Source organism: Nansenia antarctica, assembly GCF_963989245.1.
Source record: "Nansenia antarctica genome assembly, chromosome: 14".
Lineage (NCBI taxonomy): Eukaryota > Metazoa > Chordata > Actinopteri > Argentiniformes > Microstomatidae > Nansenia > Nansenia antarctica.
In genome coordinates this window covers 24,890,882-25,010,280 of record NC_137684.1, presented here as the reverse complement: position 1 = coordinate 25,010,280, position 119,399 = coordinate 24,890,882, and the positions used below count along the sequence as shown (strand labels likewise).

The window sequence follows — 119,399 nt, the reverse complement described above, 5'->3', positions numbered from 1 at the left end:
CAGTGCAATCTGCCAATCGATCTGATCAGTGCAATCTGCCAATACACATTTTTCAAATTGTAAAACCTTCAATTTTCGGAAGGTTTTTAAAATGTTCTTTGATTTGAAGAGTAAATCTGGTAGTGAGGAGTTTGGTCAGTAGGTGGCGCTGTTAGCTCTGGGTAGGTGGTAGGTGTCATGGTAGGTGCTCTGGTGTCACCTGGAAACAATGTGCTCTAGGTGATAGAGGTGCTGGTGATGAAGTGTTCCTCTGCTCTGTGCTCTAGTTGATAGAGGTGTTGGTGATGTATAAACTGCTCTGTGCTCTAGGTGATAGAGGTGTTGGTGCGGGCGGAGCACGGCCTGTTCAGGGAGGTGGTGAAGCACCTGAACCAGGTGGAGGAGCAGGTGCTGGAGAGCCTGGCCTGGAGGGGGGGGTCCCCGCTGTGGGACAGCGTCCGGGGGGCCAAGGACCACGTCCCCGCCTGCCAGGAGGTACCGTATTCCTCATGCACACACACACATGCACACACACACACCAACTCAACCATACTTACTTGCTGTGTGTGTGTGTGTGTGTGTGTGTGTGTGTGTGTGTGTGTGTGCGCCTCTGTGCCCGTGTGCCCGCGTGTGCGTGTGCCCGTGCGTGCGTGTGCACGTGTGTGTGTGCCCGTGCGTGCGTGTGCACGTGTGTGTGTGCCCGTGTGTGTGTGTGTAGGTGATGCCCCCCCAGCACCTGGAGGACAGTGACGGGGGCAGCAGCTCGGGCAGCGCCCCCCTGAGCCCCAACCACCACGGACCCCCGGACCTGACGGCCCACAGCGGGGGGAAAGGTGTGTGTCCCAGGAAACACAGAGTCCAAAAGACGTCCTCAGGGAAGCCGGAATGTGGGTTCAGATGACGTCTTTCTAGGACTACAGAATCGTCTGAGTTATTATTAGTCCATAAGACGTCCTAGAAAGACGTCATCTGAACCCACATTCCTTGAATTTGTGGGGATTGAGTCCTTGAAAGGTGCTTGAATTTGATGTTTCAGAAGGTGTGGGAACCCTGCTAACTCTGCCCCCCCCCCTCCCCCAGGAGTGTCCCCCTCCCCCACCACCCTGCTGGACCGCTACTCCTCCCCCCCGACCGGCGCCTTCAGGAGGCGGCTCTTTGTGGACGCAGCCGACCCCCTCGCCTCTGACCCCAGCACCACCACCCCCCCCACCCCTATCAGGACCCCCACCCAGACCTCCATCGTCACCACCATCCCCGCCGGACAGACGGTGGTCACCATGGCAACGGCCACCGTCACCGCGAACAACGGCCAGACGGTCACCATACCTGTACAAGGTGAGGCTTCACATGACTCGGTCGGTCGGTTTTTACATTTGTTGTCGTGTCACTGTGGGGGGTTTTTCAGATATTTTACGGATGTGATATTAGCCATGATATGTTCCTTTAACACTAGAACAGCTATGGGGTCATTTGTCCCCTGTGGGTAAAGAAAGATGTTATATCTTTGCACTCGATACAATTTCAGGACCCTCCTTTCATGACTTCTCCTAGATATGTGCGTTCTACCACCCAGTATCCTTACATTTTCAAAATCACATCAGGATAATCTAGTATAAAGCTATTTTGCCATTTTTCTGTGTAGGAAGCAGGCTAATTTACAAGCGGCCAACTAGAGGTCGTTGTGTGTAAATAGCAGCTTGAGCATTGTAAAGAGGCGGCTCTTTTAGTAGGTAAAAAAGGCACGGCTGTTCTAGTGTTAAGATACACTCAGTGACGTAGCAACAACAGCAGGGCAGCGGTAGCTACCGCTGGTGCAAACGCTAACCAGGTGAAATGTCTGGCTTGCGTGAAGCCGCGACATGGCTGAAGTCGTCCCCTTCTGTGGTAGCGCCGTGTCGCTGAATCTACCTGGAAGGTTCTGTGTAATAGTCTGGAACAGTCCTAAATGAATAATGTAGTTTCAGGGTTCCCACGGGTCCTTGAAATCAAATTGAATTTGAGAAAGAAAAATCAAGGTCTTAAACGTTTTTGAAAATAGACATGGGTCATTGAAAGTGCTTGAATTCCCCTCTCTCTCTCTCTAAAAAATTAGATGCAATGAGGTAACACATAGGTGATGGGGTCTGGTGAAATGTGCAACCAGAAGGCAAAGTAATTTTTCTGTTTTTACATGTGGTTAAACTACAGATTGTAAGCTTTCAAATGATGTGTCATACAGATACATCATACAAAATAAGTTTCTGAATAAAAGTCCTAAAATAAAAGTTTCAAAATAAAAGTCCTAAAAAAAGTTTCAAAATAAAAGTCCTAAAAAAAAGTTTCTGAATAAAAGTCCTAAAAAAAAAGTTTCAGAATAAAAGTCCTAAAAAAAAGTTTCAGAATAAAAGTCCTTTAAAAAAGTTTCAGAATAAAAGTCCTAAAAAAAGTTTCAGAATAAAAGTCCTATAAAAAAGTTTCAGAATAAAAGTCCTAAAAAAAAGTTTCAGAATAAAAGTCCTAAAACAAAAACGTTTCAGAATAAAAGTCCTAAAAAAAAAGTTTCTGAATAAAAGTCCTAAAAATAAAAGTTTCAGAATAAAAGTCCTTAAAAAAAAGTTTCAAAATACATTTCGTCTCTGTATTGCTTAACTTTACACATATTTCACAATAGATTGTTTTGCTGTGTTGTGGTAGAGAAGGCAAGAGACCATCTAGTGTTCACACATTCAAGCCTCTCCTTTTAATTGTTGTCTGTGAGCGGGTAGTTCCTATTATATACATCCTCATCTAGGTCTGTCTCAAACTATGCCGTGTTGGGTCCTTGAATTTGAGGGAATTGAGTCTTGAAAGTCCTTGAAAGGAATTTGATGGTTCAGAAGGTGTGGGAACCCTGTAGTTATATAACAATATTGAGCGATCTCTCTTACCGTTTCACCTGTGCAGGAATAGCCAATGAGAACGGCGGCATCACCTTCATCCCTGTCCAAGTGAACGTGACCGCGCAGGGAACCGCCACCCTGCAGCCCCTGTCTGCCCAGGCCCTGACTGGCACCCTGACTACCCAATCACCCGCCACCGCCGCACAGAACTGTCCCGCCTCCCAAGGAAGCCCCACTGCTGGCAAGCCAATCAAGAAGCAGTCGACCCAGGGCTTGGCCAGTAACAAGCCTCAGAGGAAGGGCTCCCTCTCACTGTTCTTCCGGAAGGTAAGAGAATTAATTAATGAATTAATCTTTATTTCGAACATGATTTAAACATTTAAAAACTAATAACTAATAACGAAGAGTCAGGTATCACTGTTGGAAAGGGAGTAGGATGAAGCCTAAGCTTATCATGTCCTACCCCTATCCGTCACTTCCAAGTGAGATCAATAATACTTAAATTAGAACAGGACATCATCCAGTGTTTTAAAAGCCTCGACGCTCTGGGCAGATCTGACAGGATGTCCGCTCCTCCTCCTCCGCAGGTGTACCACCTGGCCAGCGTGCGTCTCAGAGACCTGTGTGCCAAGCTGGACATCTCCTCTGAGCTGCGCAGGAAGATCTGGACCTGTTTCGAGTTCTCCCTGGTGCACTGCACCGAGCTGATGATGGACCGCCACCTGGACCAGCTGCTCATGTGCGCCGTCTACGTCATGACCAAGGTCTGTGTGTGTGTGTGTGTGTGTGTGTTTCTGTGTGTGTATGCGTGTGCATGTGTGTGTTTGTGTGTGTGCATTCATGCTTACATTCTTACATTCATGCTTACTTACTTAAGTTGAATAACCTGGACTATAAGTCATATTGTATATATATTCTATATAAAAAGGTAAAGTAGTGTATAGTAGCTGACCTTCCTAAGGCTAAGGTAGCTGTTGTATGTGTGATTCCCTCTGTTGTGCAGGTGACTAAGGAGGACAAGTCGTTCCAGAACATAATGAAGTGTTACCGCTCCCAGCCTCAGGCCAGCAGCAGCGTGAGTGTTGAGTCTAGGGCAGGACCTCTGCTCTGTACTTCCTGATTAACACTTAGGTCATGTTCTCACATGAAAATCTGAATCATGACCAGGAGATAAAGTGGATGAGATACATTATTTCTCTGATTTGCGTTCTCACAGCCCTTTATGTAAACGAAGTAACACACGCAATCGAAGCAACAGACGTGGTAGTTCATTGGTCCGAAAATGGCTGTTTCTGTACTGTGTGAGGAGCGGAAACCAGACTGAAACCAGACTGAAGTTGTTCAAAAAGATTATTGTGTGTGTGTCTCCCAGGTCTATAGGAGTGTGTTGATCTCCGGGAGAAAGAGGCGTCACTCTGGCAGCAGTGAGGGCAACAGACAGACCTGTCCTACAGAGACCAGCCAGGAGCAGGGTAAGTCTAATGTATTATAATTATTGTTATTACATATGAACAATGATGTCATTGGTGGGCTTGCTTCCGCAAGTCCAACTTTTGTTATTGCTCATAGTTCTTCTCATTAGTGGGCTTGCTTCCCCTCCCCTGCAGCAGAGGGCACCTGTTGAAGCTGCTATGAATGTGATGTCACCATTTTCAAACGGCGTCTCTCTCTCTCTGCCCTTCTCCCTCTCTCCCTCTCTCCCTACCTCTCTCTCCCTCCCTCCTTCCCTCTCTCTCCCTCCCTCCCCCTCCCTCCCCCTCTCTCTCCCTCCCTCCCCCTCTCTCTCTCTCTCTCTCCCACCCTCTCTCTCTCCCTCCCTCTCTCTCTCTCTGCCTCCCTCCCTCCTCCTAGCGAGTGGTGACAGCAGCCCTGTGCCTATGCGCTGCTCCAGCAGCACCCCATCCACCCCCACCCCCCCGACCCTCGCCCCCTCCACGTCCTCCCTCTCTCCCTCCTCCTCCCTGGCCCCCTCCGTGGCCGAGCTGCAGGAGGAAGGAGGAGGGGGGGAGGAGGAGAGGGGAGACCTCATCCGCTTCTACAACCTGGTCTACATCAAGCAGATGCGGCCCTTCGCCCTGCGCTACTCACCCAGCTCGCCCTCCGCGGGGGTGAGTGAAAGAGGAGGGGGAGGAGGAGGAGGAGGAGGGGAGGAGGAGGAGGAGGAGGGGGGGAGGAGGAGGAGGGGGAGGAGGAGGGGGAGGGAGAGAATGAGGAGGGGGGGGAGGAGGAGGAGGAGGGGGAGAGAATGAGGAGGATGAGGGGGGAGAGAATGAGGAGGGGGGAGAGAATGAGGAGGAAGTAGTTGCTCATCCAGAGGAACGTGATTAAACGTGATTTTCTAAATCTTCAGAGAAATGTAAAACATTCCTATAGCGTAAGGATAGAGCATCAAATACACTGTAGTCTGCACTGCGTGGATCTTTGGTTTTGTTCTAATAATATGTGTGTGTGTGTGTGTGTGTGTGTGTGTGTGTGTGTGTGTGTATGTGTGTGTGTGTGACAGGTGGAGTCGCCCCCCCTGTGTCCGTACCCGTGCCAGAGGACCAGCTCCCCCCGCAGGTTCCTCCTGTCCCACAACCACTCCATCTACATCTCCCCCCACAAGGGGGGTGGAGGCCCCCCCACCCCCTCCCCACGGGACAAGATCTTCTACTACATCTGCAGTAGCCCACCCGACGTGAGTCACACACCGAAACACACAAACACACACACACACACACACACACACACTTGTACTTTTATTTCTGCACTTGTATTTGTATTGCACCTTGTTTTTAGTGTATTTTTATCTGTTATCTGTTTTGTCGTTGTAAAATGTGCTATATAAATAAACATTACTTACGGTACTTACTTACACACAAAACATGTACACACATACACAAACACTCACACACAGAACCAGGACCTGTGTCTATGAACCTTGACCCTTGACCTGTGTCTATTACCCCTGACCTGTGTCTATGACCCCTGACCTGTGTCTATGAACCTTGACCCCTGACCTGTGTCTATGAACCCTGACCCCTGACCTGTGTCTATGACCTCTATGTCCAGCGTCTGCAGGAGATCAACAGTATGATCCGCACGGGCGAGACGCCCACAAAGAAGCGCAGCATGCAGCTGGAGGAGGAGCCATCGCCCAAGAGGGCGTGTCCAGACAACCAGACCGCCCTCCTCCGCAGGCTACAGGACGTGGCCAATGACCGCAGCTCCTCCCACTGAGGTCTGGTAGTCCCTCGATGGCCATGTTAGAAACCCAGTAAACAAAGAGTCCAAAAGACGTCCTCAGGGAAGCTGGAATGTGGGTTCAGATGACGTCTTTCTAGGACGTCCAGATGACGTCTTTACAAAGACGTCATCTGAACCCACATTCCAGCTTCCCTGAGGACGTCCTTTGGACTCTTTATTTACTGGGAAGGACGAAAATGACAATATCATAAGTATTTTGGAGTTTGCACATACTTGAAAGCTTAGTTCTTGATTGACTGTAGAGTGAAGGATCAGAGGAAGCTTAGGTAGGGCTAAGGTCAGGGGTAGCTAGTGGTCATAAGTTCGCTCAATACCACTGTTCCAGAGCTTTCGTAAAAATTACCAAAGCACTCGTTCTAATGCATTGTAGAGCGGCTCGTTTCAAACACTAGCATCAATGTGATCAATGATGTGTGAAGCTTCATGTCAGCTGAAACCGATTCGAAGATTGACCACTTTTCTGGTTGCTATACCCACTGCTGCCAGCAGGTGTCACTCATTTGAGGCTTTGATTAACTAAACTTTTTCGACACGTTTGGCAAAAAAAAAAACTAGTTTTCGAAAGCCTGGTTTCCAAAATCTGATTTGTGGTTAGAAAATGTAAAGCTACTTCCGTCCATTCTAGCATGGTCAGACTGTAGACCCACTTCAGTCCGTTTATACCCATGGCAATATATTTCTGCATATATTCAGGGTCAAAGGAATGTCATTTTATCATGACTATACCGCAAATACAGAAATGATAGCCTAATGTTAGTGTTGTGGTTCTTTGCCTTTATGCTAGAATATGTCAAAACAAATCGTTCTTTTTGGAATGTATTTGTCTAACTCGCTCATGCCCACAATGTCACTGTTCTGAATACTATGAATGCCTTCAGTGTTTCAAGTTTCTTCTAGTGTAAAACGTGTCATTCTGTCACACTATGTATTCTGTGTAACGCATTTGTGTATTTTGGATTTTATATCTCAGAAGTTTATATGGCCGGGTTTTAAAGAACATTGCTCAAGTAGACAGCACAGATGACGATTACCTTGCTTTTAAAACTTTGTATACGCTCTCGCCTTGAATACACACTTTAAGGGCCATATTTTAACGGTGTAAAAACCAGTCTGGGCACAAACGTGGACAGGGGTGGTGGGGGCGGCACTTAAGGGGGTGGTTCTGAAATTGCTATTTTCAAGGCCAGATTTGTGATGGTACTTGACTTACTTATTGTCATGAGCACACCTCTACTTCCTGTGAGCAGGGGCCAGACAGCTGCACAGCAGTGGTATCGTCACCTGTTACCGCTGACACAAATTGCCAATAGCTCTGCGTTTAGACTCACATCCGTTATGCGCCAGCTGAAAATAGAGCCCTTAAATGTCTTTCAAATAAGTATTTTTTAAAAGCTTTTAAAATGCAGGAGTAGAGTTCATGGATTTATACAGCCTACAGTTTCCCCCTCCCCCCAAAGCTCTTTACAATCATGTGAAAAAGACAGAACACCCCATGAAAACCTTTGTCTTTTTCAACAGATTTACACATTATGGACATTTGATCTTCATTTGAACAATATTTAGAGATGGAGGTAATATAACTAAACAAATGAAACTGAAACTGAAAAATTATTTGTACAATGTTCTTGTGAGGAAAAAGTTTCTTATTATTTATTTATTATTAAATAATAGTTTATTATTATTTATTATTATTATTATTATTATTATTATTTATTACTACTTAAAATGTCTAAAGTTAGAATCAGGTGCATCACATCAGGTGCACATTTTTATTTTAAACTCAGACATTTAGTTTGGTTGTGCAGAGCAGAACAGCATCACCATTGCGAGATCAAAAGATCTCTACGGCCTTCAGAAAGAAGATTGTAGCATCTTGTATTCGTCTGAGAAAGAATTTGAAAAGATCTCCAAAGTTGAATTATTTGGGCACAGTAACAGAAGACATGTTTGGCACAAACCTCAAAACCAGCATTTGAGCACAAGAACCTCATACCAACTATGAAGCATAGGGGTGGAAATGTCATGGTTAAGGCCTGCTGCACAGAGCCTGCATCATAGAATCCACTATGAATTCTTTATTGTATCAGAGGGTGCTTGAGAAAAATGTCCAATGTGTTGGACCATCTGTCCAAAAAATGTAAGCTGAAGTGGATGTGGGCCATGCAACATGACAATGCCCCCAAAACATTCCAGTAAATCCACCAAGGAATGACTCAAAAGAAAGAAATGGAGAGTTCTGGAATGGCCAAGTCAATGCCTGGATCTTAATCCTGTTGAGATGCTGTGGGGTGATTTAAAACGGGCGGTGCATGCAAGACACCCCTCAGACACCACACAGCTGCATGGGGGGTTGGAAAACCATTGTTCCAGTCGATGTCTGAGACTGGTAGACAGTTATAGGAAACATCTAATTGAGGTTATTTCAGTCAAATGGGGCAATACCAGCTATTAGGGCATAGGGTGTCCTAACTTTTTCCTTAGTAGGAATTGGCATCTTTGTTCATTTTATTATAAAACATTTTAACAAAGTTACATTTTCAGTTACAGTTACATCACCTTTATCTATATATATTGTTTGAAAGAAGATCAAATATTGATATGTCCATATTTCTTAAAAAAGAACAAAATGTTTCATCGGGTGTCAATTTTTTCACTGTATAGGCTTTATTTTGTTTGTTTGTGTGTGTGAGCGTTTACGTGTGTGCGTGTGTGATATTTATGTTATTTTCCTAATTTTGGACATTTTAGAGACTTTAGATCGATAGTTAAGTCGATACAGATAGACAAGTACTTTATTGATCCCTGAGGGGAAATTAAGGAACCTTCTCTGTTGATATTGACAATACTAGTGATAGAATCTCTCTGACAATAATATTTCTTTCCTGTCTTGTATGTACTAATTCATTGTAAGGTCATCCTTTTAGTCTCCTTTTTTAACCATTACATTTGAAAATCACGTTCTAACTCAGTCATGTATTGTTGTTTTATGACCGCCAGCTTGAAATGACAAGTCATGGCAAAGATCTGTACATATTTGTAAAAAAAATAAAGCATATTATTTTATTGTGGGCAGTATGACACATGCCTTTTTCTGTCTCTGAATCTGTTTGTTTAAGTTATTAAACTTAATTGTCTTCTTTAATCAACTAACGTCCTGCTTGTAAAACAACAATCCTTTAAAAAATAAAAAATAAAAGGTTACCTTTGGAAACCTCAATTTTGTATTTGTAATTGTCATTTGTATTTTAACCACTAGATGGCGCTGCGTATCCAAGGGAAATAGAAGCCACTTGGTTACAGATCTATCACAAGCTTAGCCCCCCCCCTTTTTTTTTACCTCAACATCAGGAAGACAAACTTAAAACTGACCTTATATTAGTATCTTGGAGCAACGACATTCCTCTCCCCTGTCTAGCATGGTTCCTTTATCAGGGAATCTTACAATCCAGTCAATTCTGACACCAGATAATAGTAATTAATCATGACCTCCACTTACTAATATAAGAGGGATGGACTGATCACAGCTGGACGAGAGACAGTTCTCAACTGGACCTTGGCCAGGTTATAAAGAAATGTTCCATCTCCCAACTTCAATTACTTAGAATTGCAAAACAACTCACTCCTGCTCTTGAACTAAAATACAGTATGTCAAGGTTAGGATAACCAAAACATAGAGAAATGATCATATCAACATGGTGAAAACCAGCTGTCTGAATATCTTAGCTATAAATCAGCCATGCAATGGAACAAAATAATTTGATAGATTACCAAAAGCAATAGGATTTCTAATATGACAGCTGAGACACTTCATCAGATTGTGACTTTTGACACAGCTCGATAACATAATAATAACTAGACGGCCGTACTACGAATGACAACATGAGCTACATTGTCATGAGTGTTTAGGTGCATGTTTGAGCTATTGGGTTAGAGCCCAACCTGCCTCTACTGCAGCAAGGATTACATGGGTAAAGAGAGAGAGGGACCATACTTGGGCTGGGATCATTTTTAACACACATGAAATAAAAAAGGTTTGTCTCCACTATACTGTAGAGGGGTACCACCTGTCAAATGTGTAAGATTGCATGCCCATGTGGCCTGGGGTGGTCTAGCACCGCGGTCTACAGTGCACACATATGCCCATGTCGGCATGGGTTCGAATCCGGCCCATGCCCTCTCTCCCTTCTTCTCCTTACTTTCCTGTCTGTTTTCACTGTATCTGTCCAATAAAATGAAAAATATGAGTGGTACTGCCCCACTCAGAAAAGAAAAAGAAAGATTGCATGCGCAAATGTGCTTTGAGTTGCATTTCATGTACGAAAGGCGCTATATATATATATATATATATATATATATATATATATATATATATATATATATAAAGCTTTACTTACTTACTTACTAAGATTGAGTTATTTATTTGCATTAACTCATTAAGTTGGTAAAGGGAGACAAAATAATTTGACGTTCATGTGTCTCCAGTGAGGTAGAAGGACCTGTGTCTGGCCACATGAATGACATGACACTCATAAATTACAAAGCCATACTTTGGCTTTTCCCAGACAGACAGTGTGCCAATGTATTCCAGTGGTGCACGTATCTGTTGTTGTAAACATGTCTGGATTTTGACTGACTGAGTCTATCACAGATTGACAGGATGGTATAAAACCCACAGGTCTTTCAAAGGAACTGTTTATTTTTTTCTTGTCTCAACTACCGTACCTTCCTTTATGTTTACGGCATGATGTTATGCCACAAACACAATGTCTACCCTTCGAAAAATTACAAACAGTAAATTTAGCGAGCATTATGCTAACAGGAGCACACAATACCCTTTAAGTTTATGACCAGGAGATGGTTCAATTTGGTTCTTTCATAAACAAGTGAAACAAACTTGATAAAGAAGAAATGTGTGTGATCAATCTCCAGCTGTCAGACGGGGTCATGGCTATGGAAGAACGCCACCCTGGAAATATTATTCATAACTTCTTAAAGAGGTTTTGTTTTCCCTTTTTCTCTTCTCTGTTTTGAACCGTCACTTTTTGCTCGTCTTTTGTAATGTTTTCTTAATTATATATTTTTTCTTCTTCTAATTTTATCCCTTTTTTTCACCCAATTTAGTATCCAATTGCACCCAACCTAGTATCCAATTATCCCCTGCCTATTGCGTAGGATCCGCCGCACGACCCCGTGGCCGGCAGCCCCAGAGGAGAGAGCCAGGCAGACTAGGCTGACTGGCTCCTCGAGCCCGACACCGTTATTCCGGCACCCGGGGGCGGTGTTGCGCGACGGATCCTTGTCCGGAAATAGTCCTATACCCCCCTTGGGAGTGGACGCTCAATATGCCGCTCCCTGTGGGCCCCGGCCATATCCGGGTCTGGCGAGACCGGGATTCGATCCCAGTCCCCGGTGGGCAGCTTGCACCAGAGACTGATGCTTAGACCGCTGCACCACCGCGGGGCATGTAATGTTTTCTTAATTTAACTCAATCATTTATAGAAAGTACTTTGGATCAAATTTGATATTACCCGTGGCGTACTTAGAAAACCACGTCAAAGTAGTGATTTATACAATTTCAACGTGAGTCAATTTGACTGTGGAAACGATCGTAGCTCTACGTCAGGTCTTGACTTGACGTACGCACATTACCTACTGGTTATGCAGAGTTATTACAGGCATGTGAGCCGCACTCTAACACGTTAATGCCTACTGTAATTCATGCGAAGTGAAAGTGGCTCGTAATAAAATTAACGATCAGTCAAGAAAATGTAATTCAAGATTTAAAGGGAACTGATGTTTATGATTGCATTTCAGTCTTCCTTTATATGCCATTAGGCTATTGTATGGTGTAATCATTCTAAATTGAGGTGTGATAAAGGTGATTCGTAGGGAGAGAGTGTTTAGGGACCGGGCTGATTTTTTATGTCCACGACGACGAATGGCTAACGAGCCGCTACCGGTTCCCGAGAGCCATTCTATTCAATTTGTGCGACCAGCTATCCCCAGGCTTGGAGAGGAGGACACGCTGCAACAGCCCCATACCTGTCCCTGTACAGCCCCACACCTGGCCCTGTACAGCCCCATACCTGGCCCTGTACAGCCCCATACCTGGCCCTGTACAGCCCCATACCTGTCCCTGTACAGCCCCATCCCTGTCCCTGTACAGCCCCATCCCTGTCCCTGTACAGCCCCATCCCTGTCCCTGTACAGCCCCATCCCTGTCCCTGTACAGCCCCATCCCTGTCCCTGTACAGCCCCATACCTGTCCCTGTACAGCCCCATCCCTGTCCCTGTACAGCCCCATACCTGGCCCTGTACAGCCCCATACCTGGCCCTGTACAGGTGCTCTCCACCCTGGGGTTCCTCGCCACGGGGGCGTTTCAAAGGGAGCTGGCTGACCTGTCGGGTATATCCCAGCCCTCCTTCAGCCGCATCCCGCCTGCGTTCCTTTTCAAGTATATTTGTTATTTATAGACGCAATTTTAAACAAGCACAGCCCGTTTTATAAATAATGCTTACGTCCATTTCGAAAAATGTGGTTACATGCAAGTTAAAGATGACATTCAAGGACTTTTTTAAATAAATGAGGCCCCTGGTCTGGGGAACAAAGTACCTGGTCCACATCTGGATGCTGGTAGAAAACAGACATGGGCCAGATCTGGACCATCAATACTCTGCTGACATGTTATTGACCCCTCCGGCAATTAAGACCAAATAATAAAATAAGTTTATTTTTAGAGCCTTTTTGCTGTGGATTACATTGTAAACCAAAGAAAAGCCTAATTTCAGTCATTATGATAACCACCTTTGTAACTCTCTCTTTGCTTGGGGGCCACATGTAGTTGAATAACATCATTTTCATCAGTAGTGAGAAATTCAAGCAGGCCCATTTTCTGACAATCAGTTGCTTTGTCAAACAACCATACAAACTTGAAACAATGACAGAGGACGAGGTCAACAAAACTGACCTGATACATCTTCCTGTCAGACATACACTTGCCTTGTATTACAAATCTGACATCACCAGTTGTAAGGAACTTTCAAACAATAGACTTATTACAGCTATAGCCATTACACATAGCCTAATGTTAAATGAATAACTGTTATTGTCACAAGTCTGAATTATATATATATATATATATATATATTGCCATCGTTTACTGATTCTCTCCATCTTACATGTTTTTGAGGCAATAAGAGAGTAGTAGAGCATTTGACAGCTGCCTTTCATATGAATAGGGGACCAGTAGCATCATTGTGGCAGTGAAGGCAGAGCACATGCTGGTTGGCCTCACAATGTACGTGTCTGTTATAACAGAAGAGAGGTTTTCCTGTGAACTAAAACAACAAAATAAATAAATACTTAATACTCCAAAAAGAAATAAAACGAAAAGCCTATATGAATATACAGTAATTTTGAAAGAGGAAATGTAATGTAATAAAAACTAAATGTGAGTTTTGTTGCACAGGAACTTTATTCTTTATGATAATTTTTTTTACCTCAGTATCTGTGGTTGCCTGACACCTCCGACTCTGACTCATTGTCTGGTGGACAGTAATACAGCTCAGTGTGCGATATCGGTCAGAAGGTGGGCAAGTTGCTCCCTGCATTTTGTTGGCAGGACTCACTGTGGCATCCTGACCCCCTCAGTCTGTTGCTATGGCCCCAAGGCCTGGGATGTTTGTGTTCTATCAGGCCTCTTTCATATCTAATGACAGCAGGGGGATGAGTCATAGGATGTAGCGCGGAGCACCTGGCCGCCTCTCTGTCAGCCCCTACCTGTGACAGAGGAGGACTAGACAGATATGTATTTGTGTATTTGAGCAGCGAAATGAATCAGCCATGAATCAAAGGATCCGGTGGACAGTAATTGTCATGTTCACAGAGCTTCAAAGGAGGGAGGCAAATTCCAAACCGGTAAGGTAGTTCACTACCTAAGTCACCCGAGGTTTCGTTCATGAGAACACTGAGAAGTTGACAGATAATGTTTACTGAGCTGCTGCTTTTTATGTATATATTTTCAGACCTATTCCAGCAGTAGGGTTATTAACTTGAAAATGATAGGTTATCTATCTTGGGGTGTGCACTTATTGACAAATAAGTCTCTTGGCTGCACACACTCACAGATACACTCATGTGATTTCACCGCCCCCATGCACCCCAGCCCTCTCTACCCCTCCCTTTCTCTTGGTACAATAGCTTGTAACCAATAACATTGCTGGGCCAGCATTGGGAATATACAGCCATACTGTACTTCAATATGAAACACACAATGACTAGAGTAACATTTTTAGACAATTGACAGTTTTGGGAGGTCACTTTATATGGTAAACGAATTGCATGCATGCTGCTCAATTTATTTAGCCTATCTATAGTAAAAAAAACATATACTTTAAAAAAAAAAATGGGCTACTGAATATCTTTTTGAAGTTTGACAACATTTCACATGTGAGTTTTGTGTTGAGTTTTCAAGGACCTCTGCTATCCCAGATTGTCTTTGATGCTGTTTCAACTTTGCGGTCAAGCGCCGTTGATGCGCGAAAAACTCCCGGTATATTATTATGCTCCGGCAGCTGGTAACTGTCCCACAGAGTTCATGGGACACACGCTGGGTAGATGACTCGGATTCCGTAACTCCAGAGCGTGTTTTGGTAGCTGTCTGTTACTCTTATTGATGCCTGGGTGTGGGACAGCATGCCGCGCAGGAAACAAGCGAAACCGCAACATGTACAGTCGGATAACGATTGGCCATTATCGGAACATAATATTATGGGTAAGTTCGCGAGTTGTCTGCAAATGTATCATTTACAATTGCCAGATCACTTGAACATTAGTGAAAATCTATCTGTATCCTATTATGTCAAATTAAATGTAATATCGAATGCTATACATGTGGGGAAAATGTGAGTTTGAATTTTATATATTATTTACAAGGTATTTCATTCCAATGGTAGTATTTGGTTTAGAGTCAGATGTCAGACAAATACTGTAGGCTACTGAAAGTTGGATAGAAATCATATAGACCTACTTATTACCAACCATTCACTTTCAACGTTTTAAAAGTAAATATATATTTATTTAGTAGTTTGAATGATTTGATTCATCTCAAGTTTTTTTATTTCCAACGTACGGGAATAGACAGTTATTGTACAGACTTGCGTACATGTCTTTAGGAAGATAATGCCCATAATGGAAGAGAAAATAATGTTTTTTTTTTACTGCTTTGGACTTGGTGTCAGTGGAGCTCTGAGGAAAACTGGGTTCATTAGAGTCTCTATCTCCTAGTTATGAAGAAGGTGTCACCTAAGGGCTCAATAAACCCTTCAAGTGTAAAACTCTTAAGCCATGAGCTCAGACAGCAATGGCTTCACTTATACGATCATTGATAGAACTATTCTGTGTGACAAGCTGCTCATTTATTACAAAGTGTGTCATATAGGCTACTATTTCACTGCAGGGGCCCAGGGGGTGAAATTTTGTAGGAAGAACATGTCTTTTGTACTTCTCATTATGTTAATATGTGTCAGTATACACCTGGGCACATGCTGACAAAATAATTTATTTTCAAATGCAGCAGGTAACCCTTGTCGTCCTTGTCTGTTTCAGGAGGCACACACCTTGGTCTGGCGACCCCCCCTGCCAGGGATGGCAGGTCATGTGCTGCTGTGGGCATCAGACGCCGCACTGAGTTTGTTGAACTATCAGATCTGGAACAACATCACAGGGATTGCTCTCCAAATCAGTTAGTCCCTATTGTGAACGAAAATGAAAATGAAAACATAGCCTCCTCTGCCGAAATGTTCCCTTCAGCCTCACGATCGCCGCCCAGCACACCAGAACCGGAACAAACGGAAACAATCGATAACTTTGAAATGGAAGAGTGCAGCGATCTCACAGACGAGAAAAAAACTGAGGGAAATGGAGAATCTATGGATGTTTCTAGTGGTAAGAGTAGCCACAGCAATCTAGATAGCCCCAGCAGCAGCAGCAGCTGCAAAGGCAGTACTACTGAAAGTATTACTGACATTGTCTCATGTACCTCAGTTCTCCCAACATCGCTACCTCAACCTGGTAACCTTTCACAGGGGACGTCGTTCTCATGGTTCAACAACAACAGTAATGTCATCATTGAAAACCTAGAGAGCACCAAAGTGGCTGTGGCCCAGTTTTCACAGCAGAACCGCTTAGACAACGGATGTAGTAGCAGCAGTAAGATGGTCATCTCCTCTCTGATGGAGCAGCTCCTGGCTCTGCAGTTGCAGCAGATCCACCAGCTACAACTAATTGATCAGATACGTCACCAGGTATTACTGTTCGCCTCCCAGAGATCAGAGGTATCAGAGACACCCTCCAACAGCCCTCAAGGTACTCTAACATCAAAGCATGCCAACCAACTGCCAACCCTCAGTTCCCATCTATCCCAGCAGCTAGCTGCAGCCGCTGGACTAGCTCAGAGCCTGGCTAGCCAGTCTACCAGCATCTGTCACTTTAAACGATTAACAGCGACAGTGCAGTTACCCCAGAGCAACATTAGCGGTGGTGTCACGCTGTCCAATACTGAACCTTTACAAAGCATAGGTAAACTCATAACCTCATCCGTTAGAAAGCAGCCTTCAAGAATGCAGTCGACTCATGCTAGCAGTCTTTACCCTAAGTTCCGATTTTCAACAACCCCAACCAAAATGTCCTCTCTGGCCCTTGGCACAGGTAGTTTGCTAAAATCATCTAATAACCCATGTCTACCTCAGCAAGCACCTTGCAATCAAACACCCCCCAGCTCTACACCAAGCATTGGTGCAATTGTTGAGGACCTCAATGCCTTGACAGTCTTGACCCAACAGAGGGCTGGTAAACCACCCAATGTGACCTCTTTTGAACCCAAAAGCTTTTCTGAAGAGGCTTTCTTCAAACACAAATGCAGGTTTTGTGCCAAAGTGTTTGGGAGTGACAGTGCCTTGCAGATCCATTTACGATCCCACACTGGAGAGAGGCCGTACAAATGCAACATCTGTGGGAATCGTTTCTCCACCCGAGGAAACCTGAAGGTACACTTCCAGCGACACAAAGAGCGCTACCCCCACATCCAGATGAACCCCTACCCTGTCCCAGAACATCTGGACAACATCCCAACAAGCACTGGGATCCCTTACGGCATGTCCATGTCTCCAGAGAAGCCAGTCTCATGCTGGCTGGATAGTAAGCCAGCTCTCCCCACTTTGACAACCTCTGTCGGCTTGTTGCTCCCATCGGGATCATCCAACTTGCCCTTCATCATTAAGAAAGAGGAGCAGCCTGTCTCAGTAACCACATCTTCTAGTCCATGTGCACGTAACTCTAGTGCAACAGTGAAGACTAGCAAAAGCACAGACTTTGCAGAGGCAAGGAAAAGTACCTTCTCCACCTTCCGTTTGAAAACTGAAGATGTTAAACCCCCCTTGAACTGCGTCTCAAAAATGAGCACCAAAGCAAATACATCAACTGATTATGTACCCACAGATATCCCATCCATTAGTACCAATCCCATCAAGTTGGAGCCGTTCAAGGCCAAATATAATTTCAGAGAAGTCCTTGATCCCTTGCAGACTTCAGACACCTCTCAACTCCAGCAATTAGTGGAGAACATCGATAAGAAGTCGACAGACCCAAATGAGTGTGTCCTCTGCCACCGTATACTGAGCTGTCAGAGTGCTCTTAAAATGCACTACCGCACTCATACAGGAGAGCGGCCCTTCAGGTGTAAAGTATGTGGCAGAGCCTTCTCCACCAAAGGGAACCTCAAGACGCATCACACCATCCACCGTGCCTCGCCGCCACTGCGGGACCAGCACTCCTGCCCCATCTGTCAGAGGAAGTTCACCAATGCCGTGGTCCTACAGCAGCACATCCGCATGCACATGGGTGGACAGATCCCCAACGTAGCCCTGCCGGACCAGAGCTACTCAAAGTTAAAAGAATCTGATAGCAGATTGGTAGAGGAAAGGAAATTAGAAGCCCAAGAGAACTACTTATCTGATGATGACATGGAAGACTTCCACGACAGTGGGATTGCAGGGATTTCTAGGTTGAACTCCTCATCTGGAAGCTTGTCTCCACCTTGTCTCCAATCTCCTATTATGGGAGCAGGGTCCATTGATGCCCACATGCAGACTAGTTATGGACCAGTTGGGGAAATACAAGTCAATCGGTTAAAGACTGTGAAAGAGGCACATTTTGAAGAGGATTGTAAAATCTATAACTCATCATGTCTTGGAGACCAAAGTGGTGGTAGTCTTGCTGTTTCTGATACTACCACTTACAAGCAGACTCTTTCTTCCAACAAGAGTGCCCCAGTTCGTTGTAGCCCCACGCGGTTTGAAGAAACATACAAGGCACACATCAACCCAAGCCCCCAGGAGTTCAATGTCGGTGTGTCACCGCTTGACCTAAAATCGTTAAACCAGCTTAAGGATCCCACAAATTTGATCCACACTTTCCACGAACGTGGCCTCTTCAAGAACACAGCATGTGACATATGTGGGAAAACATTCGCTTGCCAAAGTGCCTTGGACATCCATTATCGAAGCCATACAAAGGAGAGACCTTTTATTTGCACAGCATGCAACCGGGGGTTCTCCACCAAGGGGAACCTAAAGCAGCACATGCTGACACACCAGATGAGGGACCTGCCATCCCAGCTGTTTGAGCCCTCCAACCCCAGCCTGGCCTCCAGCCCCAACCCATCCATAGTCTTCATTGGCTCCCCAATCATCAAGACAGAGATTAATGGTTTTCTGAATGTCAATGTCTATGGGGACGGAAGGGATCATCATCCAGGCAGTTTGAGGACCTCTTCAGCCCCCATGTCCCCAGTGCTTGCTGCTGCTCCTCCAACTCGACGGGCACCCAAGCAGCACTACTGTCACACTTGTGGGAAGACCTTCTCTTCCTCCAGTGCTTTGCAGATCCACGAGAGGACCCACACTGGGGAGAAGCCGTTTGCTTGCACTGTCTGTGGACGGGCATTCACCACCAAAGGAAATCTGAAGGTATGTTCCATCTTTACGTTTAGTTTTTAGAGATATGTTTTTAGACAGATTGAAATGAATGTTTGGACTGTAGTAGGCTATGGCTGGTTCGGGTTAGTAAACTGCCACTATGGGGCACTGGTCAGAGTGCCAGGAGTGGGCAGGAGGTGAACATCCATTGAGAATAAATGTAACACACAAACTAACAAGGATGAATGCAGCAGGTAATTAGGTTTAAAGAGAAACAAGAAAAAATGATGGCGCCAACTCAGAGGGCTTGATTGTAACAATACAATTGGGTGATTATCAATACACAATAAAAGCACATACATCATGCACAACAAGGTATAGGTAGGTTAACTGGGCTGCCCTATGCAGCACCAATGACTACTGACAAACACATTGAAAATGTGATCAGGTGTGGCTGGGGGAAGTGGCAGGTAAGAAGGGGCGTGGCCAGAAGGTAATTGGGGAATGGGAGTGAGAGCCATGACACTTCACAACACAGATGCCTTATTTGAGTAGGAGTTTGTCGAGCATGTATTGACTGTCATACTACACTGTTGGATTGTTGATTATGGCATGGTTTATTAACATGTTTTTAATCAAACGAAATAAAATCCAGTATTCAGAATGTTTGTCTTGAGACCGCCTCTTCTAGGAACATGCATAGATTCATTTAAGGCTGCACCTCTTCTCTTGTTGTTTGAGTACAAAACAAAGGTTACATTTACATATTATGTGAGATAATTGGATCACTCCAATATGGTATAGTTCTGCATGGCAGGAAACACTCCAAGTAAGGATTTTCCATGTACCCATGGTAACCTTGCGACCATGGTAACGGTCCCATGTACCGGGTAATGCTGTGGCTGCAGCTGACCCCCGTACCACTAATCGTCCCAACGGAGGTCCACGGGCCCAATGTGACACTTTATAATAAAATAACTGCTGTTGTGTAACCCATGTCCTCCTTTTGTGACTTTTTTTTTTAAATGTCTGTTTTTTTTACATAACAGAGTTGTTACAATTTCTAAAATCTGGAAGCATTTTCATGCCTACCACACCTTTTTTGGATAGCCATCATGTCCAGGCATGTTTAAAACCTGCCCCCAACACACCATAGCTTTACCCTCAGCCATCATGGCGAACTGACCTTACAGTTATGAATGGCTTACCCATGTCAACAGTAATGGCGACAGCAACATAGACAGACAGACAAAAACAGTTTTTTGCATGATCAAAGCGATGACATGTCAAACAAAAGCGCACCCAGTCTGCGACGAATAGACCCCGCATCACACCCATATGTTGAAATGCAGGCTTAGTGCATTTGTTTTACTCAAGCCACAACATTGTTTTGCTCTCAATTAGACCTTATGTCTCTCCACCTGTGTGTGTATGTAGGATGGCCCTGGTGTGAGGGGGAGCCTCCTGAATGTCTTCTGAACTGGCAGTGGCAGTTTAGTCTGAGACAACCAAAGGTAGTGGCGTAAGGACACAGTTGAAGCTGAGACCTTGTCGTTAGCATGCTCTATGTCTGCCTGGAGCAGAGTGAGCAGCTTGGACACCTCTGTGGCTTCCTGGGAGGCGAGGGATCAGCAGAGCCAAGCAGGACTGGAACACCGTGGCCCTGGTGTTATGGTGGGCCGTCCCAGTAAACAAAGAGTCCAAAAGACGTCCTCAGGGAAGCCGGGATGTGGGTTCAGAATGATGACGTCTTTCTAGGACGTCCAGATGACGTCTTTAGGACGTCTTATGGACTACAGAATAAAGACGTCATCTGGACGTCCTAGAAAGACATAATCTGGACGTCCTAGAAAGACGTCATCTGAACCCACATTCCGGCTTCCCTGAGGACGTCTTTTGGACTCTTTGTTTACTGGGATGATAGCGAGGGTCTTCATGTGATCATCGCCGTTTCTTTTGAGTTCTGGTCTGAGACGAGGCTCTCTGCCAATGACGCTGAAGAGGCGTGTCTACGATCACGCACCACACCAGAGGTAGGGATACGGTCCTCCTCAGCCATGGCTCACATCTCCTCTAGGTGTGCTACACACATGTCCACCTAACGTGACCCAGGCTAGGCAGCTGTAGGGGTTCTTTGACAGCCCTACGTGCATGATCCAACCCCAGACAGCTCATGCAAGCAGAGTGTGCACATTTATAGTTTATCTACTTTATATGTGGGGATTGCAACTCCCCCCACTTTTGGTGATATTCTTTCTTTACCAATATCGTCTCCAAAGTATTACGTTCTGGGGGATCATTTCTGCAGACCAGGAAAAAGACTTTGGCTACTGGTTCCCCAAAACACCAGCTGCTGTCCCATGCATGAATTATGACTTGCGTGGCTGTTAGGCCATATTAGCCACATTAACACAAGAAAAGTGTCCCCAGCCTCATTTGAACCAACAACGTTCAGGTCATCAACAGGCCCTCAAAACCCACCTCTTCAAGCTTGCCTTCACCAGTTAACCCTCTCCCCCTCCCCTTCCCATGTGTCCCCAGCACTACCTTAATTAGGCCCCTATACTTTCTTCTATTTACCTTTTATTTCTTTTTATTATTTCTACTCGATCTTTTCAGTTTGTAAAGCGTCTTTGAGTGTCTAGAAAAGCGCTATATAAGTCTAATGTATTATTATTATTATTACAAATATTCTGCCTTCTGTATTTACCTGCCAGTATAGATAGATAGATAGATAGATAGATAGATAGATAGATAGATAGATAGATAGATAGATAGATAGATAGATAGATAGATAGATAGATAGATAGATAGATAGATAGATAGATAGATAGATAGATAGATAATACTACCACACAGATCGTAGCCTTTGGTCTGCTGAAACAATCCCCCAGAACATAATAATTTGCAGACTGGGTTGTGCTTTCTACGTGGGGTTGGTAAGTCCTGTAATAGTCACGTCTCGCTAAGCTAATAACATTGCATGACCCAACATGGCAGGGCCCTTGGAGAGATGATACGTCTCGCAACACTTGCTAGTTTCACTCTCACAGGAGAACTGCAAGCCCACTGGAGTGAAGCATACACAGTATCCCTACCTCAGGGTAGGCGTGGTCCCCGAGCCCAAAGTCTAAACCGGGAGGGTTCCAGTGGACATACAGAGACACCTAGTAAGGACAGCCCCTCAGCGCCTCACTACAGGTAGACTAAACCGTGTATTGCCCAAGGTATGCAGTGTAGAACAAGTGTTAACTTATAATATGACAGAACTTTAAAAAGATGGCACCAGTCAAATTGAGCAAAGCGCAAGTAGAGCACTCAAGGGAGAGGCTAGCTTTGGATAGCTGAGAACGTACTCTCTTGTACACTGTTACTAAGCGAATCCTTCAGAATGTGCAGAGAAAAGGAAGTGGTAGAAGTAGTGCCACGGCAGTTATTTAGGGGTAAATAGGTAAATGGTAATGGACTGCAGTTATAGTTATAGCGCCTTATTCCAAAGCACTTAACAATGGCCTCTCATTCACCCATTCACACACACATTCACACACCAATGGCGGTAAGCTACCATGCAAGGCGCCGGCCCGCTCATTGGGAGCAATTTGGGGTTCAGTGTCTTGCCCAACGACACCCCGACACGTGGCCAGTCCGGATCGAACCGCCGAACCGCTGACCTTGCGATCATTAGACTCTACCTCAACCTAGACTCCAGTCAAGGCTCAGCACTGACAGCCTCAGCACTACCCGGTACAAGGGACTAATTTAAAAGTCCTTACTCAGAGTCCTTACTCAAAGTTCCTCTTGGAGTGAATCAATATCAATGCTACATAACCCTCTTCCGTGAGGTTCAATTCTATCCGGTCTATTCTACGTTTCACATGATTATTGATAATCCCATGATTCAATAATATATCGATATGCATGTAACTAATGTAATGTAATGCTATTTAATGTTCCCTCTGCAGGTCCATATGGGAACTCACATGTGGAACAGTGCCCACACCAGGCGAGGCCGCAGACTGTCTGTAGACGGACCCTTGGTGTTCATGGGAGCCCACCCTGTGAAGCTCCCGGGGCCTCCTCAGAGGACCGCAGCAGCCAGGCCCAGCAACGGAGACTCCCTCTGTCTCTGGAACCAACGTACAGACTCCCTCTCCAAGGGCTTGGTGGTGAGGACCAACGACATCTCCGTCATCCAGAACGGATGTGTGCCCTACGTTTCTGGGCCGATGGGCCCTGTTGGTCAGGATAAATCACATCATAGCATCACAGAACACAATAGCCCTCTGCTGGTGCATGGGAAGACCGATACAGAAAGTGGGACTAATTTCTGTTTCACACGTTTGATAGAGGAAAGGAAGGAAATGATTGCCAATTAGGATTCTGGAATGACATCGTTGGAGTGGGAGGAGGGGGTTACTGTATGTTGTTGAGCGACTGCAGCTTCACAACTTTAAGGAAATTAACTGCTACTCTTTAAATTATATTATGTCTTAACAAATGTACAGTTTTTAAGAATTGAGGTATAAGTGATGATAACCTTGGAGTCAGTTGGCCAGTATAGTCTCCCTGCTTGCCTGCTAGCCAGAGTGGGATTATTAGAGTTGGCTGATATCTATAACCTACTTAGATTTGTACTGGTTTACTGATTTACACGTAACATTGTATATTTATCATTTTTGAGCAGTTGATTATGTAAATTATGAGGAATTCACTCTTAACTGTCACATGTTTTGGAAAAAACACATTGATATATTAATTATCTTAAGGCAATATCAATGTTTTTGTTAATTGTTAATTGTATGATATTTCCAGAAAACAACAAATGTAGAAACACAATATAACATACACATGTACAGAAAAGGAATGTCATTGTCGCTATGTTAATAATTTCAAATGCATTGTAAATTACTGTTTCACGGAAAATGTGTGGCCATTAAGATAATTAAGAACTAATATTTTTACCTCAGTAGTTAATTTGCCTTTTCTGTGATATGCTGTGGAACATTTTCTAATTTCCCTGTTTAATAACAGCTGGTTGATACAGACGTATGGTAAAGGTACTCCTCAACATTTTATTTAGAAAAGAACACCCGAAAATAATAAAGAGTGAGAGAGAAAGACGGAATTCTGCATAACTTGTGTCCAGAGGTGTGAGTGTGTGTGTGTGTGTGTGTGTGTGTGTGTGTGTGTGTGTGTGTGTGTGTGTGAGAGAGTGTGTGTGTGTGTGTGTGTGTGTGTGTGTATGTGTGTGTGTGTGTGTGTGTGTCCAACAGTGTCATCAGCATCCATGTAGTGTGTGTGTGTGTGTGTGTGTGTGTGTGTGTGTGTGTGTGTGTGTCTGTGTGTGTGTGTGTGTGTGTGTGTGTATGTGTGTGTGTGTGTGTGTGTGCGTGTGTGTGTGTGTGTGTGTGTGTGTGTGTGTCCAACAGTGTCATCAGCATCCATGTAGTGTGTGTGTACACCCGCATCTATTGTCCTCTACTTAAGACATCATTTGATTTGATATGACACATGAGTGTAGCGCCCTAAAGCATCTGCATCTGCATAAGGAAGGTAGATGTCACCATGACTTGTTGTTTTTGTAACCCTGTCACTTTGAAATGGAAACTGTGACTTCTGTCAGTCACTCTGGATTATCATGGGATAGTTTATTGCTTGTGATGATCTTGATAGATCCTCTGACCAAAAACAATTTGAATCAACATTGTCATACTATCATGAGCATACAACCATGTTGCCTTTTCATTTTGGCCAGTGTCTCTTCAAAGATCAGTGACTATAGTTATTTCGACCATTTCTAAACATTGCTGCACGTTCCATACAACATTTCCATTCAATAGCTCGACTAAGTGCAGAAACATTCACTGTTGATCTGGTATTGTTAAATAATTAAAACATTTTTAAAAGCCAGTATTCACAAAATCCTCTCTTGGTTTGTGTTGACGACACAACCTTAAATTCACCACTACTATTTCAACTTCATGCTGTGAGTGAAACACTACCCCGGCCGTTGAGTCTCCTGTCCTCCATGGTAGGAGTGTTCTGTTGGGGAAAAAAGCTGACCAAATGCACAACATCTCTGACTCATAATAGCCCACTAATATGTCCATTGATGGTAACCACATTCATCTCACATATCAAATCCCCCTGTGAAAGAACCAGGGTCTGTGCTGTCACTACTCATTATACATATCTCCCAGTCCCACTGACCAGCTGACGGGGCCGAAACCTTAAACCAGCCCTGTGCCATTAGCATTAGAACATGAGTAATCAACTGGAATGACCCATCAGGGAAAACCCAAAACAAAACCCATCCGAAGCTATTCAAAGATGTATATCTCATATAGACAGACGCCAATCATACAGCAGAGGCAGTCACGAACGGACAGAGATACTGCCATACTGTACCTCTCAGGACCGAGAGAGCCCCTAACAGCTTTGTGCTAACACTAATAAGACTTTTAAATGAGCACTGATCGACCATTTGTATTTGTCATGTACTTGTCATGTCAACTGTATCTATTTGTAATGTGTTACATAGATATACACCGTGAGCTGTTATGTATGTGTAATGTGTGTGTGTGTGTGTGTGTGTGTGTGTGTGTGTGTGTGTGTGTGTGTGTGTGTGTGTGTGTGTGTGTGTGTGTGTGTGTGTGTTACTGTTTGACCGGCCCCACCTGAAGATCCCCCTGGGAAAAATAAAGTTCTATCTACCTACCTATCTATCCTTCTGTCTATCCTTCTGTCTATCTATCTATCTATCTATCTATCTATCTATCTATCTATCTATCTATCTATCTATCCTTCTACCTATCGATCTATCTATCTATCTATCTATCTATCTATCCTTCTATCTATCTATCTATCTATCTATCTATCTATCTATCTATCTATCTATCTATCTACCTACCTCTCTATCTATCTATACACACTCACATAATCACGCACTTTTTTGTTGTAGTTTAAGGTTTTCATGTCTAATAATTTATTTATGTATAATACATATTCCAGCCATGCTTAAATCTGATAGATATCAGAAACAGGCATTTGGTGAAATTCCCTATAAAGATTACAGCACGGTGATCTATAAACAGTAATTATTAAAGGCCATTTGTGTTACATTACATGACATTATTTGTTAATGGGATTCTGCATTCATCATGCTTGACCACACCAGGGACCCTGACAGACAGGGTATCTATCTTCTCTTCACCGGATTACCACAACATGGCAAATATTACAAGATCTCTGTGCATGCATGCGCACACCACTACTTCAACATAGCCTTGATGTTGACACTTCTAACAATAGATACATAGAAAACCCCAGAGAGAGAGCCACTGAGCACAATCAAAATGATTATCTTTCTGCACATCATTCCCTACATATCGAAATATGTAGAGCTATGGCAGTGTGTATTGCAGAATTACATGACAGCAGAAGAACTGGGATACAATGCACTCAACAGCTTTAAACTCATCACAGGCCCAAACAAATGTGCTTTTCTAATCATTGCATATTTCACTTCAAAACTGCTGATATCAGCATTGCTGTTTGGTTTGCAAGATGGCATTTCCTTTGTGAGCATTTGAACAGTGATCATCGCACTTTTGTTGCAGCGACAATGGAAATATTCAATAACAGAAGACCTGCCAAATCTGCGGCGGGGGTGAAAATCTCTCCCCCCCCCCCAACCAAACCCGACCTGTCTGTTGATAACATTGTGATTATGCCTTTGTTGTCGTGGCGTGCCTATTGCACAGATCATTTCTGATCATAAAGCTGGGTCAACCCTTTCATAGCGACCCGGCGCATTTGTGCCTGTCTTTCTAGAGAGAGGTTGGCGGCAGCTTTGGCCCTGTCCGCATTTTCATCCGTTCACATCAACGCCCTAATATCAGGCTTAGCTACTGTAGCTGCCTCTCAGCGTCAGTTTGACAAGTCCTATGATCTGTATCTATGTGCTGTTGACAATCAGCTATTAAAAACATGAGTTGCTGGGATTTGCATATGTCCACACAACCACAAATCATCTCATGAATTAAATATTTCATGAATGAAGCCCTGTATGTTGTGAGCCATTCATGATCTAAATAAATGGCCTCAAGTAACAGGCATTAAGCGCACCTCACTGTGCCTCTTAACTGATGTTTAAAGTTGAGATGATCTTGAAGAACGTCTCCTTGATTTATGTTTTTACTGGCCACTGACAAATAGCACTGTTACGTCGATCTGACTAAGCGCTTCTCTCTTGTCATCGCTCAAAGGATCACCTCAGCTTTAATCATACACATCATTGCCCTCATCATAAGGCCTTAGCCCTCCATATACTGGTAGATATATTGGTGTGTCAAAAAAACCACTTTTCTCATCTTATAGTTTGTATCCCAGCTCCTTTCACTGCAGTAGCTGATATACACAACCTTTCTGGTGACATCTCTTTGATTTATATTACCCTACTGTCGACATGCTAATGCCAGTACCTTCATGTATGTCCATCAATATCAATCTGGTCTCTTAATGTTGCTGTTGGCTGACTAGGCCGAAAACATGCCAACATTGAATACATACCCTTCTTATTCTGTGTCATGTGCAGTGCACCCAATGTACCCTCTCTCTCCAGGTGACAGTGTCTCCCCAACCACATCAGACAGGCCAACACCCTGCCAACATTTAAACAGGCCCTCAAAACCCACCTCTTCAAGCTTGCCTTCACCAGTTAACCCTCTCCCCCTCCCCTTCCCATGTGTCCCCAGCACTACCTTAATTAGGCCCCTATACTTTTTTTGTTTGTTTGTTTGTTTCTTTTTATTATTACTACTCAATCTTTTCAGTTTGTAAAGCGTCTTTGAGTGTCTAGAAAAGCGTTATATAAGTCTAATGTATTATTATTATTATTATTATTATTATTATTATTATTATTATTATTAGTCTGTAGGGGAGACTGGGGGCAATTGTAACATGTTTTGCAATTCATTTTACTCCTCAGAGACCACTCAACCTAGACCAGTCATTTTTTGATATCAGAAATATACATCTGTCTACTAGTCATTCATTAATGTGTAGGACTCTAAAGAGGCTGCTTGGATCACATCATTGATTTTAATCCAAACAGTTTGATGTTACCAGTGGTGGCTGGTGCCGTCTTTCGGCCTTATTTATATGACAGTATTGTATCGCTTTTGGATGAATGCCTTCCATTCACCCAGCTCAATGTAACATTGATAAGTTTAGCATCATCACACCCTCTCCTCCTGTCACCTTTACCCTTTGTCTCGGAACATCAGTGCACAACAGCTGTCTGCGCAAAAAACTCTACAATAACCGCTATACAGCATGTAGTTGTCACCATGTTAACAATAGTTAATGAACTGACAACTAACGTGAGGAACCTACAATTCCAATCAATGTTTACAATCACAGAAACAACACGTGGTGACACCGGTGGGCATGGTGCCATTATAAAACCAAAAGCTTACCTTGAATCGGAGGAGTTACAGTTGGATAGCCAGCTAGATAACAGAAAAAGCATTCCTTTGTTAGTCAGGTTGATGAGTAGGCAAAAAAAACTGCATTCCTTAAGAAGAACAAAATTACAAAAAGATGGTTTGTGTGAGCTGTTTGAGTGCATTTTGTGCAGCCGAATCGAGCAGATTTACAGTTTTTATTTTTATTTAATAGAAATTCAAGGGAAAACCAACATCTTCTTCCTTAATGGACCAGCCTCCACTGGATCTTACATTAGATGTTGGGCCAGATCTAATATTGTGGTGGCATTAGTGCCTGAAATGGCAAGTATTATATAGGCCAGACTTGGTCTAAATGTGGTTGACCAGTTCAGCGTGAGAGTTGGCATTTTGCTCATGGTCCAGCTCTGTTGTGAGGAATGTGGCCCTGATACGTTCCTGTAGTTACTGTTCCATCTTTGGTCTAAATGTGGGGGGCCAGTACTGTGTGACAGTTGGAACTTTGATGTGGGCCAGCTCTGATACTGTATGTGGTGTATGGCTATAATAACTTCAGGTTGTTACTAGGCCAGTGTAGATCTGAATGTGGGGGACCAGTACTGGGTAAGAATTGGCCGTTTGTTTATTGGCATACGTTGGCTTGAGGTTTGTAGCCCAAATAAATAGCTGTCGTTGCTTTTAGTTTCTCAAGAAATGTGATGCAAATGTTGCACCCTATGTTCCTCCCTCCTCTCCCCTAACTTGACTAGCCCTTACCCTTACAGCCAATGAGAAGATGAATTCTACATTCTGTGATATATCTTGAAATGGATAAACTCCCAACCCAACTGAGCCAACAATGTTTAGAAATACACAGACCATTCGGGGAATTCTACTCATCTCGTTAAGAAGAGTTTGACTGTGGTTCATTGACAGATGCATCACAACTAGATGAAATGAGAAACAGACCATCTGAAGAAGTCTAGTCTCATCTTAATTGGTTTTGATGAGTCAGTCAGTGGCCAGCAAATGTCCCAGACTAAGATGTCAACAAATGACTGGACTGATACAATAACATCTATACATACTCATTACTGAACAAATGAGATAATAATACAATTAACGCACCAGCTTCCTCTGACTTCCAGAAAGCACCCAAACACCTGACACATCCTCTGTTGATAGGAGCTATTCAATTAGACTCAGGTGTGGCCAATTAAAAGCTCAGTGTCATTTCTTGACTTATTTGTCAGGAGGGCGGAGGCTAGGCTTCTTATGCAGTTGTCTAGATTGCTGTGTTGTGGCTATTTGTCAACAAGAGTTTCAAACAAAATGAAACTTACAAAAAACCACACTGATGCACCATTTCAGTTTAGGCTGTACTCAGGTACTTAAGAAGTCAAATGTCCAGGCCAGAGATCCATGTTTAAGTTGATTTATTGTCCATTTGATTTCCAAGCAAACACTCACGTTCAATGGCTGCCTCTCTGGTACTCTGGTAAAAACCCATATCCTCTAGTGGTGCCTCACCTGACATGCACACCGGCTACCTTTATCCCAAGTGCTGCCCCTAGTGGTTACAAATAGAATAAACAAATACAGAAATAACAAATAATATTAACAAAATAATGAAATAGCTCCTACACTAAGTGTTCTTGTAATTAGTCATTTTCTAATTTCCATTGACTTAAATGTTCTTTAGTTAAATTGTAGTTAACCTGACTAGAATGGATTTATTTGTTTTTGATCTATCGTTAAGTTGAATACATTTGGCCTGAGTTTCTATTTTGTGTGGTGAATGTGTTGTGTGTTGAGTCTCTGTATTGTAGCTGTTCTGCCTCAAGTGCTCAAACTGTTTGTTTCCCTTAGATTACAGGTGTGTGATATTTAATGTTAGAATCAGTAGTCTTTGGTCCAGGAGACTTCATTCATGACATGTTGCAACTTGGAAACTCTGATATTTCCTACTTGGAAACTCATTGTAGATGTTGTATCATTGTATCAAAGATGATACATGAGTTTCCCACTTGGAGAGTATGAATGAGAAGCACTACGCAAATAACTGATGTTCATTTGACCTCTCGAGGTTCTGAGTTTCTGACTAGTCATGAATGCAGGATTATCCATGGTTTGGATTTGTCTAAAAACTATTGTTAACATCAGCTAATTTTAGCCCACACTGATAAATACAAATAAGAGCATTCCTATGAAAATTAGAGACCCTATAAAAACAAAGATATTGATTCCAAAATGACATTAACTATTATCCTTGCATTAAGATCAATTCAACTTACTAAGTGATTTGTTGATGACAGCTTTTTAGCCCATTTTAAGAGTGTCATAGCAAAGGGTGTGAAGACTTGTGACATGAGGTATTTCTGTGATTCAATTTTAATACATTTGCAGAAACTTCTGAAAACTTGTTTTCACTTTGTCACTATTGGGTATTGTGTGTGGATTGATCCAAATCGAAAACTCCAACCCCCCGACAAAGCATGTGTGGCCCCCCCACACACATGGGGGGCACATTAGAAATCTTGCTTAGGGCCACAAAAGTCCTAGGGCCGGCCCTGTGTATATACCTCTAACTACCGTACTTGCCATACTGTACCTATCACTTATCACTACCATGTTTTATATCACTATTTTCTTTTACGTATCATATCGCTGGAGACTCCTGCTCAGACGCAAACACTGTTACATTTGTATGAAGATAGATATGGGACTAAACTCGTATGTGCTAGGTAGCTGGCAAAGATTCTGACACGTCAATCATGTACATTTGTAGCCAACAGAACAGTAATCACAATGACACAAGTTAGGATTCATAAATATGGATGTTACAATGTACCGCTGTTACATGTATCCCCGGTCTCCCCTACAGGCTACCCAACCCTCAGGGCTGGCTAGTTCTCTGTCCACCTGAATATCACTCAGCACCTGTCATCTGAGCCTCATATCCCAACCAAACACCTGATCTCCACTCGCTCACGCACAACAACCTCCTGCAGACATGTTTTCATAAATGATTACGGCCAGCCTCCGGCTAGGAAGTAGACTATCTATGCACCTGGATGTTATTCCTCTGGGAAAACGTTTCTTTTCCAGTAAACTTTTCTGTTTTTGTCCATTTTGATGTTCAAAAGACATGACAGTGTTTCATTTTGCCTAACAGCCCTCTGACCTCTGACCTCTGATAATTATTCATAAAATAAAAGTGTGGTAAGTAGAGTTCTCGAATAAACATAGTAGGCTTGCAAAGTCTTATTTTGGTAGGCTAGTTTAAAGTTTAAAGGTTTTATTATTCGGTTTATTATTTTTTCTTAATAAAACGTTTTAAAAGTGGTGTTATCCCACCTGTTTACAAACCAATTACCCTGTCAAAATAATCCACAGAACTGGATTACCAAAACATTTCATAGCCCTAGGCCAGTCGTAGTTTTGTTTCAGTAAGAGAATAATGTCCAGGGACTCTTACAGTGACAGTAGTTCTTTCAGCCAGAGTTAGAATGCAGTCGCTGAAAAGTAACCACTAAATGCTTGCTGTGATATGTGTCATAGAAAAGAGACAGTGGCTTTGAGGAGGCTGTAGATGAGGATAGTGAACATGGTGAGAGGTGGTGAGAGAGGTGAAACACTGCTGTTCACAAGCCACTGATCCTCCCCAAGAGGAGAGAGAAAAGAGAGGGAGATCACCTGGGCTCTACTGAGATTACTAGAGAGAGACAGAGGTGGGGGGTGGGAGAGACACACAAAGAGAGAGACTAGAGCAAGAAACAAAGAAAGAGACAGACAGATACAAAAAGAAACATTCAGTATCAGAATTGACTTGATTCAATAAAAAAAGAGACATCTACATTGTTAGCCTATAACTGTATCCATACTACATAATGTATCATGTATCAATCAATCAATATAATGTATCAATCAACTTTGATGTCATGGAAATCGTTTGTCGATGTCATAGTTATATCCACTAATTATCATGGTGATTAAACATTAGCCAATGTCATAATGATGTATATGAAGTCATTATGTCAGTCTGTATAGTCATAGAAACCTTTACAATTATGTTGAAGTAACATCTAAGAACTGGCATGTCAACAGTCATAAAATGCTGAAATGATGTCGTAATAATATCTTAGAGAGCCTGCTGTGCTATCAGGGAAATGCTACAATTCTGTCAAAATGATATCAATGAGGTACTATCTGAGTCACTCCCCTGTGTAGTCATAAAAACGTTACAGTGATGTCATAGTCATATCTTTGCAAATCTCCTGTGAAGTCACCAACATTTACAATGATGTCATACAGGTAGAAACTTCTTAGCGAGGCCCCTGAAAATACCACAACAAATATGACAATAGTCCTGTGGGTAGTCGTGGAAATAATGCTATGATCATAGCAAGCATGTCATCGCATATCCAAGTCGGTCCATGTTATAGACACGGTTGTGGGGATAGAATACAGCACTTTGTACACTTTCATACATGGCCACAGTGAGGACCAATAGACATGGAGATGCTGCAGTGATTCCGTACCATCTCAGTTAGTGACTTGTGTAGTCATGGAAACGTTACACATTACAATACAATGAAGTCATAGTAACATCTGAGTTCGCCCTCTGTAATGGTTTAGAAATGCAACAATGATGTCATAGTAATAGCACAGTAGCAAGTGCCCTTTGAAATAACAGAGACAGTCAGTGTGAACTGCAGCCTAATACGGTAGATATCCATGGTTGCGGGCTGATATGATCCATCTTTAATGTTTGGACTATTCAGGGTGATTATAAGCTTAGTGGTATGGGCTCTTCTCATATTCTCATTCTCATGTGAGGTACGCAACAGTATACATCATTTTAACCTTTTTTGTTTCGAATGCAACGTACGTCTCTGCTGACGCTGTTCAAGCAGGCTAATATCCGTTACTTTGGGGTTGTAATGGCCCGGTCCCAAAGTCAAGTATGAAGTGTACAATGACAAACACACGCTGCCTCACCTACTATCTGCACCACCTATTATCAGTGCCCTGTAATACAAATATGCAAATCCATTGCTTTGACATTTTACAATCCTCACTCGAGGCTATTCATCTCCCTAAAGATTTAATATGCATGTGGAAGAGGGCTCCATGCATCATCGCATGTCATGTTGAAACCAAATATTAATCAATTGCGAGGCCTGAATTGGCCCATAGCTGGCTGATGTATAGCGAGGGCCATAGAGTGAATTCTGATGTACATATTCAGCTGTTTTGGATGTCACATGACAATTCGGCTACGGCATCACAATGTATTTAGGGCCAGGAGCTGCCCTTATCACTCTGCAGCACAGTCAGACACAAAGCCCCTATCTGCTCTGGGATCACACACGGACGGGCCTCACCACAGCAACGTGCAACAATGTAACCTTGACTGGGCATGCCACTTAAACACACACCTATATGAAGATGTATGCAAGTGTCTATATGCAGAAAATAAACAGGAGCAGACATGCAGACAATAGTTGTTAGTCATCACTAAGACCATCACATAAATACCCAACATCCCTTCATCTTAGAGCATTAGGCAATTAAGCGTCTTTGAGCCTCGGAAAAGCGCTATATAAATTCAATGAATTATTATTATTATTATTATTAGGATCCTGTTATTAATGTAAAAGATGTTCATGTACGTATTGTCATGTAGGTTTTCATGTACTTAATTTACCTTTATGCTTTATGTTTGACCCACTTGCCAGGCCGTCATTGTGAATAAGAATGTGTTCTTAATTGACCTGCCAGGTTAAATAAAGGTTAAATCAATAAATACGTTGCAAGGTACTGTAAATAGGTATGAGGCCAAACATTTATTTAATAGGAAGATATAGTAAAACACCTTAATTTTTTATCCACACACTGGAAATACATTGGCATACTTTTGGCCCAAACTATGAGCAAGAGATTATGGTAATGGTAAATGGACTGCACTTATATAGCGTCTTTATCCAAAGCGCTTTACAACGGCCTCTCATTCACCCATTCACACAGACATTCACACACCAATGGCGAGGTAGGCAAGCTACCATGCAGGGCGCTGGCCCGCTCATTGGGAGCAGACTGGGAGATAAGACTCTGTGCTACTGACTTCATGTTTATATGACATTGTCCCTGGAACAGCTGTGTAACACTGCCCTGAGAACAGCTGGCCTGTGGTGGCCGGTGGGGGCGCGGGGGGAAACTGACTATGACTCTGAGTTCTGCCCCCCGCACGCTGCCCGCCTGGCACACTCTGGCACGCCATTGTTCAGAAATTATGTCTTGGACAGCTGGTTGATATGATAATGGAGAGTAAACTGATGAACCATTGTGTGTGTGTGGTGTGCGTGTGTGCGTATGTGCGTTAGTGTGTAACTCAGCAACTCCAAATACAATAATTGCATTTACCAGAGTATGGTAAATGTTAAAATGTGGGAAAAACTGTACTCTTGACCTTCCAAAGTCATCAAAATCATTTGAACTAACAAACGTGTTCGTTGTTTTTAATGTCAAATACTCAATTATTTCAATATAAAATGAGAAGATGCTCCATCATTGCATTTTAAAATGTCATGTATTTGTACGGTACGTACAGTACCATCTCCCTCAACTTTCCTACTGTTAAGGCGGTCCAGGATACAGAATAAAGATAGTTCTGTACAGTAAAGTTGATAATGAATGATAAAAGTGCATTTTCTTTCGTATGAACTGGAGTTGTGTAGTCAGTATTCTGTGCACAGCCATAGCGGTGTACACCATCACTTAGCCTATGGCTGGTAGCAGGTGTAGTTTGAATGCTGACAGGTATCCAACTGGATTCAATGGAGCTGACAGCACATGTATGCAGTACATTATGTAAACAACACTTTTCTGTCTCAGCTTTGATAGTGTTGGCACTGCCCACTTGCCTTGCCGCTGTATTCATCTGTTAGCCAGGCTTTACACACCACACGGCCAACCCCAACCATATAGTTCTGGTGCTGGCTCAGATATTTAGTTTAATTTAAAGGACTGTTTATTATGGTGGATGTGTAACCAGGCTTGGTCCAGCTCAGTCGTGTGATAAGGGTGTTTGCGTCTCTCTCAACTTGTGTTCTTACCCTTCTGCCAGGGCTCACTGACATCACTAATGACTATTTATTTCTAAACGGACCGTATGATTGCCCAGACGGAATGATTACCAAATACACAAACACACATTTGTACACATGTTTATTTTGGTCAACAGCGCCTTATCCATTAGAAACATTGCCTTCATAACCATTCAATTGGTTGAGTGTACTACTACTCAATCTCCAAAATACGTCTGACATTTCGACCTGACCTTTGAGTTACAGGATTGTCATCTCATCAACTCTATCACATTTGTGTTTCATAAACTGATATTTTTATACCCTGGGTGACTAATGTAAGGCCTATATGTGAATGTCATATTTACTCTGACACAACAATTGTATTACTATTCATCAAACTCAATATCAGACCATGCAAATACCTGACATTCTCCTGAAAGATATAGGTGTGACGACTTCGACAAACAGTCATGAAAAGTCTGTTATTGATTGAAACCATTTACATGTAAATACTGAATCACTGCTCATCACTTGTCTTCCATAAAATAAAGCTAGAAATGGCAGCTTTCATGATGACTTCAGCTCACAGGCCAAGATCCACAATGGAACTGTAGCACACTCTATACGCTGGCCTCAGATCAAGAAGTTATACCCAATCACTTGTACAAACAGACAGACGTGTATCAACACTAACACATACAGTACATGCATAGCTGCTTGGTAAAAGCATTGGGTCTCAATGAGATACCATTGTTTTCTCAGAAGCTGTCATTTATATGCTAGTGGCTGTATATAGACGCTAGCCTTCACAGAGTGGGGATTGTTTCATACAGAGAGAGGAGTTGTAGGGCTGGCGACAGAGCTCGTCTCCATATGACAGACACCTCCTCTGAATTATACACTGTAGTTCGGAGAACATTGAGTTGAATAATGTTCCCTGGCCAATAATTATCACGCAGGACTCATTTCGAGAGTATTGAGGGTTTTTTGCAGGTGTGTGTTATCTACAAAGTATGTTGATGCACTGTTTCGTGAGCTTAGAATTATAAGGTTCTATCTCCGTTTAGGGTAGTTCAGAGATATTGAGCATCAAAGTTTTTACATTCCATTATATTTTGTGAGATAGAACCTTTGTATTTTATGAGTTACTAACTCAAAAATGTCAACATTTTTAAAATAACACCACACAGGCATTAATAAACACCTAATGGATCAGATTATGTAAAAAACTCAATTTTGACAAAAATGGAGATAGAACCTTATAATTCTATACGTTAAAAGAGAAATGTCCAAGAGATCACTACAGGGCCGTGCATACCTGACCTTTTATTCGTTGCAGTGGCGGTGCAGTAGCACACACACCACCTGGGATGTACATGGGATATGTCAGCTCCATAGCTGTCTTTGTATCCTCTAAAATAGAAGGGATATGCACTTTTCTTTGTATCCTGTGATAAAAAAAATAACAAAAAAACACTATGCAAGTGAGAAAGAAAGTCATCATGTATTGTCACGACCAAACAATGACACAGCACAGACTTCCCTTCATGCAGATAAAAAATGAACAATGTATAATACGGCACTATCTTAGTTATTTTCTGTTTGAGTGTATTATCAAGATCCTGAAGAAAACTATTTGAATGCAAACCTGGAATTAGCAGTGCAGCTTTAACAAAATACTCAACCAAACTTAGATACAGTGTACAGTACACAGGAATCCTTTGAACGAGTCTCCCTCTAGAGGACAGAACTGGTATTACTATGTGGTGGGACAGTACAATACATCACTGCTGCTGCTCAATTTGAAAAGTTCTCCAAGGGAGACACTACTACTGTTTGGTAGTTATTTCTAGGTGTGATGACTGGCATACACATACATACACACTGCTGGAGACATGCAAACTCAAGTGTCCCACTAAAACCTTGAGGGTGTCCTCAGTCCTCCACCTAAAAGAGGGGTGAATGTAGAGGTAGTGATTTGGCATCACACTCAGTCTGAGACATGTAACTCAAGTGTCACTCTTTTTTTTTTTTTTAAGTAATTTTTTTCTGAGTGGGGCAGTCCCACTCATATTTTTCATTTTATTGGACAGATGTAGTGAAGACAGACAGGAAAGTAAGGAGAAGAAGGGAGAGAGGGCATGTCAGCAGGGCATGGGCCGGATTCTAATCCATGCCGACATGGGCATATGTGTACACTGTAGACCGCGGTGCTAGACCACTGGACCACCCCAGGCCACTCAAGTGTCACTCTTGAGAATGTCTTCTTGTCTTAATGGTAGATGCTTGGGTCTTCCACATGGGAGACTGGTTTGAACTAGACTAACATCGACAATACCTCCTGAGGAATGATAGTTGCCATGGACTGTACAACGAGATAGAAAGTAGCTTTACTAACTTTGACTCACAAAGGGGAAGTAAAGACAATGATTAAACTTGCCAAACTAATTATACCCACACTCTTTCCCACCATTGCTTTGTAGTTTCACTTCCTTCTAGGGCTTTCTTCCTCTTGCTTCACTCTTGCATGCAAGCTTTTTATTATTAACAAATTCACTTCCTTCTCTCTGTATTCTTCCATTTCTCTTTTCAGCCAGGGCATGTCAACAACTATATTCATACAGCGTGCATGTGTGTGAGGCAACACTTACATTACAAGACACCTGGTTGGTCATTTCAAGATTTTTGAGAACTGTACACAAGACCAACAAGTGGGAAGAAGGTTTAAGGTAAGAGATTGACCTTATTGGTCATGTGTTAATGTTACGGTACATGTGGGAATACGGTACATGTGGGAAAACTAGGGTTAGGGTTACATGCTAGGGTGCTAGGGTGCTAGGGTTAAGGTTAGGGTTAAGGTTAGGGTTAGACATGCCAGCATGTACCAAGTCGACGTAGCACCTAACCCTAACCCTAGTTCTCCCACATGTAGGCCTACCGTAACATTAACATTGGTCTATTTTATTGGAATGTGGCCCCATGTCTAATATATGCAAATCCCAAATTTGTCATGACAACTCACTCTAAATGATGGTAAAACTGAGTTCTCTAGGTGTCAAGTAAAAACTATACATGTTTTTCAAAATACTATTACATTTTGAGTGACAGTGAGAGTCGCTGAACGTGTAGATGTATAATATGTTTATGGTCACTTCAAATTGTAGTCTTGGGAGCAGTTAAAAACTGTCAACATTTTGACAAAACAAATTTTGTCCCACTCTGGCTGCACTGTGCGTTTTTCCAATTGTGACAGTTTGTATCCATGAGTTTGTGTCTCTTGCTAGCTCTCAAACAAACGGCCCTTAAAAGCTAAACAACTATTAATGCTTAGGCTTATATGTTCGGATTTCAGTGACAGTGTGCAGAGCTGAAAATTTACTACAGCAAGCACACTAATAAACAACAATCTAATTTATTAATTAACCAAATTCAACATCTCACTGGATACCTTCACACTGCATTAAATACTTACCTGTATATAAAATGTGTACTATTTGTTTCCCAACATCCCCACCATAGTTGCAATTACAATTTCTTATTTATAATGCGTTTCACCTTATAACGTTATCATTGACTAAATGCCCTCTGGGCTCGTTGTCACATGTCAGTACATTATAATGGAAACGGATGGACAAAGTCACTAATTGTATCAAAGAAAATTATTTTAATAATTACCACTCTTGAGGGAGGGTGAAGACCAACAAAAGATTGAACATAACAACAAAACAAAACAAAGGCACATCATCACCCTTCCAAAAGGGAAAGGTGATAACAATAAAAAAAAAAAGAACTAAAGAGAATAACAATGCTGTGCAGACAGGGAAGAAGCCAGGAGTGGGGTGTTCTCTGGTCTTTTATACTTGGGGCACCAGGTGTTAGTCATCAGGCAATCAGACCCACACCACACAGGACAGACACGGAGACGAACAACTGTGTGTGTGTGCGCGCGTGTGTGTGTGTGTGTGTGTGTGTGTTTTTCCTTCTATCAATGGCCCCGGGCCTGAGCTGGATTACTCTTCCTGCTACGACTGGTGGATTGATGATTCACTTGCTTAGTCAAATGTACTGATTGTAAGTAAAAAATAAAATAATAATCTGAATAAAACTCAGAAAAGAAAAAAAAAAGAATAAAAGTCTGAAAAAAAAATCAGAATAAAAGTCCGAAAAATAAAATTTCAGAATAAAAGTCAGAAAAATAGAATTTCTGAATAAAAGTCCAAAAAAGAAAATTTAGGAATAAAAGTCTGAAAAATAAAATTGCAGGTAAATTTCAGGTCAGATACGATTACCACATCTCATTTGTATTTTTAGTTTTGGAAAAACCCAATTCTAAGATGTAATCCATCAAGCTGGGCTGAATGTCTTATGTACAGCATATTCAATCACTTCCCAATCACCTCCCCTAGATGCTGATGTGCCCAGATGACAGAGGGCAGAACCACATGAAGCGCAGTGGGACACAGTGGGACAAGACAGTGACCAACGCAGATATGCAGCAGTCCAACCCACACCCTGATGCAACACCTGGGGATCTGGACCTACGTTCTGCCTCAAAGTCCTGCTCCCAGGACTATGAAGATCATATTGTTTTCGGTACAAATTGTAGTGTTTTTCATCTGTGTTTTGAACATTCAAAACAAGAGGATACTGTATAAAGGAGATGTATACTGTATATAGTCGATGTTTCGGCAACATGGCCTTTCTCAAAACCAGATATTTTTGATTGACCATTCTTGTGCAAACAGTAATACAAACCTGTGTGTGTGTGTGTGTGTGTGTGTGTGTGTGTGTGTGAATGACCAGAGTCCAGCTCCTCCAGCATGACCACCCAAGAGCTACAGCAGCATTTGAAAGCGACGAAGGACAGATTCAAGCCAGTCAAGATCTTGTTTGAGATCCCCTCTTCACGAACTATAGAAGAGCCCCTCTGCAAATATGTGGTGAAACACATTTTTACATAGAAAAATTGCACTCTTTCTCCTTTTAATAAACCATACAGCACTCTTCAACCTCACTAATACACACTAGTTGCCTACAAAACAGCCTTTCTCAAGTCAGATAGTGACAAAGTCCAAACTAATGAGCTTAATTGGCCATGTGCTAATGTGGATATGTGAATGTGTTCTCCGTGTGTTCTTTAGGTGTACCAGGTTGCGGTGATCCGTTCAGGCAGCTACGACCCCCAGCGTGTATCTGTGGAGCGTCGCTATAGCGACTTCTCCCGCCTTCACCAGCAGCTCCTCGAGGACTTCTGCGAGGAGCTTGAGGAAGTCACCTTTCCCCGGAAAATCCTGACAAGGAATTTCAGCCCTAAGCGCATCTCGGAACGCAGGCTAGCACTCCAGGACTACCTAGCCCAGCTCTACGCGGTGCGCTGTGTCCGACGTTGTCGCCATTTTCTGGACTTTTTCACTGAGCCGGAGCAGAGGCGGGCATATGGGTTACTACGAGCAGGGCAGTTCAGGCCGGCATTGGCTCTTTTTCAGATGCTACTGGAGGTTCAGGAGAAGCTGGAACAGTGGCACAGTCCTGGTCTGCTGGTTCCCACACTGTGTGCCCTCACTGTGTGCCACCGTGATTTGGACGAGCCGGAAGCTGCGTTCTTCACAGCACAGAGGGCGCTGCCCGCAGTCAGGCGCTACGGGCTAAAGCGGTACAGAGCACCGTTGTTGGTAATGGTGGTGGACGTAGGGTACCAGTTGGGGCGGCCTGTAGCACAGCTTCAGGAGGAGTTGGCTCGTTTCAGGGATACAGAGAGGGGACTTATGACTGTTAGCTCCCTCAAAGAGTTGGTGGTGCAGGAGTTCACCTAGGTCCTAGGTCGACAAGCTCACCCTTTAGATTAGTTTGAATCAGTGGCGGACTCGGGCTGTTTGAAGGGCAGGGGCGAAAAGAAAAAAAGGCACAACATGGAACCCCATCAGTGCACATGGTCAAGTTTAGACCATTGGAAGGGCAGCCAATAGGGCACATCCTCTAATTTTGCCACTCAAAAGGGCACTTTAGTGCAACATTTTTCAACTGTGGGGGCACATGGTCAAGTTTAGACCATTGGAGGGGCACCAATAGGGCACGTCCTCTCATTTTCGCCACTCAAAAGGGCATTTTTGCCACTCAAAAGGGCACTTAAGCGAGACGTTTTTCAACCGTGGGGGCACCAGGAGAGGCGGTCGCCCCCCCCTGCCCCCCCCTGAGTCCGCCAGTGGTTTGAATAGTTTGATCAAATAAGTAGTGTACCTTTGGCTCTGTAAATAAGTAACTCACCTAGATGAGTTGAAATCCCTCCATCAGCTGCTGGGGGTAATAAGGGAACATTATTGAACAGCTTGTGCTTAAGCTTGTTAAAAAAAAAAGAAAAAAGATAATGGTTTCTTTCAAAAGTTTATTTTGAATGATGAAGATACAACTTACATTTTTTCACTTGTCACTTTACCATCAGGGTCTTAGTTTAACAACTAGTCATTCATCTTAATTGCACAAAAATATAATTTGCTAAATTAAAATTTCAATAATTAATATGAAAATACAACTTCAACGCAGGGATTGTACCTTTCCTGTAGCAGTCAATGATAATGGAGAAAAACTAAGAAATTGACATTCAACAATGCAAACAGATAACTGTTCACAGCAATAAATTAACACGCTCCTGCAAAATTAAACCATAGGGTCATGATTCAAACACAGGGAATGTTTGCTTGAAATGTTATTAGTTAGAACTGACAATGACAGATGGCCATTTTTCTTGCATTTTAACTGGATGTAGGTGGCCGGTTTGTTTAAGAAAAACCTATTAAGGGTTTAAAATGAATAAGCACATCAGTAATACATTTCCTGTGAAAAGACAGAAAAAAAACACATTCTTGAGTCATTATTTGTTCTATTCTAATCGCATAGAATAAAGACATTTGAATTGGTTCAGAGCTGTAGTAATTGACACAACAGGTACAGACAACATTACATTTGCATTCCGTTCACAATTTCCTCTTATTGGTCCATATCACTGGTTGAAAATGAATTGTTAACGTGGAAGTTACACATCCATATACAACTGCATACCAAATGTTTCAGAGTATAAGGGCTGTCAACCTAACGCACTCTTGAGGTTTGATATTCTGACAGTGAAGAGGTTGTGCTATTGTCAAAGTGCACTGTATCACTGTTTATACATTTCTAAACAAGTTTAAATGTCACTGAACGTGAATCAAACAGTCTGTATCTGCATTGTAACATTCTAAACTATTTCCATCCTCCAAGGCTTAAGAGGTTTGGAAAGGAGCGCCATTTTTATCAGACGTATTAGTGTTGTTTCACATTAGCACTGTTTTAGTCTTTCATGGCACAGTTTTAGCCTGGCCCCTACAGGTTCAGTGTTCACATATATAGGAGAGTGTTGGGTAGACAAACTTACATGAAAGAAGCACCGCATTGTCAGCCTATTGGAAGGGTGGGGACATCATCACATTGCGTACACCTATCCAGTCCTTTCAGATCTGTGAACTTTGAAGAGGTCATGTAGAAAGTGGCTATAAACCAAAATGAAGCCACACTTGTGGCTTCCCCAGTTCCATCACTGGTCCGAGGGCACCGGATAAGTGAAAGCAAAATGGTTGAAATCCAAAGATGGTCAGAGAAGATGTTAAGACTATTAGGATACATTACAATACTTCTGCGCACAAACTTGGCATTTAACATCTCAACCATCTCTTACACAGGAAAATGGGCAACTCTAACGCTTTCCATATATATACTATATATAGACTCGTATAAATATAATACAAAAATAAATACAAAGAAATACAAATCATTTCTTAATAGGCAAGATAGTGGAGAAGATTTTCATTTAGGAAGTTGTTCATACAGGAAGTTGCAAACTGAAGATACGGTGGTTGATACCATCAACACATACAACTGTAAGCAGTTGCGGCGATTAGACAGTATTGAGAAGTGTAGTCATCCAAAAGACTACAAACACCACCACCCGTGGGACGATCCTGTTCTGATATTGTGCTCACATACTATACATGGTAGCAAGGATCTACTGTATATGCTGATGATGAGAGTTGGCACTTAGAACCAAAACTTGGCCCAGTCCACAATGCATTCAGATGCAGCTGGTGAAAACTTTTCCCATTTTATCATACACATATTGTGTACATTCATTAAATTGCAAACAAAACTCATTTTCACAAAACCCTCTTTTACAGATTTGTCTTTAAGTGCAAAAATGTTCCCATATATATATCATACTTTTTAAGCACAAATTGTATCCCCTTGCCAAGACTCAAAAAGGTTTAATTACCAATACTCCTCCCATGCACCAGGGGGCTCTATTTAAGTTCAGGAACAGCTGAGGAGGTCAGACAATCTCCTTAGAGGGGCAGTGTGTTATTATTACAATAACGAAGACTGCGCCCTCAAGATGAGCAAAGCATCACTTTGCTCTTCCAAATGACCAAGAGGTTGAATAAGTCTCTAAAATTGTCTTTAGGGTTAACCCTAACCCTAAAAAACAAAACAATCTAAGCCTTGGTGAGACCTTCCTCTGTTCAGGTGGCAAAGCGGGAAAAAACCCTTCAGTGTAGTAGCGCCCCCTATCTACAAAGGTCCTGGACTGCAAGTTGGTGGTGGTGCTGAAGCTGGGGCTTCCTTCTCCTACCAGAACAGTGCTGCTTGTTACCACGGTGACCCTTGCTGCCGGACGAGAGGTCTGTGCTTGGCTGTACGTTGGTGTTCTGATGAGAAGACAAACTCTGTTGTCTGCCCTGCTGCCCAGGAGAAACACACATGAATGAAACATGACAGGATATCAGACGGGTTGAGTTTTAGCAGATGCTAACAACGCTAGTCATCGGCAGTATAATACCTTGTTTGAGCTCATACGGCTGGCAGAGGAACTAGCTGCCCTGTGGTTGCTGAAGCCCAGGGGGCTGGCTCTGTGTGAGGATAAACCCTGTCTGCCTCGCTGCCTCACCGTCTTGCAGGGGCTCCCATCCGAGTCCTGGACACACACACACACACACACACACACACACACACACACACACACAAACATTTAACATGTTTGGGCTACAATGAAAACACAAAAGCAATTCACTGCTATTTTGCATTAAAACTGTGAGATGCCGATCTAGCTGTTATCAAAGCAATAACCTGCTCTCAAGTAAATTTTCTCTATTTGCTTGCTAATTAGCCAAATCAGCTGGGATTGATCTCGCCTTTGAGCCTTTTACTAAGATTGGACACTCAATCTTGGAGCGGATATGAGACGTTCTAAAACTGGGTAGTTCGGGTCAATCGAACATTGCTCTCGAACAGTCTTACTAGTCTGTTTCACACTACTAAATAAACCTTTTATGAGGCCAGATATGTAGGTTTTGACAATTATTTAAAAAATTGCTAACACGCAAATATAGCGCTATCTTACCTTTAGCTAATTTAGCTACGTTAAAAGAGAACTCACAGCGTCACTGGAACTGGCTGAGGAAGATGGCGAGGAAGATGATGAAGACGAGGTGGATGGAGGGGAGAGGGAACTAGGGGACTCTGCCCCTTCCTCTGAGAGATTGTTGTTGCATTCGTCCATCTTCTGAGACTCCACCAGCACATCGTTTACTGTAACAGGGTCAAAGGGGTAGGTAGGGTTAGGGTAGGATCTCGGGGTGCCTCTAAAACGTCTTCCTCTCCCTGTTCACTTTCCCCTGTCTGCACTGATGTGAACAAACCATATGTGCAGATGAAGATGAAGGACATGGAGACATGAAGATATTTCAGACTAAGACTGCTGCATAAAAACTACATTGCACTAAGGTACTTCAGTCATCAGTGTCCTTACCGTTTAAGACCAGGGGGTTCTGGGATTCGTCAGCCCACTTCCTGTTGATCGACTCTCTGTACTCAGACACCTCCTTGGTCACCCGGATTATTCTGCCAAGTATACTGAAGACATGAAATGAAATGGAAGATATGATTGTTAGCAGGTAATCTCATCTTCTATAGTCCATAAGATGTCCTAAAGACGTCATCTGGACGTCCTAGAAAGACGTCATCTGAACCCACATTCCAGCTTCCCTGAGGACGTCTTTTGGACTCTTTGTTTACTGGGTAAGCAGAGGCAAGAAAAAGGAGACTCAACAAGTACAATCTACAATGCCCCCTATTGTTTACAATGAAGTGACTGACAAATTAACTAGGCTGAATTGCTGGCCATTTGGTAATATTATATAAGAGTGTTATATAATATACATACATCTTTGTTCAGAGAGATAGTCCCAGCACTTCTTATACTAGAGATACCCAGCTTTTGATGGTGTTTTTGTACACATTGGTTTGACCATTCAGAAATTACAACACTTTTTATCCACCTATTTCAGGGTACCCCTGGTGAAACCAATATGCACACAAATACCATCAAATAAATGCTGATAATCTTTACTTTAACCTCATAGTAATTGTCTGATTTCAAATCCAAACTTTTGGATGTCTAGAGCCAAAAGAAGAGAACATTTTTCACTCTCCCCATTACTTACGCAGGGCACTGCAGGCGCCCCTTACCTGGCTCTCTGGTTGTTGGGGTAATACTTGGCGATGGGAGACACGGCGTGACTCAGCACCTCGTAGGCGGAGTCAAAGGCCCCCTTCACCTGCATGGCCCCATAGGAGCTACGGCCAACGTCATTACCTGGGAACAGAGACAGGAGACGGGAGACGCATCAGTTACACCTTAACTGCTCCTCCTGAGACATCTTCGGCCCCTCACCACTACGTCTCCTAAAGACACCCGCTTTCCCCTCTACTGTGTCCCTAAGAACTTCTATTGCCCCCCTTGTACTGTTTCTCTGTTTCTCCAGTGTAAAAAAAAGGGTTTTAGAAGAAGGTGATAGGAGAAGGTTTTTCCTTCTATCAGTGGCCCCGGGCCTGAGCTGGATTACTCTTCCTGCTACGAATGGTGGACTGATGATTCACATGCTTAGTATTCAAATGTATTGATTGTAAGTCGCTTTGGAATAAGGCGTCTGCTAAATGCCAAAAATGTAAATGTAAATGTAAATGCATCATAGGGAGTGTTACAGTCTGATGTCTTCCTGCATTTGAGCAAAGGTTTGGCAAAAACTTGAAAGGCGAACTCCAGGCTAGTTTCACCGCCTCATTTGGCAGAAATGTGTTCTATAGTGGAATTATGTATCGTCAGAGACACTACGTCACCCCACTCTAACTGCAGGCGAAGGAAAGTTGTCTCATTTGCGAAACAAATGTCTTGGCTTTGGCTATAGAAGACAGTCGATATTTGGAACTAAGTTGAAATTATCCATATTTAGACTACAACGATTATTTTCTGACAAATTGCCATACAACGTCATGTGGAAGCAAAATAAATAACGTTTCAGCTCGAAAAGAACTGGACTTGCCTCAAGTTGAAAGAGTTAACCCTACCAAGGAGTGAGTCCCCAGAAATGTTAATACTTGAATGATAAAGATGTACCCATAATAATTTCAGATATCAATGTGAACACCCCTAAGCGTTGAGCATTTTATCATCATCAGCCTAGCCAAACAGAAATTGAGGAAAAACAATGACAAGGTGGCTCAACCTGGCTGAAGTGGGTCCTCGATGTAGAGCATTGACGGTCTGTAGCCGTCCAGCATACTCTTCTGCACCTCGTCTTTAGACAAGTAGCAGCCTCCGTCCTTAATCCGAATCCCTGTTTTCAGGTAGTTAAAATGTTTGCCATACAGCTCAAAGAACTCTATCAGCAGAACACCCGTGTTGGCTTTGGGACTGCAGGCGTCCTCCCTGTAATGAAGCTGAAACACACACACACACATGCACCCGCACGCACCCGCACACACACACACACACACACACACACACACACACACACACACACACACACACACACGCACCCGCACGCACACACACACGCACCCGCACGCACACACACACACACACGCACCCGCACGCACACACACAAAGCAATAATTTCCATTTTCTTACATTTCATAATAAGTGGTTAAGAATAAATGATAGGAAAGGTAATTCTTCTGAGATATTAGACAGGCTACATGTGTGCATCACACCTGTAAGAAGCTGACAGCCATGAGGCAGAGGCTGTAGGAACCGATGCCACCCATAAACACTTCGTTGAGGTCTCTTTGAAATAAGAACTGTTTCAGGACCAGCACCAGGTACGGAAGCACAGGGTATTTCTGAGGAGACAAGTGAGACACTGACCTAAGAACAACAGTTGGACATATCAGGGTTCCCACACCTTCTGAAACATCGAATTCAAGCACTTTTCAAGGACTTTCAAGGCTCAATTCCTTCAAATTCAAGGGCCCACCACGGCATAGTTTGAGTCAGGTCTAGATGAGAATGTATACAATAGGAATGACCATGAACGGAGTTATGTCGGTTTAAATGTAGCTAACTAATTAACCGTAGTAACTAGTGGTTGTTTTATTCCCTACATGTTACCTATAAAAACATTTTAGAGAGAGAGAGAGAGAGAGAGAGAGAGAGAGAGAGAGAGAGGAATTCAAGCAATTTCAATGACCCATGTCGATTTTCAAAATCTTTTAATACCTTGATTTTTTTCTTCTCAAATTCACAAACTTTCAAGGATTAACCCTAACTCTAACCGTAAGGACCTGTGGGAACCCTGTAAAAAACACACTACACCGTATAATTTCTATGCACCGCTCATTACTATTACATAGAAAACACAACACACAAATACTGTGACACAATGGCATAAACACTCTTACCTTTGTATACTCTTTAATAAGGTCAGCAGCTTTGACACCATTCTGCATGTTGAAGCTGATGTCAACTTTCACCTCAGAGAAAGAGTCAGTCAGTTTGATGATTGGTACCTAAGACCGGGGGAGAGGTATAAGAGAAGCAGGTTAACACAAACACACACACACACACACACACACACACACACACACACACACACACACACACACACTAGTCAACCCTGACCAGATCCGTGACCAAATACATAGAAACACATGAACCCACCGTGGCTTTATCCAGCACTTTGACAGAGTTCTCCTCCGCCACGTTGTGTTTGCGTAGAGCCTCTACTAGCGTCCACAGTGGAAGAGTGTCCCATTTCCCAGACACCACCAGATCAATGTCACTAATAAACACAATAAAAAAACAGGGACTCAATAGCTCTCACATCAAGTCAGGGTGTTACTTTAAAATCAAACAAATCACAATAATAATAATAATAATAATACATTAGACTTATATAGCGCTTTTCTAGACACTCAAAGACGCTTTACAAACTGAGAAGATCGAGGAGTAATAATAAAAAGAAACAAAAAATAAGTATAGGGGCCTAATGAAGGTAGTGCTGGGGACACATGGGAAGGGGAGGGGGAGAGGGTTAACTGGTGAAGGAAAGCTTGAAGAGCTTTCAATACAGTTGAATGTAGCCCAAATGGTAGCCAAAATCCTTTTGACAATATATCAACAAGGGTTAAGTAAATGTGATATGAAGTACACTGTGACCACTGTGAAAACCAAGTGCCTTACCTTGTGGGTAGATAGAGACCACTGCCAAAACTCCCAAATATCTGAACCTGCAAAGGAAATATTCACACCATGAAAAATTATAATCCTGACATTTCCTGCAAAAGAATGACACACAATTTTGCGGTTCAAATTCCTGAACAAGTTGGCCATCTTGTCAACTTCCTGACATCTTTGGTAAAGCCCCCAATTAGGTAGGCCTAATTCACTTACATCAGCACTGGGCCACAGGTCTTTGATGACCCTCTCTACCCTATCTACCACCTCCATCCTCATCTTCTCCTCCTCAGGCCGCGGGGACATGTAGACATGGAAGTCCTGGATCTCCTCGTGGAGCCTGCAGACAGAAACAGAGAGGTCACACAAGGGTCAGCCTGAGATCCCACCATCTTTCGGTTTGGTTCGAATCCAGTTAAGAAGCTTGATAGTCAAGAAGATGATTTATAGATCAGACTGTAGAATATCAGGTTAACATGGAAACGACACAGCCCGAGCGTGCGCGACAAAAACTGTGCAAGCTTGAAGCATAGTGTCATAACAGATCAGTCTCTATTTGAGACTCAAGGGAAAACAGGTGTTTGCTTTTGTAGGTTGTCTTGTCTGATAAACTATAGTTTTATTAGTCTTCACGTTGCCACGGCCATGTTGGCTATCTCTTGTCTCTATGTTCATGTTACAAAATACTACAAAAGAAATGAGAAACGGTTACATTAACACATTCTATTCAATCATCTATTCATCAAAGAAAACGACAGAACACCACAATCAGTTGTAGATAATAATTAGGCTACATTGCAGCGCTGGCTATGAATACATCACACTCACCGAACACTTTATTACGAACACTATAGGCTACTAATACTGGGTAGGGCCTCCCTTTGCTCTCAAAACAGCCTACATTCTTTGTGGCAGTGATTCCACAAGATGTTGGAAACATTCCTTTGAGATTCTGGTTCATGATGACATGCTTTGCATCACGTAATTCCTGCAGGTGCACTTTCAAACTGTGAATCTCCCATTCTACCACATCCCAAATGTGTTCTATTGGATTCAAATATGGACAGGGACACTTTACACAGCAACATACCAACACTCAGGTCTGGTTCTGGACAAGGTTTCTTCCAAACTAGCTTTTCCTGACCACAGACCCCCTGGTCTGGTTTCTAGGGGATTAGCCCTAGGCCCTACTGTTAAGCACATTGAGACCTTTGAGAAACACTTGTAAAGAAGCATCATTTAATACTTGACTGAACCACAGGGAGCAGGCCAGGGAGGTGATGGACCATCACATGGTCTGCGCTGGCTGACATGCAGCGCCTCAGCTTTTCCTGACACAGACCTGTTCAGACTGATATGGTCTGCTCTATGGGCCGAGGATCCAATCATGGATGTTGTAACATAAGGCTTTACACATAATGTCCTACACATTATAGCCATCAGTAGCTGAACCCAGAGTAGTAGGCTCTATAATATTTTCAGATTAAGTTCCTTTAAATCACTGGTTGGATTGGACAGACAACATGTGCGGGGTGTGGTGGTGTGTCCTAAGAAATGATCTTATTATGCTAGATCATTATCCTAATACTACATTTGGTTACAATACATGAATGAATGAATGGATGAATGAATGAATGAATGAATGAATGCATTGTCAACGCTGTAATTTGGCCTATGTATATCTATCCATGCATGCTTACCCCAAAATCCCTGCAGAGTAGCTCCTGGTTTTCCAAGGCGTGCCTCCTGTGTGACCATCCTCCATGCCCAGGGACACCTCTGGTGCTCTGTTAACACCCAAAGCGCTCCTGGCTCCTCGGTTGTCTGGCCCTCGTCTGTCCCCAGGTCCAGAGCCTTCTCTCCAGCCCCCCACCCCTCCTCTGGGACCACCACTACTACTAACCCTCTCCGCTGGAAGAAGCTGGTTGTTAATGATATTACCTCGCAAGGGTAGAAAGTCTGGTTGAAAATGTTCTGTTTCATGGTCACTCCTTGAATGAATAATCGTCCCTTCTTGCATTGTCGCTTTACTGCTCCCGGTGGTCCTGCCAGGGGGACTCTTGGTGGGGGTGGGCGTGTGCAATAAAGACGCACCGGCGTGGTTGATTATATTACTATTATTACTGATACTCAAATGTCCCAATGTCTGCCAAATGTTCACCCATGCACTGTTGGAAGCAGGTCCGAGTTGTTCTGGCTGAAACCAGGAGGCGAGGAGTCTGGGATCCATGGAGCGGCGTGGCTGCTTAGGTGTGCAACGTGACTGTCAGTGTCATGCCTTACAGACCTTTACTAATACTAGACCTCCTCAGCTTAGCCAGCAGACATGCAAGATCGATGCACTTCACAGCTTCATATATGCACTGGCATGCAAAATGTTGATCTGAGCTATTTTAGATGTAAAACGTTAGATTCAGTTAAGTACCGTTAAGAAACGCGATTATTAAACTGTGCAGGAGAAACTACGGATGCCGAGTGGGTACTCACTGAGAACAAAGCGTGACAAGCCCAGCTGGGCAATTTCTCTCTCTGGCTGTGTTCGAAATGGCATACTAGCATACTACTCATACTAGATATGATTTAGTAGATTTTGAATATGCAGTGCGTTCACACTGTAGATTATGTGAAATTTGAGTATGCGAGAAATGTATACTAGATTTTCGGTCGGCTGGTATTGGCATACTTATTATGAATTTAGTAAGCAGTATGCAGTATATACTAATTCAGTATGCTAGTATGCAGTATGCTAGTATGCCATTTCGAACACAGCCTCTCTGACTCTGACATCAATGGCGGAGCTGAGCTGATTATTGCACAAACCTAACTCCGGTGGGGCTAAAAGGGTGTTTTAAGAAATAAAAACGAATAACTTATAATGCATAATCGCAATATAACAATTTAAGTCGTGCAAAAACAATTAGTACAACATCAATGTTTATGAAACATGATTAGTACGTGTGTGTCGTTAGTTTTGTCATAATATGATGATTATCAAATAATAACCAATGTTGAATGACAGGTGTGCCAATTCAATAATAATAATAATAATAATAATAATAATAATAATAATAATAATAATAATAATAATAATTGGGACCCTAACTCTTCAAAGAGAATACAGTCGTAGACAGTTCCCTTGTTAGAGGTTTTGTAAAAGGCCATTTTACAAATTGTGTTCCGTTTAACAAATTGTGGGTAGACAATCAGTAGCTTGGCACAGGTCTAGGGGCAGTTTTACCAGAGTTTTGCCATCCGATCGGTTTATGCTCGTTCAATCCTATTATAGGTCTGCGAGGCGTCGCTCTGTAGATCTCTGTTCGACTGGTCGAGTCTGAGTTTGGGCACCACAGCGTGGAGGTGGAACTCGTGGCTACAAACACAAAGTGGCAACCCAATGAAAACAAGCCCCATTTAAGCCACTCAAGAGACATTTTATATAGATATTTTAGAAGAATCAAATACTCACAATTGAAATGGCCAATGACGCGAAACTCTCCAGAAACCTTTTGCGCATGAAGGTAAGCAATATAGCTAGCATGCTTGCTAAGTTGCTAGCTAGCTAGCTGTCATGTTTAGATGGTTGGTTGCCACTGCAGCTGGCCTAAACTAATGTTGCTTGCTACTTCAGTTAGGAAACGATCACCTAACTAACTAACACATTGGTAATTGCATCCTTTTGAGAAATAGCTGCATTAGCTTTGTGGTCTCATTTTTGTGTTTATTTGGCAGCTACACAAATGTTAAAAAGCTTCTTGAGATTGCAATTCTTGCTGTTCTGTGTTCCTCCAGTTCATGCAAAGAGGCCTGGATGCTGATACGAAACAGCAGCTAGAAGACGAGGAGAGAAAGATCATAAGTGATGAACACTGGTACCTGGACCTGCCAGAACTTAAAGCTAAAGAGTATGACCTTTTCTCAGTCCATCATCATCATATCTTTGATAGGGTCAATAACACTAGTTCATGTGATGGGATACCCCACTCAGTGTGTCAGATGTTTACCTAAATGATGGTCTAATGTAGACATGATCCCATGTGTTACTTCCAGCCATATACCTAGATTTGAAATTAATATAAAGATATAGGCTACACTGCCTAATGACCAGGTTTGGAGGGGGTTTGAGTTCAGCTGATCAATGGGACATTCACTCATCTTGACAGAAGACCCCTTTGAGGTCAGGAAACATCAGACAAACTGTGATTTAGGAGTGAACTTGATTTAAACGTTTACACATTGTCCTCCCTGTCTTCGGTTAGGAATTTCATCATAGAAGAAAGAAGTTTTGTGCCTTGTGAAGACCTTAAGTATGGACGGATGTCATTCAAGGGGTTCAATCCTGATGTTGAGGTAGGCTAATCCCTTATTTACCATTGACTTTTTTGTTAATTAGATGATGAGCGACTACCTAAAGTTTAAATATTCAGATTCACCTAGTTTAATTTGTGTTGATGTACTTTCCTCAGAAACTAATGATACTGATGAACGCCCCGGTTGAGGAGGAAGAGGAAGAGGAGGAGATTAGCAGAATGGAGACTGACGTCACAGACGAACAAATGGCCAGAAGGTATGTAATAATATGGTCAGCTGTGCAGAAAAGTCGCTGGAATTTGAGAATTGCTGATATTTTCTTGATACTTTTCTGGTCACTAGTTAATTGCGGTCTGGAACGGCTTTTTTCAGTCTCCCTGAATGTTGAACCATTTTGTGTCATTGTGTCACCTTTGCAGATACGAGAGCCTAGTGGGAAGCATGAAGAAGAAATTTGCTAAAAAGCGGGAGAGAAAGACAATCGACGAGGAGGAGGAGGATGTAAATCACAATGTTGTTGAGACGAAAACAAAAAGGGAGTTTTTGAAACCTCAAGACGACTAAGAATATTTATTTCTATTGTCTGCTCAATGTACAATGTTTTTATGTGCGAGCCAACCGACAGACAATGATTTTTTACTGCTCTGTTTTCATCATGAATCATCTGTAACTTACATAGGTGTGACAGATGAGTATTTTAGTTGAATGGATGTTATACATCCCCTCTTTTTAAAAGACTTTCAACGTGTTGTCAGGGGTAAGAAAATGCAATGCAAACTGGAGTTTTCCTTAGAAAAGTTCCTCCTTCCTTAGATCACACCTTTGTACTATGGACAACGGTATGGTTTCATTAAATGCATTATAACCCAATACGATGAGTTTGTGTGTTGTGTATTATGTACCACATGAGTTTGTATTGCTTACACAACCATTCTTAACACCAATTCTAATAGAGCACATTTTTTACCTTTTATGTATCAGTGTTAATTTTGGTAGGCTTTTTAGTCGTTTAGTCTTGGTCTTTGGAAGAAGATACACATTGGTTTTGGTCACACGTAGTAATTTCTGTCCTTAGTTTTGGTTGAAAAAGACTGAAGGAATTTTAGTGTGGTTTTGGTCTACAAAAACAAAAAAACATTTTAGTCGAATTTTTGTCGATTGATGACTGGGTTAGACTAAAATAGTTTTTGTGGACTGAAACTGCACTGGAATGTTTTCAGTTTTACTAGAACTGGACTGGAACTAAGGATGGAGGTGACTGGGTGCGACTACAACTGGTGTGCATCTTCGTCTAAAGACTAAAAGCCTGCCAAAATTAACACTTATGTATCCAGGTTATTCTCATTGAGATATCTCTATTTTTTAAGAGAGACCTGACAACGTTTGAATAGTTTTTGAAAGGGTATTGGTAATGTGGAATAAAGCGATATAAATAAGTTGGAAGTAAACTTTGCATTGATACAAGGAAGTAAATCTGTCTGAATTCATAGCTTACAAAGAGAAGTAGCAGCAGCAGAAACCTTTGGGTGTTTCAAAAACAGTCTAGAAATATGACAGGCCTAGAGATATACCCTATAGAGAAGGCTATTAGTTAAAATGGGGACAGAATAATTCATTAGTGGGCTTGCTTCAGGCTCCAGATGGGGGGATAATAAGATCAGATCATAATTAGATCAGATCATGTTTGGAGCTATCATGTTTGTTTCGTCAACCTGGTGTCATGTTCCCATCTATTGTTTATAGGATACACCCGTAAAAGGGCTTACAGAAGATCCAGTGACAAAGCAAACATATTTATATGTCTGTGGAAATACAAATAGACAAAGGATTCAACAGTCTTACTTTTTGACTGACTGTTCTTGTTACCTCTTAAGTTGTCACCATTTATACTTAATATATTATATTCAGCTGTATGTATATTATAGTATGTAGATCCACCTTCCCTTATTTTATTAGCCATTTTGGCCATGTTATGGTTGTAATGTTTTCAATGTTTTCAATTAGTAATGTATGTTGTTGTTTGTCTCTTGTCTGTCTGTATTTTGTCATAATTGTACTCTTATTATTTCTGCTGTTATGATTGTGATATTATGTTAGGACCCTCTCTAAAACGAGATGATACATCTCAAGGGGTTTATCCTAATAAACACATTTACAATAGGGTACATGTACATCTTAATTAGACTCAGAGTTATGGGTCTGCAGAGGCGCATCCTCCGTGCAGTCACCGTCTCACAAACAGCACGACCAGCCACGAGGGAACCAGGGATACACCACACCCAGCTGGGAGAAAGAACTCCGGTAAATAAGCCTGTCGTTGCAATCACTCCCACACACCTGAATCTCAACTTCTAACACACTCTCTCACCACCAGCACAGCAGAGATGGTCAGCGACGGTAAACGTCAGATCAGCAGCAGCAGTGAGGTCATAGAAGGTATGTGGAAGCTCTATGTTGTTTTTGGAAATGACCAGAGGAAGAATGAAAAGATGAAGATTTTATTAATTTTATTGTCTATTCAGTGATAGCAATACACAGTAATAGCTTAAACAACACATGGAATGGATAAGAGTACTCAATATGTGATATTCAACAGAGCAGGGCTCAATGTCTTTTTTTTCTGACATGAATGGAGTGAAGTCTTGTGGTTCATAATATGGTGTACTAGGCTACTGTATGGGAAGTTCTGAGGAAGAGGTGCATGAGCTTTTTGGAATGTTACATTATTTGTCTACTGTACAATACAGTGATGTGTAGCCTTGGGGAGGGGGGGGGGTTGCCTTGCCACTCATTACACAACAATGACTCAGGAGTACCAGCAAGCATGTGACTAGTCACAGGGGTCGGTTGCATCGCTACTGAAGAGTGTGGGGTACATATCAAACTATTATGACCAAGTGGTGTTATTATGCAATATGCTGTAATGAATTAGCAAAACCCCTGGCCAACAATGTTTTGTTTATTGTTGAGTCCATGAAACGTTTACAATCCGTACCTCAGTAGATTGGAGGAATGGGCTATCTGTAATCAGGTACTACTTCAATACAATGGATAATTGAGCTGTGGATGCTTACTGTAAAGTTGGCAATATTGTTACTTTTTTTTACTATGATTTGGTTACTTCCTCTTTAGATAAACACTCTGGCTCTCTGGGATGTTGTGGTTGGCTCTTGATCATCATGTCCATGCTCCTCATGATAGTGACATTCCCTGTCTCTGTGTTCATGTGTTTCAAGGTACAGTATGATCACAATGCCTTATCTCAGAGAAGGTACATGCTAACAATGCAAACATATACTGTACATGCAATCTAATGTATCGTATTCACTATTTAGTAGCAAACTAAACAACTAACCACTCATCACAAACATGAGTAGCTACCCCAATTTCCCAATGCATTTATTTAAAAAGCTTAAGATTACATTTAATTATAGTATATCTCACATTGCATTCCTTGTTACCTAGATCGTGAAGGAGTATGAGCGAGCAGTGATTTTCAGACTTGGTCGTATTGTAAGCAAGAAGCCCAACGGACCAGGTACTACTGCATAAACTACAGTTTACTCACCATGACAACAGCACACGTGGGTCACATGATACCTTATCAAATGAAGTTTACGTAGGTTCTGTCGGTAGTATTTAATTAAGGGTATTTAATGTTGTTTGCTTTTAGGCAGGGAGCTATATCAGAGAGGATATGTGGTTTGCTTTTAGGCGGGGAGCTACACCAAATCTAATTTATTACCATTTTCATTAAACGTATTACCTTATTAACCTGGCTGAACTGGTGGTTAAAGGCAGACTATCTATTTCTCCTTTGCAGGGATATTTTTTATACTACCTTGCACAGATTCATTTGTAAAAGTGGATTTGAGAACAGTTTCTTTTGACATCCCACCCCAAGAGGTAGGCCTACGTGTCTTGTGGATTTTTATGTTCATCATGTAACACCTGCTACATCAGAAACATCAACATGACATAAATATCCATCCAGTGTGTTTCTGCATGGAACAAATGTTGTCCTCTAAAGTCTAAATATTATAGAATATATTCTAGTTGGGGTTGTTTGTCCTTTGCCTCCAAATAGCCTATAAACCAGGAATGTACAGTACGAATGTTTCAAACACTCACAGGTCCTGCTAAATATCAATGTTCCTATTACATTATTATACTATGAAACTCTTATGAATATATTTGTAAGCGTCCTAAAAGCATGGAAACTTACCAAAGTCTTTACCTACCGCAGATTCTAACCAAAGACTCCGTGACTGTGTCTGTGGATGGCGTGGTCTACTTCAGAATCTACTGCCCCATCTCGGCTGTGGCCAACGTGTGCAACGCTAACTCCTCCACCAGGCTGCTGGCCCAGACCACCCTGAGGAACGTGCTGGGCACCAAGAACCTGGCAGAGCTGCTGTCAGACAGGGAGGGCATCTCACACAGCATGCAGGTAAACACCAGTGGATGTACTGTAAGACTGTGCCAGAGTGTGAAGAAGGAAAGGTATCTCCCTCTGAGGAATACCGTAATAATAATCATAATCATAATAGTAATGTAAAATAAAATTAAAATACATATTACAAAATACTGCTAAGACTATTGGTCCTAATCAATACAGCCTACCCCAGTAAACAAAGAGTCCAAAAGACGTCCTCAGGGAAGCCGGAATGTGGGTTCAGATTACGTCTTTCTAGGACGTCCAGATGACGTCTAAGACGCCCTAAAGACGTCATCTGGACGTCCTAGAAAGACGTCATCTGAACCCACATTCCGGCTTCCCTGAGGACGTCTTTTGGACTCTCTGTTTACTGGGACTAGTGGAAACAAAATGCAGAATGTTTATTAACCAAACTGTCTGCAGGAGTCCCTGGATGTTGCTACTGACCCCTGGGGCATTAAGGTGGAGCGTGTGGAGATCAAGGACGTGAAGCTGCCTCACCAGCTCCAGAGAGCCATGGCAGCGGAGGCAGAGGCCAGCAGAGAGGCCAGGGCCAAGGTGAGGACACAACGAACACACACTACTGTCCCAGTAAACAAAGAGTCCAAAAGACGTCCTCAGGGAAGCCGGAATGTGGGTTCAGATGACGTCTTTCTAGGACGTTCAGATGACGTCTTTCTAGGACGTCCAGATGACTTCTTTAGGACGTCTTATGGACGTCAGAAGTCTTCTGTAGTCCATAAGACGTCCTAAAGACGTCATCTGGAGTCTTTGTTTACTGGGGAAGATCACAAAGGAGGTTGGGGGGGGCAACCTAAACCAGGGACGTATCTCAATTCTGTAATTCTCAATCAGAGGGTAGGTAACATGTGTCTGGGGAAAGGAGAGAAGAAAAGGAAGCAACTTGAGTCGTTAGATGTATAATGCGTCTCGAATAAATGGTCCTGAACAATCATATCTAATTGGGCCCTATTGGAGCCTATTAATTAATTAATTAATTTTGCCATTTAGCAGACGCTTTTAATCCAAAGTGACTTACAATTACGAATTACAGGGACATTCCCCCTGGAGTAACTGAGGGCTAAGTGCCTTACCCAAGGGCACACTAGCAGTGGTGTGGTTTCAGGCGGGATTTGAACTCACAACCTTCCGATCACAAGTCCAACTCACTATCCACTAGACCACCACTACCCCTATTGCAGCCCCGTCCCTCTGGAACGCCCTCCCCAACCACATCAGACAGGCCAACACCCTGCCAACATTTAAACAGGCCCTCAAAACCCATCTCTTCAAGCTTGCCTTCACCAGTTAACCCTTTCCCCTTCCCATGTGTCCCCAGCACTACCATAATCAGGCCCCTATACTTTCTTTTTTATTATTACTACTCAATCTTTTCAGTTTGTAAAGCGTCTTTGAGTGTCTAGAAAAGCGCTATATAAGTCTAATGTATTATTATTATTATTATTCTATCTGTGTTTAGGTCATCGCTGCGGAGGGAGAGATGAACGCCTCCCGGGCGCTGAGGGAGGCGTCTCTGGTGATCTCTGACTCTCCGTCTGGCCTGCAGCTGCGCTACCTGCAGACCCTGAGCACCATCGCTGCTGAGAAGAACTCCACCATCATCTTCCCTCTGCCTATAGACGTCATACAGAGCTTCATGCAGAGGAAGTGAAGACTCACTGAGCTCAGACTGCGAGGCGGTAGATTCATGTCTGTAGGGCGATAGTCAGGGTTCCCACACCTTCTGAAACATCAAATTCAAGCACCTTTCAAGGACTTTCAAGACTTAGTTTGAGACAGACCTAGATGAGAATTTATATGATCCGCTCAGACAATTAAAAAGAGAGGCTTGAATGTGTGAACACTAGATGTTCTCTTGCCTTCTCTACCACAGCACAGCAAAACAATATATTGTGAAATGTGTAAAGTTAAGCAATACAGAGACTTCTTTACTAGTTGACGAGCTAAGTAAAACCTTTTTGAATATATATATTACATTATTTTTTTAGAGAGAGGGGGGAATTCAAGCACTTTCAATGACCCAGGTCTATTTTCAAAAACTTAAGACCTTGATTTATTTTTCTAAAATTCAAACTTAAGGATTTCAAGGACCCGTGGGAACCCTGGATAGTTTTCACACTGGATTAAAGTTGTCATAATATAGACAAAGAACGATGTAAATGTAAAGGAAGTAAAAACACATGAGGCTGTGTTAAAAACGTAACTGTAGAGAAATAATAAATAATGGCATAATGGTTGCTTTGCTTTCTGATGAGTCATGAATCTCAAAGAGCTGATGTGAGACAAAAGGTCAAAGTTCACAAATACTATGGTTGTGTTTCTATAGCCATACTGTATAGTGAACTCATTATCCATTGAGCAGTTCCTTATTAGTATTTCCTAACACACTAAAGTACAGGTAAAAAGCCACAATGTATTTTCCAGTTGATGTTGCCTGAGTATTTCAAAACCAGTAACAAGCTATGCAAAGACACAGCAATGGCTAATTCTAAGCCGCTTGAAAAGAGATAAGTACACTTGGACAGAGAGATAATACAATATGGAGTGAAACAGTCACAATGTTTAAACTGGAAAAGTTCCAGAAGAAACTTTGAGCTTGCAAAGTCGTATTTTGGTAGTAGAAAAAAGTTAAGATAGTTTGGACTATAGATAGATATTATGGTTCCAATACTTATGGAAGGCACCATCAATTCAGTGAAAATGGTATTTAACATTTAAGGCGGCTCCAGTCTCATCTCTGGGCAGGACGCAACCACTTCAAAACATCATTCTCTTCTGGAGAATTCTCTTGGAGTAAAACATTTTTAAACTCATTACTCCAAACAAAACACAGCACATGCATGTTGTAAAGTGACCAATATCATATTTATTTTGAGTCAGTGCTGACTAAGGTTACAACGGGGTCCATTGGCACCTACAGTATCATCTGCACATTTGTATGCAAGTTCCTCCTCCAAAAGCTACACATTATTCCCTCATCAGGTCGTTATACACATCTACATTATACAGCCAAGTCTCACGATCCACGGAAACACAAATAAACAAAAGACCGGTGATCACATGTAAAGTGCGTATTCTGGAGGACAGGGGTTATGTGGGCCGGGACTACATTGTGTAATCGTTCAGCCAATGCCAATAAGGGAGGGCGGCAGGGGGGGGGGTGTCAGGGTTGATGAAGGGGAGTTAGGCAGAGTTCTTCTTGAGGAAGTTGATGAGCCCGTTGGTGGAGGAGTCGTGGGAGTGGACCTCAGCGCCGTCCTGGAGCTCCGGTTCGATCTGCTTGGCCAGCTGCTTCCCCAGCTCCACTCTGCGGGATGACACGTTTTAGAACACAAGATGGATGCTCACCACACACACCAGAAGATGTGCACCAGAAGATGTGCACTCGCCACACACACCAGAAAAGGGTGAGTACCAAGGTGTTCAATAGACCTATCGCTAAGCCACGGCCCAAAATAGAAATTGTCCAATCATATCACAGCAAAACTCCCGCCATTATAAGTCATTGAATGTCATTCAGTCACAGTCGGTCAGTCAGTCACTGCCACTGAAGAATTTCAGCGAGCGTTGTTTGTGTCCTGAGTTCTCAAAGGTGGCGTGGCTTAGCGATAGGTCTATTTACTTGAACCATGAAGTCGCTGTATAGGTCTTAGTTACAATTTGAGATTAGCTCAAGGAACATAAATTTAGGCGCACACTTATCTTAAGCGCAAGACTGTCTACCTCAGAGACAAGAATTTAAATGTATTTAGAACTGAAGTGTATTCATGCACAATAAAAGTAGAATTTATGCACCAAGACACTGATGCAAATAAATATCTGTTTCATCACAAGCAGAGACTGATACTTACCCCCACTGGTCATAGCTGTTGATGTCCCAAATCACCCCCTGCACAAAGATCTTGTGCTCATACATGGCTGAAAAATACATCAGAGAAAACTTGGTAAACACAAGAGCAACCCTTGAGATTCTGATAAGCTTTAAAATTGAGACTGTGTTGGCAATGATTGGATTCAGACATGCCAACCACACGTACATCCGCCTATACTTACCAACCAGAGCTCCCAGCATGAAAGGAGACAGTTTCTTGAAAACAATGGAGTTGCTTGGTTTATTCCCCTGGAATACCTGTAATCGGAGAGAAAACATAAACCCCTTTCACACATACGAGTCTTCCCAGTAGATTCCATGCAAGTTCCTGTGTCGGCTTGTGTGTGCGCGACTGACCAGGGAAATCCGACCAGGCAATTACCCGGGTCGAGACAATGTATAGGCACCCACCAAGAGGAAATTAACACATCTTGCACAACTATAACCAAGACAACTATAACCAAGAGTCTGAGAGAGTCTGTAAGCCACGTACTTTGTGGGGCAGCAGTTTCTCCAGGGCCTCTCCTGCCAGGCCACTGGCCTCCAGCTCCTTCTTGGCCTCGTCAGACGTCTTGCCCTTCATCAGAGCCTCCGTCTGAGCCAGGAAGTTGGCCATCAGGATCTACAGGGCACACAGACGGATGAATCTTTATTTCGAACATTTAAAAAAATAAAATAATAATAACGAAAAGTACAGGTACCACTGTTCGAAATGGAGTAGGATGAAGCCTTAGCTTATCATGTCCTACCCCTATCCTTCACTTCCAAGTGAGAACAATAATACTTCAATTATATAATCCATTAATTAATATATAAATTACAGTATCCTAATACTGGGTGTTTTTTGTAAGAATCCTTCATCAATGTGCTACTGCTAATGCAGGAGATGAATTTGGAAATGTAGCAAGAAAAAAAATATTTATAATATTAAAAAAATATATATCCAGAGCAACAAAAAAAAAGTACTGTTAGAACTGAATGCCTGCTGAATAAACAATAACAGCCCACAGTATTGTTTTTCTGAGTTGGAACAGTTTCTTTAATAGCAGACAGCCATGTACAGTGTACCTACCTTGTGGTGGAGGTTGTCCCTGAGTGGGTTCTGAGACTGGGCAGGAATGAGGAAGTCAGCAGGAATCATACGGGTCCCTGTTGGTGCCAAAATACCATCAGTTACATTATGGATGGTTTCTAGATCGGATTTCAAAAGAATTCAACAAAATTGCAACTCCACAGTACTGAAATGAGCAGAACTTCATCACAACATTATACAACTGCAAACATGTTATTCATCATTGCATGCGTCCATCTTGAATAGGTGCAGAAGTTTTTAGCCGTGCCTTGGTGGATGAGCTGGTAGAAGGCGTGCTGTCCATTGGTCCCGGGCTCACCCCACACGATTGGTCCAGTGTGGTACTTGACGCGGACGCCATCTTTACTGATGTACTTCCCATTGGACTCCATGTCACCCTGTGGACAACATGTACCCGTCACAATGTTGTTGACGTGTCCACCGACTGCAAAAACACTAGTCCCCCATTTCTATGGCAACACTTTCTAGTCTCCATTAAAGCTTGGCCTGTGACATTCCCATGCCAAGAGTATTTTGGCTACATTTCAAATCAAATAGATATTAATTCTCCTCTCCTTCATCACTCCCCCGATAGTTCCATCTAGTATTCTACAGAGACCCATTAGATATGCAAAGGCTAGAGAGAAAAGACAGATCAGAGAGAACTGGCCATCCATCACCCCACTGTGTCAGCTCCTAGAGCCCCAATATAAAAATCCCATCTCAAAATTCATTTGGTCTCTCGCAAATTACACTTCCATGTCTCTAAAGTAAAAATGTATTTCTATAGCGCCCTTCTCAGCACGGATTCACAGGGTGCTTTACATCAAAAGTAAGGGATAAAATGGGTGAAAAGAAATGCAATCAAACATCAAAAGAGATTAAAAACTAAAACGGAGGAACACCCCAAAGGGACAACATAAACAGAACATAAACAGGAACATAAGGCGGCTATAGCTGACTAACAGCCTGCCTAAACAGGTGAGTCTTTAATTTATGTTTAAAAATTTGTTCTGAGGGTCTCTCTCCAGCCCAAAACTGGTACCCTCTCCTGATTGGTCTGCTTGCCAGGCTGGACTGACCTGTTGGAAGTAAGCAGCAAAGCGGTGCATGTACTGGTCGTAGGGCAGCATGGCGTGGGTCTCGGCTTGGAAGAAGTTGATGTACCAGACCCCCAGTACGGCCAACAGCACCGGAACGTTCTCCTCCAGGGGGGTGCTGCGGAAGTGGTTGTCCTGGGAAAGACAAAGTTATTATTGACAAAATAAAGATTTCAGTTGTTTGAGTGACATTGCAAGAGCCTAATTCCAATGGAACTCTGAAAATATTTGGAATACTCCACACAGCAAGATGCATGACTAGACCAGCGACGGTTATTCGATGTAACTGACAGTCATTTTGCATATTTATGACTGATGACTTTGTTTCGAAGAGGAAGGAAGAAAAACCTGTTGTCTGTGCGCAGGAGGGTTCCTCCACAAAGTAGGGGAATACTAGAAAACTCAATCCATCCTACACACACCCAAGTAATGTGTCTTTCAACACCACCCAAAAGTGCAGCACCTCCAACTGATAATCTATTTGATTGCATTACAACTACCCACACTTTAATGCATTTGCAAAAGATATCAATATCATTGCATTCAAAAACGTTTTTTTTAGCCATCAATGAAACTAATCAATAAAATAGTAATTAATCAACAAAATAACTGTTAGGCACACTAGTCAAGATGTATATAGCTAGAGAGAAAACACCAGTAGAAAGAGTTAAGATTCACATGACCGGTACATTCAACATTCAAAGTGCTGCCAACAATCACAGTTGTGGCCAATATGTCTAGAACACAAAAACATTGTTCAGTAATAGTTTAAGAAGCCCAGGAGGGTACCTACCATCCAGTGAGCACCAGCAAGAAGCTGCTCAAAGTTCTCAAAGCCTAGAGGAGAGGAGAAGTAGAAATATGGGTCATGGGACCACATTATGTCAAAGAAATGTCATTGGACAAGCAGGGACCTCAGTTCATTGTCATCCATTTTGCATATGCAACCTATACTGTGATATGCAAGTCACAATAACTTAGATACAGAGGGAGACATTATTCCTATTCATTAACATGCCTTTTATAACAAAAAGTGCAAAACCAAACAAACATTGCAAAGTTTGTTGCCCTTTTCGTCAGTCAAATGTGATTGTATGGACTGCAACTTGTTTCAATGAAGGTACTGCGTCTTATCAATGACTCAAGTGAGGTGACGCAACAGGAGACGTACCTATGTGCAGAGCGATGGACAGACCAATGGCAGACCACAGGGAGTAACGTCCTCCAACCCACTGAGGACAAACAAAAATGACAGTCTCACAAACCAATCACAACACAGGCATGGTTATCAGCTTTCTTTTAAATCTTGAAAAGCAACAGAGCATTGAAACAGGGCCCCACCTTGTCAGTACAAGTATCCTAATGCAAGTGTCAAACCAGACTGTATTGAATAGTCTGAATATAAACTTGTGACCTTGTTAAATTGAGGGTTTTAATGGACCGTTTGGATACAACGTACACTATTCATTCGCCAGTAGCATACCAAACTCCTTTCCAAATAAATGGCACTTCACACAACATAATATGGTCCATTGTGTCCACAACACAATACGCAAGTCATGCATTGCAAATCACTTCCACACAAGCACATTTCATTTTCAACTGGCAAAATTACACAAAAATAAACTTGTTACTTTTGGAACAGCAAGACATCTTATTTCCATACAATACTTACATCCCAGAATTCAAACATGTTGTTTGTGTCGATGCCAAAGTCCTGCACTTTGGGCTGGAAAAGAAAGATGGCAAAGGCACATTTATTTGTAGAGCACATTCATGCAAATTAATGTCAACTCAGTGCTTTGCATAAAACATCACCAAAGAGAAGTCATATCAGTAGAAGCCGAAATTGAAATATGTCATTCAACAGGCATCAATATGAGGATAAAAACTGGAATTCAAAATGGTCACTTACTGCGTTGGTGGACAGTGCCACAAAGTGCTTGGCTACAGCAGATTTCTATGACACAGAATAAAATTATTAAAACACAGTTGTCGACACTAACGTGATGTGACACTCACTGACGCACTCTCCTCTGGACTCTACTTGACCCCCGATTCAATTTAATTGTCATTGGCATAGTACAATTACAGACACAACAAAATGCATTTGGCAACCAGCCAGACAGCGCAAAAGCCATAACAGATATGTACAGACCTGCCAGGAGAACTGAAATGACTGTCTGCCAACACTACTAAAATCATTGGTTGAATTATGCACAAGGCTCTTGGCTTAAGACAAGACATCTTTCTGTCCCCCTTTCTTAAACGGCAGACAGATGGACTCACTTCCTTGGCCGTCTGGAGGAACCAGTCCCGGGCAGACTCTGCGTTGGTGATGGTCTCCTGAGTGGTGAACGTCTGAGAAGGACCAGAGAGTGTCAGACGAGGAGCCCTGAGGCAGTAACTATGCAGCAGCTGTCTGACAATGAAGGATGAACATCTACTAGTAATAATTATAATACATTAGACTTATATAGCTCATTTCTAGACACTGAAAGACGCTTTACAAACTGAAAAGATTGAGTAGTAATAATAAAAAAGGTACATAAAAGAAAGTATAGGGGCCTAATTAAGGTAGTGCTGGGGACACATGGGAAGGGGAGGGGGAGAGGGTTAACTGGTGAAGGCGAGCTTGAAGAGGTGGGTTTTGAGGGCCTGTTTAAATGTTGGGAGGGTGTTGGCCTGTCTGATGTGGTTGTGGTTGCTATGCACAACTGTCTGACGATGAAGGATGAACATCTAGTGGTAGGTTGATCTAGTACAACCCCCTAGGCCGGTGTCCAAATTCAACATTCACACTGCCAAGACCTTTGTCAAGTAAATTCTAGCTTTATCAATATTATTCAAAGTCAAAAGCATGGTCCACAACATTTTCAACCATAGTTTAATCCCTTTGGTGTGTGTGTGTGTGTGGGGGGGGCATTAAAACTGGCATATCCATGTCAACAGGAGGTGTGAGGTCAGCGGTCTCACCTTGGAGGCGATGATGAAGAGGGTGGTCTCTGGGTTGAGCTGGGCCAGGGTCTTGGCCATGTGTGTGCCGTCGATGTTGGAGACGAAAAACACGTTGGGGCCGCCCTCAGAGTAGGGTTTCAGGGCCTCCGTCACCATCAGAGGTCCCTGGGAGGACACAACGCTACATAGTCAGTCATTTTTATTTAAACCCGCACCAAACTACACCGGTTTAGGGCGCCCTGGGCACGGACTCTAAAACAGAGAGAAAACATGATGGAATATGGAACACAGACGGGTAAGGACAACAAAATAAACATGGAGGACGTCTGACATTCATAACCGCACACATTTAAAGACAGACTGTAACACATCAGGAACATCTCAGTAGCCTAGTTCACGGCAGTAGTGTGTTTTAAGCAGAGTCTTGAAAGTCTCTAGATCAGTGGGAGGTCGTGCCACAGCCGTGGAGCTGCCACTGCAAAGGCCTGATCTCCCCTTGTTACCAGCTTTGATCATGGGACCTTCAAGAGTCTCTTTACACCAGTTACACCATTTGGTTCTTTGTTACAGCATCACCACAGCCCTGTGTTGTAACCATTAAGCATGTAACTGGAGACTTGGACTGCTAGCATCCTCAACTCTATCAGATGTTAAAAATGTAAAATAACTTTGACAAACTTTTAGAGCACATTTTGTCATTATTAATTTGAGAAATGTGGTTTCTTGGCAGCACAATTGATAGGCCATGCAACGACCTATGCAATATCCTCTCTAGGGCATCAGGGCTAACCCAGGTGTAGAGCTGAATCAAATTACACATTCTGAATCATTATTACAGCTATTATTTCTCATTTGTGGCTCAGAATCAAAATAACATAAGCCAATCATCTAAAAAGCTGTCAACCATCAAACTATACCACTTGCTCAAACCAGTCAGTGACAAATGTCATATTGTTCATCTGTGAATTGTATCAAAACTGCATAACGGTTTATTTCCACGGTTTCTCTACAACACTGTTTACAACTACCTCAGCCATGTCTCATCTCACACTAATGACTCACCAAAAAGATTACAGCATAATCAGATTGACCTCACATCGTGATTGCACAGCAGTATCCATCCAATAATATTGCCACACACTGCATCTTTGTCACCCCTTTGCACCAACGTGAACCCAGTTCTAGTTTAGGGCCGGTGCTCGTGCCGGTTGGCAGTTGGTTTAACTTGCGAATCTTCTAAGAAGCGGTTTGCTTTTAGAGAGTCACGTCATTCTATATGTCTCCACTTCCCCAGCAATGCACCAACTTCAAGCACAACAACATTTACACACATTTGTGCTGCTCATGATTGTGTTCAAGAAAAAAGGTAATTACCTAACACTATTGATTATTATGAACACTGAACGCAAGATGTTAGTCAGCTTTGTTTCAAAACTAGCTTGCTAGGTCAATATAGCTAGCGTCGATCACACTGCAGTTAAACAAATGAATGATACACAGATTTCTTGGTCAGTCACGATAATCCCACCCAAAGCACCGGGCGCAGAACTGTGACGCAAGAGCTGGAAAGGATGAACCCGTCATGGGGACAGATGCAGCATGCTGCCAAGGACAGAAGGCAATAGAGCCTCATGTCCCATAGGGGATGAAAAGTAAGCCAGCCTCTGACGCAAGCGGTTTGTTGTAGAGCAGCCAAGTGTTGGTGCCACTCTGGAACCAGTATTCCTGGCCGAGAGCGGGTTCTTTTGCAGTCGAAACACGAATAACTGGTTCAAGATCAGGCACTGGCTCCGAACTGGCCCTCAAACTGCCTTGGTGGGAGAAGGGTATAGGTAGCCTAAAGCAGTGGTTCTCAAACCTCTCCTCGGGGGCCCCCAGCCACTCCACATATTTGATCTGTTCCACCACCAGCACACCTGATTCAACTGGAGCAGATCAAATGTGGAGCGGCTGGGAGTCCCCGAGGAGAGGTTTGAGAACGCCTAAAGCACCCGATAGAACTAACACTATCGATCTTTATTACAAATTATTTTAAATACTTAAATCTGCCTGTTGTGCCTTATGGGCAGAGTTTGCACACCAGTCTAGAGAACATGCTGCCTTTTGTAATAATAAAGTATAAAAACTAAGTAGAGTTCTTGTTAGTCAGGTTCCACAGGTCAGTTAAACTTCTGAAAAATAAAATTCAAGTGCCTTTCAAGGACTCAACTCCCTCAAATTCAAGGACACAACACAGCATAGTTTGAGACAGAACTAGTTGACGAGCGAAGTAAAAAATGTTTGTATATATCTTTTTTTTGAGAGAGAGAGGTATTCAAGTACTTTCAATGACCCATGTCTATTTTCAACAAAAAAAATGTAAGGACCCATGGGAACCCTGGTTAAACACTCACCAGGTCAGATCCACCGATCCCGATGTTGACCACATCAGTGATGGCCTTCCCACTGAAGCCCTTCCACTCCCCGCTGCGGACTTTCTGCAACACAAAACACAGGAACACGTTGCTGGTAGCCATTTCTGTAGTTTATCTACCACCTTCAACCAAAAATGGAACAAAGTGTTGACAGTTTATGACCAATACGTTTTGTGTACCGTATTTTCCAGACTATAAGTCGCATCAGTCAAAAAATGCGTCATGAAGAGGAAAACATCTAAGTCGCACTGGACTACAAGTCACATTTATTTCACAAAATCCAAGACCAAGAACATGCATTTAATCTAGAAAGACAAGTTATTCAACTACACAATAGCACACAGAACAGGCCGAGTAGGTGTCCGGTATGTTAACGTTACACATTAACAGTTATTCAGCTACACAATAGCATAAAGAACATACCTGGGAGGCTGAATAGGCTAAATTAACATAGCAAGCCAGCGAGTCCAACAAGGAAGTTACCAGTAAGCAAATTCACCAAGCTCCCGATCTCATTCCACATCACTGAATATTTGATATGTCGCACCTGACTATAAGTCACAGGACCAGCCAAATTACAAAAAAGTGTGACTTAGTCTAGAAAATACGATAGTGATGGCACTGATTAGAGATGACATGTCTAAGGTTATACAACATACACATTTCTCTACATAGAGTAAATATCAGTATGTGCACACTGAAGGTGTGGTGATTAAGTCACTGTAACACTTTAACTTACATGACAGAAAGCCTTCATCTTGTCCAGCACCCTGTTGACCTCAGGCATGACGTCTTTGCCGTCTACGGTGACGGGAGTGTTGGAGCGGTTCCGCAGGGCGATATGGAGCACTGCCCGGCCCTACAGACACACAATGACGTTAGAATTATAAGGTCCTCAATTTTTGTCAAAATTGAGTTTTTTTTACATAATCTGATCCATTAGGTGTTTATTAATGCCTGTGGTGTTATTTTTTTAAATGTTTACATTTTTGAGTTACCGTAGTAATTCATAAAATACAAAGGTTCCATCTCACAAAACATCATGGAATGTAAAAAATGTGACGCTCAATATCTCTGAACTACCCTAAACGGAGATAGAACCTTATAATTCTAAACTCACGACACAATCAATGTCAGTCTGTACTCTGTGTTGACCTCCTCATTTTCCACATTGATATACTGTACATTAATATGGCCATAAGAATAAACATATAGATTATGCATTCTATTAGTTAACGGTAATAAGTAACAGATTATGATTTGTTTGTTTATTTAATCATTTATTTTGGCTCAGTCAACAAAAAATAGCTCCGCAACTTGACTGTTGCCTAGTAACCTGAACAAACATCTGCAGGCTAGCTACTTTGGATTAACGGTCATTTCGGAGTGATGCATATAGTTAAGTCCCAGTGCTGTTATACTGTATACCAGCACTCATGGAATGCCTCTCGTCCAATCAAATTACTTGGTCGGAACTAACTGTTGTATAATGTACATTAATATGACCATGAGAATAAACATATCGATGACGCTTCACATGACAGTAGATATTTATCCAAATAGGAACGCAAGTGTTTCCATCAACACAATGTGCAGTGTCATTGAGGAACCTATTGCGCAATCATTGCATCAGGAACTGTGTGTAATAAGGGGGAGTGGAGATTTCCCTGAATCACCTTGCAATACAAGACCTCAGTGTGCAACAATAGCCCACTGTTCTCACACAGAAAGAGAGATGCATCCTTTTTCTGTCAAACTGACAGAACCCTCACATTGTTGGTAGCTTTAGCTTTTTTAGCATGATAACACGTCTGCTCTTTAAGCCCTCGACATATACCTGTCTTGAGAAGTTCATATAATAGCATATGTTATGCTATTATGAAGTGTGAATTGAGTTGTCAGATCCCAAAATGCCTCAACAACACTGAAGGGGAAGCTAAGATTGGTCCTGGTACCTCAGTGAAGTTGATCTTCTCTCCAGAGTACATCCTCTCTCTGGCCTCCTCCACCCCCCTGGACTTGGCCTGTCCATAAGAGATGCAGAAAGAGATCGGATTAATAAATGAACATGTTAGTTCTCAAATCATTTGATGTCCACAAACCAGACAGGCTATTACAACATAATGGTGTAGCATTCTGACCTGAAGGAGGAAGTAAACCTTGTGTGAAAACGAGTCGTTTCATTGTCTTACCACATTCCAAAGGGTACTGCCATTATGCTATAGTGGAATGCATGAAAAAGGGGGCCCTCTGGCTCAAACCAGTTTCCAAAGGTGACTACAGTTTACATACAGGGTCAAATATGGGCTTGGAGTGGAACTCCTGATATTGTGATTGTATGACTGCCAATTTGATGTACCCAGTCGTTTTTACAGTAGTTGCATTGTGAACAGATAACAGTCAACCAAGATCTGGTAGGGCAACAATAACCAGTGCATCTGCAGAGGTAGGACTTATGGAGGTACTCAAATAGACTTTTACTTTGAGAAGGGCTTATGGTTGATGAGGTCTGACAGCTAAGGCGCCCCACTGTGCTGTGTGTGTATGCCTGTATGATACGGTACTGAATGATGTCATTCAGAGAGCAATGGTTAGAGAAAAAAAACAGTAATATTTTACCAGGGCAAGCAGCATCTGCATGACTTCCTCATTGATCAGATTCTTGGAGTAATCAATCAGGATGTCCCCGTCATCTGTCTTCAGGGTCGTACTGTAGACAAGAAGAGCAATACAACTTGAGTCTTCGGTAGATTCCTAATGATCAATCATTGCAGTTTAGCCATAACCGAGGCTAGATGTTAGTAGTTGGTGGCCTCGAGGTTTAATTGGGCGTGACTGTTACTGAAAAGCATGACATCACTAGATAGTAGGCGACCACCGCCCTCCTAGAACATGATCGTTGTTATGACAACCCTCGGGTACATAAGGTTCAGAGATAGGAAATGTTAGGATATTTATAGCATAGAGTACAGCACAGTGTTTTATTTGTATAGTATACATAGCCTTTATTTATGTAAACTAGCTCTTTTCCCTTGTTTTTAGTATTTTTTTCCTAGCACCAGGGGAGCCCCCCCTCCCAAATGTCGTTGTATGGTACCTGTACTATATTAATGACAATAAAGACCATTCATTCATTCATTCATTCATTCATTGTTAAATAAACCTGTTGCGACAGACTGATGATGAGGGGGCGGGGGTACCCTCGTCTACTGCTTCCAACCCTTCGCTTTCGACGATTGTGGTGATGTGCGAAACTGCACGTAGTAGCTAAACTAGCCATCCTTCACATTGAAGCAATGGTACCTCCTCTGCAATACATGCATGATGCGGTTTGATAGTTAGATCGCCTTGCATGCCTAACACATGTGTGTTTTAAAAGGGAGTCAGATGTTAAGACTTAAATGTTGACATTTTTGAGTTAGTAATTAATAAAATACAAAGGTTCCATCTCACAGAACATAATGGAATGTAAAAACTTTGACGCTCAATATCTCTGAACTACCCTAAACGGAGATAGAACCTTATCATTCTAAGATCACACATTGTCAGCCAATTTAGCTGCCAAACGGATTACCGGAATGCTAGTTTGTAGTGTAGTGAGAGGAGAGCACAGGAGGAGGACGTTAGCCAGTTTAAGCTAACGGAGGCTAACCCGAGAGGCCCACAGGCTAAGTCCTTTTGACAGGTCGGGAAACAGACCAACACTTGACAGGCTGCGAATGTTTCGAATGTTTCGAATCTCTGCAGAATTCCTAAGATGAGCGTTCTAAACATTCCACAGCGCACATGTGTTTTTAAAGCAGCCAACATCAAACTATGTAATGTTAATGTATGACCTTGTACAATCATTCATATCATAGGTGTGTACTCTTCTTGATCCAACCCACAGTTAACACAAAGGGCCAAGCGGATCAAATTACTCCGTGAATTAAACGGAAGCAAAAAAAAAATAAATGTTTCGCTTACCTAAGTTTGCTGAATCTGTCCTTGTCGGCATCAAACATGTCTCTCATGTTGAGATTCCCAGCTTTGGACTGGTACCATTGTTCAAGTTGCTGGTACTTCGGATCTTTAGTGAGTCCCATGATGGTGATGGAATTGATTGTGGTCCCGTCAAATCAAAGCGCTTTCTAAAACGCAACTGGCTAAAATACTAATGTTCCCTGCGCAGGTGAGTGGGAATGATGAGTGGGTGTTTAAAGCAGCGCTTTTTATCTGATCAACGGTGTCATCAGAGAGGGCGGAGACCAGAGGGATGTCAGAGGGAGGAGTGGTGACACACAGGCCTGCCATTGGAGGAGTGGTCAGACACACAGGCCTGCCATTGGTGGAGTGGTGACACACAGGCCTGCCATTGGTGCAGGACTTTGCCAAGCTGTTCTCTATTATGTTCTGGCATATTGTTTGTGGTTCATTGAACCCTATTGACCTTTAAATGCTCAATCATGTTGAACTTGGGCGCTCTTATTTTGAAGAACGCTCTTATTTGACATACACTCACCAAAAACTTTTATATGTACATTATAATGCACCATGTCACAAAGCAAAGGTTGTCTCAAACTGGTTTCATGAACATGACAATGTGTTCAGTGTTCTTCAGTGGCCTTCCCAGTCACCAGATCTGAATCCAACAGAACACCTTCGTAGATTGGGAGATTGAAAGTGCATCTTCAGGATCTGCAGGATCTGCAGGAATTGCGTGATGCAATCACGGACCAGAATCTCAAAGGAATGTTTCCAACATCTTGTGGAATCAATGCCAGGAATAATTTAGGCTTTTTTAGCAAAGGGAGGCCCTGCCCTGTAGGCCTATTCGTTGCCAGAATCCATCCGTTTATCTCCCATGCCAATACTGAGAGACTAGTGCACGCTTTTATCACTAACAGGCTGGACTACTATTGTAATGCCCTCCTTTGTGGTCTACCAAAAAAAGCCATAGATCAACTCCAGCTTACAGAAAACTCAGCTGCTGGTGTGTGAACCAGGACCAGGAGAGCACACATTACACCTGTTTTAAAATCAGTGCACTGGCTACCTGTTAGTCACTGGCTGTTATTTGTAGAATTGAGTTTAAGATTCTTTTATTGGTTTACAAAGCACTAAATGGTCTCGCTTCCGACTACATGTCTGACATGGTTTTAAGATATGTACCCACTAGATCCCTTAGTTCCTCTGGTACTGGTCTCTTGGTTGTTCCAAGGGTCGGGTCTAAAACCCATAGCCACTATGACCCCAGACTTTGGAACGGCTTGCCGGAGGACTTAAGGGTGGCAGAGTGGGTGGATAGCACACCTTTTTAGCTTGGCTTTTATCTAGCGTTCATTTCAACTTGCACTTTTACTCCTATTTCTTGTTTTATTACTGGTTTTATTGTGTTGTATTTGATCTATTTCTTCTATCCTACCTCTTGTTTTATTGTGTTGTATTTTATTTACTACTGTTTTTATGTTCAGCACTTGGAGTTGCATTCGATGTATGACTTGTGCTATAGAAATAAAGTTTGATTGATTGATAGTAGGCCTATAGTGTTCCTAATGAAATTCTTGTGTGTACTTTAACATTGAATGGAAGTAGTCGGGCGGAATTCCACTATTGAAGCTCAGAGAACAGATTCCTGAAAGAGATACCGTCCATAGACTGAAGTTGCTCCAAACCCAGTTTGAAGACCAGTTGCCCCAGACCCAGTTTGAAGACCAGTTGCCCCAGACCCAGTTTGAAGACCAGTTGCCCCACACATACATACACACATTATCATAACATTGTCATAATATGCATATATGCAATATACACATATTATGCATTAGGAGAGTGAAATACAATGTAATGTGATTTTGAGAAAGTTGGGAGAGAAACATGAAAAGACGACGAGACACAAAGTAATGAACAACTGTTTATTGTATGAGGTCCACATAGAGGACATCTATGGAGATAGATTAGTGCCAATATTATTGTAAATAAAGAGTACAACTCACACATGTGAACCGTGATCCATAAACAAAAAACACAAATATTATTTACTATCCACACAAACACCTACTTCTAAACTATTATGTTAATACATTACAAATTATTTGTAAATATGGTTAAAGACTTACATTTGCAAACAAATGTCACAATGTGTGAATACAAATGAAAGCCCTGACGTCATGCAGGCAACAATTTAAATTGTAGTTAACAGTCGTGAGGGTGCTCTCGTTTCAGTGTTGGTGTAGTTTAGGCAGAAACAGGGTTCCTCCAAGTTTCAACAAGTCGAATTTAAGACCTTTTTAGACCTCTTTGAATATCATTTTAAGGATCTCATTTTAAAGACCTAGCACCTAATTTCTAGACCGAAATTTCTAACTGAAATTTTTGACCTTTTTAGGCCTTATGGATTGCTGGATTTTTTACTTTAAGGCTTTTTAAGACCAGCATGGGAACCCTGATAAACCTTAGGAGAAATGTATGGTATAAAGCCTTTCCAGCCTACAGCTTCCGTGTTCTAGTTGAATGGATAGTCAACTAAAGACAGCCAATGCGTTGTGGATCATTTCTTTATAAACACATGGAATTTTATTGCCAAAATTCTGTAAACAAAGGAAAACAAATCCACAGTTGTAATTTGATCCGCAAATGCCGATTTGACATTTAATGCTAAAATGTTGTATTGAAATTATTGGACACCTACACAAAGCAATGCTTTTATTTATAACTTTGGATAGATGTTTGTTAGGTTACTGCTTTCGTTTTCTTATTCACACAGCGTGACATTTGCAAACAAATGTAAAAGCATGTATTTACACATCTTCAGGCATATTTACGAATCATTTAGCATTTAATAAAATAATGGCTTACAAATCAAAGTGTGTGGATACATTATATTTGTGCTTAGTGTTTTTTGCTTACGATTCATGGTACAAATGTGTGTGTTGTATTTATTTACAATATCGGCAGTAATTGATCTCCATAGACATGCTGGGTGTGGCTCCAGAGATGTTTGGGTTACATTTCCAAAGAAAAAACCATAACCGTGGTCTGTATATTGATGCTTGAACTACTATAAAGAGATACATTTCAGTATGTTATCACAATCACAATCTTTGTTTTGTGACATGACTTAGTGGCTTCTGACAGGCATGACCATCATGCAGTGTTCAACGCCCAAACTCAACATGGCATCCCTTTAAACTAGGCACAAGATTCCCCCTCACCTTACTTACACCAACTAGAACAGAAACCAAGATACAATGTGTCAATTTCAACATCGCCCATCCAATCGATCCCCAGATAAACACATTTTCATTGACAACATTCAAATCAACACATTCTGCTATCTCTGTAAGGTGCCAATTAGTTCCCGGAAGGAATTCTATGGGGGACATGCATGGCAAACATGTAACATTGACAGGAAAATATAAAAGAAAAAAAGGCACAGAGTTTGAAAACTGAGCCACTTTTCTCAATTTGATCAGTACAGGCCAAAAGAGGATTTGTTGCTTGATATTTCCCCCCCGAAAGGTTAATGTGGGGCAAAATCTAACACTTGGTACCTCAGTGCCTTAATGCTAAGGAACAACTACTTCGTAATGGAAATTAACCAGACCTTTGAACAACTAAACTCAAGTTGAAATGCATTCATGCTGACATTTCCATACCTTACTTTAGTCAACCACTTGTATTTTCAAATCAGGGAGAACTAAGTCGAAAAGGACTGTGCATAACAGCTTTAGCTTACATTTATAATCAACATCAAAGTTACAACCCCAACGCATCATTCACAATTAACTAACTAACTTCTGGTACCATTAGTTTCAAAGTCTCATCTAGTTATTCGCTGGCATTAAGGCACAAGACAGTGTAATCCTGTGAATTTCCTGAGGACATAAGTACTGTCAAGGTAGTTTTGCACAGTCATTTTTTCCACAACATTTGGGGATGTTTTTTTCTGGAGCCAGTCATATGAATACATCTGTAAAATATACATTAAAGAACAATATTCCAGGAATAAAGCATGACGCTGAACTCTAGTTTTTAGTTTTCAAGGCCTGTTCACACAGGGGGAGTCAGGTACCATCAGAATATGAACAAGCGATCGACAGCAGAACTGGAGCACAATTTCAGGACTTTCAAATGAACAGAAGACACCAGTTTATAAAACAAATTGTAAAAGTGCAACTTTGTGTACATTTCCTGCAATATCCAAAACACTAAGTTATTCTCACCCTCTTCATATTTAAGTACATTGAAGTTTGATTTGTGTGACATTTTGTAATTTCTGGACAGATTTGTGATTTCATTATCATCGTTGTTACAGACGGTAGTGCCGTGTTACAGACAGAAGTGCCGTGAATATAACATTGTGAATTTCAAGTCAAGATTTTTAAAGTTTTTCACAAAATCCATAAGAGACGTTATGGGTCCTAGAGGCAAATGAGGTCCTTGTGAGGAGGGGGACCAGTATAACAACTTTCATAACAAATCAAATCATCAAACAGGGTGGGGCTGAGCCTTATACCTTTTTTGGTTATTACAGCGGTACCTATTGGTCGATGGGTGTCATTTATGGTTTTGGAGGAGCGGTGGACATGGACTTTCATATTGCCAAAACGGAACACTTTAAAAATTTTCACATCTTCAGAAAAATGGCCAACGAAGAATAAGAAGAACTCTAACAATAGGGTTTCAGCCCTAATAATTATTATAATCTTCTACTTTATCTTTGAGTAATTATAATTACAACACTTAGCTTCAACCACCATGCAGAGCTCAGCACGATATTTCAACAATTGAGTAATATGTCGGTAGAAGACATGAAACACGGTGACCTCCTGTTTAGGTAAAAGGTAAAGGTAAAGGTAAAGGTAAAGGTAAAGGTTTTCAATCAATCAATCAATCAATCAATCAATCAATCAATCAATCAAAAAACAATTCAACGTCATGTCAGAATGGAGCTTCAAAGACGCTAAATATAGCTTGGTAGAAATTACTGAATTAATTAAATAACATGAAAGTTAATGCCTGGCAAAAATATAAATACAATCTTGGAAAGCTTCCTAGTAAGGTTACAACTTCAGTGTAACCCATCTTTGAAGGGCCCATTTGCCAGAAAGCAAACATAGATAGTGGCCTGCTTTAGCTAGCTATTTTGTGACTGCCTATGTGGGTGGCAGTAGCGATATAACTGTAGCGAAAAGCAGCATCTCAAACTCTAGTCACACATTACCAATAGACCTTGGGTACAGGGCGTTAATATGATAAATGACAAATGTAACTGATCACTGACCCAACAACCTGCGGTATACCGAGTTATGCATCAGGAGTAGTACAGGTGTATCAGAAAGAGTACAAGTGTTGACATCTAGCACCATCATCCATACACCACAGTGTAGAATGTGATGGCTAACACAAGACTGTCGATTTGAAACTGTTGAAACCCTCATTAACAGAAGATAAAGGCCAAAGAAATAAACATCGAAAGTAAACCTTTGAAGTACGGTAAATGCAATAGAATATTACAGACAAAAGTTGAGAATACCTAGCAAAAACACCACGAGCACTGCCGTTTGAGAAGTGGGATAGCTAGCTGGCGGGTCAGGAACAGGTATGGTATGTGTAGTAGAAAAATACACAGTAGAAAGCTGTGGCTGAGACCCCACTGGCTATTTTGGTGCTTAAGTTACATAACATATCCCAAAAATAAAGCTATGTCAGCGATCATCACAGTAAGAGGGCTCACGTACACAACCCTCTACACCCAACAGAACATTATCAAATACGACTTTAGGAAGGGGAGGGGGGGAAAAAAGAATCATTGCTGAAAAAAAGAAATACTGATATCCTTCTGAAATATGATATTCATACACAATTTCAGCCACTTGGAAATAGTTTAAGAGATCTTGACATTTTTTGACGGATTGCATCATTTCCATTGTTAAAAGAGATGGAAAATAAGTTGCATTCAAGCAGTCTACCCCCAGTGCTGGTGACAAATATACAGCTAGTACACAATCTTCATTTTTTTTAGTCAAAAGTAGCAACCAAAACTAGTTTATAAAGGAGAGGAGTAGCACCTCTGTGGAACGCCTTCAGCTGCACTACGCCGCCACCTTGTTATCCTTCTGGAAGAAAGGCAGAGGGGAGACGCTTACAAAGTAGAAATGGAGACAATCAATCCTTATAGAACACAGGGGGACACTTTACACTACGTTGCCCTTAACACTAGAACAGCCGTGCCTATTTTACCTACTATAAGAGCCGCCTCGGGGGTCAAATGACTATTTACACACAAAGACCACTAGTTGGCCGCTTGTAAATTAGCCTGCTTCCTACTCAGAATAGCCGCAAAATAGCTTTATACTAGCTTATCCTGATGTGATTTTTTGAAAATGTAAGGATACTGGGTTGTAGAACGCACATATCTAGGAGAAGTCATGAAAGGAGGGTCCTGAAATGTGATCGAGTGCAAAGGCATAACACTTTTTTTTACTCACAGGCTGATTAAGTGTTAAACATAATACATTACCCTGTACGCAAACTCTGAGAACTCCCGGCCTCCCTGGCTGCCTCTGTTGTACCCCCCCCTGTACCCGCCTCCTCCGTGGGGGGGGGCAAACGATCCCCGGCTGGCTGACCGCCCCCGACCGCCGCGGAAGCCCATGCCGCCCCGCCCTCGCCACACCCCGCGACCCCGGGTCTGCCGAAGGGGAATGCCGAACGTCTCTGCGTTCATCCGTCTCTCCTCAGCCCAGGTCTGCCTCCTCTCCCTGCAGAACCAGACAAAAACCCCAACATACTCAGGAGACGCAAAAGATGACATGTCAAAGTAGAGCCAAGTATTGGGATTCTTTTTATGCAAGCGCAGGGTTTGACATTAACGCTTGCCCGGAGATAGTAAAAAATTCGGCAGATTTGTTTGCACGAGCCCAGCGACGCTGCTGGATCCTGGATCTGTTTATCGCAGGCGCCAGACCAGACTAGATGATCGTGGAGTGAAGATATTATTAAAGTGTACGCGATGCGACGGGTGATCGACAGGCGCGTACGCTTTAATAATATCTTCACTCCACGATCATCTAGTCCGTCTGGCGCCTGCGCCGTTGTTCTTCCTGCACACCGATACACAGATCCAGGATCCAGCAGCGTCGTCGGTCTCGCGCAAACAAACCCGGCGAATGTTTTACTTGCCCCGGGCAAGCGTTAATGTTGAACCCTGAAGCGTAATACATTGCACGCACAATTGCAGTGAGTACGTAATGCTCTGGATGATGCCTTGTACATTGGCCCAGTGGAGGTTAGACTAATCCAGTTTTGTCGCACAGTAGATTGCTAGGAGAACAGATCCAATAGAAGATGAAGAGACCCACCGTGGGAAACCTGAACCTCCGGATCTTTCCGCAGCTTTCCTGGGAAAAAGAACAGAAAGGTGATATGATCGTGTACATGGGCATGCCTGAAGAACACACCATTTTACTGCCTCAACCTATGTACAAGATAGATGGACGAAGAGGATGTCAATATTCAGAAAGGTTTGGACAGTGATTGAGATAGCGAGCTGTACCTTGTATCGTCACAAGAGATGTTGTCAAAGAACGACTTGGACTTGTCGTAATAAACGTTGGGTGCCACCTCCGCCTCTTCTTTGACCTCTTCGTTGCCCTCGCTGTTCTGGGTCTCCACCCCAGAGTCACCCTTCTCCTCTCCGTTCACCGCCTTCTCCGGCTTCTCCGTCTTGTCGTCTGAGAAAGAAACGGACGTTTAACGACATTTAACGAAGCTTTTTCACAACGAGGCGTTACATTGTTATGGACTGTGCTAACACCTACGAAATCAATCTTTTCATACTCACATAACGTCATCTTTTTTCAAAGCGTTCAATTAAGCGTTATGGAACGAGAAGCCGTAGTATATTGTGGATATTGGCACAGCTAGCGGGGTGGTTAGGCACGACGCGAAGCGGAGTGCTGTTATATATACACCCCCTAGCTGTGCCGATATCCACGATATACCACGGCTTCGAGTTCCATAACGCTTTTATACAACGGTTACCACATTTATCTATCAATATTTCACAGAAGAACGTTTTAATTCATGTATTTTAATGGAACACATTTTTATTGTAAGTGTATTCATCCGCTGAACAGTTGTTTATCGGTTGCTAAGTAACGGTAATAATGTAACTTCGATAACGGTAATATATACAAACGCGGAGTAATATGAAAAGATGTGTCAACATTCCATCTAGCTGTGCGTATGTCATGGATATCATCACGGCTGGAACGCAAACTGACCACAAGAGACAATGGACCAGATCTATCCGTTGTATAAACGTGGAATAATGACCGGATTCTGTCTCCAGATATCTCCCAAATACCTTTCAGTTTGAGCTTGCTCTGGAACTCCCGGTCGATCTCCTCCTTGTTGAACTGGGCGTTGGCGCTCTCAAAGTCAAAGTCTTTCTCGAACTTCATGGGTCCGTCTCGGCGCACGTTGAAGCGGCCCCTGCCGCGGTGGCCCCCCCCACGCCCACGCCTGGCTGGCGGAGGACCAGCTGAGAGAGACGAGGGAGAGAGAGAGAGAGAGACGAGAGAGAAGAGAGAGAGGAGAGAGAGAGATGAGAGAGACAGGAGAGACGAGGGAGAGAGAGGAGAGAGAGAGGAGAAAGACGAGAGAGAGACGAGAGAGAGAGAGGGAGAGAGAGACAGTTACAAACAGGACAGTCAACTATCGCTGCAATAAAACAAATGCTCAAACTCACCACGAAAAAAACTGGACATTATTATAATCAAACCTAAAGAAATATTTGAATAAACAAGCTAAATAGTTGCCAGAATTCCTCAATCAGTAGGCTACAACACATCCAACAAACGTTAGAGGCAATTGAGTAGAATATTACCGCATATTATTAACATGGCAGATCTGCACAAATTACCCTAAAGCACGGAGCATTATGTGATATCACACAACACACTGCACACACACACCACCACACCAGCAGACAGGCCTCAGAAAATGAAGAAAGTAGAGCTGAACATGGCATCCTGGACATGGTATATTGTCGCCAAATATATGGCATTAGATTACATAAGGAGATCTGACATTAAACCACAACTTGGTGACAAAACGTCAATTTGCACAGGTGGCGATGAAAACACTCAGGCAACAGTCAGCTAGGTACAGGGTTCCCGCACCTTCTGAAACATCAAATTCAAGCACCTTTCAAGGACTTTCAAGACTCAATTCCCTGAAATTCAAGGACCCAACACGGCATAGTTTGAGACAGAACTAGTTGACGAGCTAAGTAAAACATTTTTGAATATATATAAACAATTTTTAGAGAGAGAGAGAGGAGGGGGGGGGATTCAAGCACTTTCAATGACCCATGTCTATCTTCAAAAACTTTGAAGACCTTGATTTCTTTTTCTGAAATTCACAAACTTTCAAGGATTTCAAGGACCCGTGGGAACCCTGTAGGTAACCTAAAACACAAGAGGTCAAGTTGTTTTGGTTTAAAGACATGAGTGATGGGCTGGACAGGCATGCAGTCTGAATGAGCATGGAGCTGAGGTCTGAGGTGATGGTTTAGAGCAAAGTTGGTAAACCTGTGGGCCGTTTAGAGGCATCCCTGCCTTCACCCCGGACCTGTTCAGACTCTGGTCTACTGGGGACTTTCTGGGCATCAGTGCCTGGAAAGGTACAGTCCTTGTGTTTTTATGCAGCTCCATCAATCTTTAGAGATTTGCCTGCAACACCATATACAAGACATGGCTCTCCTACGCCTACCTTTATGTAAAGGCACAATTGTTTAAAACGTAGAATCTCTGGAACAAAATGTCAGATTCATTTTTTTTCTTCTCTCCATCTAATATGCTAGGCTTGCAGCATCAACTCTCACATCAACGGCTTGACACATCAACTGTTAACTGTCACATCAACTGTCACATCTACTGTCATCAACTGTCACATCAACTGTCATCAACTCTGTCATCCACTGTCACAACAACTGTCACCCACTGTCACATCAACTGTCACATCAACTGTCACATCAACTTTCACATCAACTGTCATCAAATGTCACATCAATTGTCATCAACTGTCATCAACTCTCACATCAACTGTCACATCAACTGTCACATCAACTGTCACATCAACTGTCACATCAACTGTCTGAGGCGTTCTCACCTGTGGAGCTAAAGATAGAGTGGATAAGCCCTGCTGTGTTGGCCCTATCTCCAGCGCCGTGAGAGACAGTGGCGTTGCGGTTGGGTGGAGGCCAGGCCTGACTGCTGCGACCCCCGCTGACAGCCTCACCCCTCCTTGGATCTTGGTCCTGGTGGTGGTGGTGCTGCTGGTGGTGGTGGTGGTGCTGCTGGGTCTTCTGGCTGGCGTGGGGGGCGGAGGAGGGGGCCGTGCGCCCGGAAGCGGGGCTTCTGCGGCCCAGACCTGGGGCCGGGGCTGTGGGGGGGGCGGAGGAGGAGGAGGGGGGGGCTGAGGGGGCTGACGGCAGCACCTGGTCCAGGGCAGGGCTCTTCCTCAGGGGGTCCAGCGGGGGGCTGGTCCGACCTGGGGGGGGGACAGAGGGGTTGGAGTTACCAACCGACCTGACCCTTGGGCATGCTCACGCTGAACACTAGGCCACACAGCTGCCCTGACCCTTGGAAAGCATGCAGGATTATCCCTTCATGATATTGTGTTCAAACATTAAAAAATACCTGCCGTCATGTCACAAAGACAGACTTTGTGCATCTCATCACTGACTTTAAACACTAGAACAGCCATGAGTAAAATATATGTATCTTTGCACTCCATCAAATTTCAGGACCCTCCTTTCATGCCTTTTCCTAGATATGTGCGTTCTACCACCCAGTATCCTTACATTTTCAAAATCACATCAGGATAAGCTAATATAAAGCAAGTAGGAAGCAGGCTAATTTACAAGCGGCCAACTAGTGGTCATTGTGTGTAAATAGCAGCGTAGCATTATAAAGAGGCGGCTCTTTTAGTAGGTAGAAAAGGCACGGCTGTTCTAGTGTTAAAGCGCTTCCTACTTTTAGCGCACCACAGTATGCAAGTAAAGTATGACAGACAGACACAGACCGTAACCATGGAATCTAAATGACAGTTGGAAACACACGTGTCATTAACGCTAACACTAGCGGTCCCTTTCTCACCGTAGGCAGGCCCCGCGTGGCTTTTACCGACACCGACGGCACCAAACTGCGGGGAGACCAGCGGGCTGGTGTTGAACTGGCTGTACGCAGGCACCGGGGCGCGGTTGAACAGGCCGTAAGAGGCCACCGACTGGAACGGTGCCGAAGCAGCCGCAGCGGGAGGCGGAGGGGCGGAGCACAAGGACGACTGAGGAGAGGAGGGGAGGAGACCAAAGATCAACACATTTACCAACTGTCCATCTTGCGTTCTATATCAGAAAAGGGCACCAGAAAACACGGCATATTTGGGAGGACATTAATATAATAACAATATAATAATATAGGCCATTCAGCTGACGCTTTTATCCAAAGCGACTTACATTGCAGTGAGTGCATACATTTTTCTGTATAAATGGTCCCAGCAGGAATCGAACCCACGATCTGTGGTTAGATCCACGAAGTGTTTGTTAGCACCGTGCTGTACCAACGGAGCCACAGAGGATCACAAAAAAGAATGGACCTATCGCTAAGCCACGCCCCCTTTGAAAACTCGGACAAACAAACAACGCTTCACTGACAGTGACTGACTGACCGACCGTGACTGAATGACATTCAATTACTTACAATGTGCGGGAGTTGGCAAATTTCTGATTTCTGATTTACCACAGCAAGTAATAGACATGTTTCTTTTAAAGATGACAAGAATATTTCATCTAGAAGCTTTTCACCATCAGATATTAGAGAGTTGTTTGTCAGAGTTTTCTGCCTGTAGTGACTTTTGCTGTGATATGATTGGACAATTTCTATTTCGGGGCGTGGCTTAGCGATAGGTAACATTAAAGAGACTGTTGTTACCTGAACGATGGCAGGGTCCTGGGGGAGGTTGCATGTCGGTTTGGGAGGCTCACACACAGTCAGGTCCTTGATGTCACTGCCTCGGAAGATGATGTACTCAAAGATCTCATCTCTGGGTGGGATGGGCCTGTCAGTGGGACGGTCCTCCGTGCCAAACGAGCGAACTGAGGAGGAAGGAAGCTTTGTTAGCATGACTGGAACAAGGCACACGAGGTAGCTGCTATGGTGTTTATTTAAAGGAACTACTCATATTCCACATCAAGGACCTAGCAAAATGTGGATGCATTAATGTGTTGGTCAGGGAGAGAAGTTGCTGTAGCGTGTATGAAGATAGCTGGATAGCATCCTCCTCTATGCAGTCCTATGGACAGACCTATGGGTAGACCAGTCTGAGACTTGGTCATGTATCAAAATAAAAATGACCCCCCCCGCCAAGTCACAGGCCGTGTTCGAAATGGCATTCTGCATACTAAATGAGTATACACTGCATACTGCCTACTAAATTCATAATAAGTATGCCATTACCAGCCGACTAGTGTTCATACTTGAAGTATGCAGCTCAGTATCCCAGAAGGCATTTCGCACCAGCCAGGCAGCGGGGATTTTAAATCAGGTTAAACCTCCATGGGCTAAAAGCTGTTGTAATGTTGGCTCTAATAATTTAATAATTTTGCCATTTAGCAGACGCTTTTATCCAAAGCGACTTACAATTACGAATTACAGGGACATTCCCCCTGGAGTAACTGAGGGCTAAGTGCCTTACCCAAGGGCACACTAGTAGTGGTGTGGCTTCAGGCGGGATTTGAACTCACAACCTTCCGATCACAAGTCCAACTCACTATCCACTAGACCACCACTACCCTACAAGTGTTAACATGTCATTTTATTAATGTGTTTAACCAAAATGTGGCCAGTTTATCAAAATAACCTGTTTATATATCTGATCTGACATTTGTTTTCCACTTCTGTAGGCTAATGTTAGCTAGCTACTACTAGTTAGATACCTTTAATGGGTTCGACAGAAACATCAGCACAAATAGCTAAACAAGTTGTAAAATGATTTAGGCAAACGTGTGTGTGTGTGTGTGTGTATAACACACGAATAAACTTGGATTTTATGCATTTCAAATGGCATCTTTGTAATCATGACGACATAGTCATGTCTAAGAATGCATTTCAGCATGTAGATTAGGGCTGCAACGATTAGTCGACATAATCGACGACGTCGATCATAAAAACTCGTCGACGTGGAATTTTAGTGTCGACGCATCGTATAAAAAAATTAAAAATAAGCAAAAAAAATAAAAATAAGCAAAAAAAATTAAAAACAGCTAATTGCAGCCGCACTTGACCCACGGTTTCGAAAACTGAAATTCCTCACACCAGGGGAGAGGTTCAGTGTTCAGAATAAAGTACAAGCTCTGGCCCAACAGTCCAATGAGGTGAATAACCAGCGCACCAGTGAGAATGAAGAAGCCACAGCGGCATCAGCTGACAAGGATGCCACAGTCTCAGCTTTGGATTCACTTCTTGGAGGAGACTCAGCAAGCAGTGACACTGACGGTGAGACCAATGAACAGGAGGCGCACAACCAAGCGATCATTAATGAAGTGCTGATGTACTTCGGAGCACAAGCCATCTCAAAGTCAGAAAGTCCCCTGTCATGGTGGAAATTTCATGAGTCATTATTTGAATTTGCAATGGGAACGTATGTTAAGCCAGAGAGACTGGACAACAGGGTGACATTCACAGGTGTGCAGACTTGAGAAGGTGAGGTACAACATGCACTGGAGCCCGCAGCCACACGACTAATAGAAAAAATAATCGACAGATTAGTCGACTACCAAAATAATCGTTAGTTGCAGCCCTAATGTAGATACTAGATTCTGAAAATAGTGAAAATACCACCGCTCAGACTCAGAGGTGCTGGAGCTGAAGAGCATCAAAGTGCAAAAAAGCAGCGTCTGCACACTCAAATCTGTGCAAAAAACGTTGTTTAATGCGAGCTGGGGGTGAATTATGTTGATTTAGGCCAATATTCTGAGAGCTCCATTGTTACTGCAACTGCTCCAGAACTTTCACTTTTCAACTCTTTAATTAACAAGAGGCCTGCAGGATACATTCTCAGAATGATTACACAACAACACACTCTCTTGCACTTTACTAACCAACGCCATCACTCAACTGAACTATCAGTTGCTCATCCTATGTATCCATCTATGACCTTCTAACATACTATAACATCTAACCTATCTTTCCTACGTTATATCCATCTAACCCGTCAACTACCCTCTCTTCCTTCACCTGCCACTAGTGCATCACTAAGCATAGCCCATACTGATTAACCTCTCAATTGTATTGATCTATCCATCCTCTCATCAATCCATTGATCCATCCCCACCAACCAAACAATCTTTAACTTGATCCGCCTAACATAAGACACCCACTTTCTTTCAACTAACCAGCAAATCAATCAATCTATCTATCTGTCCAAACCCATCTTCAAACCTTTCCACTACCAAAATAAGACTTTGCAAGTCTTTGCCCAGGAAGTTTCTTCAGGAACTTATTTTTCTAGTTACAATCTTTTTTTTCTTTTCTTTTTTGGGGGGTGGGGGTCATTATTATTTCGATAAGACATGGCAAAGTCTCCAACTACCCTTTTAAAAGGTTGCATAGAGGAGGGTGGTATGAAGATTGTTGGCAAGCCTATTAAGGTGATTCTGACTAGCCTAGCTGGGTCCACTGTTCAAAAGCGTGCCGAAGCGAGCTGACCCGACCCGACCCGAGCCCTGTAGTGGAAAAGCACCATTATAGCATCACATGACAACACCATTGTGTTAACTGGACAGCTACGTAGAAAACTCAGCCAAGCTAGTTATTATCCACGTTTTAAGCTTACAACAATGACAACCAATTCGGGTCAGCACCAATTCAATTGCTGAAACGGAACGTTACAGTTATACAATGTTATGCAACATAACTTATATTTTCCTATTCGAGGCCTCCTATGTCAGTCAGCAGGTGTGATTATTTACATTTGCCCTAACCCAATACGACCCCCACCATCATTGATGGTCTCGTTTCAGGGTTTAGCCAGACCCCCAGCCAGACAGACAGTTTCAGGGTTTAGCCAGACCCCCAGCCAGACAGTTTCAGGGTTTAGCCAGACAGTTTCAGGGTTTAGCCATAACCCCTGCCAGACAGTTTCAGGGTTTAGCCAGACCCCCACAGCCAGACAGTTTCAGGGTTTAGCCAGACCCCCCCCCAGCCAGCCAGACAGCAAACCGTAGCTAAGACAACTAGCTTAACTATAACCGTCATAGCAGCAATGAAATTGTATTTACTTTAAGTGGGATCTATGTGAGCTTAGAGTTGTAGGTTTGTTACACAAATGTAGCAACCAAAAGTCTCAATTTAGTCGTTTCCATCACCTTTCGCAAGTGCGACGGTTGAGTTCTCAGTGTCAATAGTGTACAGAATCCCCTCGTAACGGATCTCGGCCTTGGAGATCAGGCTGATTTTGCTCCCGATATAGGGGGTTCCTCCACTCATGGTGTCTTCCCCCGGGACCTCTGTGGTCTTTAAAAGGCAACAACCCCCTAACCCAACCTTCTTCCCTCACTAAGTGTGAAGGATATACTCTCAGACTTTCTCTGTTTTGTTTTGTTTTGGTGTCTCTCTCTGACTCTGCTATTCTTTGGGCTCCACTACAACATGGCTACCTCATCTTCGGGAACACGACATCTCGCGAGTTTTCCTGAGAAGGAACACGACATCTCGCGAGTTTTCACCATCGTTCTGTTCAGATTCGACTTGGTTACATAGAAGCAGATTACATAGCTAGAGTATAGAAAACTTAGGGATAGTAAGTGACAACTGAATAATAATGTTTAGCTCAGCCAAATCAACTCATAACTACATAGCTATGCGGTATGCCTTGGCTTAACTACTTTATTCATACGAGCTGCCACATAATGCATTATATAATCTCTCTATAATTATATAATAATGCATTATTATACAGCAACCCCTACTGGAGTTGGAACGATTTCCAAACGCATGATTGTTCTTATGTGGTTGGGTCTACGGGTAGTCCCTCCTGTCAAACCGTACAAGAGCTTTGTTTTGCCTTTACATGTTTCTTGTTTCGTCAAATTCGACCTCTTTAAGTAATAGTATGGAGGTGGGTGGCAATAAAACATCTTGTGGAATAAAACATCGAATGCTACTTTCCAAATAGGGGGGTCGTACGATTGTAAGTCGCTTTGGAATAAGGCGTCTGCTAAATGCCAAAAATGTCAATGTAAAAAAAAAAATTTGTACGAGAGCCGCGCGATTCTCTGTCTTTTCTAGATATTCTATTTCTATGTGTCGAAACCACCACAATGCCCAACGCGCATGCGCACTTCCCTCCGAAAATACAATTTCGCACAACGGGTCTAACATCACATCAAAGATGGCGGGAGCCTCCGACCCACTGGAGGACATGCTCTTCAATGAGGTGGACGAGAAGGCGGTGAGCGACTTAGTGGGTTCCCTGGAGTCGCAACTCGGGAGCCAAAAGACCCTGGGTGTCCCTTACTCCGAGATCAAGAGAGACCAGGGCTCTCCGGGCGCCGGTGTCAATAACTTCTCAGGGAAAGTGCGTGATCAAGCGGTGGTGGCGGGGTCTCTGGCTGCTCCGGAGCCACAACAAGGACATCCCAAAGCGGGGTTATCATCCAACCAGCAGGAATCCACCTCCTCGAATAAGACCCTCACCTCTTCTAGTTCTACCTCTTCTGTTACTACTACCGGGGGTACAGTGATCAACGCTGGGGGTCCCCATCTGCAAACACACACACATGGAGGAGTAACTCACACCATCTCTCCCGCACTGGGATCTGTTGGAGTAACTTTGTCTCCAGTAGGACAGTCTGCTGGCTTCAACCAACAAGGTACTGGTGTTTTGGGTCCAGCTGGTGGTACATCAATGAGTGTGACTGCTGCTGCCCCCCACCCAAACCTGATTACCCCGATTACTCCAACCATTAGGACTGTTTCACCTGGATTACAGAGTGGGGGGGGTGGTGGTAATATTGGAGCTGTAAAGTTGGTGAACTCACAGCCTACTCCAGCTGTTAACACTGTAATAAGTACTGTCAGTGCGGGCAGCTCCAATATCATTGTCTCTATGGCTTCGCAGCCACATTTCCCTCCTGTACCTCCTCAATCTACAGTGGCTCCTACTCCCACTATTGCATTGCAACGGCATCCACATCCACCTAATCCCATCATGGCTAACCTTGCTTCCCAGAACGGACTAGACCCTCTTAAAGTTTCTCCTCTGATTACTACTACACAAAGTGCAGGTGGTCCCCCCGGCGTTGCCACCACCACCTCTCAGGTCATGATGAACCATAGCCACACCACACTCATGCACACAAAAATGGTGTCAGCGACGAACCAGCCCGTTTCAGGGGGCCACTCGCAAATAATCCTTGGTAACCCACCCTCTTCTATGAGTTCACCGATAAGCCAGGCGCAGCAGGGTGGTGTGGTGAGTTCTCCTCAAGTCACTATGACCACGGGGGTGAAAACGACGGTCAACGGCGTGGGGCAGCCCACGGTCACCATCGTGAGGCCCCCGGGGGCCCCTATGATGGCCACCTCTATACAGCAGCAGAGGCCCGCCATGGTGGCGAGTCCGACGAGGACTGTGGCCCCACAGCTGGCCGTCAGACCTCAACAGCAGACCATTCAATTGCCTCCTGGATTTACCATACCGCCCGGTAAGGACACACCACTATATGATATTCTGTTTTTAGAACCTGGAGCAGTCACAGACACCTACTCATATGGAACCTGTTAACCCCATGCACTTCGATTTCCCCAAGTTTTTGTTGTTTTTCTTGAGGCTGATTCATTGGTGCAACCTGGCATGTCAATTTGAGGGGAAACCTAGTGTTACTGTACACTCTTGGATGTTTTCGGTCACACTGCCTTTTTAACTGCTTTAGTGAGAGATGTTGTGTGACCTTCCTTCCTGTCTTCCGTCAGGCATGGTACTGGTGCGTACCGACACCGGCCAGCTGGTGATGGTCCCGCAGCAGGTGCTGGCCCAGGCCCAGGCGAAGACCCAGCAGAGCCAGGCAGCCTCCAACATCTCTCCCAGGCCCGCAGCTCCGACGGCCGGGGCCACCATTAGAGTCAGCGCCCCCCAGGTATGCCAATTTAAGGAGTTTTCTGGAGTAGAGAGACCTGGGGAAACAGAAAGGTGCAATCTAGTTCCAACAGGCAATTTTTTTAGGCCAATGCAGAATGTCAAGATGCTTGTTCATGCCCTGGTTCTGTGCAAATCCTTTTTCTTTTATTTATTATTCTTTTTTTTGTTACAATCAATCCCCTTGAACTTCAATAGCGGGATCCATATTTAAGGTGGTCAGTGACATTTGCAGGGCTTTACGGTCACTCAGGCCGAGCCTGGAGAAAACACACAGAAAGACTCATTGCTAGTGGTGAACATAAACAGTCCTCGCTGAATCCCGTAACATTCCTTCATGGAGTCCAGATATCGATCCTGCACCTTTTCACTATATTTTTCCTCTAGTTTGGCATTAATGAGGTTTAAGTTTCCTTCAAGGAGTGTACGTACAGCCAACATGTATTCCAGATAATAATTGTTTATGATCTTTACAATCTTTGAAAGTGAACAAGGAGCAACTCACTGTGTATAGCGATACTTATGTCCAAGTACTGCTCCATGTTTCTTCCTGTGCTGCACCACTGACCTCCTGTTTCTGCTTGGCCGGCTGTGGCGCAGGAGGTAGAGTCACCGTCTAATGATCACAAGGTTGGCAGATCAGCGGGTCGAGCCCCGGCTGGCCACATGTCGAAGTGTCCTTGGGCAAGACACTGAACCCCAAAATGTCTCCCAATGAGCGGGCCGGCGCCTTGCATGGCAGCTTGCCGCCATTGGTGTGTGAATGTGTGTGTGAATGGGTGAATGTGAATGTGTAAAGCGCTTTGGAGCAGCAAAAAAGGCGCTATATAAGTGCAGTCCATTTACCATTCTGTTCTCTTCTCTTCTCTGCAGGCCCCTGGTATACCCCAGGCTGTTCGTCTGGCTGCTCCTGTCCAGACCAGGATGGTGCATTCTCCGTCTCCCTCTACTCCTGCTGTACAGGTGTGTACTACTTCACCATACTATTTCACCATACTACTTCACCATCAGAACACCTAAACATGTAAAACCCCGGACCTGGGGTGATAAGGCCTTTTCAGCCGCAGCCCCGTCCCTCTGGAACGCCCTCCCCAACCACATCAGACAGGCCAACACCCTGCCAACAGGCCCTCAAAACACACCTCTTCAAGCTTGCCATCACCAGTTAACCCCCCTTCCCATGTGTCCCCAGCACTACCTTAATTAGGCCCTTCTTTTATTTATTTATTTTACTTTTTATTATTACTACTTGATCTTCTCAGTTTGTAAAGCGTCTTTGAGTGTCTAGAAAAGCGCTATATAAGTCTAATGTATTATTATTATTATTATTATTATTAATAATAAACATGAACATAGCTGCCTGCTATGCACCCCTTTCATGCGTTAAACCTTTAGCGAATACACAACTGATATGTACATTTAAAGAATGGTTTGAATGCATACATTTTAGCTTTTTCATTCTAGCCTTTCTTTTGTTGTTGTTGTAGGTTAGTTAGGTTACTTCATATTTTAGTTTTGAATGTATCTCTTCATGTCTGTGTTGTGTTGAAGTCTTATTAGGCTAATGTTTCCCTTTGAAAGCTCTGTGTGGTGGATGTTTTGTCTCTTTTGTCCTGGCCCGGGTTGTTGTAAGGGTTGTTTTGTCTCTCGTCTTTGTGTGGTATTATTTTGTCTTTCAGCTTTCTGTTGTCTTTCAGTAGTGCTTGTTTGTCTGGTAGTTTTGTGATGTGTTGCAGTTCTAGTTGTTGTTTTGTTCCTCAGCTTGTGTTGTCGTGTAGCAGTGATTGTTTTGTGTATACGTTCTCATGTTGAGTTGTGATCAATCATGGACTGCACTTATATAGCGCCTTTATCCAAACGGCCTCTCATTCACCCATTCACACACACATTCACACACCAATGGCGGCAAGCTACCATGCGCCGGCCCGCTCACTGGGAGCAATTTGGGGTCCAGTGTCTTGCCCAACGACACTTCGACATGTGGCAAGCCGAGGCTTGAACCGCCGACCTTGCGATCATTAGACGGCGGCTCGACCTCCTGCGCCCCACGGCCCCACCACCCTACGCCTCACTGTATGTGTCTGTTCTTGTGTTCCTCAGAAGACCATCACTGTGGCACCTGCAGGCGCGGCGGTGTCAGTAAAGATGGCCGCTCCTCAGAAGCCCCAGACGGTGATCACCGGAGGCCAGACCCTGGTCAAGCCCATCGTGCGACCGAGCGTAACAGCCAGCGCGTCCCCGACCCCGACAACAGGAACTGGGGTTGTCGCCACGGTTGGTGCTCAGAGACATGATGTTTGAAATTTCCAACCGACACTCCGCTGCCGCACAGATTAACAGTTTGAACACTTATTAAGCTTCTGTACCGACCAAACAGGACACGTTGTTGCATCGTTCTCTCTTACAGGAAATGCAAGAAAACGTGAAGAAGTGCAAAAACTTCTTGGCCACGCTGATCAAGCTGGCGTCCCACAATTCCCCGTCACCAGACACCTCCAAGAATGTGAAGAGTCTGGTCCAGGACCTGCTGGTGAGTGTCTACCTCCACAGACGACCAGTTGAAACGGACATTTATCATCAGTCTTTTGTGTTTTTGTGTGTGTGTTTCTCTTGTTTGCATCCACACTAAGCCAGTAGGTTATCCTGTACTGTAATCCATTCCCAACACGTACTGTTTTGGGGCTCCTACTCAATTGTTTTGATTGCAATCGTCGGTTGGTCAAACTAACGACCGCTCTCTCTCTCTCTTCAATCAATCAGGATGCTAAGATCGAGCCTGAGGAGTTCACCACCCGCTTACAGGCTGAGCTGAAGTCCTCCCCTCAGCCCTACCTCATCCCTTTCCTCAAGGTTCGTTGACTAACACACCTACACTTACACACCTACCGACTCATTGCTGCTGTTTTTCCATGCAGATTTCATTGAATCTTTCATTGGTGATGACATTCCCTATGTACAGGGCTCCCACGGGTCCTTGAAATCCTTGAAAGTTTGTGAATTTAAGAAGAAAAAAAAAATCAAGGAAAATAGACATGGGTCATTGAAAGTGCTTGAATTCTCCCCCCCCCCCTCTCTCTCTCTTTCTAAAAAAAAAATAATATATATATTCAAAAATGTTTTACTTAGCTCGTCAACTATTTCTGTCTCAAACTATGCCGTGTCGGGTCCTCGAATTTGAGGGAATTGAGTCTTGAAAGTCCTTGAAAGGTGCTTGAATGTGATGTTTCAGAAGGTGTGAGAACCCTGGATAGACAGATCCCTGTATGTCACCTGACAGTGTTTCACCTCCCACAGAAAAGCCTTCCTGCCCTGCGTCTCTCCCTGCTGAACAACCAGCAGTCTCTGATGAACGCCACCGCCGCCGCCTCCACCTCCGCCACCGCCGCCGCCGCCGCCACCGCCACCGCCACCACCACTATCAGGGCCCGGCTACCCACCATCCCCGCCACGGGTATCGTCAGGCCGGCCGGTGTTCTGGGAAACACAACCGCCCTGGTACGACCACTACACTACGACCACGAGCTCTGGAATGAACAGGGTTCCCGCGCAGGTTTTAAAAAGCCTTAAAGTCTAAAATCCAGCTAACCAAATTTTAAGGCCTAAAAAAAGGTCTTGAGCTTCAGTTATTCGGTCTAGAAATTAGGTGCTAGGTCTTAAAAACGAGATCCTGCAAGGTAATCAGTCCGACCACATCTATTTACACAGAAATTAATCTAGCTGGAACAAAAAAAATGCCAATTTGCTTCCTTTTTTGTCTGTATGGCAGTGAAATCCCTAATTTCATCACCTCGAGGATGACAAAAAGGTATCACATGGCGCCGAGGATAGGTCTAAAATCCTACCCAGAAAGGTCTAAAAGGTCTTAAACCTGACTGAATCACTTTCCATGTTCTGTTTGACAGGCTCAGGATGCTTACTAGTGGTGGTAGTTTGAGGTTCTGAGATTTTTGTAACTGCTCAGTGTTCACTGACTCTTGGGAGTTCCGTCTTCTGCCTCATCTATGTAACATCAAGTTTTATTTGTATAGCGCATTTCTCACAAGATGTGACTCAAGGCACGTCATCGCCTGTGCTGACGGCTCCTCCTCCTCTCTCTCCTGCGTGTTTCTCCATCTCTCTCAGGGTGTAAGGAGGCCTGGTGTTCAGGGGGTCCAGACCCGCATGCCTATGGTGATTACTCAGACCATACGACCACAAGGTACTACTGCTATCAACCCCCTGTTCCCTGTCAATGGAGAACCACAACCATGGCATCCTCCTGTCTTACTGCAATAGACCTATCGCTAAGCCACGGCCCCTTTGAAAACTTGGACAAACAAACGACGCTCGCTCAAATTCTTCTCTGACAGTGACTGACTGACCGACCGTGACTGAATGACATTCAATGGCTTACAATGGCGGGAGGTCAAATTTCTGATTTACAAGTAAGAGACATGTTTTGTTAAAGATGACAAGAATATTTAGTCTAGAAGCTTTTCACCATCAGATATTAGCGAGTTGTTTGTCCGAGTTTTCTGCCTGTAGTGACTTTTGCTGTGATATGATTGGACCATTTCTATTTCGGGGCGTGGCTTAGCGATAGGTCCATTGCCTTGAGTAATATTCAGGTATTGTTTGCTCACAATGCTATGGAGCAGCTGGTAACATGCTTGTTTGTTGGACAGGTGCAGTTGCAAGAGGACCCACTTTCATTGCAGGAAGAAGTCCTGTGGGCATCGCCGCCCAGGCCTCAGCCAATCAGAAGAAGCTGAATGAGGGCGGGACTTTCAGGTACCAGACAACCTCATTGGCCGGAACAAATACACAACAGCCACATTAAAATATGACAGCAGAAATTAGCCCTGTAAAGGCCAATGCACACAGCGTGCGATTTCTGTTGCGCGACAACATTCCATTGCAACGCACACGGCGTGCGATGCGATTTTTGTTGCGCCGCAAAATTCCATTTTCAACTCACACCATTGAAGTCTATGAGAAAATCATACAAAATCGCATCCCAATGCACACGGCGTGCGATGCAATTTCTGTTGCACCTCAACATTCCATTCTCAATTGTTACGTAGTCGGACCAGGCAGGCTGATTACAATAGGCTCTACCAATATTGCTTGCCTTGCTTCCACAATTTCTACAAGATACAACTGGACATATTGTGATGTGGGTCCCCTGATTTAGGGGTATTGGTAAAATGTCAGGAGAGGGAGCGCACAAAACACACAGCCAAATCGTTAGACAGGAACGGAAGACTTTAGTGGACGGAACGGAAGTAGTGTCGGTACGTCGTTGTTATCATTCCCCTTCTTTGGGTGATTCTTCCAGCAAACTTGTCTTATGTTGACATTTTTGAGTTAGTAATTCATAAAATACAAAGGTTCCATCTCACAAAACATAATGGAATGTAAAAACTTTGACGCTCGATATCTCTGAACTACCCTAAACGGAGATAGAACCTTATCATTCTAAACGGAGATAGAACCGTATCATTCTAAACGGAGATAGAACCTTATCATTCTAAACGGAGATAGAACCTTATCATTCTAAACGGAGATAGAACCTTATCATTCTAAACGGAGATAGAACCTTATCATTCTAAACGGAGATAGAAACCTTCTCATTCTAAACTCACGACTTCGAGCTGTAACCGTTGACATCAGTGACACTTTTAACGTAACAGTTTTAGTTTGCAATAGACTAGACCACTGTCATACAACACAATTTCCGGTTCATCTTAGTTTTTTAATAAAACTAATACATTCACGAACTTTTACTAAACCCTTCATGTACCGTAGGTGTATGTACTATATCAGACCTTTTGGGTCAGACCTTCAGCCTTTAACTTCTTTCAAAAAAGGAGACAGTCAAAAATGTATGCTCCAGTCTCTCTCCCCGTTATGAGTGACTCAATTAATTTAGATAGACCAGTTGAAGTTTTCCCAATTGTCCCATTGTGATGCAATAATCCGTCGCACCACAAACTTTTACAACATTTGCAAAATTTGACAGTGCGACAAAACTCGCACGCCGTGTGCTTTGTCCCATTCAAAATGAATGGAATCGAATTTTCGCCGTGCGATTAAAATCGGGGCCGTGTGTGTTGAGATGCGATGTTCTCATAGACTTCCATTCAAACTTCAAAATGGAATGTTGACGTGCAACAGAAATCGCACGCTGTGTGCATTGGCCTTAAGACTACACTATCCACATCGTTGGAAATCTAGAAGGGAATGGGTGATGTTGAATGTCATCACCTTCTTAAAATAATGGCTCACATCATATTTTCAAGTTTTGAGAAAAACAGAATAAACTGAACCGAATCTAGAATATATGATATTTAGGCAAAAACTGAATCTTCCTCAAAAGTGACCATTATTTTAAGAAGGCGACGATGTATTTCAATGATGTGGCGACACACAATGACCACAAGGGGGCGGCATCTCTCTTTTACTTTTACATTTTAGACATTTAGCAGACGCCTTTATCCAAAGCAACGTAAATGAGTCATCTATACATCAGCCATCATAAGAAAAACTAATCTATGCTACGACCAGGGGCCAATGGCAGTCACAATGCTAGAAGGAAGAATGACTAGAAGGAATGGCAGTCACAATGCTAGAAGGAAGAAAGACCTAGGTTCTGGGCCCTGGACAGTCTGGACGGATTGATGGCAGCTGCTGGACTGAAAAAATCAGGTGTAGTGCTGAGGCACAAATATGTACATTTCAAGCCTGCAAACTGCGACACTTTAAATAAATGTGCAATAACACTATTGTGCAATATGACAACCCTAGTCGTCTATCTGTACAGTATAGTATAGTGGATAGTGTACATAGCCTTTATTTATGTAAACCAGCTCCTTCCCTTCTTGTGTTTTTTTTTTAAAGTGTTTTTTTTTCTTTCTTTTTTTTCTTTCCTAACACCAGGGGAGCCACCCCTCCTAAATTTCGTTGTTTGGTACCTGTACTGTAGCAATGACCATAAAGACCATTCATTCATTCGACTTGTCTTTTTTAAAATATATATATTTACAGTAGAGAAACTGTAAACCCATGTGAACTCCAAACCATTCTCTGCAACGTACTAAGAGAACCTAAAGCTAAACAAACTCATGTCTGGTAAAGGCGAGCTTGAAGAGGTGGGTTTTGAGGGCCTGTTTAAATGTTGGCAGGGTGTTGGCCTGTTGAACTGTCCATGTTAGTAACCTAAACCTCCCTCCCTCCGTCCCTCCCTCCCTCCGTCCCAGGGATGACGATGACATCAACGACGTGGCGTCCATGGCCGGGGTGAACCTGAACGAGGAGAACGCCCGCATCATGGCCACCAACTCTGAGCTGGTGGGAACTAAGATCCGTTCCTGCAAGGACGAGGCCTTCCTGCCCCCCGGCCTGCTGCACAGACGCGTCCTGGAGATCGGTACGCCTCACGGCTGCTCTGGGCTCAGACGGGGCATTCTGAAGGGCTGCTGTAATTTCTGTAGCCCACCACTTGGTTTTGAAGGAGTTGGTTAGTCAGCGTTCCCACGGGTCCTTGAAATCCTTGAAAGTTTGTGAATTTTAGAAAAAGAAATCATGGTCTTAAAAGTTTTGGAAAATAGACATGGGTCATTGAAAGTGCTTGAATTTCCCCCCCCCCCTCTCTCTCTCTCTCTCTCTAAAAAAATAGATATATATTCAAAAATGTTTTACTTTGCTCGTCAACTAGTAAATAAGTCTCTGTATGGCTTAACTTTACACATATTTCACAATATATTGTTTTGCTGTGCTGTGGTAGAGAAGGCAAGAGACCATCTAGTGTTCACACATTCAAGCCTCTCTTTTTAATTGTTGTCTGCGAGCGGATAGTTCCTATTATATACATTCTCATCTAGATCTGTCTCAAACTATGCCGTGTTGGGGTCCTTGAATTTGAGGGAATTGAATCTTGAAAGTCCTTGAAAGGTGCTTGAATTTGATGTTTCAGAAGGTGTGGGAACCCTGGGTTACGACTTACGGCTGTTCATGTCATAGACGGTGCATCCTGAAGGGCTGCTGTCGTTGCTGTAGCCCACCACTTTGGTTTTGATGGAGTCGGTTAGTTGAGTCAGGCTTTGTGTTAGTGCTGTGCAGGAGGAAAAGCCTGAAAGGCACGATGCACACCTCTAGGACCCAGAGTTTGTGACCACTGCTGTATGCTCCATCACTCTCAGTTCTAAATACGTTCACATGCTACCATGTAGACCAGAGAGACCCTCCCTCCCTCACCCACCCACCCCCACCCCTCCTGACTGTCTTGTTGGTAGTGTGTGAGTGAATTTCAACCATGTCTCTCTTGTCTTTCCTACTATCTCAGCAAAGAAGTTTGGGGTGACAGAGGTTCCTGTGGAGGCGGTGAACTTCATCTCCCATGCTACCCAGGCCAGGCTACGCTCTGTGCTGGAGAAGGTGTCCACCATCGCCCAGCACCGTACAGACGGGGGCAAGGTAAGATAGATACATGTATATAGATAGATGGGTGGGTGGGTGGGTGGGTGGGTGGATGGATGGATGGCCGGTGGAATTTGTTCTCGGTACAGCATATTGATCTCTGCAGCATACAAATGACAAAAACAAAGAAGTGCACAATAGACAACATCAGACAAAAAAAAAAAAAGACAACAACAGACAATTGTGGTACGCATGTCGGTCATGTCAGTGAGGAGGGAGCTAGAGGGAGGCGTTCAGAGTCCTGATGGCTATGGGGGAAAAAGCTGTTGGTGAAGCGTTTAGTCTTTGTGGACAATTATTTGTAGCGCCTCCGTGAGGGGAGGAGCTGGAAGAGGTGATGAGCAGGATGTGAGGGGTCAGAGATGATCTGACAGGCGACAGTAGGTGAAGAGGGCCATAGACGGCAGTACTTGACCTGGCACCTCAAACTGGCTACTGCTTGAGTAGCAGCATCTCTTTATAGAATATTCACTTTAGAATCAAAAGAAATACTGCAGCCCTTTTCATTCCACTTTTTGCACTTATGAACAGCACGTGAACAACACGCGAACAACACATGAACAACGTATGAACAACATATGAACAACACATGAACGTATGAACAACACATTAACAACATATGAACAACACATGAACATATGAACAACACATTAACAACATATGAACAACATTATGAACAACGTATGAACAACATATGAACATATGAACAACACGTGAACAACACATGAACAACATATCAACACTACAGTTCCTGAAATGTGTTTTTCTTAGCATTGAGAACCAACTCTAGACCATATAAATGAAGCCTGCCACTTTTTGAAGGCCTCAACCGCCTGGCTCAGGGCAGAGGCAACTGAGTAGACTATTGTATCGTCTGCATAAAGATGTACTTCAGCTGTAAACATGTCCTTCCCAATGTTATTTATAAAAGATAGTTAACAAGACAGGGGCCTAAACACTGCATCAATATGATGTTCTGCTTCCCTGTAACTCTGGCCAGTGAGAACTGAAGGACAACAGGTTCTCACGAGGGAGGAATGAGCAGCCAAAGTGCTCCTCAGTAAGTAGCTGTCAGCGACATGTCAGAATGTTCAGCTTTTGTTACTGGTTATTTGTTTTATCTGGCCATTCCTAGAGAGGGATACGGGAAAGGTTTGTGCAAATGGTGAACTACATTGCAGGGTTCCCACGGGTCCTTGAAATCCTTGAAAGTTTGTGAATTTGAGAAAAGGAAATCAAGGTCTTAATAGTTTTTGAAAACTCTCTCTCTAAATATATATATTTATATATATATATATATATATATATATATATATATATATATATATATATATAGTAACATGTAGAAGGGAATAAAACAACCATACTAGTTACTAAGGTTAATTCGTTTTTTAGTCTACATTTTAAACCGACATAACGCCATTAGATTTGAAAACCGTTCATGGTCATTCCTATTATACATTCTCATCTAGATCTGTCTCAAACTATGCCGTGGTAGGCCCTTTAATTTGAAGGAATTGAGTCTTGAAAGTCCTTGAAAGGTGCTTGAATTTGATGTTTCAGAACGTGTGGGAACACTGACATTGTAACAGGGTTCCCACGATGGTCTTAGATTTATGAAACACAGGATAAGATGTAAATTCCTTTGTGCAGGCACGTACGTGCGTGTGTGTGTGTGTGTGCGTGTGTGTCGTCTTGTTGGTGAGTGGTTCATGCGGGGGGTGGGGGGGGGCTGGGGTTAGGTTTAATTTCGGACGCATCATCAGTAGCGTTCCTCCAGGTCATGGGGTGTTTCGGCCATCACACTATACACCCTCGCCAGAGGTGGCCAGCTCAGGGGGATCAGCCCCAAACTTGCGTCGATCCTAATTCGTCATGAGAATGGCTGACGTCTCATGAGACTATGCAAGGCAGGGGCGTCCTTTTCCCTGAGTCAGGCCTAAGCTGACCGCATACCTTCTGGTTGGCTACTTCGGGGCCCAGCAGGGATCTTTCCTTCTCATAAAAAGCCACTGGCTGCTTCTTTCGGCTGCTTCCGATGCAGCTTTGATGGCTGAACGCAGGCTTTGGCCTCTGATTCCCAGGTCTGTAAACAATCTGGTGGTAGATCTTGCCACAAACCCTCTGCACCCCACCTCCACTGGGCGGACTTCAGTGTTCCAGCCGCGGTGTTGTGCTTCGGCGGCGAGCTCAGCATAGCGTAGATGTTTCCGCTCGTAAGCTTCATCCACTGCGTCCTCCCAGGGTACGGTTAGTTCAATGATGTACACCTTTTTTAGAGAAGGGGACCAGAGAACCAAGTCAGGTAGCTGGCCTCGCTCAGATGGTGTCGAACTGCTCCTGGTAACCTTTGCCCCCTCACGGACAAAGGTAATTGCCTGTTGGTGGTTGGATAATGATGGCGGTAGGGAGTTGGTGGCAGCTCGTTTGTCCTCCAGGGTGGATGCAAAGATCTTCAGGACTTGGTTGTGACGCCACGTGTAGCGTCCTTGGGCGAGACTAGTTTTGCATCCTGAAAGAATGTGCCTGAGGGTGGCTGGCGTGGAACAAAGGGCACACCCCGGGTCTTCACCATACCACTGGCCAAGGTTAACTGGTGTTGGAAGGACGTCGTATGTAGCTCTGATAATAAAGCTCAACTGCCTCGCTTCCATGGCCCACATGTCCTTCCAGCTAATCTTCCTCCTCTCCACACTGTCCCATCGCGTCCACTGTCCCTGCTTGGCAAGAGAGACTGCCTTGGCCCATCTTCCAGCCTCCTCCTGATGGCGTACTTCCTCCACCACCATCTTCCTCCGTTCTGGTGCTGTGGCCTTACTCCAAGCAGGGCGAGCAGCTGTTAGCCCGAAGCCTCCTCTTCCCTGCTGAACATACCCCACAATGTCAGCATGTTTGAGGGCTGCTGTTGCTTCCTCCACCGCTTTGGCTGGTGTCCATTTGCGCCCGGTAGCCAAGGTTGGTGCGTTGTTGCTCACCACTAAATCTCTGGATTCATTCAGTGTCATCTGGAGTCTTGTTTTTGCACACTTTAACTCCTCTGTGAGACTGGTGAGGGGCATCTTGAGGATGCTATCTCCGTAGAGACCTATGGTGGTAAGGCATCGTGGAATTCCGAGCCATTTCTTGATGTAGCCTGTGACTCCTCTTTCCAACTTCTCTACGATTGAGATTGGGACCTCATACACTGCGAGGGGCCACAGCGTCCGTGGTAGGAGTCCAAACTGCAGGCACCAAGCCTTTAACTTTCCAGGTAGCTGTGTTTTGTCGATGGACTGCAGGCCACTGCTGATATATTTGCGCAGTTGTAGCACCTGGTCTTTGTCCTTCAGGCTTGCATCATACCACCTGACAAGGCTTTTTACAGGTTGCTCAGACACTGTTGGGATTGGATCATCGCCGATGAAGAATTTCAGGTCAGAGAGCACTCCCTTCACAATTGAGATGCTTCGTGACTTGGATGGTTTGATCTTCATACGGGCCCAACTGATGTTCTCTTCCAGTTTTCTGAGCAGCCTCCTGGTGCATGGGACGGTGGTGGTCAACGTTGTAATGTCGTCCATGTAAGCTCTGAGCGGAGGGAGACGCTGACCAGAGTCAACTCGCTGTCCGCCTACAACCCATTTTGAGGCTCGGATGATGACTTCCATTGCCATCACAAATGCCAGGGGTGAAATAGTGCATCCCGCCATGATGCCTACTTCCAGGCACTGCCAAGAGGTGGTAAAGTCAGAGGTGGTAAAGCAGAACTGCATGTCTTGGAAGTAGGATTTAACCAGGGCTGTGATGGTGTCCGGTATGTGGAAGAAGTCGAAGGCAGACCACAGGAGTTCGTGGGGCACAGAGCCAAAGGCATTGGCAAGGTCCAGAAAGACGACGTGAATGTCCCGTCTCTCCACCTTTGCCGTTTGGATCTGGTGCCAGATCATGCTGAAATGTTCTGAGCACCCCGAGAATCCTGATATTCCTGCTTTCTGTACAGATGTGTCGATGTATTTGTTTCTTTTCAGATACTCGGCCATCCTCTGTGCAATGACACTAAAGAAGATTTTGCCCTCAACGTTTAGCAGGGAGATTGGACGGAATTGGCTGATGTTGACTGCATCCTTCTCTTTTGGGATGAGGACTCCACCTGCCCTGCGCCACGCTGTAGGTATTATCTTCTTCTGCCATGCTGTTCTCATGAGCCTCCAGAGAAACCTCAGGACATCTGATGCGTTCTTATACACCTTGTATGGGACTCCGTTTGGCCCCGGGGCTGATGCCGTTCTTGCTCGACGCACTGTGTTTTCCACCTCTTTCCAGGTTGGAGGGCTGATCAGCATGTGGTGTTCAGGGGGGTCGATTGGTGGGATATCAGAGGGAATGGTCAGATGTTCATGCCGCCTTGGGTCAGAGTGTGTTTCTTTCAGGTGATTTTCCAGGTCTGTCTTTGTTGTTTTTAGAGCTCCACTTTTTTCCTTTGTGAAGATACTTTTAAGGAACTTGAAGGGATCCTTATAGAACCGTGTTCTAGCTTGTTCTTTCTTCCTTCTACGTTTCCGGAGGTTCTCTGCTCTACGGAGGGATGCCCAGGAAATCATCGTGGACTTCAGGAGGAAAAAGTCCGAGATCTAGCCCCTGCTCATCGACGGAGAGAGCGTGGAGAGAGTCTCAACCCTCAGATTCCTGGGGGTGCACATACAGGATGACCTGTCCTGGAAGGACAACACAACAGCCACCATCAAGAAGGCACAACAGCGGCTCTACATCCTGAGAGTCCTCAGGAAGGAACACAGCAAGCAGGAGATACTGGTGACCTTCTACCGCGGCGCAGTGGAGAGCATCCTCACCTACGGCATCTGCAACTGGTTCTCCAGCTGCACAACCGCGGATAGAAATGCGCTACAGAGAGTCGTGAGAACAGCCCAGAAGATCACCGGCGCCCCCCTCCCCTCTCTGGAAGAGCTGTACAACACACGCTGTCTCAGGAAGGCCTCCAAGATCTCCAGGGACCCGACCCACCCTGGGTACGAACACTTTACCAGGCTGCCCTCGAAAAGGCGGTTCAGGACCCTGGCCGCTAAGACAAACAGACTGAAGCTCAGCTTCTACCACAGGGCCGTCCAGGCCCTGAACACAGCAAAGACCTAGGTTCTGGGCCCTGGACAGTCTGGACGGATTGATGGCAGCTGCTGGACTGAAAAAATCAGGTGTAGTGCTGAGGCACAAATATGTACATTTCAAGCCTGCAAACTGCGACACTTTAAATGAATGTGCAATTACACTATGTGCAATATGACAACCCTAGTCGTCTATCTGTACAGTATAGTATAGTGGATAGTGTACATAGCCTTTATTTATGTAAACCAGCTCCTTCCCTTCTTGTGTTTTTTTTTTTTTTTTTTTTTCTCTTTCCTAACACCAGGGGAACCACCCCTCCTAAATTTCGTTGTATGGTACCTGTACTGTAGCAATGACAATAAAGACCATTCATTCATTCATTCATCATTCAGCCGTGATTTGATGTCGACTTGAAGTGCGTTTATGCCTTCCCTTTCCACTCCAGAGGCTTTTTTCCACCGTTTCCTAAGTTGTCTTCTTTCTAGGACGAGGCGCTGGATCTCCTGTTGCCTCCTGGAAACGGGTGCAGTTGGAACATCTTTCCCGCCTTTCCTTTCTTGCACTCCAAAGCGTTCTGCCCCATACTGGTAGATGATATCCCCCATTCTCTCCAACTTCTTTTCCACTGTCCCTTTAAGTTGCTCAAGAGACAGGGTCAGGTCAGTATTGATAGTTTCCCACAGCTTCTTATCCCCGGCACCAGGCCACTTCACATGCAGTCTATGCCCTGCTAGTCTCTTTTCGACTACAGGTCTAGGGGGTTGGGTCGGTTCTACCACTGTTGTTATCCCCTCTGTGTTTGCTTCCTCCACGACAGTGGTACTGATGTACTGCAAGCTATGGTTTGCGTCCAGTTGCTGTACTTCATTCGACTTATTCGATTCCTTTCGCAGAAAGTAACCAACGCGAGGCCTCTGTCTCTCCTCTGTCAAACACTTCATCTTTCCTTGGTGAATTCTCAACCCCCGGTAGGATGTATTCTTCCTCCAACCACAGGGACATATCTGCTGTTTGTGGCCTGTTGACGTGGCTGTAGCTGGGGCAACTGTTGTGGCACTGTCTTGCACTGTGCTCCCGATACTCATAGTCGTTTCCGGTCCAGGGTCTGTTACCATAAAGTCAGCCGATGAGTCATCTTCCGCCCCCGCTCTCGCAGACTCTAGGGGTGTTCTCTTTTGTTGTCTTTTCGTAGCTATAGCGGGTGAATCCAACATGTCAAAGACATGGGAAACTACAAGCATGGGAAGCTAGCCCATGCCCGTCCCAGTGGGGTCTATTCCCTCCCGTCAGCTGTCTCTCCATGCCGCCACAAGGACTTTCCCCTGTCGTCAGCTGATCTTTCTCAGCGGTCACTGGACTCAGTGCCCAGTTACTCAGATTTATGAAACACAGGATAAGATGTAAATTCCTTTGTGCAGGCACGTACGTGAGAGTGTGTGTGTCGTCTTGTTGGTGAGTGGTTCATGCGGGGAGGGGGGGGGGCTGGGGTTAGGTTTAATTTCGGACTCATCATCAGTAGTGTTCCTCCAGGTCATGGGGTGTTTCGGCCATCACACTATACACCCTCGCCAGAGGTGGCCAGCTCAGGGGGATCAGCCCCAAACTTGCGTCGATCCTAATTCGTCATGAGAATGGCTGACGTCTTAAAAAGCCTTAAAGTTTAAAATCCAGCAATCCAACTATAAGGCCTAAAAAGGTCCCTAATTTCAGTTATTTCAGTTATGCCAATTCGCGTCCTTTTTTGTCTGTATAGCAGTGAAATCCCTAATTTCATCACCTCGAGGATGACAAAAAGCTATCAAACGGCGTCGCGAATAGGTCTAAAATTCAATTCAAAGAGGTTAAAAAAAAAGGTCTAAAAAGGTCTCCCCCCCCCCCCATGCAGGACGAGGAGTGGTACGAGCCGTCGTCAGATGTGCGGGCCCAGCTCCGCTTCTTTGAGCAGCTGGAGAGGATGGAGAAGCAGAGGAAGGACGAGCAGGAGAGAGAGATTCTCCTCAAGGCTGCCAAAGTAAGTCCCAAACACACACTTCCTCACGACTGTCAAACTGTCTATCAGGAGATCACTTTTTTTTTTTTTTTTTTTTTTTATTTATCCCCTTTTCACCCAATTTGGTATCCAATTGAACCCAACCTAGCATCCAATTATCCCCTGCCTATTGCGTAGGATCCGCCGCACGACCCCGTGGCCGGCAGCCCCAGAGGAGACCGCCAGGCAGACTAGCTGACTGGCTCCTCGAGCCCAGCACCGTTATTCCGGCACCCAGAGGGCGGTGTTGCGCGACGGATCCTTGTCCGGAAATAGTCCTATACCGCCCTCTGGAGCGGCCGCTCAATATGCCGCTCCCTGTGTGCCTCGGCCATATCTGGGTCTGGCGAAACGGGGATTCGATCCCAGTCCCCGGTGGGCAGCTTGCACTAGTGGCTAGTGCTTAGACCGCTACGCCACCGCGGGGCACATGAGATCACTTTTTTAATTTTATTTTTTACTTCTCTGCACACTGCACACAAACAATAACTTCCACTCACCAAAGTTAGATATCTGCTTGTAGCTGGGCTATTTTGAGGTGCGTGCGTGCGTGCATGCGTAACGTGCTAGCTAGCCTCCACCCCCCATGGGAGACAAGTGACACATGAAAGCAGAAGTAATTAGGGAAGTTTGAACAGAGGGAAGGGAAGTTCGAACAGGGAAGAGTCTCCCTCTAAAGACATCATTAGAACCCCCCACACACACACACACACACTAATTACCTTCATGTGGGATAGAGATGTCATCCAGGAGGAGATAATTATGTCTCTGCTTCTGCAGACGAGTACTCCCCAACCATATTAACACTGTCATGTGAATTGGGAGTTGGCCTGTTTAGTATGCATGGTATGCCAGCTTTGTAGGCTTCAGTTATTGTTGTGTATTGTTGTTATCATTGTGTAAGTATCATGTGTTTTTAATAAGCACTTGCTATACAACTAAATTAATTGTCTCATGTCACTGACAATTTGTGAGAGCAGCTGGAGAAAGCGGGAACAAGTCGGCGACCGACCGAATGTTCAGACTTTTATTCTGAAAAAAGTAAATAAATGTCAACGTTGTTGAAAATCAACGACACGCTCGCTAGTGAAGCCAAAATATTGCAATGCAATGGATTCGGTGAGTAATCCCCACTACTATCTAGTTAGTGTAGAGTAGTGGGGATTACTCACCGAATACCTTGGCATTGCAATATTTTGGCTTGACTAGCGAGCGTGTCGTTGATTTTCAACAACGTTGACATTTATTTACATTTTTCAGAATAAAAGCTGAAACATTTTGTCTGAACATTTGTGATTGGTTGCCGACTTGCTACCGCTTTCACCAGCTGATGTCACATTTGTCTGCTAGCATTCCAATATCTCTCTCAAGATCAACATATCAACACGTTCCCTCTCTCATCTTTTTCCATCACACCTTGTTCTCCCTGGTTCTCTGACCTAACGTTGTCTTATGTAACTACAGAGTCGTGCCAGGCAGGAGGATCCAGAGCAGGCTCGCTTGAAGGCGAAGGCGAAAGAGGTAAGAGCCTTTATTGTGGTAATGCACAAAAAACACTATTACGTTCACACATAGATATATAGATAGATGTGTAGGTACTATAGATATATATATAGATAGATGGGTAGGTAGGTACTTTATTACGTTACGTTCATACATAGATATATAGATAGATAGATGTGTAGGTAGGTACTATAGATATATAGATGGTTAGGTAGGTACTTTATTGATCCCCGAGGGGAAATTCTGGTGTTACAGCAGCTCAGACCACAAAGCAACGGCAACATAATAGTGACAATTGAATAAAAGGTTAAAATAAGTGGAAAATGAGGTCTAACATCGAAAAAGTTGAGCAATGGAGTGTTGAGATCATACAAATTAGCCTGAAAACAGTCAAAGCTATTGCCTTAATGAACATTCCGGAATTAATTTACAAACAAACAAACGCATACATACTTGACGTTGTCACGGAAACAATAGCATGTCGGAATACGGAACGTTCTGGATGTCATAAAGCCTTGCCTCAGAACCCCCACCTCCACCCTGCTCTGCTGTTCCTGTTCTAGGTCAGCTCTCCTCTTTTAGCTCTCTGCCTGAGGGGAAGCTAGTCTGGGAGCGTCTCGCTACAGTGGCCCAGAGCGGGCCCTGAGGAGGAGGAGGGGGGGGGGGGGGGGGTCAGGGAGCAGGGCCTGGGGGGGGAGGGGGGCATTAGCCATAAACCTCTTGCTCTCAGGCTAGGAGAGGGGAGGGAGGCCCAGTCCAGACACGTTCTGTCATTCTAGAGGTCATATCATACAGGGTCGGACAGCAACTCTGGTCTCGGAGAGCTGTCAGAGTGCAGGGTTGATGTACCAAGTTTCATACATTTTCATACAACGGGGTAGAAAGGCCAGCATTGTGAAGTTACTCGATTTTCTATTTGTTATTATAGCGCCGCCTATGGTCTAATCATGGTAATTATTTCTGGCATTGTTACTGATGCTCTCTAGTTGTGGCATGCACATTTATAGCATTTTTGGCCAGGGACTTTTTGAGCTATTTGACCAAAGCCAGAAAAATAATAATAATAAGTAAACCACCAATAACAATACTGCTACGTAGTAGGAACACTAATTAAATTAGTTGACTCTTCACAGGGGATGTTTTCACTGAACAACAAAAGAAAGGGAATATTGAATGATCTCCATTGATCCATCCTAACCCTAACTTACCAGGAAACGTGTAGTCCTTGGCTCAGACAGTGTAGTAGTTAATTAATTAATTAATTTAATTAATTAATTAATTTTGCCATTTAGCAGACGCTTTTAATCCAAAGCGACTTACAATTACGAATTACAGGGACATTCCCCCTGGAGTAACTGAGGGCTAAGTGCCTTACTCAAGGGCACACTGGTAGTGGTGTGGTTTCAGGCGGGATTTGAACTCACAACCTTCCGATCACAAGTCCAACTCACTATCCACTAGACCACCACTACCCCTAGTAGTGTGGGCTCAATAGCATCTCACTAGTGTGGACGATCTTGAGAATCAGCTGTGCATGTGGTGGAAGAGTGCACTCTGCATGCAGAGGGTTGCAATTCCATTAACACTAGAACAGCCATACCTGTTTTACCTACTAAAAGAGCCGCCTCTGTACAATGCTCAAGCTGCTATTTACACACAACGACCACTAGTTGGCCGCTTGTAAATTAGCCTGCTTCCTACACAGAAAAACTGCAAAATAGCTTTATACTAGCTTATCCTGATGTGATTTTGAAAATGTAAGGATACTGGGTGGTAGAACGCACATATCTAGGAAAAGTCGTGAAAGGAGGGTCCTGAAATTTGATCGAGTGCAAAGATATAACATTTTTCTTTACTCACAAAATGAGTAAATGACCCCTCATGGCTGTTCTAGTGTTAAATCGGGATACTTTAACCAAAATATGCCACAAGACCTAGAATTGCCTTATGTGTATCCCACAAAAAGGTTCACCGTCATAAGCTAACGTTTTTTGGGTGAATTTAAGCAACATTAAGGTTTATTGGTATTACTAATACGCATGCTATGTAAAATATTTTTTTGAAAGGTTGAGTTTGAGGAACCAACTTGTTGTTGGACTAAAGCAGCTAAGGGAGGCTGCTGTGGTGCAGAGTGGCGTACGCTAACCTGGTTCTGCCTCCACCACTTTATCACTCAGACAGAGATCTGAGCCATAGGCGTCACACAGAGCCCCACGCTGCCTACAGAGCCTTTCTGCCTGCCTCCTGCCCTCACCATGCCTCCAGACACACATCCTCAGAGCCTGCAGCGTACGCACACGCACACGCGCACGCACACACACACACACACACACACACACACACTGTTGACCTCGGTTCCATCTTAAGATCCGGATACAGGTTAAAGTTCTATGTGTACCACAGCCTGTGATGGCGTGTGTGTGTGTGTGTGTGTGTGTGTGTGTGTGTGTGTGTGTGTGTGTGCGTGTGTGCGTGTGTGTGCGCATCATGTGCATCACTTCCCTTCCAATTAGCATTCCAGGGTCTTAATGAGGATGTGAACGTTGCCTTGAATTATGTCCTCTGTCCATTCATCTCCTCATCACTTGTTCTTCCCCCGTGGAGAGGCCAGTTGTCTAAGCTGACAGTATCCCTTTGTAGCGCTAGCCAGCCACTCAACACTTCTAACAGTTGGTATAACAGTCCGACAGATCCTCTCCCAAAGGTCTTTGTATGTATTCAGAAAAGTGGTTAGGTCATTGCAGCGTCCTGTATTTGATGACATCCGTCTCTAGAAGATGACAGCTGTCATTCTATCAGGGTTCCCAAGGGTCCTTGAAATCCTTTTGTGAAGTTTGTGAATTTGAGAAAAAGAAATCAAGGTCTTAAAAGTTTTTGAAAATATACATGGGTCATTGAAAGTGCTTGAATTCCTCTCTCTCTAAAAAAAAATACATATTCAAAAAAAATGTACTTAGCTCGTCAGCTAGTAAATAAGTCTCTGTATTGCTTAAATTTACACATATTTGACAATATATTGTTTTGCTGTGCTGTGGTAGAGAAGGCAAGAGACCATCCATCTAGTGTTCACACATTCAAGCCTCTCTTTTTAATTGTTGTCTGTGAGCGGATAGTTCCTATTATATAAACTCTCATCTAGATCTGTCTCAAAACTATGCCGTGTTGGGTCCTTGAATTTGAGGGAATTGAGTCTTGAAAGTCCTTGAAAGGTTCTTGAATTTGATGTTTCAGAATGTGTGGGAACCCTGTTCTATGACGCTCACCGTCAGTGCCGGCTGGCCTAACTATGTGTGTGTGCCTCTCTCTCTCCCTCTCTCTCCTCACAGATGCAACAGAACGAGCAGGCCCAGATCCGGCAGCGGGACGCCAACCTCACCGCCCTGGCTGCCATCGGGCCGCGCAAGAAACGCAAGATGGACTCACCAGGGGGCTCCACTGAGGTGAGGGCGGCAAGTCTGCCTGCCACTTTGAATAACCCATTGAAAGCCCAGCGTATTGTACACTCACCTCTCTGTCATCAACACGTGTGTATATACTTCTGGTGTATACTTCTGAATCTGGTTCCACCACCGGGCGCCAAGACAGTGAAAAGCCGTGACTGAACGCTGTGACTGAACGCTGTGACTGAACGCTGTGACTGAACGCTGTGACTGAACGCTGTGACTGAACGCTGTGACTGAACGCTGTGACTGAACACTGAGACTGAACGCTGTGACTGAACGCCGTGACTGAACACTGAGACTGAACACTGTGACTGAACGCTGTGACTGAACGCTGTGACTGAACACTGAGACTGAACGCTGTGACTGAACGCTGTGACTGAACGCTGTGACTGAACGCTGAGACTGAACGCTGAGACTGAACGCTGTGACTGAACGCTGTGACTGAACGCTGTGACTGAACGCTGTGACTGAACACTGAGACTGAACGCTGAGACTGAACGCTGAGACTGAACGCTGTGACTGAACGCTGTGACTGAACGCTGTGACTGAACGCTGAGACTGAACGCTGAGACTGAACACTGAGACTGAACACTGAGACCGCTGCGTCCTCATAGAGGCCAACCGAGGTGGAAGAACGGAGTGACAGGGCAGGGGTTTGATAGAGTGATAGGAGAGTGATAGACCAGGGGATAGGAGTGATAGGGGAGGGGTTTGTGGGCTGACCATTGCTTGCAAGTAGGGAGGGGCTGTTCCCTTTACCACCTGGTAGGCGAGCACCAGGGTCTTGAATGTGATGCAGGCTGCTACCGGGAGCCAGTGAGGGGGGTGGGGTGGGGGGTGATATGGGAGAATTTAGAGAGATTGAACACCAGACGGGCAGTAGCAATGTGTTTCATACCATCCCTCGTTTCATGTCTTACAATGAGCCCGTCCTCTGATTTCTGCCTCCACTGACACACACACACACACACACACACACACACACATACACACACACACACATACACTCACACACACACATACACACACACACACATACACTCACACACACCCAAACCCCCCCCCATCCAGAGAGCAGAGTGAATGTGACCAGAGTTGAGTGAAGGGGGTCAGCGTGTGCCTACAGGCGTGTGGGGTGTGTCTGCCCCGCCCCCACCCCCACAACCCTGAGGGTAGCCATAGATTTTCAGCTCTGCAGAAATGAGCCTGAGGCGCTAACATAGCTCGGGGCGACCGCAGTATGGGCGCCTCTCACCCGCCACTCCCTCCCTCCCCCACCCCTTCCCTTTCCCCCCCCACATCCAAGCCTCAGGCCTCCCTCCCAGCAGTCCCAGACAAAGGCAGAGGCCTCTGTGCAGGGTGAGAGAGCTAGGGATTAGGAGAGGGGGGGGGCATTTAAAGAGAGAGGGAGGAGGGGGGGGGGGGTGATGAACTTTGCCAGATGCTTAAGCGTGAGAAGGATGGTAAAAAATTATATCTTCTCGACAGCCAAGTTCCTCGTTCGCTAGTCAGTCAAGCTACTTTCTCGCTAGTTATCCAGTTCGCTAGTTTTGGGTGCTAAAACGGGACCCATGTATGTAGGGATGTCAGACAGACAGTTCACTTACAGTTGGCAAAACGAGTTATCAATGAAATGCGTTTAAGATAGGCTTGTTCATTTAATCAGCGAGCCAGTTGTTTATACGAGTTCGTTAGAAATGCGACGGTTGCCTCGCATTGTTAGATTGTTAGCCTGCACTCGTACATGCCCACGGAGCCTGAGGGGGTTGTGGCTGATGTGCGTATATCTCAAGCCTGATCACGCCTGCAGACGGGCGCTAAGGGGTCTGCCGGAGCTCCCGAGGGCAGATTAGTTACAAAGAAACCGACTCAAGAGAACCAAAAAATCATTTGTGCTGTTAGCTCATGTGAATGGGGCGTCGCCTTAGTAGAGTCTCAAAGTCATGAGACTATCTAGAATTATCTCTGACCAATTTTAGTGGTCTTGTGCTTTCCCTGCCTCCATTCACCATTGAGGTGAGGGATTATAAGAGTCTCTCTACCGGGGTTGTGTGATGTTTGGGGCGTTATGTTCAAATATGGAAGACAGACCCCTGGGCAGTGTGTGTGTGTGTGAGAGAGAGAGAGAGAGAGAGAAGAAAGCAAAGGAGGTTATCTAGCATGTCTGCAGGCTGTGGAGCGTTCTAATGTTCTGATTGTGTTCGTGTATGGACCTGGAGCCTCATTCCTATCCTCTGGTGTCAGCACCTCCCCCAGGCTCCCAGCACACATACATGCTATACAGCCCCGTTTATACAAAGGCCACTGCCAATGGCTGACAAAACAACCATCAAATCCAAACAAACATTTTTGGGGGGGGAGACATGATAAGACATCATATTGCTTCAACTACCCTCCCTAGTGGACAGGCCCGGTCCAGGTCCAAACCACCAGCCAGGGGAACCGCGAGCAGTACGTATGACAGCAGTGACCGGAGGCTTATTTAGGAACATGTGAAATGATAAGTTCACATTGAAATTTGCATTTTCTATCTGTAATGGTTTTGAATGTACCCCCCAAAGAACAAGCCCCGGGACTTTTTACTGGCATGGGAAGCGATGCATCAAGCCACGTTCTGTTTGATATCATAGCTGATGAATTCATTCCCTTTTTTTTTTCTTTTTTAAACTGTGCTCTTTTGATAGTATTGCATCTTGGGAAAGCGGGCGTGTTGGAGCAGTGTCTCTGAATGGAGAGCGTACTGGCTATCGTGCTTTGTAGCCATGGGGTTTAGGGTGTGGTCTCACCCTGGGGCTAGGGACGCACCTCACATATGAAGGTGTGGGAAGGAACACACAAGCCTGGGCTTTCAGAGTGATTCATAGTAATGGTGGGTGAGAATGGGATGGGTAAAGGTGAAGCCTGACGTTTTCGAGGTTGAACACTATGCACACGCAAGTGAGGGGGGGGAAGCTGATCTATCTATGAATGGAATCATCTAGAACATGTGATCTCAAATCGAAGGATTACCTGTCATTTCATCATTATGGCTTGTTTTTAAGTTGCTTCGACACATTTTTAAGTCACTTAAATCTGCGTAACACATCCTCCACAGCCAACCTCTCCATGGTTTGTTTGTTTTTTTGGTCACGTTTAAGTTTAATATGTTCTATGTCTTTGAGGTGAGTTTCTTGTAATAGTGCAATTTTAACCCCTTCCTTTTTTCAAAAGTGTCAGTATTTTCTTCCTTTTAATTGGGTGATTTACCCCACACATTCCATGAACAGAATTTAGTGTCAACTCCCACCATGTGTTAAGTTTATTATTAATAATAATAATAATAATAATAATAATAATAATACATTAGACTTCTACATTAGATATAGTGCTTTTCTAGACAAAGATGTTTTACAAACTGAAAAGATTGAGTAGTAATAATAAAAAGAAACAAAAGGTAAATAAAAGAAAGTATAGGGGCCTAATTAAAGTAGTGCTGGGGACACATGGGAAGGGGAGGGGAAGAGGGAGAGTGTTAACTGGTGAAGGCGAGCTTGAAGAGGTGGGTTTTGAGGGCCTGTTTAAATGTTGGCAGGGTGTTGGCCTGTCTGATGTGGTTGGGGAGGGGGGCGTTCCAGAAGTTTAGTCTAAGCATGGTTCTATAAGTTGGTAACACAGTCGTGTGTTTGGGTCCCCAGGTTGCTTCAGGCTCAGGGGCCAGCTCGTCCACCGCCTCCTCCCCGCGCCAACAGCTCCGCCAGCGGATCACACGAGTCAACCTCAGGGACTTCATCTTCTGCCTGGAGCAGGAGAGGACGACATCTCGGTCCTTACTGCTCTATAAGGCTCTCCTGAAGTAGGGGGTCCCCCTATAAGGCTCTCCTGAAGTAGGGGGCCCCCCTATAAGGCTCTCCTGAAGTAGGGGGTCCCCCTATAAGGCTCTCCTGAAGTAGGGGGTCCCCCTATAAGGCTCTCCTGAAGTAGGGGGTCCCACTGTACTCAGCCCATCCTCGGCAAGTCGTTTTCCCTTTCTCCCTCCTTCATCTATACATCCATTCCCTCTATTTCACCCCCCCCCACCCACCCCCAATCTACTGCTAGCCCCTACCCATACCTCCCTCCTCCAGCATCCATCCCCATCCTGGTCGCCCTGCTCTCTCACTAGGCCCCTCCCTTTTAATTCCTCCTAGCCCCGCCCCCTAGTGTCCTTCTCTAGCCGTGTGTAGGACAGTGCTAGCCCAGAGGCCTGCCACGCCAGGCTAGTTTTTTTTACCACCCACCGCTCTCGCTCAGTCCCTCAAGAGGTGCTTTTTTTTCCTCCAGTCTCTGTCAAACTAAATTCTAGTAAATTCTATGTCAGTGTTCTTGCTATGGTAGTCAAAAGGCTACTCACTCAGGACGCTACCCAAAGCACGCAGACTTATGGACTATGGTATTCACATGTACGTTTGGTCATTCTTGGTCAGGATCCACGCTTAAAGATCAACACACTCGTCTGTGCTGTTTAGATATTACAAATGTATTGATAAGGAGGAAGGAACCGTTTAGAAAATCAAATATTATGTTTGTATTTTATTTACTGTGCAGATACTAAGGGAAATGAAATACATTTTAACATGATTTATTCACCACCATATTTTGAATGTTAAGTACAATTGTACTGATAGTTGTCAGATGAATGTACCGAGAGAACTGTGATGCCTCTTTTGCAACATACCACATAAACACATACTGGTACTGCAATGGTTCATTCAAGGTATTGAGCATCATGTCAGATTTTCTTGCATAACTTCAAAAAGTATATGATTTGGGGGGGGGGGGGGGTTTGTTTGTAAAATGATGCAAAATTCTGCATCTGGTCATTTGCATATTTGGAATAATTTGCCTATTCAAATGTCTGTTCTATGCTTAATACATAGACTCATCTCCTAATGTAGACAGTGATTCTTTACCAATTCCCTTTAGGTTTATAAAATGTCATTTTTAAAATGTATCAGACTCATCATGAACACAGAGAGCTGGCTCTCATATACACACCCCTCACACAGGCAGGCTTAGGAAATGAGTACAGCAATGAAATGAAATATGAAATGAAATGAGTACAGCAATGAAATGAAATATGAAATGAAATGAAATGAGTACAGCAATGAAAATGAGAAGCAACAATGTCATATGAAGCAACGATGTCATATGAAGCACCATTCCTCTGGTTTTCTCAAGACCTGTATTCTATTCACAAACTGTTCCTGTCCTGGAAGTGAATGACATTGCTAATCTAAAATCCCCAGATTCAAATGATGATACTGTTCTAATGCTCAACATATTAATTCAACAAGTCATTATTTGTTCAGTATTTTTCTAATGCTAATTGGATACTACTGCTTCCTTATTTGTTAAAAGGCGGTTGTTTTCAGATTAATTTTTTGGAATGACTGTACATTGAGGGTTTTTAATGCTTTAAATGTCTTTTTTACAGTAATGGGCATTTGTTTGTATAGTGCATAGATCTAATTGATAAATAAAGCTGTGGTGTATGTATATTCAGTAAGAGTCTGGGTCGTAAGCACCCGGCTATGTGTTGAAGGACACATTTTTGTGACTATTTATATTTCCTACAGTCTGTGCATTCAAGCCTGACGCATTTCAGGCAATGCAATTTTACTATTGTTTGTACCTTTGCAAAAAATGAAATAAAGAAAATGGTTGAAAATAAACCAAAATAGCTTCAGTTTATTGGGGTCGTGCTAGATGCTGTTAGGAAACAACCCTTATTTTGACCTGCTTCAACCCTTTGTTAGGAAACAACCCTTATTTTGACCTGTAGTAGGCCTATAGCTTTGGGTGAATGTTTGTTGGTTTGATGATAGATAAGATATGTTGATAACATGGACTTTCTGGTTGATATGATGCTGCCATAGTCAACAGCAACATCTGACTTCTGGTAATGGCATCATCATATATAGATCATCATATAGATATTATAGGATCAGGAACAGGAGGTTAAAACTAAAGACGGAGGAGAACCATATCATTTGAGGATACATGTGGACGTTGACTGGATGGTCTTCCCAGACAGTTACTGTATATCTGAAAAAGATCTATCGCTAAGCCACACCCCAAAATAGAAATTGTCCAATCATATCACAGCAATAGTCACTACAGGCAGAAAACTCGGACAAACAGCTTCACTTGCTAATATCTGATGGTGAAAAGCTTCTAGACGAAATATTCTTGTCATCTTTAAAAAAAAAATAGTATATTACTCACTTGCCTTATTTGAACTCCCGCCATTGTAAGTCATTGAATGTCATTCAGTCACTGTCAGTGAAGCGTTGTTTGTTTGTCCATCTCATCAGAGGAGTCCTGCATTGCTATCATAGGGGCGACCGCAGCGCGCTCACGGCGCTCCCACACACCTAGCCTGGGTGCTGCTGATTTGCCGAACTGGTTCCCTTTAAAGAGACACGGGACGGCTCCTTTCTTCAGCCTCCTTAACCCACCTGCAGCTGGCACCGCGAAATCACCTGGTTCAAAATGCCGACTGCACACTTTGCTGTTCTTGGTGACACGAAATGCGTCCCGCCGAATCTTCGCTAGCCACTTAGCATTTGCGTCAGAGTTGCTTGGGAAGGAATGAAAACTTAAGTGCGAATTATAGCGCCCCGAATTCACACATTGTGGCACACAACAGTGGTCAGTGGAGCCTGATTCACGTCGTTGGTACGTGAACCCACGTTTTTGAATTGTTCCACTCATGACCGCTAATAAGTAATGTATTGTATAATAATTAATGTAATATGACGGCTAACTAATGACTAGGATGTCAACATCCGGCTACACCGGAAGTTCTTATGCAAGTAGACGCACCCGGAAGTTCCGCAGCGCGACATTAATGCAACAAGTCATTGAATGTCATTCAGTCACGGTCGGTCAGTCAGTCACTGTCAGTGAAGCGTTGTTTGTTTGTCCGAGTTTTCAAAGGGGGCGTGGCTTAGCGATAGGTCCATTCTGTGACGTGGGTAATCAGAGGGGGTGAGGATGAGGTAAGAGAGGTGAGGAACATTGGGAAGTGTTTGTGTCAGGAGGAGCAGCCCGCCCTCAGTATTGTGTTCAGACAAATATGTAAATATGTACTTCATATTCAACAGTTGATTTTAATGAAAACTTGCAACATGAATAATCTCGTATGGTTACAGCCAACTTTGCTGAGTTTGGATTGTTGTGGTTTTATGAAAAGCAACAAATGAGATAATTTCATTTTAATAATACAAATTAAAAGTGGTGACATAGTAAGCAAACACATACGTTAGATATTAGTTATTGAAATTGCAGTTTTATATATATATAAAATAAAATAAAACGTTAAATTATGTGCATTTTCGCACCATATCA

The 119,399-nt window shown here is 43.6% G+C and overlaps 9 protein-coding genes across 9 annotated transcripts in view; 6 read left to right on the top strand and 3 right to left on the bottom strand.

The window, feature by feature from the left end:
- The window catches only part of rbl2 (retinoblastoma-like 2 (p130)), a gene marked incomplete at its 5' end in the record, with an annotated part of 14,528 nt that extends 8,469 nt beyond the window's left edge, over positions 1 to 6,059 (top strand). The window contains 10 exons of the mRNA XM_080545327.1: positions 310 to 474; positions 698 to 812; positions 1,060 to 1,314; positions 2,902 to 3,164; positions 3,425 to 3,601; positions 3,841 to 3,912; positions 4,210 to 4,309; positions 4,689 to 4,945; positions 5,341 to 5,514; positions 5,889 to 6,059. Of these exons, the coding sequence (XP_080401453.1) occupies positions 310 to 474; positions 698 to 812; positions 1,060 to 1,314; positions 2,902 to 3,164; positions 3,425 to 3,601; positions 3,841 to 3,912; positions 4,210 to 4,309; positions 4,689 to 4,945; positions 5,341 to 5,514; positions 5,889 to 6,056 (1,746 nt within the window). The 3' untranslated portion in view covers positions 6,057 to 6,059. The remainder of the gene's footprint in view (positions 1 to 309; positions 475 to 697; positions 813 to 1,059; positions 1,315 to 2,901; positions 3,165 to 3,424; positions 3,602 to 3,840; positions 3,913 to 4,209; positions 4,310 to 4,688; positions 4,946 to 5,340; positions 5,515 to 5,888) is intronic.
- Positions 6,060 to 15,881: 9,822 nt separating this feature from the next.
- sall1b (spalt-like transcription factor 1b) lies at positions 15,882 to 23,434 on the top strand (the record flags this gene model as incomplete). The annotated part of the gene is made up of 2 exons (XM_080544748.1): positions 15,882 to 19,109; positions 23,021 to 23,434. 2 exons carry the CDS (start codon positions 15,882 to 15,884, stop codon positions 23,432 to 23,434), a joined length of 3,642 nt encoding a protein of 1,213 aa, XP_080400874.1.
- A 16,632-nt stretch (positions 23,435 to 40,066) lies between these two features.
- Positions 40,067 to 41,408, top strand: snx20 (sorting nexin 20; the record flags this gene model as incomplete). The annotated part of the gene is made up of 3 exons (XM_080544937.1): positions 40,067 to 40,188; positions 40,399 to 40,535; positions 40,737 to 41,408. Exons 1-3 carry the CDS (start codon positions 40,086 to 40,088, stop codon positions 41,406 to 41,408), a joined length of 912 nt encoding a protein of 303 aa, XP_080401063.1. The 5' UTR covers positions 40,067 to 40,085.
- Positions 41,409 to 44,186: 2,778 nt separating this feature from the next.
- On the bottom strand, positions 44,187 to 51,362 carry LOC308170016 (terminal nucleotidyltransferase 4B-like; the record flags this gene model as incomplete). The annotated part of the gene is made up of 13 exons (XM_080544747.1): positions 44,187 to 44,357; positions 44,459 to 44,593; positions 45,056 to 45,207; positions 45,428 to 45,531; positions 46,147 to 46,273; positions 47,184 to 47,397; positions 47,671 to 47,799; positions 48,358 to 48,465; positions 48,617 to 48,737; positions 49,139 to 49,185; positions 49,349 to 49,472; positions 50,833 to 51,043; positions 51,164 to 51,362. The coding sequence occupies 13 exons, from the start codon at positions 51,360 to 51,362 to the stop codon at positions 44,187 to 44,189; spliced, it is 1,842 nt and encodes a 613-aa protein (XP_080400873.1).
- Positions 51,363 to 52,595: 1,233 nt separating this feature from the next.
- mphosph6 (M-phase phosphoprotein 6) lies at positions 52,596 to 54,302 on the top strand. Its single transcript, XM_080545090.1, has 5 exons — positions 52,596 to 52,650; positions 52,922 to 53,034; positions 53,389 to 53,479; positions 53,596 to 53,696; positions 53,860 to 54,302. The coding sequence occupies exons 1-5, from the start codon at positions 52,606 to 52,608 to the stop codon at positions 54,002 to 54,004; spliced, it is 495 nt and encodes a 164-aa protein (XP_080401216.1). The 5' UTR covers positions 52,596 to 52,605; the 3' UTR covers positions 54,005 to 54,302.
- A 386-nt stretch (positions 54,303 to 54,688) lies between these two features.
- Positions 54,689 to 59,550, top strand: LOC308170015 (stomatin-like; the record flags this gene model as incomplete). The annotated part of the gene is made up of 8 exons (XM_080544746.1): positions 54,689 to 54,717; positions 55,815 to 55,876; positions 56,573 to 56,676; positions 56,906 to 56,978; positions 57,264 to 57,346; positions 57,687 to 57,890; positions 58,302 to 58,436; positions 59,359 to 59,550. The coding sequence occupies 8 exons, from the start codon at positions 54,689 to 54,691 to the stop codon at positions 59,548 to 59,550; spliced, it is 882 nt and encodes a 293-aa protein (XP_080400872.1).
- A 1,209-nt stretch (positions 59,551 to 60,759) lies between these two features.
- gpia (glucose-6-phosphate isomerase a) lies at positions 60,760 to 73,495 on the bottom strand. Its single transcript, XM_080544941.1, has 18 exons — positions 73,281 to 73,495; positions 71,934 to 72,024; positions 71,270 to 71,338; positions 70,054 to 70,173; positions 69,294 to 69,377; positions 66,919 to 67,065; positions 66,232 to 66,303; positions 65,858 to 65,902; positions 65,618 to 65,671; positions 65,114 to 65,174; positions 64,736 to 64,779; positions 63,925 to 64,077; positions 63,111 to 63,240; positions 62,843 to 62,919; positions 62,264 to 62,392; positions 61,953 to 62,028; positions 61,751 to 61,817; positions 60,760 to 61,206 (listed from the first exon to the last, which is right to left on the bottom strand). Exons 1-18 carry the CDS (start codon positions 73,397 to 73,399, stop codon positions 61,083 to 61,085), a joined length of 1,662 nt encoding a protein of 553 aa, XP_080401067.1. The 5' UTR covers positions 73,400 to 73,495; the 3' UTR covers positions 60,760 to 61,082.
- A 1,702-nt stretch (positions 73,496 to 75,197) lies between these two features.
- lsm14aa (LSM14A mRNA processing body assembly factor a) lies at positions 75,198 to 88,953 on the bottom strand. Its single transcript, XM_080544745.1, has 9 exons — positions 88,729 to 88,953; positions 85,295 to 85,458; positions 84,461 to 84,647; positions 83,472 to 83,852; positions 81,664 to 81,840; positions 80,851 to 81,028; positions 80,657 to 80,695; positions 79,816 to 80,056; positions 75,198 to 79,411 (listed from the first exon to the last, which is right to left on the bottom strand). Exons 1-9 carry the CDS (start codon positions 88,847 to 88,849, stop codon positions 79,388 to 79,390), a joined length of 1,512 nt encoding a protein of 503 aa, XP_080400871.1. The 5' UTR covers positions 88,850 to 88,953; the 3' UTR covers positions 75,198 to 79,387.
- Positions 88,954 to 89,753: 800 nt separating this feature from the next.
- Positions 89,754 to 115,867, top strand: LOC308170013 (transcription initiation factor TFIID subunit 4-like; the record flags this gene model as incomplete). Its single annotated transcript, XM_080544744.1, has 15 exons — positions 89,754 to 91,068; positions 91,337 to 91,500; positions 92,373 to 92,462; positions 93,600 to 93,773; positions 93,907 to 94,029; positions 94,260 to 94,349; positions 94,794 to 94,994; positions 95,622 to 95,697; positions 96,164 to 96,269; positions 98,738 to 98,907; positions 99,823 to 99,953; positions 106,942 to 107,067; positions 108,550 to 108,606; positions 111,915 to 112,028; positions 115,706 to 115,867. 15 exons carry the CDS (start codon positions 89,754 to 89,756, stop codon positions 115,865 to 115,867), a joined length of 3,099 nt encoding a protein of 1,032 aa, XP_080400870.1.
- Positions 115,868 to 119,399: the final 3,532 nt, after the last annotated feature.

Excerpts from the sequence above, each read along its gene's own strand:
- gpia (XM_080544941.1), bottom strand. The coding sequence starts at position 73,399 with ATGGGACTCACTAAAGATCCGAAGTACCAGCAACTTGAACAATGGTAC. Across the intron at positions 64,780-65,113 it reads GTCCATCGCTCTGCACATAG|GCTTTGAGAACTTTGAGCAG; the intron begins GTACGTCTCCTG and ends CCTCTCCTCTAG. Across the intron at positions 62,920-63,110 it reads CTACCAGCTCATCCACCAAG|GGACCCGTATGATTCCTGCT; the intron begins GCACGGCTAAAA and ends TGGCACCAACAG.
- lsm14aa (XM_080544745.1), bottom strand. The coding sequence starts at position 88,849 with ATGAGTGGAGGAACCCCCTATATCGGGAGCAAAATCAGCCTGATCTCC. Across the intron at positions 81,029-81,663 it reads GAGCAAGCTCAAACTGAAAG|ACGACAAGACGGAGAAGCCG; the intron begins GTATTTGGGAGA and ends TTTCTTTCTCAG. Across the intron at positions 80,057-80,656 it reads GGAGGTTCAGGTTTCCCACG|GGAGAGGAGGCAGACCTGGG; the intron begins GTGGGTCTCTTC and ends CTGGTTCTGCAG.
- mphosph6 (XM_080545090.1), top strand. The coding sequence starts at position 52,606 with ATGGCCAATGACGCGAAACTCTCCAGAAACCTTTTGCGCATGAAG. Across the intron at positions 53,035-53,388 it reads CCAGAACTTAAAGCTAAAGA|GAATTTCATCATAGAAGAAA; the intron begins GTATGACCTTTT and ends GTCTTCGGTTAG. Across the intron at positions 53,697-53,859 it reads GACGAACAAATGGCCAGAAG|ATACGAGAGCCTAGTGGGAA; the intron begins GTATGTAATAAT and ends TCACCTTTGCAG.